The sequence below is a fragment of the Ambystoma mexicanum genome, chromosome 9 (assembly GCF_040938575.1).
Source record: "Ambystoma mexicanum isolate Mex_15411 chromosome 9, UKY_AmexF1_1, whole genome shotgun sequence".
NCBI classification, from domain to species: domain Eukaryota; kingdom Metazoa; phylum Chordata; class Amphibia; order Caudata; family Ambystomatidae; genus Ambystoma; species Ambystoma mexicanum.
The window spans coordinates 1,489,285,939-1,489,430,117 of NC_090931.1; the positions used below are offsets into that span (position 1 = coordinate 1,489,285,939).

The following is a 144,179-nucleotide window of genomic DNA, read 5'->3' on the forward strand; positions in this document are numbered from 1 at the left end:
TATCCAGTACAGGACTGTGAGACTTGTCCTTCGCCTCAAGCCCAGGGATTGTACCTCTCCAGCACTGAAAGCTCTTCACTGGCACCCAGTGGCGGCACGGATCACGTTCAAGACCCTTTGCATCGTGCACAAGGTTTTCTGGGCCTGGAACCACACTACCTTCAACGCTCTCTTCCTAAAGACCTCCCTTCTTAAGCTCTATGCTCATCCGCCTCCAACTCTCTGAGGGTCAGTCGCTTTTCCAAGAAGAGAGTTGGGGGCAGATCTTTTGCTTCAGCTGGGATCTCCCTCTGGAACAGCCTCCTGCCCCTCTCAAACTTGAGCAGAACACCTCCGGTTCCAGAAACAACTCAAGACCTTCCTTTTCGCCTCCGCTTTCACTCTTCCTCTCCCATGCTCATGACCAGTCTGGCAAACACACTGGTCACCTGGCAATCCTCTGAACTTGGGCCCAGGTTCTCTCATGTCCAGCTTCACCTACCTTGCACTGTTGCCTCACTCCCTCTGCACTTGTGGTCTGTATCTGTAACCTTACAGTCCCCTCTGTCTGCACGCAAGAGCCACCAGCTGGCTGCTCTTCTTGACTACCTGCCCTTCTCCACTCCACCGAACCCCTTTTTGGCACTTCTCCCCATCCTCTCCCTGCACTTGCGTGTACTGAATGCCACAGGGCCTAGTAAGATCATTGTTTTGTCCTTTCACTGCCCCCCCCCCCTGGTCTTGTTGAGCCTAGAAACACTTGTTTACCAGTGCGTTATAAATGCTGTATCATATCAATCAGATACAGAGAGATAGAAAAGCACCTATAAACCTGCTGCGGGCTGTATCTCAGACACTGGCAGGAGCCAGAGACCAGGAAGGAAAACAGAGCCTGTTGGGGGGTAACATTTTCAACCAGCAGGGCAACACACAGCTGGTAAGTCACAATATCACAGCCAGACAAACCCTAGACAAAAGGGAAGAAATGCTTCCTGTAAGGAATGTGTCACGGTAATACCCAAAATCATGGGGGCGTGTGGAATAAAATGCTGGCAGGCAAGCAAAGAAGAGTGGACGGCCCTATCTCCATGTGAATGGGGAGTCAAGAAGCATGCTGGCACATTAAACCAGGGACTGTGAGTTTTTAAACAAATGGGCGCTATATTCCAAAGACCGTATTTTATACCAGGGATTCCTGAAAGGACAAGCAGTCCCCAGATGGGTCCCGTCACTGTATTCTTTAGTTGACCACCTAGGACACCTTAGTAAGAGATACTGTTTGTTCGGTTAAGCCGCCTCAAAGGCAGACAAACCTAGGGGGAAGAGTGTAATTTAGTTAAGTGCTTAGAACACATTATTACGATTATCAGGGTGCTAGAAAAAAGTGGCAGTAACTTATCCAATGCCATTTTTAGCGCACTGTTATATTACAACATGTGTTTGCTTTCATGGTCCTCTGTCTCCGCTAAGAAAGGAATGAGTCGTCTTTATATTTGAAACATAAATAGTTCACATCCTTTTCTTACTGTATTTTTCTGTTTTACTAACACCTTCATTATGAGTGAGGCGGTAATGATACAAATAGGCTTTCTTTTAAATAATATTTGTTTTTACTGGCCGCCTAATTTTGGATCATGAGGATTTATCTAATGTTCTGTTCTGGTGAGTACCACCTGTGGTAAATACTGCATGCTCATTAGAGAGAAAAAGACCTAGGAATTCCTTCAATTTTGACCTCTACCTACCCCTCCATGACCTAGCCTTAATGAAACCGTTTATCTATTAAGTCAAGCAGCGAATAGCTCAGGGCCGCAAACAGTGTGGCATTGTGGGTATCTCAAATGGACACCTGGTAATCACCTTTTCTGTCTAATGCACAAATGGGTCATTACTAAACATTAGCACCCAGCAAGCGTCAATGAGTTTGTAAAAAGCAAGCTCATTTGCCCTTGCCTGGGCGTTACCTGCCCGACAAGGCTCCGAGCACTGCAGTGTGCCCGAATTCTTTCGCGAGGGGCCACCATGGAAAGAGAGAAGGGACTACGTGTAGTCCTTTCGCCCCTTCCATGGAAGCTATTTTTTTGTAAACTTTTCTTTTAAATTTGTTTTAATGGTCCCCATGGAAGGGGAGAAGTCCCTTCTCCCCGATCCCTGGCGGGCATTATTTTGTTTTACTTTTTTTTCTCAAGTAGAGAAACGGACGCAGTGGCGTTTCACAACTCAAGAAATACTGCTATTAATAGCCCGGTGCAACGTGCCAAGGTACTAATAGCAATACAACCATCAGAATTGGTATGGTAATGCCCATGGGGCTACGTTAATGTCCTCGCTTTGCTTAGGCTCTTAACTATGGCCCCAGGGGCATTACACTACCGGTAATGACCCCTCTCCGAGGGTTATATTGCCCAAGTCATTACTTTACATGGTACCAATGAAACATGGTGCAATTCTATACTGTACCATGTTCTTTTCCGTTCCCCACACATGTAGTTACCAAATACTGCATGCCCTACTTCTGAAACTCTGCATGTTTACCACCAGTTGGACTGTAATGTCTGAATGCAATGGGGACCCTGAAATGTACTCCCACTGTACAGGTAACGCATGCATAAATCAGAGGAAAATTCCACGGGATTCGTCATGACTCTACAAGTCGCTTTTTTAAGTTGTTTCATTTTGTAACAGTTGTTATTGTGGTATGGCAAGCATGAGCGAAACGTGTTCATTTTCTTTGGCTTTCGCTGGATTGTGCTCTAGAGTGTTTCCAATACTCATGGGTTATGACCCGGCTGTATTGATGTGCCTTGATGCATATCATTTTTTCCACCGTATCTTTCCCAACAGCTTTCTATGGGAAGATACTGAGTGCTGCAAGGGTGATTCTCGGTTTTATTGTCATCATGTTCCTCAGTGTTCACTATGCATTTGGCAACTCTGTAGCACGCAGCGCTTTATCCTCTACAGCCATGCTTAATCTTTTTTTTTTTTTTTAACAACTCCTAATTAACATAAGGATGCATTAATAATGCGTTCCACTGCACTATTTGCCTAATTTCTTCTATTTCTTAAGTGATCTCTTTTGTTGTTTTATTGTTGCTCTTTTCTATATTTGTATTTTTCTGTGGCACATGCGTCTTCCTGGATCCCAGTCAAGAATGTAAGCTTGTAGAATGATTGCCCAAGTCTGTTTGTTTTTTTCTCTCCTTCATGTGGAATCTCTGATGTGCCTTCAGGTGAGATGCCTGTCTAAACGTCTTATCACACACTGTACACTTGTACGGCTTCTCCCCCGTATGGATTCTCAGATGCTGGTACAGAGCCGAGCTGCGAGTGAAGCTTTTTGTGCACTCTTTGCACTGGTATGGCTTTTCCCCTGTGTGAGTTATGTGGTGGTAACTCAGAGCAGACTTTTGAGTGAAGGTCTTGTCACATGCTGTACATTGGTAGGGCTTTTCGCCAGCATGAATTCTCTGGTGCTGCCTCAGAGATGAATTCTGCGCAAACCGTTTGTCACACTTAATACACTGGTATGGTTTCTCCCCACTATGAACCCTTTTATGCTTACACAGATCAGCGCTGCGCCTGAAGCGTTTCTCACAATTTGTACACTGGTATGGTTTCTCCCCAGTATGTATCCTCCTATGCTTGCGCAGATCAGCAGTGCGTGTGAAGCATTTATCACACTCGGTACACCGGTATGGCTTCTCCCCAGTATGAATCCGCTGATGCTGGTTAAGGTCAGCTCTCAGAGTGAAGCTTTTCTTACACACATTGCAGTGGTGCGGTCTGTCCCCAGAATGCATCCTCTGATGCAGGCACAGGTGTGAACTCTGCGAGAAGCTTTTATCACATTCCATACATTGGTATGGTTTCTCGCCAGTATGGATCATCTGATGTTTGGCCAGAACTGACCGCTGAGTGAAACATTTCCCACACTCTCTACACTTGTATGGTCTTTCTCCGGTGTGTGTTCTCTGGTGAACAGTCAGGCTTGATGCCTGGCCAAATCGCATACCACACTTTGTGCACTTGTACGGCTTCTCCCCAAAATGGATCCTTTGATGCACGCATAGATTGGACCGTCGGATGAAGCCTTTTTCACAGTACACACACTTATATAGACTCTGACCCATGTGGAGCTTTTTCTTGTGTATGATTATGCTTTGCCTGTTGGTAAAGCACTTTCCACAGTCACTGCAGTTAAATGTCTTCTTTTCTGCATGGGATTTCATATGGATCAGGAGGTGTGAATGCTGGAAGAAAGTATTTGCACAGTATGAGCATTTATGGGGTCTAAAATTTAGGCGACATCTCTGGTGTCTTCGAGAACCAAGTGGGCTGGTGAAGCTTTGCGGGCTGTCTGCACGTGTGAGGGGCGTCTGGTTTTCAGGTGGTTGTAATAATTTTGAAAGTCCTTCACTGGAAGGGCTTGGTCCATCTTCTGTAGGATTTCTCCTCTTTGGCAGGATATTCCATCGTTTCAGGTTCATTGGCAGCTGTATACTTTGGGTAGTAGCTGAATGGCCTGTTGAATAAAGCAGAGATGCAGATATTAGGCTATTTCATGATATATAGAGATGGGATTTATCTCCCCCACTACCCACTTGGGCACGGGTTGATTCCCAACCTCTCTTGCTGGAATGTGTGCAATATACACATTAGAAATAAGTCCAAAAGAACACCATTGTCTCCCTGTACCTCAGATCAAAACTAGGAAAGAACCACGACCCTCACTTAAAGTATGATGGTAGCAGTAAAATGTAGGACAAGAATGAATGTTTCCCAGCAGTACTCTTCAAAACTCTGTAACAGGAGTCCTCAATAACCCTATACCCTCAAATTCCCCCCAACACGGACTTGCCTTTCCATCTCCTGCTACCTAGGAAAACCCCCACACACCACCTTGCATGTTGCAGCTTCATGACTACCCATGTTACCTTTCAAAGAGATGAACCAGAGCTTACATCTTTAGCTAGATAACACCCATCCTCTCCCAGGTCAGCGGCTAGCCCCCGGCCTCGCACTGCTGCCATTTATTAGATCTTGGGCTCTCCTCTCATGCTAAAACACATACCCAAGTGTCACCCTGACAAACCACACAGAACCCTAGCAGCACTCAGGCCTCAGGTGCTTCAGGTCTGCACTTATCAACACTTCAAACTTTGCAGCTGCCTTCCCCTTGCCATTACAGAGGGACCAACAGATGCATGAAAACAAATGTGACTCAAGGGCTTTATTATCAGGAACAGAAAATAAGGGAGTAGGGTTAACGGAGTTCACTTGATGGGGTTCCCAAACAAACAGTCAAACTTTCTTAAGGACTGCTGAAGTCCCCAGTCATGCCCTACTGCTTAGAATCTCTTTTCCTGGCATGTGAACAGTCAGTCACTGTCTGGTAACTACTTTCTTCGCCTTGTGAGATGCCTTGATTGGCTTTTGTAGACATTATCAGGCAGTCACACCTATTCTTGTCACATCCAGCACCAACTTGGGTCCCCTGAACATGTCTCAGGAGTCAGACCCTTTATGATTTTTAAGTTCGTGTTGCACCTTGGGGTTTGTATGCTTTACCCAGAATGTAAGCTAGCAGGCAGAGCTCTTTATGTGGCAATTATTAACTGGCACTCCACTTTAACATTTAAGGCCTTTCTTGAAGCTCTTCACCTTTCTCACCATTATTACACCGTTACATGCCCAAGCACAGGTAAAACGCCATGGGGCAGCCTCCATCGAATACAACGTGGCTCACATTGATCCAGTACTGGATGTAGAGTGCTTGCATGAACCCAACCACTCAGAATTCCTACTGCTGAACAACAACACAGAACATCATGACATCCAGACCTGACTCTCTGATATGAACCTCGAGAGTTTTATACCACAGATAACCACCTGAGCCAAGATCCTTGGGTTCAATCTCAACAGACATCTCTCCTTCAAGGAGCACATAGCAAGGAAGAAACAAACAGCTTGGTACCCACTTTCCCTCCTGCAAAAAATCATGTCCTTCATCCCGGAAAACAACTTCAGCTTTTCTGTCCAAGCCTTCACCCTCTCCCACCTGGATTGTGGCAATATGTGTGAAAAGGCATATCTATGCTGAAGCTTCAAAATACCCTTGGGATGTGGTAGGGCCAAAGCTGGTGTCCTCAGTGTAACAACGCTCGATAGGAACAGGTTGAAAGCCCCTTGACATCCAATAGCTGCTGGTCCACAACCGCAATTTCCATTATTGCTGGGGTATGTGTATTTTTTTCAAACTGGCCTGTTTGCACTTTATTTTATTTTGTTTTATTCTGCTGCTTTATTACTGAAAGGCATTATGCCTAGTCTGCAAACAGAAAAAGAAACATGCTTGGAGTGGAAATGATCCTTGCTTACTACAGTACAATGTGATCGTCACTTATTGTAGAGTGCCAAAGCCCGGCCTGTAGCAAGACCACTGTATATTCTACAGCATCTTGCTTCCTTTCCTTCAGTGGGAATCTCTCTCATCTCATCATTTGGGTGTTACTATGGAGAGAGGACACCGGATTGGTATGGATATGTTAACCTACTACAGAGGGCCGTTATACCTTTTGGCCTCTTGCAAGGTGCTCACACCAATTCACATGTGCCATTTCAGTCTGACTGAGAGGAAACATTGAAAAAGGTGCTGATTAAGGTGCTAATACTTGGTAGTTGTACTTACGACAATACTCAATTAAACCATTACACTTCAGGCTTCTGTGCATTGTGTGCCCCGCCCCTCCCCTCCCATCCTTCTACCCCCATTTAAAGGAACCCCTTAAGAAGGCAACCTTACACTTATTCAATGTACATTTCAGCTGATGTATCAGCTATCCAGTACTTTCCTGTTGTACCTGTCATGCCTAGCAAAAGCATAAGCCCACAGCGGCAAGCTGATGGAGATTTATGAGACCGGGTATTCCATTAAGGCAATCCACCAATGGCTACTGTCTTCAGTGTACAACTACTGGGAACGTGCACCCAGAGAAGAGGATAAAAACGCATCAGAATGGGTAATTGTTGTTTAGTATGGTATGCAGTGGAGAGGTGTTAGACTCAGATATTTTAGATGTTTTGGATCCCTTTTAAGAGAATACAAATGTCCACAAATGGCTTAAAAGCACTGGCTGTATGTTAATGTATATACTGTAAGTGGTGGAGCGACAAAAGAGAACATTCCAAGCATACATATTTAGGAGAGTAGACTCCTGAAATTTTAGAACAAAATGTTGCTGTTGCTACTGTAGGTTTAGTCATCAGTAGAGATGATAGATTAGCTGCTGTAACAAGACGAGAGGACTATATGGCTGACAAAGGCTATCAGTCGGAAAAGGTCTGCACAGATGTAATCCAATTAATTGCCATGTTCACTGGGGTTCAGGTATATAGGTTTAGGACTGTTCAGTTATATTTAGGTGGTAACCAAGACAATGTTAATTTATTTTATTATACTTAAACCTAGTTCCACACACACCCTCCACTGTAGATTCCATGCTGCCTAATTATCCATCTTCTCCCTCCTGTTTTTAGGTACCCACTCCCGTGTACCCAATTCCCTTACCATGTACTCCCCCCCCTAACACTTGTAAAGTGCTCTCTTGCTTCCCAAAGCTAGATATGTGCTTTAATACCCCAAAAGTAATGTATTTCTGTTACTACTTGACGTCCTGTGCATCATGTTGGTATTTTCAATTTATTATAACAATGCCTCATCATACGTTCTTTTGTCACCCCACCCTCTGCATTATGTTTTGTGGTAACCAGGACAGTGTTCATTTCTTTTATTAGGACCATTCCTTATTCGGACTCATTCGGCTTATCTCTCCCCCACCCTGTGCATTTTATTTGGGTGGGGACAAGCACAGTATTTCATTTTTTAAATATAACCATGTCGTATTCCTCCCCACACCTGTACATTATATTGAGTGGTAATCCAGACAGTGTTATTTTCTTTTACTAAAACCATGCCTTATTCTGCCTCCTTGGGCTCCACTTTCCCCTGGCCATTATGTTTGGGTGGTAATGAGGACTGTACATTTTATTTACTAATGTAATGCTTATCCTGACTCCACAGGTTATGGTCTGCGACAATAAAGAAAAGCAGGAGTCCCATGTCAGGGTCTGCATGGCGACAGGGCAAGACTTTGAGGATACCCTGTTCAAACACAAGACTGCCATCACCTGATTCAGGTGGTACAAAGTGCCCAAGACCACTGATTTATTTTGAGGTTATAATAGACCTAGTCTTCATTAAAGAGCGCATAATTATGGAGGCGCAGATGGCATATGTGATGTGCCATTGCTCTGAGGATGCCCACAAAGTATGCATCTCACAGGGCAATGACCTCAAGCAGTTCTCTGCTCTGCCTCAGCTTTTATTGGGGAGTACGGGGTCACTTGGGTCTGAACTCTCTCAAGCCCTAAATCCTACCAAGTTGATCAGGATACAAAGTAAGGAGTACATACAGCATGTTCTTAAAACCCACCAACAAGGCAGACCTCTTGTAGGGCATCTCCATGTTTTGGTGCCAGGTCCTGACTCCCACTTACCTGTAAAAGGATGATAAACCACATTCAGGAGGTGCTTCCAGAGGTCATGCAGCACAATGGTGGAGGTGACCAATGTGAATGGATTGTATGGCCCCTTCTGAAATACTCCTACATCATGTTATGTTACTAAGCTCTCACAGTATAATGTGTCAGTCACTCAAGATTAATAAGCACACACCACCGTGCTTATAAATGGATGGTCATTTGTGCATTGCACACAAGAGGCTGCCACAGAAGCAAGAACGTATTTGAAGCCACAAGGTAATACATCTTCTGGGTAGATCAGAATGTACAAAGCATGCCTCATACAAATTAATCTGGTAGACGTATGTCCGAGCCGAGCCCGACTTCCACTGAAGAACCCTGATCTTGGTGTTCTTGAACCTGTCAGTGCTCTAGATCCTCCTTGCACTGATGCTCCAGTTCCTGGCGTTGTCTCAGGGTGTGGTCCAGATTGTCGAGGCAGTTGCCAAGTTCCTTGAGCAGCCACTTCTGCTCACAGGGTTCTAGGCTACAGGGGGAAGTTGGCCAGGCTTCTGTTTTGCCCCATGCTCTCAGGGCTTTTTCAGTTGGAGTCATTCTCACCTGGTAGGAATTAACATATGCTCCCTACCCCCTCAGTGATGCTGCACCGACTTGTTTCCATACCCACCACTAAATGTCTGCCCTGGACAAGTCTGGCCTGCTTAAACCTGCCTGTTCACTAGGGTCATCTGATCTCCATCCTCCTCTTCAGGTTTGAAAGAGTATAGTAAGCAGAGAAAGAGGGATAAATGCACAGAGATGAGAAACACTGGACTAAAGAGAGTGTAGAGAGAAACATAGGAAGAGCCCACAGCGAGAAGGCCACAGCACCTGCAGGGTTTGCAAAATCGACCAGCCCACTATCATGGGCTAGTAATTTATATGAAGGGCAAGTACCATTTGTATGATACTCAACCTTGCTGGCGAGTATGGGGGATGTTGGAAACATATTTTTCATTTACTGCAAACACAGTTTGTTTGAAGTAAATGGCAAATACAAGTTTCACTGTGCATGCTTGACAGCATTTCACCAAATATCAAGTGTGCTTATGGCGAAATGCACAATTTTACAAAAAGCAATGGCAAATATTTTGTCACCAGTAACTGTCATGCCGCGAGGCGGGTGGAGCCTGTGGAGCCGCTGGCGGCGCAGATACTAGCCTGTCGCACGCTCCGCTCACCCGTCACGTTCTCCTTTAGCACCGTTCTAGTGTTTGCGCGCTGACGCGACTCAGAAGCTTAAATCCTCCCGCTTCCGGATCGCAGACGCGTTGCAACGCTTCCGGTTTCGTTTTCCAAGAGTGCTGTCCGCTCTGTGCTTTTCGCAGCCTTCACGCTCGTTTATTTCCTCTGTCGGTCCCCGATCCCTATCGGGTCCCGTTCCTCCTCTCTTGCTTGCCTGCTCCTCATTGCTCTGAGTTTTTTCCCCTCCGTTTTTTCCGTTCCTCTCATCCCCCTTGCTCTCCTTCCAGTCTTCTAGCCCACCCCCGTCCCATCTTTCCTTCACTCTGTGCTCCTTACCTTTTCTCCGTTCTGGCTTCCTGTACCCGTCTCCTCCTTTGTTTTCTCCTGATCTTCCTGCTGGATTCCCTGTGTACCGGACCCCGGCCTGTTAATTTCGGATTGTCTACTCTACCGCTTGGACACCTTCTTCTGTTGCTTCCCTGTGTACCGGATCCTGGCCTGCTATTGGACTGCCGACTTCTCCTGGTTCCCTTTCCTTGAACTGGGTTTCACCCAGTGATCACCCTTTATCGCATGGACTAGCTTCCTCCAGAGCTCCTCCAGAATATCACAGCTGACCATCTCTTCTGCAGGGCCCCGTCTCAAGACTACCCATTACTCAAATCCAGAGTATCTCAGGTGTCGCTCAGGGTTTTTTGTGCCTTAGGGCTTTTTCCCCTTTTTGGCGTTCCCGGAGGGGAGCCCCGGGCACCCTTTTCGGGTAGCACGGTGGCTTCCTTCCGTGGTCGTCCTTATCTACACAAAAAAAGGAGCAACCAAGAAGAAAAGGAGAGAAGGGTACGGAAAGGAAAGAAGAAGGTGAGGAGTTAGGGGAGGGTGGAGAATCGGAAACAACGTTCTCTGACGAGGATATCTCTGATCCCGGTGACAGTAACATTGGGGTAAGTGCATTTCTCTTAGGTAGAGTATGTAAACTAAGGAGCTCACCCTGCAGGTCTAGGGAGATTTTTAAGAATTTGCTAGGCCCGTCCACAAGACTATGCAAATGGCACTGTATGCAGTATAATGTACATCCAGGTAACATATCACATAATGAATGCATGTACACTGAACACATTTAGTGAGACAAACGCACAAAGATGGCAACGGCCATGGAGCCCGCAAGAGAGGCAGAGAGCGTGCACAAAGACCATGCAAACAGCAGTGGTTAGATGTAGAACGTAAATCCCAGTAACAGAACATCAGGCCTCAAAATGTGCACTTGCCACTAGGCATTAGCTAGTGACAATTGATCTTTTCGGAGTAAGAAATGGTGTGCATGTTGAAAAAAAGGGGGATGGGGGGGCGGGGGATGGGGGGTTGGACGGTTGAATGGCTTTTTAGGCCTTGCTAGTAACCTGGATTTTTTCCCCCTGATAATATAAAATAATGAATGCAGAATTAATGAATGCAGGATGTAAACCGAACACATTGGTTGGCCAGTTCTTTACTTTTAAAAAAAACTAAATGAAGAGCACAATCAGAATAAATTCATAGAACAAATGTTCTACTTAAAAAAAAAAATACTTCAGGAATGCTAGGATTAGAACTGCACGATTTTCAAGTCCCTAAATTGTGTAAAACATCAAAATATTCTTGCACTGCCACATGAGGATCCACAGTGCACTCCGTTCCGGTATTCCTTCCAAAAATTACAAATATCATGCACATTTCTACCAACAATAATTATATTTGATCAACAAAATTCCATTAGTGCAATAGCCATGTGTCTCATATAATATGCCTATGTATAAAAAATATATGTATATTGAAACGTCCATGGTTACAATCTTAAGCAATGCAATCAGAGCCCTGGTCATACATTAAATAGCTATTCAATAATATTTTTCTGTTGTAACAGATTAATCTTGATGGCAGTCAAAGATGTTCTTGCAGAAAGTGTTGGTACTTTCTACGCATTTTGGTTTTTAAATACCCTTCTTCAGAACATTGTCTAATCTGTCTTCCTGCCTAAAAAATATCTAGAACAAAGTTATTATTTGTACCTTATTGCAGGCGCGTTTTCATTTTCTGACCTTATTCTTTTCTCCATAACATTTCCTTCATGTCCTACAACACAATGAAGTGCTGTAAATGTACATATATATATTGCAGTTCCACGATAAAGAAAATCGCTGTTGCGCCGAGCAGCACTCCCATGTTTAGACTCGTCGTTGATCCAAGCAATCACAGCATCCGTTTTTGTTCAAAAATATTAAATTTTATTATTCCATAAACTTGTTAAGAATTGCTGCTCGACCATCCATGCATATTTCACCTCCCCATAGGAAAGGGAACGTATGTATGTATGTATATATATATATATATATATATATATATATGACATGGCCACAGTAGTGGCCATGTAGTTATGGTTAAATTGCAGTTTCCATAGGAAGAGCACTTTTTGGGCGGCTTATAACTTCGCTCTCCCTGGACGAATCCTCACCAAACTTTGCAAAAAAAGTATTTGGGTCACTCCGAATGCAAAGTTTGGTGAGGATTCGTCCTGGGGAGGCAAAGTTATAGGGGGGGGGGGTCCCAAAACTTTTTTTTCCCCCATAAACATAATCTTGGTGTTCTTGAACCTGTCAGTGCTCTAGATCCTCCTTGCACTGATGCTCCAGTTCCTGGCGTTGTCTCAGGGTGTGGTCCAGATTGTCGAGGCAGTTGCCAAGTTCCTTGAGCAGCCACTTCTGCTCACAGGGTTCTAGGCTACAGGGGGAAGTTGGCCAGGCTTCTGTTTTGCCCCATGCTCTCAGGGCTTTTTCAGTTGGAGTCATTCTCACCTGGTAGGAATTAACATATGCTCCCTACCCCCTCAGTGATGCTGCACCGACTTGTTTCCATACCCACCACTAAATGTCTGCCCTGGACAAGTCTGGCCTGCTTAAACCTGCCTGTTCACTAGGGTCATCTGATCTCCATCCTCCTCTTCAGGTTTGAAAGAGTATAGTAAGCAGAGAAAGAGGGATAAATGCACAGAGATGAGAAACACTGGACTAAAGAGAGTGTAGAGAGAAACATAGGAAGAGCCCACAGCGAGAAGGCCACAGCACCTGCAGGGTTTGCAAAATCGACCAGCCCACTATCATGGGCTAGTAATTTATATGAAGGGCAAGTACCATTTGTATGATACTCAACCTTGCTGGCGAGTATGGGGGATGTTGGAAACATATTTTTCATTTACTGCAAACACAGTTTGTTTGAAGTAAATGGCAAATACAAGTTTCACTGTGCATGCTTGACAGCATTTCACCAAATATCAAGTGTGCTTATGGCGAAATGCACAATTTTACAAAAAGCAATGGCAAATATTTTGTCACCAGTAACTGTCATGCCGCGAGGCGGGTGGAGCCTGTGGAGCCGCTGGCGGCGCAGATACTAGCCTGTCGCACGCTCCGCTCACCCGTCACGTTCTCCTTTAGCACCGTTCTAGTGTTTGCGCGCTGACGCGACTCAGAAGCTTAAATCCTCCCGCTTCCGGATCGCAGACGCGTTGCAACGCTTCCGGTTTCGTTTTCCAAGAGTGCTGTCCGCTCTGTGCTTTTCGCAGCCTTCACGCTCGTTTATTTCCTCTGTCGGTCCCCGATCCCTATCGGGTCCCGTTCCTCCTCTCTTGCTTGCCTGCTCCTCATTGCTCTGAGTTTTTTCCCCTCCGTTTTTTCCGTTCCTCTCATCCCCCTTGCTCTCCTTCCAGTCTTCTAGCCCACCCCCGTCCCATCTTTCCTTCACTCTGTGCTCCTTACCTTTTCTCCGTTCTGGCTTCCTGTACCCGTCTCCTCCTTTGTTTTCTCCTGATCTTCCTGCTGGATTCCCTGTGTACCGGACCCCGGCCTGTTAATTTCGGATTGTCTACTCTACCGCTTGGACACCTTCTTCTGTTGCTTCCCTGTGTACCGGATCCTGGCCTGCTATTGGACTGCCGACTTCTCCTGGTTCCCTTTCCTTGAACTGGGTTTCACCCAGTGATCACCCTTTATCGCATGGACTAGCTTCCTCCAGAGCTCCTCCAGAATATCACAGCTGACCATCTCTTCTGCAGGGCCCCGTCTCAAGACTACCCATTACTCAAATCCAGAGTATCTCAGGTGTCGCTCAGGGTTTTTTGTGCCTTAGGGCTTTTTCCCCTTTTTGGCGTTCCCGGAGGGGAGCCCCGGGCACCCTTTTCGGGTAGCACGGTGGCTTCCTTCCGTGGTCGTCCTTATCTACACAAAAAAAGGAGCAACCAAGAAGAAAAGGAGAGAAGGGTACGGAAAGGAAAGAAGAAGGTGAGGAGTTAGGGGAGGGTGGAGAATCGGAAACAACGTTCTCTGACGAGGATATCTCTGATCCCGGTGACAGTAACATTGGGGTAAGTGCATTTCTCTTAGGTAGAGTATGTAAACTAAGGAGCTCACCCTGCAGGTCTAGGGAGATTTTTAAGAATTTGCTAGGCCCGTCCACAAGACTATGCAAATGGCACTGTATGCAGTATAATGTACATCCAGGTAACATATCACATAATGAATGCATGTACACTGAACACATTTAGTGAGACAAACGCACAAAGATGGCAACGGCCATGGAGCCCGCAAGAGAGGCAGAGAGCGTGCACAAAGACCATGCAAACAGCAGTGGTTAGATGTAGAACGTAAATCCCAGTAACAGAACATCAGGCCTCAAAATGTGCACTTGCCACTAGGCATTAGCTAGTGACAATTGATCTTTTCGGAGTAAGAAATGGTGTGCATGTTGAAAAAAAGGGGGATGGGGGGGCGGGGGATGGGGGGTTGGACGGTTGAATGGCTTTTTAGGCCTTGCTAGTAACCTGGATTTTTTCCCCCTGATAATATAAAATAATGAATGCAGAATTAATGAATGCAGGATGTAAACCGAACACATTGGTTGGCCAGTTCTTTACTTTTAAAAAAAACTAAATGAAGAGCACAATCAGAATAAATTCATAGAACAAATGTTCTACTTAAAAAAAAAAATACTTCAGGAATGCTAGGATTAGAACTGCACGATTCTCAAGTCCCTAAATTGTGTAAAACATCAAAATATTCTTGCACTGCCACATGAGGATCCACAGTGCACTCCGTTCCGGTATTCCTTCCAAAAATTACAAATATCATGCACATTTCTACCAACAATAATTATATTTGATCAACAAAATTCCATTAGTGCAATAGCCATGTGTCTCATATAATATGCCTATGTATAAAAAATATATGTATATTGAAACGTCCATGGTTACAATCTTAAGCAATGCAATCAGAGCCCTGGTCATACATTAAATAGCTATTCAATAATATTTTTCTGTTGTAACAGATTAATCTTGATGGCAGTCAAAGATGTTCTTGCAGAAAGTGTTGGTACTTTCTACGCATTTTGGTTTTTAAATACCCTTCTTCAGAACATTGTCTAATCTGTCTTCCTGCCTAAAAAATATCTAGAACAAAGTTATTATTTGTACCTTATTGCAGGCGCGTTTTCATTTTCTGACCTTATTCTTTTCTCCATAACATTTCCTTCATGTCCTACAACACAATGAAGTGCTGTAAATGTACATATATATATTGCAGTTCCACGATAAAGAAAATCGCTGTTGCGCCGAGCAGCACTCCCATGTTTAGACTCGTCGTTGATCCAAGCAATCACAGCATCCGTTTTTGTTCAAAAATATTAAATTTTATTATTCCATAAACTTGTTAAGAATTGCTGCTCGACCATCCATGCATATTTCACCTCCCCATAGGAAAGGGAACGTATGTATGTATGTATGTATGTATATATATATATATATATATATATATATATGACATGGCCACAGTAGTGGCCATGTAGTTATGGTTAAATTGCAGTTTCCATAGGAAGAGCACTTTTTGGGCGGCTTATAACTTCGCTCTCCCTGGACGAATCCTCACCAAACTTTGCAAAAAAAGTATTTGGGTCACTCCGAATGCAAAGTTTGGTGAGGATTCGTCCTGGGGAGGCAAAGTTATAGGGGGGGGGGGTCCCAAAACTTTTTTTTCCCCCATAAACATAATGGGAAAAAACTTTGCTCACGCCTACAGCCCAAACCGCTGGACGGATTTACACCAAATTTGCGTCAGGAGTGGCGGCTTTGTCCCAAAAGCGTGCTTTGCTTTATTTGGTGTAAATCCATCCAGTAGTTTTTAATAAAATGACAAAAATGTAAGTGAAAAAAATTAGTGATATCTGTGTTTGCTTCGCAGACACACTTCCCTGTTCGCTCCGCGGACAGGACGGTGATTGGGCAAGCAGCTTGCGGGATGTCCGCGGACATCCAACGTGCTCTCATTGGATGCGGTGAAAGCGTGCAGTGCGTCTGCCATCTTTGTTCCTCGCATGAGAGGTTTTGTATCCCGCCTGCACAGTAAGTCCCCCACCCCCGCTCATGCCCGTGTCTGTCTCCTGTTCCTCTGACCCCCACCCCACTCATGCTCCGTGTCTTCCCTTTTACTCCAGCCCCCCGCTCACACCATCGGCACACGGTGGCCAGCGGAGGGCCGAGGAGCGGGATCTGCCGCCTGCACACGAATGCCGTGTGTCTTTCTCCCTCCCGCCCACCCACCCCCCGCTCATGTCCGTGCGTTTTTCAACCTCCCGCCCACCCCCCGCTCATATCCGTGTGTCTTTCTCCCTCCCGCCCACCCCCCCGCTCATGTCCGTGTGTCTTTCTGCCTCCCGCCCACCCCCCTCTCGTGCCCCGCTCGTCTCTGACCAGCCGCCCACCCCCTGCTCATGCCCCGTGTGTCTCTCCCACCCCCCGTGTGTCTCTCCCCTCCCGCCCAACCCCTGTCCCGTGTGTCTCTCAACATCCGCCGCCCGCCCCCTGTGTGTCTCTCCCCACCCGCCGCCCACCCCCGCTCATGCCCTGTGTGTCTCTCCCTCTCCCGCCCACCCCCCGCTCATGCCCCGTGTCTCTCTCCCCTTCCCCCCACTCCCCGCTCATGCCCAGTGTGTCTCTCTCCCCTTCCCCCCACACCCCGCTCATGCCCCGTGTGTCTCTCTAAATCCCCCCACCCCCGCTCATGCCCCGTGTGTCTCTCCCCCTCCTGCCCACCCCCCGCTCATGCCCCGTGTGTCTCTCCCCCTCCCGCCCACCCCCCGCCCATGCCCCGTGTCTCTCTCCCTCTCCCCCACACCCGCTCATGCCCCGTGTCTCTCTCCCTCCCCCCCACCCCCGCTCATGCCCCGTGTGTCTCTCTCCCTCCCCTCCATCCCCGCTCATGCCCCGTGTGTCTCTCTCCCTCCCCCCCACCCCCGCTCTTGCCCCGTGTCTCTTTCCACCTCCCGCCCACCCCCGCTCTTGCCCCGTGTGTCTCTCTCTCTCCCCTCCCCCTCCGCTCATGCCCAGTGTGTCTCTCTCTCTCCCCTCCACCCCCGCTCATGCCCCGTGTCTTTCCCCCTCCCCCCACCCCCGCTCATGCCCAATGTGTCTCTCCCCCTCCCGCCCACCCCCCGCTCATGTCCCGTGTGTCTCTTCCCCTCCCCCCTCACCCCCACCCCCCGCTCATGTCCCGTGTGTCTCTTCCCCTCCCCCCTCACCCCCACCCCCGCTCATGCCCCGTGTCTCTCTCCCCTTCCCCACACCCCGCTCATGACCCGTGTGTCTCTCCCCCTCCTGCCCACCCCTCCACCCCCGCTCATGCCCCGTGTGTCTCTCTCCCTCCCCTCCACCCCCGCTCTTGCCCTGTGTCTTTCCCCCTCCCGCCCACCCCCGCTCTTGCCCCGTGTCTTTCCCCCTCCCGCCCACCCCCACTCTTGCCCCGTGTGTCTCTCCCCCTCCCTCCCATGCCCCGTGTGTCTCTCTCCCTCCACCCCCGATCATGCCCTGTGTGTCTTTCCCCCTCCCGCCCACCACCGCTCATGCCCCGTGTGTCTTTCCCCCTCCCGCCCACCCCCGCTCATGCCCTGTGTGTCTCTCCCCCTCCCCCCCGCCCCCCGCTCATGCCCCGTGTGTCTCTCTCCCCTTCCCCCACCCCCTTTCATGCCCCGTGTGTCTCTCTCCCTCCCGCCCACCCCCCGCTCATCCCCCGTGTGTCTCTCCCTCTCCCTCCCACCCACCCCCGCTCATGCTCCATGTGTCTCTCTCCCTGTCCCCACCCCCGCTCATGCCCCGTGTCTCTCCCCCTCCCGCCCACCCCCGCTCATGCCCAATGTGTCTCTCCCCCTCCCGACCACCCCCCGCTCATGTCCCGTGTGTCTCTTCCCCTCCCCCCTCACCCCCACCCCCCGCTCATGTCCCGTGTGTCTCTTCCCCTCCCCCCTCACCCCCACCCCCCGTTCATGCCCCGTGTGTCTCTCCCCTTCCCCCCACACCCCGCTCATGCCCCGTGTGTCTCTCTCCCCTTCCCCACACCCCGCTCATGACCCGTGTGTCTCTCCCCCTCCCGCCCACCCCTCCACCCCCGCTCATGCCCCGTGTGTCGCTTTCCCCCTCCCGCCCACCCCCGCTCTTGCCCCGTGTCTCTTTCCCCCTCCTGCCCACCCCCACTCTTGCCCCGTATGTCTCTCCCCCTCCCTCCCGCTCATGCCCCGTGTGTCTCTCTCCCTCCCCTCCACCCCGATCATGCCGTGTGTCTTTCCCCCTCCCGCCCACCACCGCTCATGCCCCGTGTCTTTCCCCCTCCCGCCCACCCCCGCTCATGCCCTGTGTGTCTCTCCCCCTCCCCCTCACCCCCGCCCCCCGCTCATGCCCCGTGTGTCCCTCTCCCCTTCCCCCACCCCCTTTCATGCCCCGTGTGTCTCTCTCCCTCCCGCCCACCCCCCGCTCATCCCCCGTATGTCTCTCTCCCTGTCCCCACCCCCCGCTTATGCCCCGTGTGTCTCTCTCCCCTTCCCCCCACCCCCTGCTCATGCCCCCCCGTATCGGTCTTCTGTTCCCCTGCTCATGCCCCGTATCTGTCTCCTGTTCTCCCCACCCCCCGCTCATGCCCCGTGTCTCTCCTGTTCTCCCCACCCCCCGCTCATGCCCCGTGTCTGTTCTCCCCACCCCCGCACATGCCCCGTGTCTGTTGTTCCCCCATCCCCCGCTCATGCCCCGTGTCTCTCCTGTTCCCCCCCCACCCCCCGCTCATGGCCCGTGTCTCTCCTGTTCCCCCCCACCCCCCACTCATGCCCCGTGTCTCTCCTGTTGCCCCCCACCCCCCGCTCATGGCCCGTGTCAGTCTCCTGTTGCCCCCCACCCCCCGCTCATGGCCCGTGTCAGTCTCCTGTTGCCCCCCACCCCCGCTCATGCCCCGTGTCAGTCTCCTGTTGCCCCCCACCCCCCACTCATGCCCCATGTCAGTCGCCTGTTGCCCCCACCCCCCGCTCATGCCCTGTGTCTCTCTCCTGTTGCCCCCACCCCCTGCTCATGCCCCGTGTCTGTCTTCTGTACCCCCCCACTGCCCGCTCATGCCCCGTGTCTGTCTCCTGTTGCCCCCCGCTCATGCCCCGTGTCTGTCTCATGTTTCCCCACCCCCCGCTCATGCCCAGTGTCTGTCTCCTGTTGCCCCCACCCATGCCCCGTGTCTGTCTCCTGTACCCCCCACTCCGCGCTCATGCCCCGTGTCTCTCTCCTGTTGCCCCCCACCCCCCTGCTCATGCCCAGTGTCTCCCTCGTGTTCCTCCCCACCCCCAGCTCATGCCCCGTGTCTCCCTCGTGTTCCTCCCCACCCGCTGCTCATGCCCCGTGTGTCTCTCTCCCTCCCGCCCCCCCGCTCATGCCCCGTGTGTCTCTCGCCCTCCCCCTCCACCCCCGCTCATGCCCCGTGTGTCTCTCTACCTCCCCCCCACACCCGCTCATGCCCCATGTGTCTCTCTCCCTCCCCCCCACCCCTGCTCATGCCCGTGTGTTTCTCTCCCTCCCCCCCTGCTCATGCCCCGTGTGTCTCTCTCCCTCCCCCCACCCCCGCTCTTGCCCCGTGTCTCTTTCCACCTCCCGCCCACCCCCGCTCTTGCCCCGTGTCTTTCCCCCTCCCGCCCACCCCCGCTCTTGCCCCGTGTGTCTCTCTCCCTCCCCCTCCACCCCCGCTCATGCCCCGTGTGTCTCTCTCCCTCCCCTCCACCCCCGCTCATGCCCCGTGTGTCTTTCCCCCTCCCGCCCACCCCCGCTCATGCCCCGTGTGTCTCTCCCCCTCCCGCCCACCCCCCCGCTCATGTCCCGTGCGCGTCTCCCCCTCCCCCTCACCCCCGCTCATGCCCCGTGTGTGTCTCTCCCCTTCCCCCCCACACCCCGCTCATGCCCCGTGTGTCTCTCTCCCCTTCCCCGCACCCCGCTCATGACCCGTGTGTCTCTCTCCCCTTCCCCCACCCCCTTTCATGCCCGGTGTGTCTCTCTCCCTCCCGCCCACCCCCCACTCATGCCCTGTGTGTCTCTCTCCCTCCCGCCCACCCCCCACTCATGCCCTGTGTGTCTCTCTCCCTCCCGCTCACCCACCGCTCATGTCCGTGTGTCTCTCATCACCCACCCACCCCCCGCTCATGCCCCGTGTGTCTCTCCCCCTAAAGCCCACCCCCTCCACCCCCGCTCATGCCCCGTGCGTCTCTCTCCCTCCCCTCCACCCCCGCTCTTGCCCCGTGTCTCTTTCCCCCTCCCGCCCACCCCCGCTCTTGCCCCATGTGTCTCCCTCCCCCCGCTCATGCCCCGTGTGTCTCTCTCCCTCCCCTCCACCCCCGCTCATGCCCCGTGTGTCTTTCCCCCTCCCGCCCACCCCCGCTCATGCCCAGTGTGTCTCTCCCCCTCCCCCTCACCCCCCGCTCATGCCCCGTGTGTCTCTCTCCCCTTCCCCCCACACCCTGCTCATGCCCTGTGTGTCTCTCTCCCCTTCCCCACACCCGCTCATGCCCCGTGTGTCTCTCTCCCCTTCCCCCCACCCCCTTTCATGCCCCGTGTGTCTCTCTCCCCCCCGCCCACCCCCCGCTCATCCCCCATGTGGCTCTCTCCCTCCCGCCCACCCCCCGCTCATGCCCCGTGTGTCTCTCTCCCTGTCCCCACCCCCACTCATGCCCCGTGTGTGTCTCTCCCCTTCCCCCCACGCCCCGCTCATGCCCCGTATCTGTCTTCTGTTCCCCCTGCTCATGCCCCGTATCTGTCTCCTGTTCCCCTTATGTGCCGGTCTCCTGTTGCCCCCCACGCCCCCCGCTCATGCCCCGTGTCTGTTCTCCCCACCCCCGCACATGCCCCGTGTCTGTTGTTGCCCCACCCCCGCTCATGCCCCGTGTCTCTCCTGTTCTCCCCACCCCCGCTCATGCCCCGTGTCTGTCTCCTGTTGACCCCCACCCCCCCGTTCATGCCCCGTGTCTGTTCTCCCCACCCCCGCACATGCCCCGTGTCTGTTGTTCCCCCCACCCCCGCTCATGCCCCGTGTCTCTCCTGTTCTCCCCCCACCCCCCGCTCATGCCCCGTGTCTCTCCTGTTCCCCCCCACCCCCGCTCATGCCCCGTGTCTCTCCTGTAGCCCCCGACACCCTGCTCATGCCCCTTGTCTCTCCTGTTGCCCCCCACACCCCGCTCATGGCCCGTGTCAGTTTCCTGTTGCCCCCCACCCCCCGCTCATGCCCCGTGTCAGTCTCCTGTTGCCCCCCACTCATGCCCCATGTCAGTCACCTGTTGCCCCCACCCCCCGCTCATGCCCCGTGTCTCTCTCCTGTGGCCCCCCACCCCCTGCTCATGCCCCGTGTCTGTCTCCTGTACCCCCCCACCACCCGCTCATGCCCCATGTCTCTCTCCTGTTGCCCCCCGCTCATGCCCCGTGTCTGTCTCCTGTTCCCCCCACCCCCCGCTCATGCCCAGTTTCTGTCTCCTCTTGCCCCCACCCATGCCCCGTGTCTGTCTCCTGTACCCCCCACTCCGTGCTCATGCCCCGTGTCTCTCTCCTGTTGCCCCCCACCCCCCCCCGCTCATGCACCGTGTCTCCCTCGTGTTCCTCTCCAGCTCATGCCCCGTGTCTCCCTCGTGTTCCTCCCCACCCGCTGCTCATGCCCCGTGTCTCTCTCGTGTTCCCCCACCATCGCTCATGCCCCGTGTTTCCTTCCTTTTCCCCCCACCCCCTGCTCATGCCCCGTTTGTACCCTGTTCCCTCTCACCCCCCGCTCATGCCCATGTGTCTCCCCTGTTCCCCCCCACCCCCAGCTCATGCCCTGTTGTGTTCTTTATACACCCCGCCTTCCCTTTCCATGGTGGCCATCTTGGTAAAAGATTTTCCTTCCTACACCGGGACGGCACAGGCGTCCCGGTGTAGGAAGGAAAATCTTTTTGTTTTTTTTTACCACCCGGCGTTCCCACTTTGAGGACATAAGATGTTAGTGGTCTTCATCTATTGAAAAGGACGTTATGGTTAAGTTGCGCTACTAAAAACCTATGAAATTCAGTGAAAAAACTTTGTCAAAGGGACGTTATGGTTCCAAGTAAAACCGAATAACCCTTGAAATTCGCCAGTTTTGGTAAGCTAAGCAACCATAACTCGCGCCACCACCGTGCACTGCTAAGACTAACTCCCAGGACATCAAAGATGACATCACAAATGTCATTGATGACATCATTGATGACATCACATGTCTGGCTCACTCTTTTTTTCTTTTGCTGACATATCTAGGGCACATGGTTTTCTTCAGTAACAGTCCGAAACTAAAAATCTTATTTTATTTGTAGACTTATCCTTCAAGTAGGTTCTTACAGTAATTCCCTTAGAGACCAGTCACATCATATGAAACATATACATACGGGAAGACACAAGCTTGAAAGACAGCAATCCTATGTGTGCATAAAGATAATCAATAGACTTATGAGCACTTTCTGATAGTTCTGTTTTTTTTTATGGCTGTACTTTCCCTGTGGGTCCAATCACATCAAGTGATACATATACATAGGGTAAATAGCAGTTTTGAAACAGAGCAATCATTTATTTGCATGAAAATAATCAGTTAAGTTATGAATTGTTTCTGCTACTACTTGTGCTTTTTTGCTAACTTCACTTTCCCTGTATATACCCATATTGGTATGTGTTCTTGTGTCTTTGTGTTTTGTCTATAGTAATGCAATTATGTAATACGTGTTTTATTAGCTACGTATTACATATTTCACAGTACACAAAAATGTATTAAGAAAACAATTATCATTTAATTATTCAACATATTAACATTACGAATATTATACCTTCATCTTGTACGCTGCACACAATGTTATGTTTCTGTATGAGTAGCTTTTTATACTAGATAGAACCCCATAATAGAATGCCATTTATATCAATGCATCGTTCAATGCACTAATTAGGGTATGATATTTATTGCAATGATCCTTGACACTTGTTTCGCAACATTATAATAAGAATCCCTTGTACACATATTTCATGGAAAGTACATACACATGTGATGTCATCTTTGATGTCCTTGGTGTTAGTCTTAGCAGTGCACGGTGGTGGCGCGAGTTATGGTTGCTTAGCTTACCATAACTGGCGAATTTCAAGGGTTTTTTGGTTTTACTTGGAACCATAACGTCCCTTTGACAAAGTTTTTTCACTGAATTTCATAGGTTTTTAGTAGCGCAACTTAACCATAACGTCCCTTTAACAAAGTTTTTTCACTGAATATATATGGGATACATTACTCACCGTAATCGTATTTCTGATGCTTGTATCTGCTTAGATTCACATGCTGTGCATAGGCCGACATCTAGTGGAAGCTGCGGAGTATTACAGTTTGTTTTTCGAAACTCGAAAATGGGCGTCGACACAGGGCGTGCCAGTAATACTATCCCTAGTGTGACGTCCCCTGTACCCATGATGCCTCACGCGTCTAGGACCCTCAGATTGTGTTTTTTTTTCTGACATGGGGTAGCATGAGAAGTAGCGTCAGTACAGATAGTCCAAGCAGATAGAAGGTAGAAGGGTAAGACTACAAGCATCCATGCGCCTTCTCTCAGAGGGGAGGAAGGGAGGGTCGCATGTGAATCTAAGCAGATACAAGCATCAGAAATACGATTACGGTGAGTAATGTATCCCTTCTGAGGCTTGTGGAATCTGCTTAGATCACATGCTGTGCATAGATTAGCGAGTAGTACCTGAAGAAGGAGGTGGATGTGAGAAGGCTCATGAGCAAATAAATGCCTTAGAACCGCTTGTCCCACTTGTGTATCTGTCTTGGAATGAGTGTCAATGCAGTAGTGCTGAGTAAAAGTGTGAATAGAGCTCCAAGTAGCTGCTTTGCAAATGGAGTCAAGGGGTACATTTGCAATAAAAGCCAGGGTGGCCCCAATGCCTCTTGTGGAGTGGGCCCTGGGCGTGAAAGGCAGAGTCTTTTCAGAAAGTGAGTAACACAGTTGGATACAGTTAACAATCCACTTAGAGATGGCACCTTTAGAGATGTGATCCCCCTCTCTGCCTGTGGCTACGGAGACAAACAGCTGATCTGTTTTCCTTAGCGGGTCTGGTCTTGTTTACATAGTAGAGGACCGCCCTACGCACATCTAGTGTGTGTAGTTTCACCTCAGCCGAGCTTTTGGGGACTTGGAAGAAAGCCGGAAGCTTGATGGACTGGTTTACATGGAATTTAGAAATAAACTTAGGTGAGAACCTAGGGTGTGTACATAAAACCAGTTTATCTTTATGGACAGTAAAGAAGGGATCTTGCACTGACAGAGCCTGAATTTCACTGACCCTTCTTATAGAGGTAATAGCTACTAAGAAGGCAGTTTTATAAGTCGGGTGTTTGAGACTGCTCTTATGCATGGGCTCCAATGGGGGGCCCATGAGCTTAGATAGCACCACATTAAGGTCCCATTCTGGAGGTGGGTTAGAAATAGGAGGGTGAAGTCTCTTTACTCCTTCCATGAAGGCCTTAACTACTGGTACTTTCCACCACGACACCTTGTTATGGGAAGTGGTGTATGCTGACAGGGCTGCCAGGTGTACCTTCAGTGAGTTAAAAACCAGTCCCGCATCCAGCAGGTGGAGCATGTAAGTAACAATAGTGGAAGGAGTGCAATTAACTGGGTTGACTTGCTTACTCTGGCACCATATTACGAATCTCTTCCATTTGTCAAAGTAGCAGTGCCTCGTGTTGGGCTTCCTAGCCTCTTTTAGGATGTCCATACACCTCTGTGGTAATTTGAGATGTCCAAACTCTATGACCTCAGGAGCCATGCTGCCAGGTTCATTGAGTTGGGTGTAGGGTGCACTGTTTGACCTTGGTGCTGGGACAATAGGTTGTACCAGCTCGGAAGTCTGATGGGTTCGCACACCGCCAGTCTGCATAAGTGTGGGAACCACGGTTGTCTCGCCCACATGGGAGCAACCAGGACGCGCGTCATCGATTTTCTGTTCATCTTGTTGACCACCTTCCTGATTAGAGGAGTTGATGGAAAAGCGTACGCAAACATCCCTGACCAGTTCATCCACAGGGCGTTCCCCTGGGAGTCTGGTTGGGGGAACCTGGATGCAAATCCTGGGCATTGTCTGTTTTCACTTGTGGCGAATAGGTCTATAGTGGGGAAACCCCACTGAGAGAAGATATCTTCTACGAGTTCTCTGTGTAGACACCACTCGTGTTCCTCTGGGAGGGGGTCTCTGCTCAGAGCATCCACTAGGGAATTGAGATCCCCTGGAACATGTTGCGATGACAGGAAGATGTTCCGTCTGAGTCCCCATATCCAGATTTTCTGGGCAAGCTTGGACAGATTTGGCGAGCGAGTTCCTCCTTGTTTGTTCAGGTAGAACATGGCTGTAGTGCTGTCCGTCCGGATTTGCACTGACAGGTTTAAAAAGTAGGGTTCGAAAGCTTGAAGCGCTCTGAATACTGCCAGAAGCTCTAGCAGGTTGATGTGATTCTTGGCCACTGCGTGAGACCAGAGACCCTGAGCTGTGTGGTGGAGATGGTGAGCTCCCCACCCCGTCAGGCATGCATCGGTTGTGACTACCACCTGTATCTCGGGATCGTAAAAGGGTTTCCCCTTCGACAGATTCTCTCTTGTCCACCAGAGAAGGCTTTGTACCAGTGTTGGCGAAACGACCACTAGATCGTCCCACTGACCACTTGCCTGAGACCACTGTTTCGCCAACCATTCCTGCATGGGACGCATGCGCAGGCGCACGTGGGGGGCCAGGTAAATACATGACGCCATCATGCCCAATAAACGCATTGCTTTGCGTACCGTTATTTGGCGACCGGACTGATAATGCGGAATTTGCAGTAGTATATTCCAAATTCTTTCCTCTGAAGGAAAGGTCAACCCCTCTTGAGTGTCTAGGATAGCTCCTAAGAATTGTTTGGATGTGCTTGGCACTAGACTTGACTTTTTCTCGTTTATTGAGAAGCCCAATTCGAAGAGGAGGTCGATAGTCCTTTGAATGTTTGTTCTGCAAATTACTGGGGTTTCCCCCGTGATGAACCAGTCGTCCAGGTAAGGGTACACTGGGATTGCTTCCCTGCGTAGGTGTGCTGCCGCCACCGCCAGTACCTTGGTGAATACCCTTGGGGCCGAAGCTATCCCGAAGGGCAGTACCTTGAACTGGTAGTGCCGACTGTCCACATTGAAGCGCAAGTATTTTCTGTGCGCTGGGAACATGGAAATATGAAAATAGGCATCTTTCATGTCCAATGTTGCCATGTAATCCCCCTTTTTTAGGAGGGGGGATTACCTCTTGGAGAGTTGTAATGCGAAACTTTTGGGGCTTGACATACTTGTTGGCAGGCCGTAAGTCCAATACTGGGCGCATTGTCAAATCTTTTTTTGGCACAAGGAAGTAAGTTGAATAAATACCCTTGTTTACCTGGTGTCCCGGGATGAGTTCTATCACGTCCTTTGCTAGCAGATTGACAATCTCTTCTAGGAGGATCTTCTGGTGTTCCAAACAATGTATTTTTTGTCGTGGAGGATGGTCTTGGGGACGCTCTAGTAGTTCTATACAGTACCCCGCGGATACTGTTGACAGCACCCATCTGTCTGATGTGATCCCTTCCCAAGCTTGGGTGAAGTTGGAAATGCGTCCCCCTACTGGGGTTGCGTGAGAAGGGACCCTGAACGGAGCGTCACTGTTTCGGTGGAGGCGTGCCTCCTCCTTTATTGGGGCTGCCTCTACCTCTACCACATCCTCTCTTATTACCCCTGCCGTAACCCTGGGTAGACTGCTAGTTATTATTTTTCCACTGTGTACCCTGCCCCTGGGAATAGTTAGAACCTCTCTGGGAATTTTGGCCGCGTGGGCGACGAAAATTGCCATTCCCTCTCTGATTCGGGGGTTTAGTGGTTAGCTAGCCTAGGGATTTGAGTGTTTCATACTCGTCCTTAGCATTCTTTAGTGCGTCCTCGACCGCCTTACCAAACAACAGATCCGGCTCCACCGGTTTGTCCAATAATGATGCTTGTGTTTCAGCCTTGAAACCAGACTGGCGTAGCCAAGTGTGTCTCTTAATAACAGTTCCTTCTGCTATTAATCTGCCGGCGTTATCCGCGGCATCAAAGGTTGCCTTTAAAATGCAACCGGACAGGGCTCTTCCCTCCGCTGAAACTCGTGCCAATTGGCTCTTTAAGGGTTCTGGTGGGGAGTCTATGAGTGCCGCGACCTCTTCCCACTGATGGCAGTTGTAGCTGGCCAACAGGGTGGTGGAGTTGGCAATCCTTGCCTGGTAGGCGGAAGTGGAGGCCACTTTCCTGCCTAACCCGTACAGTTTTTTGCTCTCCTTGTCGGGAGGAGGCTCGGACGATAAGGGTGTTCCAGCCCTCTTACGGGTGTTAGTAACAACCAGGGAGTCCGGCTTCAGATGCTCCCTTATATATAATGGGTCTGATTGGGCCGCCTTGAAAAGTTTTTCAATCCTAGGGTTCACTGCTCTGGTGAGGTTAGGATTGAGGAGTGACGGGTCTATTCTTCTTTGAATAGATTTTAGGATAGGGATGGCCTGAGCAACAGCCCTCCTCTCCCCCATTAACTATTCTGCGAAGTCTCTTTCCTCGAGGGCATCCTGGGTGTCAATGTGGAAATGTTCGGCTGCTCGAGACAGCACTTCATTCAGGAGCGGCTGGTTGTCGACAGGGGAGTCGGTAACCGGGGCCTCTCTTTCTACTGGGGAGTCTACCCTGTAGGGGTCTTCCTCCTCCTCCTCTTGATCCTCATCATCCCCCATAGTAGCCTGTCCCAGTTTGTTCCTCCACCATGCCCAAATCTGGATCCTCAACAAAGGATGTCTCTCCCTGGTAATGAGAGTAGGGCTGGACGTAGAAGGGGTCTGAAGACCCTGTTGGTGTCTCAAAGTGGGACCTTGTACTTGGAGGTATAGGATCCTTAGAGCCAGAGGGTGCTGACCCGTCGGGAGTATAAGCAAGAAAGTGCTCTGGGTTTTGTGCATAAAAATCTGCCAAAGATGACATTCTTGACATTACCCTATCTATGTCAACACTGGTCCATTCTCTGGAACTGGGAATGACCCTTTCTGGGAGTTTTTCAAATTTATCCTGACTAGACTTGGTAGCCTGTGCAGGGGTTTTGGTGTTACAGAAAGACCTGGACTTGTCTTTCTGTTTTTGAGGAGTGGAGTGTTCTACGGGCTTGGAAGTGGGTAGAGACTGCTTCCTTTGTTGTTTCCCTCCCTCCCCGTGACTGGAGGAGTGTTTCCCGTGTGTTTTAGGGCCCTCTGAGCTTTTCGACGCCTGGCGTCGAGGTTCGGGGGTCTTGACCCTATCCTTCGAGTGTGGGGGGTAGGGTTTGGGATCTGTAGTAATTCGGTCTGCGGGTGCCGAGGAGTGCGGCCTGAGGGTGGAAGTCGGCTTCGTCTTCCGACGATCGAACTTCCGTGACCTTAGGGAGCGAGGCACTCTTGGCAATAGTGGATGTTTGCCTGGCGTCGTGTGGCGATCGAGAGCGCCCAGAGGATGCCGATTCAGACCGTTCTCTACGTGCCTCTTTCCGAGAACTCGACGTGCGCGTCGAGTCTCGGTTGGACTTTATGTGCTTTGTGGAAGTGTCATGGGAAGCGCTCGTGTCGCCGGGGGTGTTCCCCATAGCCGGCCTGCCGGTCGACCTTCCGAGGTTGGGGACTTGCACTCGGCTGTCTTTCGACACCATAAAGCCCTCGCCGTACGAAAGTACGGCGTCGCTGCCATCGCTGAAGGCGCCCTCCGCTGACATGGCCTCTTGACACCTGGCGTGGTGGGCCCAACGCTTGATTGAACAGTCCTTAAGTGTTTTAGGCTTAAACCTACTACAGGCTCTGCAATTTGCCTCGGGGTGGTCCCTCGGCAAGCAGAGGTTGCACGTGGCGTGCTTGTCGACCCAAGGGTATTTGCGATTGCACTTGGGGCAGAATTGGAAAGGGGTACCCTCCATACACACCTTGTGGCAGCGGGCTGGTAAATGTAGGAATATATAAGTGTATGTATATATTACAAGAGTGTAGAGTATGACCACCCCCCACTCTCCCTACTTGCAGGGCCGAGGACAGCGGCCCAGGCCCGGGCTGAGACGGAAGCCTTGAGGCCCAAATCTGTCGTGCAGTCGAGGGTCGAAATCCTCTCCGATCCGGCATCGAGTGTAGAAATTCGGTATCTCGACGTTGGGGTGGAGAAAGGGGTAAAATTATCAATATTTTGCAAAATTATGGCTTGGGCCAGGGAACTCCGCGAAATGCTTCCGACCAGTATGGCGGAAAAAAACAATCTGAGGGTCCTAGACGCGTGAGGGATCATGGGTACAGGGGACGTCACACTAGGGATAGTATTACTGGCACGCCCTGTGTCGACGCCCATTTCTGAGTTTCGAAAAACAAACTGTAATACTCCGCAGCTTCCAATAGATGTCGGCCTATGCACAGCATGTGATCTAAGCAGATTCCACAAGCCTCAGAAATATATATATATATATATATATATATATATATATCCATAACAAGACTATTAACAGTCTTCCAATAAAGGATTAATGATCAAATTCTTACCTATTCTATGTGTTTGTTCCAACACCTCATATGATAGCAAATTCCCCTCCGATAGTTAGTGCAAATCTCTGTTGCAACCAAGTAATATTCCAACATCTGAGATGGTATACTGGCATTCTAATATAAATAAGACATATGAAGTATCTTAAAAGAATCTATTTGTTTTGCGTCCGCTTCCACTAATGTCTCTTCAATAACGTCTTTTATTTGTTGTCTATGATCAAAAGATACACTCATCATTAAGTTGGAGCATACCCCATCCTTAGAGACCCAAGGCACCACCTTTATCAGCATCATGTTTTCCGTGCGTCTTTTGGCGGCTTAAGAACAACGTTCGGAGGCACTTAGGTGTTCAGTTTTGTTTTAACTTTGCTTCACGCCTGGCATTCCAAGCGATGGGCGTAAAGAAGTGGGTCTTGTAGAAATGTCCAGATTCCTTAGTCATGCAATAATGAAAATTCAGCAACAGGGGTACACTGGCATACTGGCCAGGCTTGGGGAGGGCTTGAACCAAATTAAAAAAATGCCTGTGTGTGAAGTAATTTGATTCTGCTAATCTGTATCCTGAATCTACAGGACAGTAGGAAATACAGCATGTGCACTTCCCTCATACAGAAGCTTCAACCCCCGTCATACATTTGTGCTGCAAGCGGATAGTGTATATAGTACCTTCATCTTGACTCCCAATATGTGTCTTGTATCCATGCTCTACACATTTAGTATGCCTTCCTTGTGGCCTCTAGACATATACCATAACTAAAACAATAATGAATGATAAAAGGTACATGAAAGTTCCCAGAGATGATTAATATAGGCTCTGGTCTGTATCTACCGTATGTTGTCTTTCTGAGCAGGCGGGTCGAGTGACAACAATGGCTGTATGTTTTGGTCTATTGTAATGGAGGCCCAGCACTGCACTGCGGCCTACTCGTTCAGTATGGCCAAGGATAAGTCTTGCGGTCCTGTTCTGGACGAGTTGTAGAGGGCGAAGGGTAGAATTGGGTAGATTTAGAAAGAGGCTGTTGCAGTAATCCAGTCTAGAGAGAACTAGGGCTCTGGAGGCAGTGAGCTTCTGGGGGTAGGTAAGACATTGAAGAATACCTCTAAGGATGTGCAGCTCGAAGTGGGACTTTCTGGCAAGGTCCGTGATGTGTAGTGGGAAAGAGAGAGTGGAGTGAGTCGAAGATGGCCCCAAGGTTTTGGCCACACAAGAGGGTGAAGGCAGAGGGCCCAGAGAGGCCGGCCAGAGTGAGAGGGGGGGGGGGGGAAGCGGGAGCAGGGGTCACAATGAGAAAGATCTTCGTCTTACTGGAATTTAGGCAGAGATCATTAGAGGCACAGCATGCCTGAATAGCAGATAGACAGTCAGGGATGAGCGAGGAGGAGGCCGAGGGTAGCCTGAAAGAGAGCTGCATGTCATCCGCATAACACTGAAAGTTACAAGAAAAGGTAGAGATCAGGAGGGCCAAAGGGCCCAGATAGACCATGAAAAACCAGTGGGAGGATAGAGCTCTGGGGTACATCACATGTGGAGTGTGGTAGGGGAGAGGAAAGACCTAAATTGAACCTGGTAAGGACGGTCCAAGAGGAAGGAGGACAGCCATGCCAGAGCCTGATCAGTGATGCGCAAGGTATCTTTTTATTATTTTTTATTTTTGTAACATATAGTTTATTACAACCTTTTATTACAATTTTCCTCTCATTTTATTATCCGATTTACTCTAAACACAACATATCACATTTCACAACTGTTATTTTCTAAGCCCTTTATCAGCCAGGTCTTTCCATTTTAGTTTAACTCATGATTTTATCCATAAAGTTTATGACTGAACATGTTAGGTGCACAGAGCTCCCACTTAGTATACGGAACCACCAATCGTCCATATTCATTTCAGGGGAGCGAATTTTCCAAGATGCAGAGATCTCAAATCATTGAGCATAGGACATTCTGTTATTAAGTGTTTTATAGATTCTGTTTTGATCGCACAGTATCTACATGCATCGTCTTTACTAGCCTGATCGTGTCTCAACAGCAGCATCTCTTTGGATTTAATGGCGTTCAATCGTAAGCGAAGAAATCCATCACGATGATGTTGCGACGGAAATTGTAGTAGATACATCAGCATTTTGTTCCGTTTATTCATTGTAAGCCCGAGCTCTGGAGCTGTTACTATTCCTTCAAACTTGGCCAAGTTTTGTATCCACGCCCATTGTTTCAATTTTCTTTTTGCAATTTGCGGTTGCGCCACCAACATATCAATGTGTATGACAGCAGCTTGCAAAATCGCCTTTAGTCGTTGGACCCATTGCAAAAGTATTCCAGCATACGGCCGTGTGTTGCTTGGAGCGAGTATTTCGTACGCGGTTCAGGATTTGCGATTATCTTTCTTAAGAGTGCCATCGATTTCCAAATCACACTTACATATAGTTCATCTGATGCCAACTTGTGTCTGATGATGGTCATTGATATGTATTTTGGCAGCTTTAATACTTGTTTCCAAAATAACCCTTCCAATTTTGCCCAAATTCTATGGTCTAAGTTCCACCCTGCTTCAGAGCCGAAAGTGATAGCAGATATTACCTTTTGCAAATAAAAGGTCCGTACTGGTGTTAGCCTATATGGAAAATTCACCCTATGTATTTGTGCGCCTTATAAAGCCAAAGTTTTGATGCGTTGAACAATGTCTTGCACCCAGCTCCATTCTCGTAATGATTTATTGATCAGGACCCCTAAGTATCTGATTTCAAAAATTTCTTCGATTACTGTATTGTCGATCCTCTAATGGAAATGTTTGTTTTTGGCTCCTTTTAATGAACCAATTTTCATGATTTTTGTTTTGGTGACATTTATTTTTAGGTCGTTGTAGTTCATGTAATACTGCAGCTTTGTAAGCAATCGTTGCAGCCCTATCTGGGTAGTGTCAACCAAACTAAATCGTCGGCATAGGTTATGCAGTTGATGTGGTGACTATTGATCTTTGGAGGGAAGACATGCAGCAATGGGACAGCCCTGTTTCACTCCCTTTTGCGTCTTTATAGCTTCTGATAGTTCTCCTTTGTCATTTATTCTTATTCGGATTGATGTCATTGTATGTAGGGCTTTTATTGGCTGTAAAAGACTTTCCGGGCAGTCCCAGTTTTTTAATTTCTGCCACAGCATTTCGCGGTTGATTGCGTCAAATGCTTGGTGCATATCAATGAAAGCTAGGAAAAGCTTAGACCTTTTTTCTAGAGCTTTCAATTTTAGCATATTGAAGTGTCAGATTGATTTCAGTCCCGACGCCTTTTGTGAATCCAGTTTGTCGACAGTCGGTGATTCCTTTCTTGATTGCCCAGGCTTTTAATTTCTGCTGCAAGAAGTTTGCAATATCTTGCCAATTGTGTCAAGTAGGGCAATCGGGCGATAGTTGGCTGGATCAGCCCGATTGCCCCTCTTGAAAATCGGGACTATTATCGCCGTTGTCCATGAAGCCGGTATTATTCCAAGCTCTGCAAATCTAGCGAACAATTTTGCAATAAAAATTGACCACTCATGTTTGTTTGTTTTAAGCATAACGTTGGTAATGCCGTCCGGCCCAGCCGCTCATGAATTTTTTAGCTTTGCAATTAATGGCACTTACATCTTCGGCGATCTCACTGCAGTCCCATCTTGCAGCCACTTCCTCCTGTGCTGGAGACATTATTACATTGCTCTTTGAGAACACTTTATTGTAGTGTTTCTTCCAGTCGCTTTCAGCCACCCCACTAGCCATCCTGTCTGCTTGATTTCTAGTGCAGTTGTTCAAGGTGCGCCAAATCTCTCTACAGTTGTTCGATTTTATTAGTCCCAGCATAACCTCGTCTCGTTCTTGATTACGCAAAAAGGCGAATGCTTTAACCCAGTTGCGATATTTTTGCTTACGTTGTTTAATCGATGCGAGGGCACAAACGCCCCCTTGCACTTTTAATTTGCGTATTTATTTGTACGCCTTCTTTTTTTCCTCTTTTACCTTCATGCTCCATTCTTGAGTATGTATTTTGGTTGTTTGCATTTTCAGTAGAGATCTCTCCTTTTGGCGAGGTAGAAGTGCAATGTAGTTTACCGAAGCTCCAGCAAACTTGTCCAGCTTTTGGAAAATATTGGTCAATAGAGTTATTTGTTTGTCGCTTATTCTGAGCCTATTTCGCCCATTATTTACCTCCAAATGTTGGACCAATACCGATGTTTACAATTTTCGAGGTAGGGTCATGGCCATTACCAGTGCGTCATCGTCGCTGTTTGTTGTCGGTGGTGTTCTCAAGCTCACGATTTTGTGCCAACATTTTTTTGAGAGCCAGATATAGTCCAGTCCAGATATAGTCCAGTCCAGATATAGTCCAGTGTCTGGATCAGTACATCGTAGTTTACTTGGACGACATACTGATTTATTCCCGCACAGTACCAGAACATATACAGCATGTCCTTATGATGTTGCAGCGTCTACGGGAGAACAAGCTCTTTGTAAAATCAGAAAAGTGTGCATTCCATGTGTCAGAGGTGGAATTCCATGGTTACGGTCTTACCAGTCAAGGTATCCGGATGATTTCCGCCAAAGTGAAAGCTGTGAAGGATTGGCCTGTTCCTAAGTCAGTGAAAGCCCTCCAGTCATTTCTGGGATTCGCACATTTTTTACAGACGTTTCATCCATGGCTTCTCCCCCATTGCAGCTCCCCTCACAACACTCACCAGTGCTAAAGTCAAGTATGAATGGTCACCGGAAGCACAATCTGCATTTGACCAACTAAAGTCGGCTTTCACTTCTGCTCCTGTGCTGAAGCATCTGGACTCAGATCTCCAATTCTTTGTGGAGGCTGATGCCTCAGGATTCGCGATAGGGGCTATATTATCGCAGGTATGTCCCCGTTCCGGGGAATCACATCCCATTGCCTATTAATCCCAAAAGCTTACAGTTTACGAAAAGAATTACACTATCACGGAACGTGAATTATTGGCCATCAGAGACACATTCACCGAATGGAGGTACCATCTACTGGGAGCCCGGCATCCAGTTACGGTCTACACTGACCATGGGAGTCTGGGCTTTTTAGTCTATGAAATGTCTCACCACCAGAGAAGCTTGTTGGCATCTATTTTTCTCTCAATACCATTTCACTATCACCTACCGTCCAGCCAAATCCCAAGGCTCGGCTGATGCTTTTTCTCGCCTACACACTGAGGACATTCCTGTCCAGCAAGAACCGCTCCTACTTCTCCCCGATAGAGTGATTTATGGGTGTCCTGTTCAACCTTCCATGCTTGGCGTCATTGAAGAACGTGTTTCTACGCATCCTGAACAAGTTACGGAAATTAATCTGGACGTTGTCCAGGGTTTGCCGTTTATTCAAGGATGGGTTTTCATACCACCCGGGCAGGCCCGTTCTATGGCCCTTCAGTGGGCCCATGACTCAATTGTTGCTGCCCATCCTGGTCAACAAAAAACCATGGAGTCCCTACGTCGTTGGTCCTGGTGGCCCACCATGTCACGGGATGTAATCGGATACATCAATACCTGTGTAGTATGTGCCCAGTGTAAAACATCCAGGACCAAACCCATGGGACTATTACACACTCTGCCTGTCCCTTACAAACCATGGCAAATGATATCCATGGATTTCATTGTTCAGCTACCGGAAATCCAGGGGTACAACACCGTTTGGGTAGTGGTCGACTACTTCACGAATTAGCGTTTTTTGTTCCCTGTTCTGGATTATTGACGGCCGCTAAATTGGCAAGAAAAAGGTTTGCCAATGTGTTTCGACACTTCAGACTCCCTTCCATTTTCGTGTCCAACCGGGGTACCCAATTTACCTTGAGATTCTGGAAGGCACTGACCGCCTCTTTACACATAGACGACAGGTATTCATCTTCTTACCACCCTCAAACGGACGGACAAACGGAACGGGCTAATGCTACCCTGGAACAATACCTCAGGTGCCTATGTCTTTAGTTTCAACAATCCTGATTCTCAGCTTTATCTCAGGCCAAATTTGCTTACAATAACTCATTAAACGCCTCTACAGGGGTGTGTCTGTTTTTTGCTCTTTATGGGTATCATCCACGGTCTCTCCCGTTGGATCCGACATTACCCATGGACAACCCAGCAGCCTTAGCTTGTGTGCGCGATGTGGATCAAGTGCATCGGGATATTCAATCCCATTTACTTAGTGCACAGGTGCGTGCTAAGAAAACTGCTGATGCGCATCGTGCCCCAGCTCCGGTCTGCCAACCCGGTATGAAGGTGTGGTTGTCCTCACGTCACCTGAAGATAGCGGGCAGGAGAACTTAACTGCCTACGTTTGTGGGTCCCTATGTCATCACTTCCATTGTGAATCCTGTTGCGGTCAAATTGGCACTACCGGTGTCTTGGCGAATACACCCAGTGTTCCATGTCTCCCTTGTCAAGCCCTGTCGCCCGGGCACTCGCTGCCTCCACGGCCTGTGCCGGTGGTGGTGGATGGTGAGGAGGAGGAGTAGTATGAAGTATCTCGTATTTTGGATTGCAGGGTTTCTAAGGGCACTATCTTTTATCTGGTCTACTGGAAGGGTTTCGGCCGTGAGGATAGACCCTGGGAACCTCTGGCCAATTTGCACTGCCTGGATGTCCTACGGGCTTTTCGTGCCTCCAGGGGGTTTCTGGCGCTTTTGGGGCCAGATGTTGTTACATCACAGCATGGTTCGTATTCCTCACCGAATCACAGGGTGTAATTTCGCCCAAAACGTTCTAACACGGAGCAATGCGCACAATTCTCCGTCTGACAGCGGTGGAAGTTGCCATGGAGATTATCAGCATGGACAAAGCCTTGTGTCACGTGACTCAGCAGCCCGTTCCAGTCTGTCACGTGTCCATGGAGCCATGCCTCCAAACTGGAGTTGGCGTTCTGCTTGGTGCTTCTAATTGTGGCATTACTTACCACTGTGTGTTCAATATACCTGACCTTTGATTCTTGTTTCCGGATTCCTCTCCGCTCAACCCCTGTCTGTTGTGATGCTCTGAACTTAGTGTGGTTTGCTTTCATTCTGCTCTACCCTTACCTGAACTCCCTGTTGCTGACCTTGGACTGTGTATAAGACTGCTTCACCTTCCAATTCCGCTCCCGTTGATATCCTTGCTGCTGACCTCAGAATTCTACCCAGACTTCTTTGCCTTCTGATTCTGCTTCTGTTTGTGTCCTCATTGTTTGCTTCCTGGACCTATTCAAATACTTCTGAGGGTAAGAGTCTGTCTCTCCTAACTCTATCACACTCTCAGATATTAGGTTAACTGTCTCTGGGTCTTTATTTATAATTGTTATTCTTTAATAGGTTCTGATTCAACACACCCCATCAATCCAATCACCACTCTTGGGTCTGGGGTTGTTTTGGTACTGCGATTCTTATACTGGCTATTAATATCTGTGCGATTTCTTTGCAGCATTAGTTTGGTGGTGCGCATGTTCCCCGCTCTTTTATGCGATCAACACCTCTGTCTGTCTTTGCTAGAACAGCAGAGGGGTGAATCGTAGAGAAGAGTTACCTCAAGTTGAGGAGGCCTGGATCTGTGGGTCTTGTCGGGATCCAGGCTGATGTGCTGGTCCAGAAAGCCTTAATTCATTACTACACCAACGCCTCAAGCAGATTTCGGTGTGGTGAGTAACAAGAAGAGAGCGATGGGGGGGTAAGAGGAGGAGGTGGGAGGGGAAACAGAGGGGGGGAGGAGAGAGAGAGAGAGGGCAAGGAAGAGGAGGGGGAATGAGAGAGGGGGAAAGTGATAGGTGGAGGACAGAGAGGGGGAAAGAGAGAGCTTCCTGTTCTGTTTCATAGATAGCAAGCAATACCATCATCTTAAATGGGTACAACAAATCATTACAAAACAGTTGAAACACTTTAGATTAATGTATTTTAGCCTTACCTACAACTTTGTGTTCACTCTTCTGTCCATTCACAGACTTCTGGAAACCCATATGAAATGGCTCATCCTCTTGAAATGTCACAAATTGTGATGGTTCTTGTACTTCTCTCCCAAAACTGTGATTCTCTTGTATACATTTTAGCTGGCTCTTTGAGTTTGGGCAATGCCCATCAAACAACTCCTCCCCTTCAACTTTTAAAATGTTAATAGAGTCCTGGAAGACGTGGGTACAGGGTTCCTCTACTGCTTCAATCTTCACTAGGTCAAGGGCACCCGGGCCATCTATAGAAGACTGCTCCTCTCCCACTTCTATCTTTACCCATTTGATGGAGGCCAAGCAAGTCCTAGGAAACAAGTTCTCCTCTTTGTCAATATTCAGCAGGTCAACTGAGTTCTGCTGCTCCTTGGCAGAGGGCTCCTCCCCCCATTCAGTCTTCACCCAGTCCAGGCAATCCTGGGAATAGGAATTCTCAAATTCCTCAGCATGCACTAGGGCAATAGAGTCTTCATTAAGCTTGGAAACAGGATCATCCCCTACTTCAACCTTTACCCAGTCGATGTGGCGCTGAAGATCCCTGGCAGAAGGCTCTTCCTCCTCTTCAACCTTCACCTGATTCACGGTGCCCTGAAACTCACTTGAAGGTGGTCTCTGCTCAGCTTCAATTCTTGCCCCGTCCATGGTGATTTCACAATCCCTGGCAGAAGGAGACTTCATAAAAGTTTCATGGAGACTGTGCAATAGCAAGCAGAAGGTACTGAGGATTAATGAAAAAGGATGCATCTACTTCTTTGATGTATGTCCTTGCCAAGCACCTGTTAAACCAGCTCTTCCTTGCTTGAATGCATGTAAAATCATTATTTTCAAGTGCTCAATCTCTGAGTAGAGAAAAAGGAGAGAGAATAGGAAATTATAGAATATATGTGAAAATAGATCTAACTCACATTGTTCTCTCACACCTACAATCAATAGGATGTGGAAATAAATTATGCAGAGAAATATCAGACGAGCCTGCCCTCATCCCAAGAGTGACAAATCCTCATACCTCACTGTAGCTGATTGATGAAGCTCCGAGCAGGCCTCCAGAAATTCCAGGCACTCCTGTTCCGGGCGCTACTCCCAGAGGATCCACAGTTCAAAGCCCAACCCCCTGTTTTTGAGTAGCTGTGCTTCCACTAGGCTTTCCTGCTTCTAGAAAAGGATGCACAAGATATTTTGGACAGCAACTTCCCACAGTTATAAAGAGCATAATCAATGGTGAGAAATCCAGAGTGGCAGATTGCAGGGTCCTGCACTAACAACTTGCTGTTATGGACTGGGGAGTGAGTAGCAGGGCATTTACTCTCCACTCCCCAGTACAATGTTTCAACACACTGACACCCAGGTGCCGTGGAACAGTCTCCAAGCGGGATCGTACCTCTGGCAAAGTCATGCTCATAACATACTCTCAGGCATTTAGAATGCAGCACAGGGTAACCCAACCCTAGCGAAACAACCTGTCAGCTCTGTGACAGTCCTCAGAGACAAGGAGCTATGGAAAGGATGAGCATGCATCTTTACAAATCCTACTAAACATAACACCATATAACACCATTGACATCATTCTATACTAGAACTAAAGTGTTTAAAGTGAAAACTCATGCAAAACATAGATTAGACCTATACATTAATAACTTTTCTCCTATGGAAAAAAAGCAGCAGCACATCTGTGCCAAGCAGTCCCTCGAAAGAATAAAATCTAGAGGGATGTTTTCAACATGCCAAATTCCTTCTATCTCATTGGCAACTACATGCTCTCTTCTTCCTCCCAGTCGTCTCACCCACCACTATTCTTTACTTAGTTATCCTCCTAGTCCTGTGTCATCGTTTTGCTGACCAAACTGTTACTAGTATCGTCTTCACATACTGACACTTTTCACAACTCCTCAACCTTCCTCCCTTTTCCAGCACCTACCCTCCCTGTTCATAACGCTGTTGCGCCCAATATCAAAACGGTGACAACCGGTACCCCAACCCACCAAATTACTGCCTGTCAATGTACTTCTGTTTGTCTCCAAAACATCTTAGACGATCATCTTCAATGGACTCACCAACAACAGTTTATGCAACACCCTGCAATCAGTGATCCATGAACTGTACTCCACTGAAACAGCCCTCATGCTCAACTGCAACTTCATCAACATAGTTGAAAACAACTACATGTTTGAAAAGGAGGCCGGACTGGAGGCAGGTAAGTGCTTTATTAATGGGACCGGCGGAGCACAGGTCCATGCTGTTATATCTCCAAGTGCATCCCTAAACTCTTCAGTAAACAATTCTAAAACTGTATAAACATCACATTCTAAATAACATGCCAAAGGAACAACGTAGGTATGTAATTAAAACTCAACAAATCTTCCACCCGAAAATAATCAAAAGGAACAGGCACACAGAGGGATCAGTAATGTGCAACATATGGGGAAGGGGTAATATGTACAACAGCCTCTAAATTGTTCGGGGCAATTCGAGGAGAGAAGTTGCATAGCAGGGGTGTGAGGAATATGTACATCAGTAGGAGGTGCTAAGGTCCATTGGGCCAGTGACCTTTACACAAAGTCCTTGAACCAAGCAGGCACTTTCTTTATTTTATCACTCACCCAAACACTGGTACCCTCCTGCTCTACCATGCCAGTTGCAACACTCCACCCCCAGCCCCCCACATCGAATTGGTCGTCACCAGCTACCATGGCACTCCCCTTATAGGGGGCTAACCTACCCATAGACCAGACTTCACCACCCTCAACAATGTCCACTCCATTTCTCACTGCCGTGATCCCCTTGCGACCTAGAAACTTGCTCTCTTTACATTTGAGGCACATCCAGGTTTTTTCACTAAGACCAGATCACCCACTGCCCAGACATGATTGTTTACACCATGGCAGTCACCGAACACCCTCTTATAATAATGCTGTCCTTGTTCCACCACTTCCACAATATTGTCTCAGTCTACCAATACAGCAACTGCTGCACCCATCCACCTAGGACACAACTTCCTGCCTGGTTCACGACCTTTCAGGGACACAACAGTGATATTTTAGTCACTGAATGGGGAGTTGTACACTATCCCCATACAATTTACCTGCGCACAACTCGCCAGGGCAGTCCAGATGCCAACTGAATACCCCTTTCAAGAATCTATTTACACTCTCCACTGTCCCATTGGCCCTGGGATGGTACAATGCGGTGCGAAATTGAATATTCCTCCAAAAACATCATCATTAACTCAGAGCAAAACTGAACACCATTATCAGTCACCAATATCATGGGAAACCCCTCCCTGGAAAACACATCTAAATAAAAAATGGTATTACCTTCACCGTGGTGGCCTCCCTCACTACTCTCCATTCGATCCAATTAGAGTGGTAATCTACCAGCACAAACAGATACTTATAGGGATACCCCAAGCCAGGGGCTAGCCAGAAAAGTAGCAGGTATGAGGGGAGTCTCACAAACTCTTACTTTTGTCACTATTGAGACATTCCACACAATCCCTTATTCTCTTCTCAACACATCTGTCCATCATAGGCCACCAGTAACTTTGATGCAACCTTTTTTTTCGTACCAGATGATAGTGGTGCGCAAAATCTACTAACTTCTCTCTGATACTTTCCGGAAGAATACATTACGTTCCTCTCCTAAGCTTCATACCCAACAAAGACAATTCATTCTTAACTTCAAGGTAAGGTTCAAACTTCTTCTCTAGAACCTCCCTGCTGGGCCATCCTACCACTGTCCACTCTGTTACTGATCTCAACACCTCATCTTGCAGATGTGCACTTTCCCATTCCACCTCATCCACTGCTCCTTGTTCAATATTAGCCAATGTGCAATCCACTCCACTTATCGATTCCTCTCCTAGGGGGGATCATACTAGCAACCTCAACAAGCAATCTGCCGCACAAACTTTCTTTCCAGGTAGGTAACACACCTGAAAATCATGTCCTTGATGCCCCGAAAGCCATTTAGAAATCGTGGGTGAGCCATTGCCCCACCCCACACCAGACAGCTTTTGTACTAACTGTTTATGATCAGTTCCAACTATGAATTGCTGGCCCCAAAGGAAACACCTGAAGTGTAGGCCTGCCCAGTACAATACCAGTACACCACCAGGGCCTCCCTTTCCACTACAGAGAAGTTACTTTCCGCAACCCTAAGGGGTCTAGACACGAACGCCACTACATGTTCTTCCCCACCATCACTCTGTGTAAGAGATGCTCCTAATCCCAAAATACTGGCATCTACTGTCTAGTACGTCCTGCTTTTGACACTGAATATACCATGCGAGTGGGCCCCCTCAATGCTCTCCTCTATACTTGCAAAAATCCACTTGCATTCCTCTGACCACACATACGTTGTTCCCTTCTTGAGAAGAGGCCTGAGAGGAGTCGAAATCACTGCACAAATGTGCGACAATACTCCGAGAGCTACAGAAAATACTGCAGTTGATCCTCGTCCTTGGGCTCTGGTGCAAGACAGATTGCTTCCACTAAACTATGTTTTGGAACAATACCAGATGATGAAATCCAATGGTTTAGGTATTCTACACGTTATACACAATCCTGCACTTACTTTGTTGTACTATGAGTCCAGCCTCCTTCGATCTGCACAGGACCTCATTGAAGACCTTGTCGTGCTCTTCTGTTGAACTAGCATAGATTAGCACGTTGTCTTGAAAAATTAAAATATTCGCCATCCCCTCAAGTACTTTCTCCATTACTCACTGAAATACTGCGGCCACTGATACTAATCCAAATGGCATTGTGCAGTATTTGAAGGCTCCCTCCGGAGTAACGAAAGCTGTACGTTCTTGACAACTCCTCACCAAAGGCACTTGGTTGTAGGCTGCTGAGAGGTCTATTGCAGTAAAGAGTTTGGTTTCACCCAACATAGCCAACATTTCTGTGATGATGGGCAAAGGGTGCCTATCCACCGAGATGTTTCTGTTGAAGTCCCCAAGGTCTACAAAGTCTTAATTTACCGTTGCTTTTTGCTACCAAAACCACAGGGGACAGCCACTCAGTACCTTCCAACCTTTCAATGATACCCTTCAGCAGGAGCACGCTGAGCCTGTTCCTTAGCTGCTCCTGCTAATGGTGGGGAACTGGTCACACACCTTGTGCCAATCTTCATATCTGATGAGGTGTTCATAATCGTAACGTTTTGGCAAATCCTAGGAAAACACCTCAGGGAATTCATTTTCCACCTGTCCCGAAGTTCCAAAATCACTGGATGCTCCAGATCAGCCTGAACGCAGATACCCAATTTCTCATGTTCTTCCCAGCCCAAAAGAGACCACCCCATCTTAGCCACAAAAATGCCAACGGGGCATTTTCTACCCTTCTATTCTACACAGGCCAGAAATGTGCCCAACATTTCAATTTCAATCTCCCCATAGCCATATGGTTTCCCCCCCCCAAGATGTTTGTGAATGTCTCCCCTGAAATTATTGTCCATGGGGAGGCACTGTCTACTTTCATGGGGAACAATTTGCCATTTATTATTAAGTCATCCAAAGTCATATATTGCCTCAGTCGACCGCAGAGATCTCAAACAAGTGCCGGGCACCCACCTCAGCAACGGTTGAGTGGGTTGACTAAGTCGCTTCTTGCTCCGGCCTAATCATAACTTGTTCGACATCTTTATTGCCCCATCTTTGCAGATGCAGGTGAAATGTCCTTTACGTTTGTATTTAATGCAATTTGCATTCCGGGCTGGACAGAATAGGCTGGATGATAGATTCCTGGGGTTGTCACAATTGAAACACTATTTCTCTATTCCCTTCATTCACTCTCCTGTTCATAATTGCAGACACCTGGCTGTACTGTTTCTCGACTCTCATATAGTGGACTGTCTGTCCACGCTCCCGACCAACTGCACTGCCTGTTCAAAGGAGAGATCCTTGGCCAATAGTTTCTCCTGTACCTTGACACTATGGTGCACCTCACAAGTTGATCTCTGATAAGTGAGTTTGTCAGGGGACCAAACTTGCAAGTATGGCTCAGCGTTCGCAGTACAGCGACATATCCTTCAACAGGCTTCAATGGTACCTGGTGCCTCTGAAAGAACTTGTGCCGTTCAAAAGTCACATTTATCCTGGGTTCGTAGTGCTCTTGCAGTTTGCTCAAAGCTACAGCAAAATAGTCCAACTCACCTGACCCAATACCTGCGAGCTCAGGCATGCCATCAAAAATGTTCTGCCCTTCAGTCCCCAAGATATGAAGCTACAAAGCTTGCTTCCTTGAGGGCGTGAACTTGTCCACCCCCCCCCATCCCTCATGGCAAGTATATAGGTTTCTAAGATTTTCTTCCATCTTTCCCCATCTGATTGGGGGAGTGCCAGGCTCGGCCAGGAAAGGGGGCGATTGATCCACAGGACACAGATAGGATGTTAAAACCATTACAGCAGATGACTTATGGGGCTCACAATAGTGCAGTCACTGCAAGGATGATATCAGCAAAAATTGAGGCAAACCAATATTTTGGATCCTCCTTACAGTGTCCACTGGCTTTGGAAAAAGTTGCTCTGCTCTGCTATGTTCACAGTCTTCGTACTGCAGGCTCACACAAAAACATCAAAAGTAAAACTCACCTTACTTTGTCCACTGGTTTGGGCAAAAATCTGCCTTACTTGCGTATACCAGTTTAACTCAGTCTTCATTTCTGGAGACTGCTGGAAGCGCGTCGCAAGACTTGATCAGTTGTCAAGGGACGCGTGCCTCTGGCAAATATGGCAACGCATTGTGTTAAGGCGAGTCGGGGAGGACGCACAGCCTGGCTGAGGGTCCCTTACTCTAGTCTGTAGCGCGACACCTTGCCCAATCACGCAGCTTCGCACAGAGAACACAGTCAAATTTGGCAACAGGTCACCCTGGGGTTTTGCAATCGCACCCACGACACTACAGGGCTCTGCATCACAATCGGGAGCCCTCTTCTCAGAACCAAAGGCTGCATCAGCTGCACTTTTGGGGCCCAACAGCTGCTGCCCACTCCGGGGTGGGGAGCCTCCCCAGGTCCCTCGGTCCACCCCCTCCATAGACCACCAACTCCTTACCATTGAAATAGAAGTCTGGATGAAGGCAGGTAAGTTCTTTAATAGGACCCGCAGAGCACAGCTCCCTACTGTTCAGTCTCCAAGTGCATCTCTAAACTCTTCAGTAAACAATCTTAAACTGTATAAACAGAACATTCTAAATGACATTCCAAAGAAAGAATGCAGGTCTGTAATTAGAACTTAACAATCTTCCCAAACTTTCTCCGACTCGGTCTTTCAGTCACCTTCACGCAGCTAAGCAAAGCGTTCTCTTACCCATTATGCCTCATGAATGCCTCATTGACTCTAAACTCTCTTTGATCTCCTTCTACCTCTTTAACTGTTCTTAATATCAACCAAGGTGTTCCACAACGCCATCACCATCCTGTGCTTTAAGAGTAACTCCCTGAGCCTTTCCTCTGCTAACGAAGCAGCTTATGTTGGCTATACCATTTTCAGCCTTTATTACGGTTTCTTTTAGCCACGCACCAAAATCTTCTTTGTCCATTCTATTGTCATTTACCTCCAAACTCGAATTAATGACATCCATCACTTGTAGGTCCTGTGCTCCCTGGTGTTCAATGCAGTGTGGGGGAGTTTGTGTAAAGTGACAAGAGCTCGAAGTACAACATGCAGCCTAGTTGTCCATGTCTTCAGTGCGCAGGACATTTAAAAGATGGCTACCGCACTATTGGCTCGAGCAGTGCAGGAGAAGACGAACCCCATGCTGAGGTTCATGAACGCAAGGCACATGGACAGCTTTGGCAGAACGGAGAAGGCCGCCGGGACAGGAGGAGAAATGCCACGTGTCAGCAAGAAGGGCCGCAGAGACGCTGGGCAGAAGCTCATGGATGTTGGGCCGCTCACAGAGACAGCGTTCTCCAGTCTGAGCCAAAAAGGAAAGCTGGTGTGTGACCGTAGAGCCGCGCAGGACATTGAAAGAATGTCTGCATACTCCAAAGAGGAAAGTGGGTGAAGGAACCACACTGCAGAGGTGCGAGCAGCATTACAGACACTGGAAGTGAGTCTGCCCATAGCAGCTGGGGACCTCAGGGAGTTCAGACAAGCGTGCCAACAAATGTTTGAATGGGACGTAATTTGGACTAAGAATTTGCGTGGAGTGCAGAAGAGCACCTCGCTGCACCTCAGTGAGCAGTCCAGCCTATTCAATCCAGTCAAACCCAGATAGGAAAGAAGGACTTCCAATGAGAACCAGTCCTCCCTGGAGAAGCCTCAAGGAAAGGCACAGCATCTACCGTACACATGGGGAAAGCCAGGATGCCAAAGAGGAAGCCGAGAGCTCCGTAAACGGTCTGGAGATGCAGAAAGGGATATCAGGCTATCAGACGCAGGCGGCAGGCGGTCCTGAGGCTTTGGAAGCGCAAAGGCTTCCTGCAGAAAGGTTGGTGCTGCAGAGCCACCGCAGACCAAACAGTCTTCCCAAGCACCACAAATCCAGCGGCCGACAGAGGAAGCTGGGAGAATGCGGACGCCCTCGCAAACCAAGATAACAGGTACGCAAAGGGTCAGGGAGATGCTGGGATCCTGAGAAAGTGGTGACAAGCAAAAATGGGGGAGGAATACCCCGATCCTAGGGTCAGTGACTCTGAAAGTGACTTTGAAGAAACATTTACATCTATGATCATGTATAGTAGTGCTTGGCAGAAGAGTAAACCAAGCCTACCAAGAAAGAGAATTGCCGAAGATTGGAGAGTCTGGGACTTGCACCCATAACAGAAACACATCAGTTTCTCATCTTCATACGCACAGTACCTGGGAGGAAGGTGAACCAGGTTGGCTGTGCAATAGGTAGCACTTAGCAGGAGAGTAGACCAAGTCTACCTAGGAGGAGAACTGGCGACTTTTGGACTTGCATCTACAAAAGGGCAGTTGTTACAATAGGTAGTACTTGGCAGGAGAGTACACTAAGTCTACCTAGAAAGAGAATTGTTGAAACCAAGCGAGTCTTGGACCAGCAGCCACATAAAAAGGACAGTTGTTACTTCTCTTCATAGTCACAGTACCAGGGAGAAGAGTGAACCCAGTTGGTCGTGCAAAGGAAGAGAAACCTGGGGAAGGGAGACAACCCCTGGGATTGTGAACATTGTGGCAAGCTAAGTGGAGGGGAGACATTCTCTTAGCTCTTCAAGGAAGTGGAAAAGGAACCAAGGCAAAGACGTCATTCCCCCTGGGACTTACAAACACAGTGAGAAGCCAAGAGAAGGGAGTTGCTCTCTTGAATCCTGTGGAACTATGTTTGTTTTTGCACCATTTGGAACTTTGTGTTTTAAACTATGACGGACCTGCTGAGAAGACAACCCATTTGCACGTTATATTGAGTTGTTAGTGTGAGGGCTAGTGTTAGGGTTTTTAACAGGACAGTGGGCTTCTCTTTATTTTGACATCCAGACGGACCCATTTGAGATGTGTGTTGAGGCAGGGAAACCCCTCTTAACATTAGGGCTAGTGAGGCCTTTCCCCAACCCCATTTCCATTCAAATAAAAGTCTGCAGCAACAGAAAATGCCACCTCTGTGCCGATCTCGCACAGCTGCACCCTCACACACCTCACCCGTTCCTGCTCCCGATTCACCCTGGAGCCACGCTGTCATTAGCAGTGCTGTACTTCACCCATGCGGCAAAGCCGGTGCAATAAACACCAGTGCTGCTAATGGCAGGACAGGAAAGACATTGAACGTTGAAGCATTGAAAGGTATGTACCCTGTACATGAGCTTTAAGTGCTCTGTCAAATTGCAGCATGTTCCGAGAGTGAGAATGTGCTATAATTTTATAATGAGTACTTAAATAAAGCACATACAACCAAGCAGATACATTTGAATGCTTAGAAATGTGTGCAAGTTAGGGGTTGCCCACTATTGCATTAAGCAGAGGCATGGTGAAAAAAAGTCAATTCACCCAGTGAACGGAAGGCTTTTCACTAGGTCTCATACCCTTAAATTGTTGGTACCCCCCTCATCTCTCCTCAAAGGCCTCATGCTCCAGCCCCTTAACCAATCTCTACATGCACGTCCAGAACATGCAGCAGCTTCTACTTCGTCCCCCCAGCTGGTGCACCGCCTCCTCACAAATGGGCTCCCTCTACCTATATGGTTCAATGGTAGCTGTAATTTTACCATTGAATACAATGGCCGGGAGGGTTTCCACATCAGCAGAACTACAGAACTGCAGCTCATAGTATACGGCTGAGCAGCTTTGCTGTTGGCATGTAAAACCAATCATCAGTACAAAAGGAGAATAAGATGGTGGGGGAAAAAACGAATGCATGGAATATAAAAGTGCATTATTAGAATGTAGGTCCATGGACACTATTTGGAAGCTTATTTCACAGCTTCCCCCGCATCCAGATCCATGGTCCCAAACCACTCGGAGCTAACTAGTAGAAGATGCTGCAACTGTGGGGTATTGGTCAGATGAAAGGTGGAATAACATCCAGTTTGCATCATCTCCCGGAGAGTCTTCCTAGATATGTATCTGTGGAAGGTGCATACCAAGTGCACTCAAAGATGAAGGGATTCATGTTCTCACTACTCACTAGATCACGGTCACATGTTGAGGTTTCCTTTTTGTATTTCCAATAATCATGTGTTTAACTGACCAGAAGGCTGTTAAATCTCCTATTGTAGGGCATGGCTGACCGCTGACATGCATAGATATGAAACCTGTGTCGGCTTCGAATTCCATGACATTTGCAAGCAGTTTTGGCAAACCCCTTAATGCATGCAGGACTCCGATGCAGGGATGAACTGCCCCCTTACTCCCTTCAATGCAAAGCGCCAAGCAAATGTCAAAGGCGCTGCTGTGGTTAGCTGTGCTTTGGAGGATACCCATGGTCAGGCCGCAACACTAGCACCACCCAGATGGTCAGCAGTAATCGCATCAGGGGGAAACAGGAGTGCAAACTGTGCTTGGGGAGCTGGGTACACCATATGCAGCAGACTGGGAACGCCCGATCTCCACCTCTCCCTAGGATGTTTGAATTGACCTAGGTGTTGAGGAGCATGTCAGCCATGGCTGGCTAGTCTGCAGGGGGAGCAGCATTGTTGGGCTGTCCAAGAGGAGCACCTCTGCCGCATCTTAAAGTCTGGACCACACGCCGCAGGATTTGTATGCGGTTTTAATTAATTTTTTTTTTAACTAGGTACGTTTTACCAAAACCAAAATTCCCAAAAAAGACCCAATTTATTTTATTGGGGGTTTGCCCCCAACCCTCCAGTTTTCCTAATTTTTTTAACCCATCCCAACACCCTCCCCACCCGTTTTTATATATTTAAACTTATTTTCTGTATTTTTTTGGTATCGGTAAAACTTACCTCATTAAATAAAAGAAATCGTTATAATCATAGGATAATGCTGCAAGTCCATACCTGGCTCCTGAAAGGATTTAATAGCAGAAAGATCCTGGGGATGAAGGATTATTTAATTCAACTAAAGCAGCAGAGGTAGTGTTGAAATAAAGGTGGAATGCTTACTTGGGGTTTTCTCCAAGCTAAGTTACCCCCACCTGGAAAACGTGTAGCCCACTGCCTCAAACAAACATCATTATGAGTAATGCGCTAGTGTCTTTCGGCCCTCAGAATGATATTCGGCATTCACTACTCAGCGAGTGGATGGTGTGGTAAATCGAGGTGTGTGGCCTGCCCATATCCTCCTGAGAGGCATTAAGACTTCATGGGGGCAGTGGTCCGCTCCTTACACCTAGTACACCTGCTGCAGGTTGCATGGACCCTCTCACCAAAGCTTCGAGAGGGTGTGGGTCTCACCGTTATGAGTCACTGATCTCTTAAGCCTGGATTGGGGTTGGCTTGCTCTGTAAGACAGGCTCTTCAGTGACCAATCCTGACAGTTCAGCTAGGACATGGGTGACAGAGACATTCATCATGGTTTTGGGGACCTGCTGTCACTTTTGATCACCCCATGGGCCACTTGATGAAGAGGTGCCAAACACCTATAAAATGGGATGATCTACATCACTTATAGGGCAAAAGCACAGATACCAAATCAAGCCAAGTGCCTTATTGGGCAATACTCTAAACCTAGAATCCAAGCCCCTGTGAGGTCCTTCCCTCGCCAAGCAAGATCTGATGCCATGTCTGGATGCCTTTCGAGTATTCTCCTGACCAGTCCTCTCAACTTCAGACTGATCCCTCAACTCGATCGCTGAAATGCAAGCAGAAAACCAGCAACTTGAGGAAAGAGTGGAGGCGAATGAAAATGATCTTAGCAGGATCCCTCGAAGAATTGCATCAACTGGCCCACAACTTGAATTCCATTGTGAAAAAGTCAAGGAGGGAGAAATTTCAAATCAAACTTTCAGAGATGGGGCCGAGGGCATCCCTATGTTCAGAAATGACTTAAGGAAGTTCTCAGAGCTCCATTTGCAACTCCCATTGAGAATGGCAGGAGAATATCTCAGTGACAATGCGTGTCTTGGAAGCAAGACAACGTATAGGAACACTGGTTCAAATCCTAGAAACCTCGGTATTAAGCATGTTATAAAAGAACAATTATAATGACAGAGTCAAATGAGTCAGCGAGAAGCATTGGGGAAGTATTCCAGACCAAGGAACATACTGGAAAAACAACAGCCCCACCTTCTGATGATGCATCAGCGCTCCGGCTGTGCCAGAATGTGGCATGCAGCACTTCAGGTTAAAGACCTCTCCAAGAGACAAGTAAAATATAAGGGTCTCATACCATTTGGGTAAAAGTTCACACTGGATGCTCACACCCACAGGATGATTTTGGGGGCATTTAATTGCCACCCTCGATCTTTAGAAAGTGATCTGCCATCTACCTCAAGAGAGGGATCAACACAGGTCAAGAGGTCAAAGCAATGGCAGCGAGTGGCGGGCAGAGAACAAGCTAACCATCCATCAAAATGATTCTGTTGCTTGATCAAGTAAGATCTTTTTGTGTTAGAATACATTCACTATTAAGCTACTATGGTGGTTCTTTTGAGGGGATGGGGCTTTAGGGCATTCCCCTGTAGGCTAAACATGTATGTTGCTGTATTGCTTGATACTGAAGGGTGTACATTAAAATGTTCTTTAAAGGCCTGAACCAAGGAGTTGATGTTTTTTTCCCCCCTCTCTCTCTGTGCTCCCTGATGTAAGATATCATGATCTATGACATCCTATCGTAATTTCAATTCACTGCATCTTACTCCTGCTTTTGATGGGGGTAGCACGGCACCTATACCCCCATAGTCATTACTCCACCCCTCTCCCCTGTTACCTAATCCCGCTATTCTGCCTGCTACTTGCCCCCCTTTTAGTGCATTTTACCATGGCCAAATATCTTGCGGAAAAACTCAATGAAAAGGCTGCAAGATAATGGGAGGATATCAGCTATTAATGTAATGAAAGCAATTCCACCCTTGTTAATTCATACACATTGTTCTTTCTTTGGTTGCTAATTTGTGATGTTGTTCTTCCTCTTACAGTTCATTGGGATTGGTTGACTATTATGTATATGCTCTGTACCACCCACACACTGAATGCCCCATCCAGGGCCTTTCAGAGCCTTCCTCTACTAGGTTATTCATTATGGTGTATGCTGTAGGACAGGCATAGTATTACAAGTATGACACTGACACAATGGGTACAATTTGTAAAGCTTTTATTGAAATGGTTGGGGTTGAAGAAACTCTTAGGCTGCCCTATAACTAAGATGGGAGTAGTCTCTAGCATCAAATAATAAATAACAGAGTCCTAGAGGAGTCTGTCAAATCAAAATGGCCTATGCTAACAAAACCCAATACAAAAAAGTGAATAAAGGTGAAATGTATGCAAAGGGAAAGATCAGTGTTCAAATTAATTAAATGTGGTTGAACCAGCTCTCTCCCCACGTTCGACCTCATGGAGTAAGACTGTCCCTGTAGACAGGATGGCACACTCTGGCTCGGCTTCCAACATAAATGCAGTTCTGGAATGTGGATCGAGACCCGTCTGGCCTTCCATGTTTTAAGTCTCTTTTCTCGACTTCCAAAAAGAAAGTTTCAACTAAAAAGTTCACAAAGGTCTCCCTCTGTCAGGCTCCGACCTTTCGCCACACAGTTCTCATATGTCCCGCTCTGCCGGGCTCAGACCTCTCACGATAAAGTTCAACACAATCTCTCAAGAGCGGGGGTCTCCCTTCCCCAAGCTTACTTCACTTCGGGCCTCCCTCTGCCATGCTCGCACCACTTTCGAATGTTTAAGGCTTTCGAATGTGCATGGTTAACTTTTCAAACCACTGCAGGACCACTTTGACTCAAAATGTATAGTTCAACTTTAACTTTCCCCTTTCTAGGAGTTAAACTTTTCCATATCACTCTTGCTGCATATTTGCTTTCTCGCTTCGAATATTTTAACTTTCACAGAGACTTTCGATTGGACCTTACTTTCGCCAGAACACTCCGTTACTTAGTATTGCTGAACTTGCAGCTGCACTTTACTTCAAAAGTTCATTCACAGGTCTGCCTTTCCTCACGTCTCATTCATTCACGTGCAGCCTTCATTTGTGATAAAATGTTGCTATTTCAAACTGTAACACACACATTGGTCTTTCAGGTCGCTTGCCAACTCACTGGCTGTGTGCGTTTCTTCTTTGCTTTACGATTTCCAATTCACAAGTCAATGTTAGTACCACAGGCTTGGTCATGCCTCCCCAACTCTACCGTTCACCCGGGAGGGTCGCTGCCATCCTTGAAACAAAATGTAGTTTTCACTTGCAGGATATGGCCCTTCTCCACACATCTCTTGCGGCCTGCCAGAGGCAACAACCTCCAATACGGAGGTTTTCTGACCCACTGCTCTCGCCCCTTGGTCCAACGCTCTGCTCCAATAGGTGTGCCCTAATCCCAGAAGCCCTGCTCGTTCTCGTGTTCCACCTTGCTCGGAGTATGTCTTTGGGTTCTGCCTTTTATACGTGTGAGGAGAGCGAATTGATATCGGGTGTATGCACTTAGAATTAAGTGCCCGACTTTGCCTGACCCGGTTAGTGAGGGATGGCCAGTAAGATGTGTGAAAGTTAATGTTGTTACTCTCAGTCACCCTCTTCCTCGGCCCAGTGTTTGTGTAAAATGGGGTCAGGGTTGGGACCTCGAGCATCCTAAAATAAAGGATGGGTTGGATAAACAAAATAAGGGGGGGGGGGATACCACGTCTCACCCGACTCCCCGAAGACCCCTCTCGCGGGTGATCCTCCAGCATTGGTCCACCCCCAGGAACTGGATCCAAAAGTGATGGCCGTGTACTGGCCACCTGGATGACAGGTCCCCGAGGACTAGCGGGTGAGACATTTGTTTCTCACAATGCATAGAAAAGAAACGAAAGGGGCGGGTGTAAATACCATGCTGAAATCATGATGTATCCTAATGGTGAAACTTCTATCACTTAATATACAGGGAAAGAAAAGAGGATGAAGACTTAGCACATTGATACGTTTTGCTCATAGATATAAGTTTTATTTGCAAGAGACATTTTTATTGAAATCAGTTAAAAGGCACAGTTTAAACACCAGAGAGAGACCCAGAATGTCAGGTTTTGGCCAAAATTAAAACATATATCCTCTTTGGCCTTTTACACAAATGCACGTTGCTGCAAAGGGCCGATACTGAATAAACAAGGCAGATCAATATTACCCAAATGTGCCCTGAACTGTCACCAGGAGGTTTTTTATACAGGATCTCTTAGAGAACATTGCAAAATTTGTGGTTGGTGGATATTGTTATAGGGAGGAGTTAAATTTAGTATTGGGCCCTCAGGTCTAGACATGGCCCATTTTAAAGCAATATAGCAACAATATATCTTGCAAATAAAATCGATGAAGAGGGCTTGCATGGTGTTTGTAGAGAATTACATGGCAACGCTTTTAATTTTACACTCACTACAATGTACATCATATTTATTCCAGAATAAAAATTATTTGGTTAAAGTTTTGGATTTCCAAATTAGCCCCATAACTATTTCTGATCTGGACGCAGTGTCTACCTATTGATCTCTTTGATACCAATGGGAAAGAGGGTGGTTATTTCCAGAGGTGGCGAGGGATCTGGTACTGGGGGTGGGGAAATCTAAAAGAATTTGGGATTTCTGATTTAACTCCCCGGATGATACAAGGCCAGAGAATACCTCGATACAGTCAAAGCAACCATTAGAAGGAAACTGTTTGTGATGCTGGCTGAAAAAAGGGTCTAGCCCACTTTACAGTTTCACCACGGTTTTTTCCCCGACTTTTTCCTCCACTTTATTTGCTGTGAAAAAACCACATGGGGCTAAGGTATATATGGGAGGTGATGGGTTGGGGTAGTAAGGGGGGTGCGGGTTGTTCTGCCATGCATTTTTGCAGCCAAAAGGGCAGTAAGATCAGCCAAAATAAATTCAGGCGAAACTGTAGGTCGGCGATAAAAAGTCAACGAGCGTGCACAGAACCAAAAGAAGAAAGGTGGTGCATCTTACAGAGCAGCAACTGTTACACAGAATCAGAAAATGGGACTAGGCTCACACAACTCACCTGACCCCTGCATGGCATAAACAGCAATTGGCTCTACGAGTCATCTCAAATTGTTACTCACTGAAAAGACAACAAGATTGCCTAAACCTCTGCCAAAAATATTATTAATAAATACAGCAGATACGATTCTGGCTACTGTGGTAAACCGGATATAGTATGGGTGCGATTATCGGTTTACCACAATTTTCTCAGAAAGGAGAGTCAAATACCAACTTAAGATTTCAAGAATTGTTGTTAACCTTTTTTGTACAATACTAAAGTAGCATGTGCCAGAATAATGATAAAACTCAATCAGGATGCGCTTGTCCCTCACGTTGCGTGTGATGGGGTCTCACAGAGGCAGATGTGATTGTGAAAGGTAAAGGCCAATATCTCAACAAAACAAAGTCTCCTACTCCAAAGGGTTCTGCCAAACGGGCAGTCTCGTCCAGTTCAACAAACAGTTTAAATAATCGAAGCCCAAGGAAGGGTGCAAAACAAAGTGTTCCAAAGTTCTGATCAGTCTCTACAAATGATAGAGTCAAAGCAAAAGGTTTATTCCTCACAAAGGGCTTTGTCGTTCCCATGTTTGAGCCAGCAGAGGCCTCCCAGTTATCTGCCACTTAGGATTTCACCTTCGTTTTGGGGCAGGATTGGGCACGTTTCTATTCTATGATCTCACCTAGTGCACCAGGATGACTCTCATAAATCCAGTTTACTCGGTCGCCGGAATCTTCGCTATGGTTACTGGGTTAGTGCTCTAGAAAACCAGCTGGCAATGTTTTTCCTCATGCAGGTAAACCTTGGTCCGATGCCCTTGAGGGGCTTTTCTGTTCCAACATTTCTCATGAGAATCTATTCTTGTGCTTCCCCCTCCCTTTTTTCCCTCCTGATGTTGTTACTCGTCGAGGACCTCCTTATGGAGTCCAATTGTTATCAGCTGAATCAACTGTATTGGCACCTGGAAAGGGGTTCTACCTGGTCTGTGAAACGTAAAGTATATTGTTACCTCCCACATATACAGAGCTGGAATGTCAAAAAAAGAAAACGGTTTGCCAGCTTGACCCAGTTAGCTAGGTTATTCATCGGCGCTTGGTGGTGGCGAGTTGAACAACCATCTTTCATGACTTGGTGAGTGAACAGATTACCAGTGCACTACCAAACACACAATCTATGTATCCCAGACAGGGCCCAGTTGTGGACTCACCTGCCCTTAGAGACTGGGCATTCTCAATATGTCCAGGCCAGAATTATTTTCCTCTTACAAATGCATTTGTGTGGCTGTCTCTTGTCCATTTTCTGTCTCACTACAGAGGGAAGTTTTTTTTTTATGGCAGTTTGGTTTATTTGAACCTGTAAAGGCACACTTGATTCCTTATTCAATATGGGTGGATCGTGGGAGATGCTGTTTTTATGTTTATTATTCATTTGAAAAATAGAAGATATTGATGATGTGTAAGTACTGCTTAATAACTATGTAATCATTCATTCTCCAATTAAAAGGTTGTGGTGTAAACATCATGCTTCATTCAAGGTCTTTAAGTTATTAGATCGGGATGAGGTTTAAAAAGTATCTCAAAGAGCACTAGCATTTTATTACAAACACAACAATCATGAATAAGGGCTTTCTTGAAGCAACACTTATGTGGATAATGGCCAAATATTGTCTGAAATGATGGACAAGCTTGTCCCCCTCACAAATCGAAGAGAAAACTTTAAAGTCTGCCTAAGGAGTCTGAAGGTAAGTGAATACTGAAAGAAAAACCTTACACGTGGCTGAGCCAAGATGGTGACCACATTCTTCACATTTTTCACAGAGACTTGTAAGCCCACATTGAATAGTCTGGAAGCCATACAAGTACATCACCAGCAAGGCTAAACCCTGCAACCACCTAAAAAGCATGCGGATTGGCCCCTCCCACACTACATGTTCTTTCACACAACTGAAACATTCAGTTTGCGACATTTTTTCATTGATAGAAAACTGACAATTAGCCAGAACACATCCACCAACCTCTCTTAAGTGTTGCTATAATTCATACCAAAAACACTTAGAGGATGATCGTTGAAATTCTTGACCATCGCCTTGGGTGGCTACATATGGCCATTGACCAGCAAAATCCATCCAACTACCTACTAGACGCCAACCAACCAACCTTGTGAAATCTACATTTAAAAGTCAAGCCCCATATTGGCTAAAATGCAAGAATCCATACTAATTCTTAGAGAATATCAGAATGACCTTTAAAATGGCCAGCTAGAACTCATTCTACAAAAAAACCCTTGCTAAACCCCACTGACTTAAATACCGTTTCAGCAAGTTACCGGACTACCCTTTCTAGCAAAGGCTTAAGAAAGCTTCATCCATGAGAATGATTGTGGCAAAAACCAATCTTCTTATACTGTAGGTCTAGCAGCAGCACCATGATGGAAACTCAAAGATGTCAACAATGCACTTTGCATATTGGATCAGTAAGACACAACCTCACTCTTATTCCATGCTCTCTCCACCACTGGGTTTGATCTTCAAATCTTCAGAACAAAAGAAAACTTCCAATCACTCCTTAACTTCTCCCCTAATACAACTCATACCCACTTGTACAATATAGCAATAGGTTGCAAGGGGGGGGGGGGCACTCAATGAACAGTAGAGTCCTTTTCAAGTTTCCAAGACTTTTATAAATCTACCCAAATATATTGATGACCTAGCTCTCCACTTTTTCTCAAACCATTGATCTCAACGACTGATGCTTGCACATTGGCTCCCAAATGCCCTATCCACAAAGCTAGTATTTGTCATGTCCTGGGTTTGACACTTCACAACTCATGAACTACTTCACGGGAAGGCTATACATCTCAACCTAACGGCCATGACCTCCAATAACATCTTCAAACGTCACCACCTAATACTGCAAGACCGCACTGTGGGAGGAATCTACTAACATAAGTAAGCAGTTAAAAATGTATTCCTAAAAACAGAAGTCTCTCTACAACACTATCGCTTCAGAATCGTGTCTTTATCATCATTACCAAGCACCTCCTTAGCGCTTGTTCTTATAGAGTTTGGGCTTTTGCTCACTACCCATACCTCAAGGCTTCTGGCTATTACAATAATGCTAGATCTTCATTATCTGTATGGTGCTCTGGAACCTACATTCAGTAATTTATTAAGAAATGCAAGTGCAATGGAGAAAGACCAATCAAAGGGCTATTGTCTTTACTCCCATCTTCTCATCCAAGATCTCAGAGGTTTGACCATCTACCTGTCTTCTCAATTTCAGCTCCTACCCCTTTCACGGAATGCCCTCCGAGACCTATCCTTTCTTGTTTTGGCTCATTCTCACTTACCTCACCTGCCAAACTAATGCAAATTTTTTCTGAAAACCAAATTGTCCTGTGCTCTGGTTGTCACCGTTGCTCCTCATTTAACAAAAAGGCACTGCCACATTTTATCTGCTCCTACCTCGCCTCTCTCTTCAACCTCTCTCAAAATAGGCATTTTCCCCGCTTGTTTCAAAATAGACAGTTTACCCCTACTTAGGTAGACTTCAGTTCACCCCAATAACTGCAAATTATTGATTTGTTTAGCTCCTCCCCGGCTACTCCAAAGCCCTTGGATGTGTAGACTTTAATCAGATCACCAACTACCTGGATACAAACAATCTCGACTACTTATCCACACTAGAATCCTTAGCTGCACTCCAAGAAAATAGCAGTGACTTGTCTCCAACTTGCTTACCACAGTCCAACACTCCAAACTCCCCTCTTCCTTTTTGGCCTTGTGGCACCAATTCACACTGTTGATCAACATGCTCTCTTTCAAAACGGCATGCCTCTTATCTCGAATAAATCATCCCCCATCTCCTGGAAATCCAATATGTCTGATTCCATCTCCACCCTCCCCCATGAAAGTTTCCAAGGGTTCCATTCTGAGACAAAAATGCTTGAACATCTACACCTCATCTATGGGTAAACACACCTTCTCCTCCAGTGTCCACTACCACCCATTTGCTCACAATACCTAGATCAACTTCTCCTTTCCTACCTTCTCTCTCATCTCCGCCCTACTACTTTGTTTGTCTTGATAACCGCTAGGTCTCATTCACTACTCCTTTGGCCCGCAACAAAATACTTAGCTTAACTACTGCTACTCTGGACAGTCTGCCCCATTCGTCTACCATTTCTGCTCACAGACTCCACCTTGGCAGGCTCTCTATGCAGCATCAATCCTGCTTACAATTTTTCTAATCCCATTTAGATCTATCCACTGTCTGACCTCCTTATCTAGCCAACCCAATCACCCGCTACTCTCCTCCAGGTATCTTTTTCTCCTGCATGTGACTTTCTGTTCCCAGACCTTAAACCCCATGCTACCTCCCACATATGCTTTTTTGCATTACTTGACTCCCTCAAATGGAATTCCCTTCAACCCAATATCAAAACTAGATGCACCATCCCTGCATTCACATCTCCCCTTTAACTCAAACTGCTCTCAATTAAAGTGGATACTACCGTTGGTACACGTCACACTCAATTGATGTCCTTCTTTCCCGATATACATACTATACGTTCCCACTGCATTATAACTATTTCACTAACCGTATATGCTGTAGATAACCTATGTTGTCTCTCTGTGCTGTCCACAGTCCATGTTCTTACTATTATCCTCCCCTCTACCAACTGGGTCAAAACCTGCTCACGTATCCTTGAAGTACTTGTAGCGTCAGGGAAAATTTAAATATAGGTAAAACTATGGGTCAATGCCTTCTTTTTTTTACACAATGTAGCTGAGTGCAGGCTACTCCACCCTTTGACACTATTTGGTACTGGTAGTGAACCACAGGTTGACTGACGTATTAATTAATCTTTCCTTATATGACAAGTAAAAGTCACAATCTGGTAAAACAAAAATGTATTCATAGTATAACAAAAACACTGAATTTTAAAACAGATAGATCAAAATCTAACAATAGTTCTGCTGTATTCAACTTGTTTAGACACAGCTAGTCTGGATCAAGTTTGGGACTTTTTGGACCTTGGCTTTTCATTTTGGGTGCGCTTTATGTTTTGGTGAACTGGTTTTTCTTTTCTGGATTATTGTGACTCGGGACTTGGTTTGTGTTTCCTGAAACCATCACTTGGAACTGTGTGGCTGTTCTCCCCCACCCCCCTTTGAATTACTGGATTCCTGGAACACTAAGTGTGACTTTTGCAGCTCCTGGTGGAATCAACAACAACACCTGAACTGCACAGCACCCCATTTGATGCGCCCTCTTGCCATTTGGGACAGGCTCTGCTTTTCCTTGTTCGCACTGGTCCTGGATCGCCTTCTTGGTACACAGGCCTTATCCTGAACTAGGTAGGTGGTGTTTCACAGTAGTTCAACAGTAGGCGTGTTCCGAAGGGGTCAAGATTGTAGATTTGGTCCTAAATTCTGTTTCCTTTTCAGCTACCAAGCCTGGTGCTGCAGCTTCCTGTTCATCTTTAGGGCGCAATGACTGGCTAGGGAGTCTATTGTTATTTCTCTCTGGCTGGTAATTGGGAACACAGGTATACGTTCACCTGGGATTCTGAATCACGACACAGAAGGCTTTAATGGCAACCCTCTGAGCCCTTCGAATAGAGGCTGTACAACCCCTACTGGAGAAGCTGCATAGCCACCAGGACCCCACAAGAGAGATAACATCTTATGTGTGATGGTCCAAGCCATGTAACTAGCCCAATGCCTGCTGTAGGATTTTAAAGTAGCCAGGTGACAGGATCTTTTCACCAATAGGACTACTTGCTCTGAGGCCTCTGTCCCAAATGCCATGCCTCTATTTCCAGACAACCCACCCCATAAACAAACTGCCCGACAGGAGGCAGTTTCTGTATACTAATATGGGGCGAGGTCTGTTGGGAATCCACCAAATTTGCTCCACCGTCAACTCCAGGAGGAGCAGAAACCAAAAGCATCTTAGCTCTGAATTCCATTATCTTCTGAAATACTTTAAGAATCTGAAGAAAGGCATAGAGGAGGCATGCTTACCAAACAACGGACATTGGGCCGAATTACAAGTTCAGCGATGCAGGAAAAAAAGTGATGTTCATGATGTAGCTGCCACTTTTATTGGCGGCAATGAAATTACTGCTGTTCCCTACACCAACGAATTATACATTTGGAAGTAAAGTGAAGGATTTACCGCCAGCAGAAAGCTTATCCATAAAAAAAATAAAACGCGGGTTTATAGTGGGTAATTCCGCCCTCGATACATCCTCCAAAAATCCACATTACGTCCTATGGACTCTGAAAATGGGGAACACCACTTCTAATCCTGTGGTAACTCCACGAGACCCAATGGTGGCAACGGTAATTGATTTTGGTGCTAAATCTGTAGATTTACCGCCGAATTACCACCAAACTCATAATAGGGCCCATTGTCTCTACCTCCCAAGCGCCCTCAGATGGTAACCAGGAGAAAAACGCAGGGTTAACTGAATTTAACTGGGACGTGAAGACAGATGGAGTTTCAAACCTTGAGCAGATTTCCTGTAAAAACCATGGTTCCAGATTCCATTTCAGAGAGGGGGAATTTCCTGCTGGTGGTACCATTTCTGCATTGTCCACCCCTCTGATATGGACCACTCGAAGAGACCAGCAATGCCTGGTGCACAATATGGACCTCTGCACACCTGTTGAGAAATGACATGGTGGTGATCATCTATGAACTGACTAGTACAACTCCCCCTTCAGCTGCTTCTTGAAACATGGGAGGGCACTGAACAGCCACCAATTATTTCCAGTTGGAGGAGCAGGTTATTACTTCCGGGCCGCCACTACGTCTGGTGACAAGTTAGATACAGTGTAGCTCAGCATACTATTACGTTGGCATTGGTTGTACGAGTGGCCGGACAACAACCACTCAAAGTGAAGCCTTTGGGCATGTTCCCAATATGTACCCACTACTGTATAGTGGATATCAGAGACTTGTTCACCAGAATGAGGACCTTAAACTCCTGAGGCCGGGATCCAGTTTTTGTGTGTGTGAGACACCAAGGGACAAAGGTGAATCCTTGCCCAAGGAACCATCTCAACGCATCACACCTTTTGGCCCATAATCCAAAGGAATAATCTTGCAGATGACTGAGCAGATCCCTACATTTTCTTGCCCTGTCGTGGGGAAGAAAAACACTGGTCAGGTATGTCCTGAAATATGATCCAATGGAAGATGGTGGGATTTTTGCTTGTTTTTAAAAATTATACTTATTTGTCTAATAAATACAAATGTATTACACATGTTATATTCCATTGTACATTTAAGAACACACTTTTTTCTCTCATCTCACCGACCAATGTAAAATTAATTATTTAGCACACTTAAAAATCAATAGGACGGTTTTGCCCTTCTTCAGTGGTAATGGTCTCATATTGTTTTTACTTAATGAAAACGAATGTAGGGTCTTCCATTAAAGACAAACAGCCTTCATTGGATAATTGTCCTTAGCTATACTGATAGGTATCTTTTCTCTCCATTTCTGATCAACCTTTTACACATGCACAGCAAGGTACCTCTTCTTCACCCTTGCATGAAGAAATACTGTACAATGTTTTCCACTCTAAACACCTACCAAAGTTGCAATTTCAATAATAATTACTCAAGCAAAACCTTAAAAAGTCGTTTTGGGCGTTTAAAATTGGATTGGATCAGTAAATATCTTGCAGTTTCTCCCAAAATTCTAATACTCGTATACGCTTTACGCCAAGTCTCAGTCCCAGACACTTTTAGCAAAGAACTTGTTTACTGTTTTACTGTATAGCTGAAGGAAATTATACATTGGATACATTATTCATTCTTTGTATTCCTGTCTTAGCTGCCTTTGAAGGCTGAATGAAATGTTTCCCCTCAATACTACTACCAGTTTGGTCAATGGGGAAAGAGCTGTACTGCCTTGACTAGAAATGCCTGCCCAGCTAAAGAAGTTCAGTGGAAACAGTCCAACTAAAATAAATCAGACAACTTGAGTATCTTATCAGGAAAGAGATCAATCGTAAACTTCAAGCTGTAACACTAACCAAGTATTATAGAGCTCAACGTATCCCTAGAGGATTACGGATGCCTGTACGTCCAACTTTATGTAAGGAAAACAAGGAGTTGGTTTGAAAATGGGAAAACATATTGAACAAGTGTTCACTTGACCATACAAGAACTTTCCAACGAACTGAAATCCATCACAACTGACACTGAGACTATTAAAACTGAATTAAGTGAATGCTTAAGTAATGATTAAATGAAAAACATGCTGGAAGACATTGACAAAAAACTAGAACAATACAAATCAGAACTAGAAAGTAAAAAGATTTGCAAATTCAAAAGAGACACCTATGATTACCATAACGATGAGGTTTACACCTGGATGGACAAATATAGACAGTCTGGACAACCTCAACACTCTAGGAACACCTCTGATCAATCCAGCTCAGACTCAGATATACAATCTCGCTTAAGTACCTCAATAAGGCCTACTCCCCCTAATGAAGAACAAACTACTGCCACAGAGGACACTGTAAGGAATGAAGACCGAGCACCCAGAGAAGAGAGACTGCCTAGACAGCCTTTTTTAGACAAAGGGAAAGCAAGAAAAGAACCAGGAGGGGCCACTGGAAAAGAAAGCTCACAAACCAGAGGTGAGATATCCGAACAGGAGAGTTTAATCATCAATATATCCAAACGCAATTTAAGTAACATCGAGAAACAAATCCTTCAAAAAGGACTGAGCTTTGAACCAACTCACAGCACTAGCCTTTTTAATACCAAGGTAGATCTCTTCAAATTTGTTCAGAAATTGAAACTGAGGGCATTTTTTTCTGAGATTGAAATACCTGACGAACAAAAAAGCAATAACTATCTTGAACTTAAATCCAAGAGCTCTTTCACACCACCTTTACCACATGGCACTATCGATATTTTTCATGAAGCTGTCCTAAGAGATCTGAAGAAAATTTCCTTTCGAACACCTAAATTTCGTAATCTCAACCGCAGGGATCTGTCGGTCATTAGGAATTTGTATGAAGCTGAAATGATTACCATTCGACCAGCAGACAAAGGCGGTGCTCTAGTGGTGATGGATTCTGTCGATTACAGAAACGAATGTCAGAGACAACTAAGTGACATCAACATTTACAAAGTAATACTTTGTAACCCAATTAGAGACATTTCGAATAAGCTTAAAATCATGCTTGTAAAGGCAGAAGAGAATGAATGGATAAGCGAAAAAACAAAAGATTTTTTGACTCAGAAATTCCCTCAAACTCCACACCTCTATTTACTTCCTAAAATCCATAAATCCCTTCTGAAACCTCCTGGTCGACCGACCCATCGTCGCTGCCACCAATAGCATTCTCCAACCTCTTGGCATTTATATTGACAAGATTCAGCAACCAATCATACAGAAACATCCCACCTATATCAAAGATACTATGCATTTCTTGAACAGATTGGCTAATATTCAATTGGAAGAACAAGACCTCCTAGTAACCATTGATGTAAATAGCCTATACACCTCGATTCCTCACAGTCTTGGCAAAATAGCAGTGGATTGGCTTCTATTACAAGAAGAGGAAATAGGGGCATGTAAAGAATGGATCATGATGTTGCTTGACTTCATTGCACATAATTCTTATTTTCAATATGATAAACAATATTATTCACAAATCAGTGGCACGGCCATAGGGGCCACCATGGCTCCAGCATATGCCAATTCGTTCATGTTGAAATTTGAAGAGGACCACATTATCAAACATCCAGTTTGGCATCAGTACATTAAGCATTGGGGTAGATACATTGACGATATCTTCCTAGTGTGGACTGGTCCACACGTAACTCTAGACTCATTCTTGGGATATATCAATTTGATAGATGAAAGAATTCAATTTACGCATGAAATAGGCCATCCTAGTGTACACTTTCTAGATGTTCTAGTGATTCCAAATGTACCATCATTCAACAAAGAGGTTTATCACTAACCAACTGACAAAAACAACCTTCTCCACAGGATGGGTTTTCACCCAACAGCCACAATACGCAGTTTAACATATAGCCAACTGCTACGTATTAAAAGAATCACTAACATAGATTCTAAATACACGCAAGAAAAAGAAGAACTGTTCCGCAAATTTAAAGCAAGAGGCTTCAAAGAAGATGAACTGAATCTGGCTGTAAAGAAAGCAGATACACAAGAAAGAACCCATTTACTGGAGACAAAAGTATCCAACAGCAAAGAGAATCCACTGGTTTATGTTAGCAAATACAGTGTTCAGTCATCTAAAATCAAGAAGTCAATCCTCAAACATTGGCCGATTCTAACCTGCGATGAGAAATTCCAGAATCTGTTTCAAGAAAGACCTGTCTTTGCTAATCAACGAAGCAGTAACCTGAGGGACCTGTTGGTCAAAATCAAACCCAAAACAACCAAGAAAGTGCTGTCAAAAAAACAAGGGACATTTCTGTGTATGTCGTGTAGCAATTGCAATAACATTACTAAGGGCAATACAGTCACACACCCCAGAACTAGAGAAAAAAATAGAAATTAAGGACTACTCTACTTGCATGTCAGAAGGAGTTATATACTGTATCAAATGCCCTTGTGGCCTACTGTATATTGGACAAACTAGTAGGAAGGCACGAGTAAGATGGAATGAACATAAATCAAATGTTAGAACCGACAACCAACACTCACCAATTGCTAGACATTTTAATCAAGCAAAGCATCAGATAGCACAAATGCCATTCCAAATTCTGTAGTAGCGCGAATGAAGAACATTAACACAAGCACTACCAAAAGACTCTAGCAACGTGAAGCATATTGGATCGAAAGACTCGATACAGTATCGCCCCGAGGGCTTAATGAAGAACTGAATCTACACTGTTTTATATGAAAGAGTCACCATCCAATTGATTTTGCCTTTTCTTAACTTTCTCTCACAGCAAATGTGTTTAGTAACCAATGACACTGGCTGTTGTCAAGCCAGACATAAGACCTTAAATAATGCCATAAGGGGTTTGCAGCTAGGAGAATGACATTGATGAGAGTGGCACAATATTGCAAGTAACTTCAAGGAATGATTGGTTTAGTTTCTAGTACCTGTGCACTCTGTCTCTTCTTGGATAGGTATATTTGTGTAACATATGCACATAACTCAACAGGAACCATATGTTGAACATCAGGATGAGTCAAAGACTTTTCTTCTGAACCTCTCTATTGCGCTCTGCATTCATAGATTTGGTACTTACGGTCTTTAGATGTTTGGAATATGCCATGAAATGTTTATTATTAGATCTATATTCTTTTGTAATCCTTTTTACTTACAGCCCATTATATCCGACATGACAATTTATTTTGGTTTAATGTCAGGTTTAGATGACTCCATTAGACTTATTCACTCTTTTCCATTACCTTGTTTGCTTTTATTTTTATTTTGTTAGATATACTGCAAAAAGATGTGACTGTCTATTGTAAATCGTTTGTGCACCTGCGTATATTTTGTCAGCATTGTAAATACTCAAATAATTATTAGCCGCAATCTACACCCTGTAGTTTTGCTGTCATTTTATACATTAACAAAAACGCATTGTTACGCTATTATGTAAATATTGTATACACAAGCATTTCTTAGATACGCTTGCGCTCTACCAGTACACTACCGTCATTTCTCTCTACTTATAACTCCTCGCCGTTGCTGTCCTTGTCAGTAGCCTATTGTTTTTGGCTTTCAGTAACCGCTGATTCATACATAACTTAACCAGTTGTCACGTCTCTTTAGCATCAGACGGTATTGGCTTGTTTCCATGACTCCAATCAACATTAGCGTAACATTACGCAACCATGTCACACGTCTAACAAAAGCATCTCCATGACAACGCTCGCATTTATTCACTAACAGCTCACGGCCAGATTAAGACCGCGTCTGACTGTGTCTCCACTTTCATTTCAACACTACGGGGTAGGTTACCTATTAAAGTGTATTTATGCCCATGCATTTGTGTATGGCCAGCTAGTGAATGCCATTTTGAAACTCAGATTTCCTTTGTTTGAGGGCGGGATTATTCGCGCTCTGGTAGTTTTTGAACAGAGTGTAAGCTTACACGCACCTAGCTTACAGCAATGCTGCTGACAGCCTTAATGGCTTCCATCACATTCCTGCAATAGAATGAAGAAAGACTTATCTTCTTCTGAGGTAAGCTTTCTCAAATATTTCACCACGGCATCTTTCCAACCTATTTTTGCAGATGGAATTGTTATAAGTTTACATTGGAATAAAGGCTTTTAACAAGCAGTACGGGCAACAAAACTAGTAACGCGTGTGCCATAATAGTTTCTAATACAGCAATATATACAAGCAGGTATGTGTTCCTTTACCGTCATAATGCAGGATGCAAAATTGCAATTCTAAACGGGATGACTATTGTTTGTATGTTTATGTAAGGATTTGGGTCGCATTTAAAAGGATTACACTTTAATGTTTCATAAATACACAGCTGGATATTGTTCAGACTACTAGAGATTGTATACAGAAACTAGTAGGAAATTTCCGGTACTTTTTGAATCCTGAAAAATAATGGCGTAACTTACAGCTTGATGTGAATGGAAACATGATGAGGTCATTAGTAGCATTATTATGATGTAATAGTGACAGGGTCAGGCATAAATACAGGTTTTTTCTCTACTTGGGATGGTTACTTGTGGTAAGCAGCTTAATGGATTTACACAAGTACTCGATATGACTGTTTTTCTTGTTTTCTCTGTTTGTGTTCTTTTCCTTGTACTACAGAAATTCGCCCTGATGAAGGACCAAGCATAGGTCCGAAATGCATTGGCATATTATTTCTGCTGCTTCTTCTTAATAAATGAAGTAAAGAAGTTATTTACTAAAAGTTCCATTTCGGACATATTTCTTTCAAGAACATTTGGTGCCTTATGAGGCGCAATTATTCACAATTTATTCATCCACTACATATCAATGTACCTAATGTCCTTCAGTAGTTTTTACTACAATTGGCGACCCAAGGTCTGATGATAATTTTTTCTCATCAGACATTTATGCAACTGCCCAGCTAAAGAAGTCTCACCCTCTTTTATTAAGGTGGAAAAGAAAGAACCGGATTATTGCTTCCATCCTGCTTTGTAGGCTCGGGATGCCCCAATTCAAGCCTTATTTCGGCCACTGGTCTGTGCAGATTGCATACTAAAGTTATGCATCAATATTAGATCAAGGGGGTCCCAAACTAATTCCAATTGCCAAACAGAGCTACAGATGTGATTTTAGCTTCATACGTCTGTTTTAGGTTTAATAGGTCCTCATATAATATAACTAATTTACTCCGATCAGGGGGCCAGACGCCTTGTTTATTTACCTTTCAATATGATTTCCTAATGTCTTGACTATAAACCCATTTGAAATTAATCCATGTTCTACCAAAGGCTGAGATTTTTTTCTTAGAGAGTGTCACCTTCAGTTCATTCAGAAGACAATGTTTCCCTCCCACATCCATCATACATCTTTGTTGTAGCCCATAAGGCTTTGGTGCACCTAAATTCACAGGGCATCACTCACTGTGCAGAAAATCACAGGGTGACACGCCTATTTTCTATATTGAGAGGGTTATGCAGCACACACCTTCCCTGAATGTGCAGGCCTCCAAACACACTTCTCTGTATCACTCACCCCCTCAGTTCACAAGGCAGCACTCACAGTACCTAAATTCCCAGGACACTCACTTTGTCTTATTCACTGGGCAACACTCGCCTTCTCTATACTCACAGGGCATGACAGCACTCACCTATGAATACACAGGGCATCACTCGCCTTACCTGAAATCCGCTGGGACAATTCAGTCCTGATTTTCAGCGTGATCATTCTCCAGGTGGACGTTTAGCATATGATATTCAACGGGCTAGGGATAAGGATCTCCGTCACTGGACACAACTGCTTCCTTCCCTGCGGAGGAAAGAGCTCAATCCCAGTGGCAGCAAACTTGGAAATAACGCTGCTCAGTTGCCTCCTAGTGCGCATGCTCAGTAGACAGACACTGCTCACCTTGCGTGCTCAGCGTAGAAACACCACGCGCCGACCTCAGTCCTTAGAGGGGACAGGATAGTACGGCGGCCGGAAACGCTCACCACCGCACATACGCAATAGATCCTCAATGCGATTGAGGAACTGGCTGCTGACGTCTTTTGCTTCAGGCAGAGCCGGTGTTGTGTAATATTGGGTCCACCCCATACCTTTCCGGTATCCCCTGGTAACGTGGCCGAAGATAGAAACAGACTGAAGCAGCTGAAAACCGAGCTGCGATCCTTCTGTCAGTGTGCGAAGAAAGGACATGAAATTAGCATTGTGTACAATACATTTGACAGCTGTGTGCAAGTTTGAATATTTTTCCCAATGAAATAAGGACGATCTTGAAAGTTGTGCAATAAGCAGCTTTCAAAAACCGTCCTTACTTTATTGTAAAAAAAATGCTCACATCTCCGCTCCTTCATTTACCAGCTGTCAGCGTGCAGGAAAAGGACGTGAAATTAGCATTGTGTACAAGAATAAATTTGACAGCTGTGTGCGAGTTTGAATTTTTTTCCCAATAAAATAAGGATGATTTGGAAAGTTGTGCATTAAAATGAGGACAGTTTTGAAAGCTGCGTGCAGGTGTGAGCATTGTTTCAAATGAAATAACGGCGATTATGCGGTACAAGCATTTTTTGCAATTTAAATGATTTTGAATGCTGTGTACAGGCAAACTATGCAAAATTGTCAGAGCATTTTTTTTAGGTAAAATAAGGGCGATTATGAAAGCTAAACAAACCTACCTCATATTCCCTATGCACCCGGTCACCCATAGCTCTCAACTCACACGCTTTTGGCGGGTGTCACCCGCCTTGTAAAGGGCTGACTCATCCGCCAAGCCTCCTGCACGCCCATTCATTCCAATGGCCGTCTCGCCCGCCAAAAACAAAATCGGGTGATTTCACCCGCTATTGCAAGACAAATGGTTGAGAGCTATGCGGTCACCCCCTCCCACTATGCCATAATGTTACTTGTTTGGAAAACAAGATCTTGAAAGAAATCTGTGTACAAGTATAGACATTTTTGGCAATGAATCTAGGACGAGTTTGAAAGCTGGTTAACAATACAACATTGTCCAAGAACATTTTTGGTGGTAAAATAAAGACGATTTTCAAAGCTAAACACACATACCTCACATTCCTTCTACAACCCATCTTTATGTGAGACACCAGTCTACTGAAGCTTCCTTAATACAAAGGAAGAAGGTGGAAGGTGAAACACCCCAGTGGAACGAAGGCAATGCTTGTGAAATCCTGGCGAGTGCTGGGGTAAGTTAAGCTGGAGAGTTTCTTTAAGGAGGGACCCAGCAGAGTATGTGGAGCCAGGACAGAGGACCCATGCAACCTCACCAAGAGGGAAATGTAGGGCAGCAATCCACATCCTCAAACTGCGGTAGTGTGGGTAGAGACTGGCCTATTGCAGGATGCCATCTAAAATATTGGCTGCCTGAAAAGGACTCTGCGAAGGTGGTGAGAAATACTTGTCTAAATCTGCTATTTGCATGAGAAGTCCAGGCTGGATCCAACGAGTTAGGAAAAGAAAAAGACATTGCATATGCAAGAGAAGGTCTTCAGAGAGACCTATAGCCAGTGGTCTAGTACAAGACACTGTAACAGACCAGAATTCTAAAGTCTGATCCACACATCCTGTAGTAAGGGAAAGCAGGTAAAGCAGGGTCCTGGCGAGGTCCTACCAGGAAGACTGGACACAGTCTGCGGGACAGGCCAGAGAAACAGCAGAGTGTCTTAACCTAAGGCAGGGTCTCAAACAGCTTCATGCAGAGACCTGTGGAGAAAGCCTAGAGGACCGGGTGGAGTCCAAACAAAACCACAACACGAATCCTGCAAAAGGGCTAAGGAGTCAAGCAGAAGCAAAAGGGTCTAGCAAAGACCCAGGTACTGCTTTGTTGATAATAGTTTAGGGAATTACTATTAACAATAGATTTGAACATTGGTGCTTGGCTGATCCATGGAACCATTGGTTGTTAGCTCAGGGGAGCCTTTGGCTCAGGTCTGGTTAAGAATAGGTTTTGTAATTCCTGTTGGCCATCATTTTACATGCTTTTGGTTCTAGATGGATCTATGTGATTACTTCAAAAGATAATTCTGAAGCCCAAAATGCAGAATTTCCTTTTCTTTAAGCCCATTGTGCTGCAAAAATATGCAGGGAGAGAACCCCTGCAGCCCCCTTATATATCACCCTAACCCACCCCCACATATATATGCAGCGAAATGCAGCATTTTAAATTCAGTATTTTGGGCTTTGCTATTTTTGGATGCACAGTAATGGGGCGATACCGTTTTAGAATAGGGGATACAAGGCCTTCTTAATGATAGGGGTGCTGACAAAAAGGTGTTGGTCTTTACCTTACCCCTCTTTTGGTTATCCTGACACTCACTTTAGTAAGAGTTTATATTCATAGAATTGGTAGGTGTTAACCTAACCCTACTTCTATCAGGTGTGTACTAATGAAGATATTCGAATCCTATATTTTGAGTCTGGTGTCTCACTGCTCAGTCTATTCCGATACCCATTAAAGGTTCCCAAACCGTACTTCTAATCCCAGGAAAGTCATGGTAGAAACATCTGCCTAACCTACACATCAGATCCAGACTCTCAGGCTACCATGCCTAGCAGGACTTTCCTAGCGACAAACACTCTTGAGTCCAGGGTGAACTCTGATCCTCACATTAGATATGCCTTCAAAGTAGTGCTGAACAAACCCATCATTACAGTGCTGAAAGACGTGAGCACAGAGCCAAAGCAGGACCAACTGTGATGATTGACCAGGTATTCTCACTTCTCCCCAGGGGGAAGTTCTTTCCCATGAGACTAGGTAGGTGCGATCACTGCACAACAGTCCCCTTGGGGGTGGTTTAATTCAGGAGGACCTCATGTGTAAGGATTGCCCCTCTTTGGACAAGGATGATCACCTGGGATACCGCCCGTTGAAGAACGTCACACCCCAAAATTCCCTAGCCCATCCCCTCCATTCCAAACCACTTCCTTGAAAGTAGACCGATGCATTACTGTAGTACATGGGATACAGCCAAAACAGAAAGTAATAGGATGAAGAAGAGCACAGAAGACATGAAGATTACTGACTGGGCTAGTGCTGGTACAAGGTGGCCCTGAGGAGGCATATTTATTTTTTATTTATTTTATTTTATTTATTTGTTACACGCCCAGACCCAAGGGTGTCACGGCGAGGTTAGAAGACAGCTTAAACAATTAGTGATGCATAGTTACATTGATTAAAATTACATTATAGACAGTCAAGTGCATAATAACAATGTGCAGATATTAACTAATAGGGCGCTTCGATACAGAGACCTACCTAGGGTGCTAATATTGGTTGAATAACCAGGTTTTTAACAGTTTCTTGTAGGTTATGAAGAAGATTTCTTTTTTGATATTAATAGGTAGGGTGTTCCAGTGTTTGGGGGCTAGGAAGGTGAAGCTGCTACCCCCTGCTCTAGTGGATTTGAAGCGGGGAGGAGCCAGGAGGAGTTTGTCATTAGATCTTAGTGATCTTCTATCATCTTTAGGGTGAAGGGTGTTATTGAGGTAGATGGGACCTTTTCTCGTCAGGCATTTATGTGTGATACATAATGTTTTAAAGATGATTCTGGCTTTGATAGGGAGCCAGTGAGCGTCCCTTCTAGTTTTGGAGATGTGGTCAGATATTTTTATGCCTAGCGCTGCTCTTAGGACTTTGTTTTGCAACAATTGCATTTTGGCTAGGTTGGTGTTGGAGGTGCCTAGTAATAGTATGTTGCAATGATCCAATTTCGATAGAACTAGGGCTCTGGCTAAAGTGAGGCAGTTAGCTGGGGTCAGGAATAGGCGGCTAAGAGCTATGAGCTTGGAGGTGTACGCCGTGGAGGAGGCGAGTGCATTAATCTGTTTATTCATAGTAAGGCTGGCATCAATGTACACTCCCAATGTTTTGACAAGCTTCAGCACAGGGATGGTGGTGCCATCGATGTTGATGGTAGAGTAATCTGGGTGGAGGGTTGCTAATTTGGCTGGCGAGCCTACAATGAGGACTTCTGTCTTCTCATCGTTCAGACAGAGGCTATTTAAAGCCATCCAATTTTGTATGATGACATATATTTTATTGATAGTTAAGGTGTCCTGGTCGCAATTCCCTGTGAGTGGTATGAGGATCTGGGTGTCATCTGCAAAGTTTGTGTATATGACACCCATATCGTCTAGAGCTGAGAATAGAAGTTTGGTGTATGCGGTGTACAATGTGGGGGAAAGACATGAGCCTTGGGTAACTCCTATAGGGACTGGGATGGGATTGGCTGCTTCTTTCCCTATGGACACTCTGGAAGTGCGGTCAGATAGGAACGATTTAACCCATGCTGTGGCTTTACTGGAGAAGTTAAACTCACGGGCGAGTGACATGCAGAGTTTGTCATAGTCCACCAGGTCAAAAGCTGCGGATAAGTCTAGGAGCAGGAGAATACAGAGTTTCCCAGAATCTCTGATGGCATCCATCTGGATTTTAAGGTCCAAAAGGGCGGTTTCCGTTCTATGGGTAGGCCTAAAGCCAGATTGTCTGGTGCCGAGAAGCTGATTGAATTCCAGATGGGATTGTATTTGTTTGTAGGCTAGTTTATGGATGATTTTTAGTAGGAACGGCACCGTGGTTATAGGGCGATAGTTAGTCGGGGTGGTGGGATCTAGGTTTGGTTTTTTTAGGAGTGGGGTAACCCATGCTTCTTTGATGCAGGTAGGAACTATGTTAGACTTAAAGGAAGCATTGACAAATTTAGTGATGGTGGGGGTCAGAGTAGAGGCACAAGCATTGACTAGTTTGGCTCAAAGTGTCAAAAGAAACAAAGGACTTTGACAATCTGCCAGGGAAGGACTGGCAACAATCTATAAGAAGAGACAATTGACTAAAAAAGTTGTCAAGCGCAGCTGCGGAAGGCAACAAGTGTGGAAATCATCCGGAGTGGGAGATTCAAATCCTGTCGGCAGAGGAATAGGAGAGTGGAGGACGCTGGTGTATCACTGAGGGAAATCTCTGTGGGTCCAGCTGGGGTGGACCCGAATTCGAAACAGGAAAAGGGATCCGAGCACACATACAAGTACACAAATGCGTTAGCCACTATAAAAAGAGATGAAAAGGACGAAAAGAGAGAGAAGGTGCTTAAAGGAAAGCAGAGGCATCCTCCAACCCGCTTCTGGCTACATGTAGACCAGGCTACCTAGGACTAAATAGTTCTTACCTTGGATAACTTGGATCAGCTTCTTCAGAAGCAGCTGATACAGAGCCGACTGCACAGAAGACCAGCTGGCAAGATAAAGGTGGAGCTAGCGAAGGGTCCAGTGCCATGAAGATCGAGGCCTGATGGAAGGTGTTTTAGGTTTGACCCATGTCTGGGGGGTGACAGCATATCGGCTAATTATAAGCATATTGAAGGGGCTGCAGTTCCGATTCAACCCGTGGTCTAGCAGAGACCGACTTAAGATAATGCTAAATAACCCAACGGCTGCACTATTTTTATATATTTGTATTATCTGATCAGACTAGTAGACTAGCCTAAATCTACATTTTCGGAAGCATTGATGGCAATAGTGCAAGCTTTGTCTCGATAGGTTTTAATTGCTAATCTGAGCATTCAACCACAGCCCATTCACCTGATCCTTTGATCATTCAACTTTACTTACATGTTTGTCCCGCTGCAAATACTAGATGAACTTTACTCCAAGACAATCATATGCACTTACCAGTTGCAGTCTACCATTAGACAGGCAAAAAACCTACAGTGATTTCTTATTCCCAAATACCTAGGCCCTAAGTACGAATGTGGTAGAGCTGTAAAAAAGTGGCGGTAAAGGAATGACTGCCACCTTAACCGCGCCGCCATATTCCCAGTTTGACCTTGGAGTGTAGAATTTACCTCCAGCATCATCACGCTGGAGGTAAATCCGCCAATTTTCCACTGAAAAGAACAGCAAAATCAGCAGAATTCCACTGAAATCCACAGAGTCCAAGGGACTCAAAATAAATTGGGACTAATTCTTCCTACCACCACTTCTTATCCGGCGGGAAATCTGCCAGACCAAGTGGCAGTAACAGTTTGGTACTGTTTGGAGGTATTCCGGTGGATTTACCGCTGGAATGCCTCCAAACTCGTAATGAGGCCCCTAGTCTTTGGGTTATTCATGTTCATTGCCAGTGTCTGGTCTTAACAAACCTTTATAGCTGGAAATGCAGAGCATGTGCAGATTTAGCAAATTGAACCCCACCATCTCTGTATAACACAACAGGAATTGCAGCTTTTGGGAACATCAGCGGCATCCTTCTAAAATATCCTAGGTGACCGCAGTCTTTGGGCAGTTTCCATTGCGTTTTGTGGCTGAGAGCTGAGTCTATCTGCTGTTTTCATTGTTGTGGGTGGGCCCACACAATTATTGCCTAAGGCCGTGGAGCTGACCGCTGAGGTGACCGCAGTCTTTGGGCAGTTTCCATTGCGTTTTCTGGCTTAAAACTGAGTCTATCTGCTGTTTTCATTGTTATGGGTGGACCCACACAAGTACTGCCTACGGCCGCTGAGGTGACCACAGTCTCTGGCAGCGATGGAAGCCGCCGTAGCCCCTGCTCCTGCACGGCATTGGACGACAAGGGACGCTGTCTCTGAAGTTTCCGCACCCGCCGTGAGGGAAAACTGCCTCCAGCTGGCGCTCACAACTCCAGCGTCCTGCTCGAAACATTTCAAACTGTCTCTAATCATCCAGCAGCGTTGCAGAGTAAGAGTTACTTAAGGCCATCACCCGGGAGTGTCCGCTTGTCCTCAGCGCCAAAACCACTCTTACTGACTTTTCAACCGCAGCTCCAGGAAGTTCTGTACAACGTAAACCCACACAAGGGGTGTGCCACAGGCCCGGACTCCCAAGAGCCGGTGTTGCACACGTCACAGAAACTTAATAATCAACTCCATACCAAATCTGTTATCAACTGCAGGACTACCTCTCTACCAGTACCTGACCCTCCTGGCTCCCCTGGCCCCGACCCCCACTATTCCCCGCTCCTTACATGTGTATGGTAAACCGGCGCCGCCTGTCGAAGGAGAGATGGCGAAGGTTTCCACAGATGTGCAGGGCTGCGGTGTGGGCAAATGGAGACCCCCAGCGTTGGGGAAGTAAGCAAAGTTCTGGCCCGTGGTGAGGGGGGCGCTGAGTCAGAACCAGACTGACGTGTGAATCGTCCCATGCCTTACGGTTCTGCTCCATGAAGGAAGACGGGGGACGGCGACCTTCACGCACCTCCCGGGTCTCCCCCACAGCCTCCTCAACCTGAAGCTGAAACCTCCGGCAAAGTCTTCCTTGACGTCCAGGCTGTGGTTCACTCGGAGAATGGTAGTGTCACAGTGCTTAGCCACCTCAGCTGAGCGGAGGACTGTGAGGCACCAGATTCGAAATAGAAAACAAAAGCGTTTTCGTAACCGAAGACAGAGGCAAACCTGACGCTGATACAAGTCTGTTGGACAACACAAAATCATTTTTAAACAAATCTAATGCCGTAAAGCATCTGTTATCCTCCCTTCCCCAAAAGAAGCGAGTAAAAAACAAACTAGTTACGGCGCATCCTCAGAGAAAAACAACAACAAAGAAAAATGCGGGAAACTCTATTTTAAACCACCTACACCTACAAGAAAAGCATACGGGAGGGGAACACAAAAAGAAAAAAATGGCAACCCTAACAACATTTTTTTCCCTAAACCCCTGTTGTCACATGCACTAAAAGAATTCTTCAAGATACAGTGCCAGCGGAAACTTGAAACAATAGCTGAACTGTCAGATGCAGAAATACTGGAAGCTGTGCAGGAGCAACAACCAGTTGCTAAATCCCAGAAAACGGAAGAAACTTTAAACGCCAAAACAAACAAGTCTCCATCACCACTCTTACTTGTGGAAAAAGACTTGATTATTGCACCAGCACCTCTTTTGTGTTACACCTTGGCACAACAAACACACCTTCAGGGAGTGATGCGTGATGTCGATTTACCTACTGAAAGGAGAAACAACGAGGGTGAGATCAAAAATTCTTGGCCACTCCATACTCCCCCAAGAGTGACCCCTCTTCAGAAGCCTGTACCCGCTATAGGTACAACACTTTCAAAAAGTTTGGACCCAGTTCTAGATCTGTCTGCTGAAAATGTGCCTACACAGGAACTGGAACCAATCACTGAGATTGGCTCCTCACCCAGTATTAGGATACCTGATGCCTCTCCTTCTCAAGGCGAAACAGCGCACTGCCCACGAAAAGACAATGAAAATTCAAACTTGAAACCAGTGCAGGGCCAAAGCACCAGACACGATAACCCAAACAGCTCCATGGCTCGGTGTGACTCTTCAACGCCTTCGCGCACTCCTCCCAGAAACAGAAGGTTGAGTGAACTTCCATTGAATTCCACAAAAGAAACACTGACCAAGAAACCAGACCTTCTGACCATAATGTCAGCAGTGGCAATTGTGTTGTCTCCTTTTAGCAAATTATATGACTCACTGAATGATACGCTAAAAGACCACACAACAATAACAGCTATGATGCACACAAAGCTTATATTCCTTGAAGGCTATGTCACTGCTATAGAACAAAGGTTCAACGACCAAACTGTTGCGCCCCAGACAAGAAACATTGCTTCTCCACATGAAGACAAAACTGGGTCCACATCCTCGACTCAAGCTACAAGAAAAACCGAGGCAGAGACACAAACCTCCCCAAGAAAGAGCCCAGAGGAAGTCCCAGATGTTCAGAATCATCAGACTACTAATAAAGATGGAAAAAAGAGCAGTACCCCAGTAGCCTCTTGTTCGGCATCTCCTCCCGTTCTAAAGATAGTAAAGGGCCCATCAAAGAAACCATTAGATCGTAGGACCCAAAACATCACGGGTCCCCAAGTCTGTAACCAAGCCCTTCAACTAAAGAACAATTGCATCATCACGGATGGATCAACTTCATTAATTGTGGAGTCGGAGGGCAGCGGCACCAAACTAAACCCTGTTCACAAGGAGTCTAATAATGATTTCTCCATCTTCGAATACTTGAAAACAAATTCTAAAGAAGCCACAGGTGCCAGGCGGCAAGTCACACTCTGCCTTTCAGCAGCGGAGGCCTCTAGACCTGTTATGAGTAGCTCTGCAAACAAGGGTCCTTCGACCCCTTTTTAAAAAAAGCTAAACCTGTTCCGAGCGAGACAAAGCTCTTCGATGCACTGCATACTCCAACAAATCACGGACTCGGAAAGGACAACCTTGGTAAATCACCAATAACAGTGGAATATTTCTTAGCGGGCAAGGTGGCAATGAATATAAGTCAGCACCTCTCTCTTGTGGATGAAACATCACAGGAGGGGAGCATAGCAGATCACCTAAGGGAGTCATGTAACTCACCAGCAAAGCCCAAGGAGGAAGAATCCTGCACCATGAACACCTCGGTCGGAAATTATGAGGACCTGTTTTGGACATTAGAAGACCGGCGTAAGAAAATCAGATCAACAACTGATTGGGTTTCCCCACACTACACCTATCTTAAGCATGGAAAAGAAGAAGCAACGTCTAGGCACAGAAAAAACTATGCCACGTCAAATCCGAAACCGAGAACAGAGGACCTGCCTTCTCGGCAAAGATCGACTGTTAACAAGAAAAATATCACAATCCCAAACAATCAAAGGAAAAGATCAAAAACCCAGAATACACATAACGACTATTCTGAGCAACAACACTCACGATCAAATAAAAGAAAAGAATATGAAGTTAACCAAAGAAGTAAAAGGCAGGAAGACAGCCCAACTAGAGAACAAGACCTACTCGAATCTTCAAACTGGAGCAAACTAAAGACAATCATGATGATCTAGTCTTGAACAGGAAAACCGTCCTCCACCACTTTGGCAAGATCCAAAAACGTATAGGTCAGAAGTCTTTACATTAGTGGAGCCATATCATAAAGGACGCAAAGTGAACTCCTATCTACACATAGTTGCCTCCTTGGTAAAAACAAGAGTAAAAGACATAGAGGATCACCTACTGAGCTTGGGTTACATCTTAACAGAGGTGAGTGGAAACCACACTGAAGAAAGACAACAGGAACGGGAGTCTGACAACCCAAAACCTAAGCCTCATTATACATCAAGAATGGAGTTATACCAGATAAACAGTTGACCTGGTAATAATGAAGATGACTTCTATTTTAGCTCAGAGCACAGAAGAAACGATAGTCCAACACAAAGTGAACACACTGAAAGAAACCACCAAAGTACTCAGGAAAACAGCTTTACCGGGGGCTAGGGAAACACCAGTCGTGGGAGGGTCACACAATTTGGGGAGACTCCCAAGAGGCCACTTGTCAAAAACGGAAAGAATGCCTGTACACGACCTACAAATGACATTTCCCGGAAGCAAGGAAAAAGTCACAGCCCCCACTCCTTTGAAACAACTGTGGGCCCGGATTCCCAAAGCTCTTTTATCCAATTTAAGAAAATAGCAATCCGCCTACTTAAGACAACCTTCACTAAACACAGACCTCCCAGGAGTTCATAAAGTCACGAAAACAATTTTGAGGATGAGATCCTGGAACATGAGAGGTCATCAGCACCTTACGACAACTGGTGGGCCAGACCTGGCAGAATTCGACATTCTCTGCCTCCAGGAAACCTGGCCAGTCGAAAAATCCACACTTGACAGCTACACCCTTGAAATCTCTCCTGCCCTGAAAGAGTGAAAGAGGCGCCCGTTATCGGGCCTTCTATCCGCCGTCTGCTCAGGGAGTGGCATCAACATCCAAGAGACCCTCACAGCGACTCCTTACCAGCTTGTAATTTTGGTGAACTGGGAACACCTTAACATGCAATCATAGTTATCATCAACACTTATTGGAACACGCAAGCCATCACAAACAGAAACTTTTGATTGCTGATGGAACAAACAATTGATGAGGCCTACGTTGACCAACAAGTGTCGCACATAATCATCTGTGGCGACCTAAATGCGACGTGCAAAAGGAAAGACTCGACCATCACGGGTGAAAAGACAGAGTCCGCCTCAGAGGAGCGTGGCGACCTCTGGCTAGAACTAATGGACTCCAGGCACTTTTCTAACATCGACCAATCATTCCAACATCCAAATCGTATCCCTACGTGGGAAAGAGACAAAACATCAGCAACAATCGACTACATTTTTGTATTGCGTGCCATGCCGCCGCTAATAACCTTGTTCGAGGTGAAGAAGACAAAATCTATCAACCACAATCTCTTGACAACAATGTGGGCATCTTCGTCATTTCGGAAAACACTGGCCATGGCCCAAATTGAAAGTAACAGCCAAGTTAATCGACTTCGACTGAGTGCAAGGAATATTGAGGATTTAACGAGAACTTACAGAAAGTTGCCCGAAGCCAAGGAACGACAAAATATTCTCTTACAATTAACTATCAACAATTTTTCTCACAGTATATAAGTGTGCAGCGAAGAAGCCAAACCACCCATCACACCCGAAAAAACTCAATTTTGACACACGCTACGACAAATCAAGAGATTGGCGTCTAAATTCAACTCAAAGATCTACAGAACAATGCCTCACGAAGAAACAAAGCAGTATAAGTCCTGGTTTTAAGGCTATCACATAAGACTCTACCAACAGGACTCTGAAGCTATGCTAAAGCAGGTTAGTGGCCACAACTCCTGCAAATTTTGGACACTGATTAGATCTACTGAAACTCAAACTGATGGAGTCCTTAGAAACAGTGTGGGCAAAGCCACCTGGGTGACCCACTTTAAAATGTTATTCCATTCACCACCTTGTACCTCATATTTATTGAAAGACGAAGCAACCACATCTTGGGAAGACCTTTCCAAAAGCGAGAACATCGAAGAGGTCCTATGCAATTTAAAAACATCAAGAGCCCCATGCCCAGACGGGCTAACGTATATGGACTTAAAGAACCACCTGGCCGAGTGGGCAAATTTCATCAGTCTGATATTCAAAAGGTGCAAGGCCTCGAAGTCCATTCCGACATCATGGACAACTTCGGTGGTAGTCCCCACCTTCAAGAAAGGAACAAAGATGACCCCAGAAACTACCGCCCGATTGCACTACTTGATGCAATCGGGAGGGTATTCAGCTCCTTACTAGTTTCAAGGTTCCAAACGTGAGCCAAGTCTTCGCCAAGTGCCGACCCTTTCCAAGCAGGTTTTAAGAAAAACGTTGGTACCTCAGTCAACATTTTTCTCCTCAGCATTATAAAAAGCAAAATCACAGAGGGTAGCCCTAGGGTTTTCCTTGTGTTCATCGACCTGGCGCAAGCTTTTGATTAGGTTGATTGAGAAAGACTATGGACCAAACCTTCGGCTTGGAACTGTCCCCAGGTGATTCTTGACCCTATAAGAGCTCTACACTCCGACACTAAAATGAGAGTCCGTCTAAATCAACAGGGCTGGCTATCGGGAGAAATTCGGACCACAAGGGTCATCAAACAAGGTTGTCCCTTGGCCCTGGCACTTTTCATCGCATACCGTGGGGACTTTAAAGAAACAGAAGCAAGTGTCAGGTCATTTCCACCAAAAATCGGACAACTGTCAGTTTCCCGATTGCTCTATGCAGATGATATGATTCTCCTAGACCACACAGCAATCAGTTTGCAAAGACAACTTGACAACCTCTCAGAGTATATAGGTCGGAACAACTTGGAAATAAACAAGGAGAAAACAAAGGTCATGCTACTAGAAAAATCAAGTAAGCGTAAGGAAAATCTAAGGTGGTACCTTGAGGGCTTTCAGATTGGGAAAGTCCATGAATTCAAGTATTTAGGAGTCACGCTAGACAGCTCTAGAGCTGAAAACAGAATGCAGCGAGCCCTGTGGGAAAAAACACGGAATCTTATATCTCAAACCCGAGCGGTGGATAAAAAATGTGGCCGCTTCTCCCTTCTACAGGCAATAAAGTTCTATAGAGCAAAGGTGGTCCCGTCACTAATATATGGGGCTGACGCGATGCCAAACATCCCCAAGGATATATGGCCGAAACTAGAAGGCTACTTCTGGAGAACGGTACTAAACTTACCAAAGTCTACTCCCATACCATCCATCAGACGTGAGCTAAGTCTACTTTCGTTGAAAGCTGCGACCGAGTGTAGTAGTATGCTGCTCTTCAGGAAAATCCTGATGCCGGAAAGCCCGGCAATGTACAACTTGATAAACAATGAGATGGAAGGAGGGCATTGTAAAATGCTGACCAAATGGTCAAATGAAAAGAAGATCCAGCTGGCATCCATCCAATGCATTGAAGAAGTCCTGATTCATAACCCGCAAAGGATTAAAAGGAAGATGGAAGAGCTTGACTGGATCTGTACCCAAGAACTGGCAGAGAAAAGCAAATTGACTAGGCATCTGCCTCCAACTACAAAAAAGCTAAACCAGACCCAGGAATTTATCAAGACATTTCCAAACTAAGCACTTAGACACATTTTCTTGAGAGCTCATCTCAATCTTCTGGCCATGAATGAAATCAGTGCCGTAAGAGATCTTTCCAACTCTAATACGTGCAGACTCTGCAAAGACTGTATGCAGATCGAGACTATTAGACATTTACTCTTGTCTTGTCCAGAAACTCAACCACTGAGAAATGTATATCTAAAACCATTAACCTCGCCATTTCTGCTACGCGAGGAAGATCTTTGGTGGAGTTGGCTGATCAGTGGTGAGAAGACAGCATGAACAATTGCAGCATCAAAAATTCTTCAAAACGCATTGGGAAAAATTGAGAAACACCATACTTCACCATAATATAAGCCCTCTCATTACTCTTACCGAGAACGATTGATGTCTACCAATCGTGTTCCTTTGTCATTTCGCGCTACTAGAAGACAGAAAGAGTAAAGAACGCACAATATCTTTCTTGTAAAAATCTAAAGTTGATTCAAACAAGTGATAAAAAATATATATCCTAAATAGATCATTTAAAGGACTAATAATAGTACTGTGTTACTTTAGCTAGTATCATGCGCCCTTATCATGTAGGAGAAAAAGAAAGACAACCACTGCCTCTTATTCTCCAAGTTGTAAGCTTTGAGCTTTTAATTGATTCGAAAGATTGCCCTTTAAGATTACACGTGTTTCGACGTCTGCGTCTTTTTCAAATCAGGGCTGATCAAATTCCATTAACAGAAATATCATATTCATTACAGATGTAAAAAGAAAAAGGAATAAACATTGTATACATGTTGTAAATCAAACACAAACAGTTTTATGAACATATGTTAAAAGATGGCCATTGAGGGAGGGGGTAGGGTGGGATTGTTAAGGGTGGTTGACAAAAGAAAGAATGCAACAAGTAATAAAAACGAAACGGAAAAAAGAGAAAAACATACATGAGAAATTTGGTTAGTTGACGATATCCTATTCCACTTTGCAAGACATATATAATATACATTTTGTATTTTAAAACCAGAAAAATTGGGGTTTCGATTTCTTCTTACCTAGTCAGTTCGGTTTACAATTCATAAGTTGAATACTTAGATTGGATAGTCATGGGTTAAATCCCTAAAACAAAAACAACATGTGTCCCATTAGTAAGCTTTCCCGCTTACGGTTAATGAAGTACCTTTGGTCAATGGGGCTATACATTGTTTAAAGTGCACATGAATTTGTGGGCGATTTTAAGTTTGCCGTTGTGAATTGTCACAAATGGCTAATCCGTTAATGGTTGAAGCTAAATAGAAAGGCAAGGGACCAGGTTCCCATTTTATCACCATGGTCTTCCAAACTGTATTTACACTCCAAGTGAGCGGGTGTATTGATTTTCCTAATGTTAACAATCGTGCTTCGCGGTCTAGAGTTTCGAACAGTAGCAATCGTGTCACCACGTGTATTCCACGTGTCATTCCATTTTGTGAGTGAGCCCCCCTGCGAAAGCCCCTTCAGCACGCTTACCTGTTTGTCAGCGTGTGCCGTTTCAAAGAGTCCCCGTTTATTCTGAAGGTGGGTTACTATTAATATTGTAACCATAGTAACTAGGCGGCAGTCCTACTACTATTTTTGCCAGATTAGTCCAATTCCTTTTTCTGATTTGTAGCGGATTTCAGATAATAGGGCATTCCAAATGTAATTAAAGACTTGCTCGCGTATTTAATGTATTTTAGGTGTTGAATTCCCAAATGTGATGAGTTTTTGAAACGAGTCTCAATTTGCTGGCATATTGCAGGTAAATACCATTACCATGTGCTACATTGTCATAATGCAAGTGTATAATTTGTGTTGTTTGTAAATACAAATTTAATAAGGAGTATGAGAAAATACAAAATTTGAAAACGGATGCCTCAGCATCTCTAGTGATCCTTTGTTAGTTTCTGATATCGCGGCCATATTTTGGGAGAACAATGGTTGTTTAGTGTGAGAATCACGCTCTCTTAATGCATAGGGGCATGGTGCCGATTTGAGAAATGTTACAATGGGCATACGTTTGTGAGGGTTTTTTTTGCTGGGCGGGTTTCAATACTGACCTTTATATAAATTAAAATGAGGTCTGAAAAACTTGTTATGAGAACTTTTTTGCATGTTACACGTGTGTTTATAAAAGGTTTTGAGTGAATTGCAGCATTGACCGGTGTTTAATATTGAATTGGTTCACAAAACCCTTATGTTAAAGGTTTTGACCTAGTGTGTGTTATTAAGCATGTTGCAAAGTTGTAAAATGTGCATGACTTATGGATGTCAATGTTAAAGTTCAAGACCTGGTATATGAAACATATTTATGCGATTTAAACCCTTTTTAAGGAAAACATTTTTAGAAAATGGCAATGATGAATACAAGCATTGCTGACCATTTAATGCTGATATGATTGTGAAGATTGTTCTTTCAATTGTCTTTAAAGAAATGAGGCCATCTCATGATCTGAGTTCAAGCCTCTTCCCACTGCACGGAATTTACAAATTAATTTCGCTTCTTCTTGCCACACTTTAGCTTCAAGGTCTCCTCATCTTGGTCCCAGGGTCACTTTTTTAAGTCCAATAAATTTCAATTGCTTTTTGACAACTAATTGGTGTTTGCGTTGCCAATGTTGGGCTAGAGGTAAGTTGGTATCTTGACTTCCGATGTTTGATATGTGTTCCCTTATTCTTGTCCTGAGTTCTCGAATGGTATTACCTATGTACATTTCTTCACAATGGCAGATAATTGCATAAACCACAAACTTGCTTCTACAGTTGATTTGATTTTTGATAGTTTTGGCTCGTCTGTAAGTTAATGTAGGGTTTTCTCCTATGTACTTTCTCAAGTTGTAACAAATGCCAATTTTTCCTTAATATCTTTCTCAATACTTTATTGTCTGCACAGTAACTGGTAATGAAACTGATTTCTTGTCTTTAATCTTGTTTGGATCTTGTTGGCTTTAGGGTGCTCTCCCTGTCAACAGCCTTATCTCTGGCTTGTACTATTGTTTTGTTCCCATAGCGTCTGCTTGTTAGTAGTTTGCATTCCTCTTCAAAACTTCTTTGTTCAGAGCAGTTCCTTCGAGCTCTGATGAATTCTCCCTTTGGTATGTTCTTAAGGGGAAAGGGGAGGAGGGACTCCTGGAAGACTTCCGAAGCAGAGCGAATAAGAACACGATGGGGTTAGAATTCACAGGAACTGCCAGCACTAACGAAATAAACTTCTTAGATCTGAACATTTATGTAGAAGACAACCATCTTAAAACTAAAAACTTCAGAAAAAGCACTGAGGCAAATTCCACCTTATTCTCCACAAGTTGCCATGTTAATTCCGTGATTAAGAACATACCAAAGGAAAGGGAGAATTCATCAGACAGGGAGAGCACCCTAAAGCCAACAAGATCCAAACAAGATGAAAAACAAGAAATCAGTTTCATTACCAGTTACTGTGCAGACAATAAAGTATTGAGAAAGATATTAAGGAAAAATTGGCATTTGTTAGAACTTGATGAAAATGTGAGAAAGTACATAGGAGAAAACCCTACATTAACTTACAGACAAGCCAAAACTATCAAAATTATTTTGAGCCCTTCACTTCTTCCAGAAGAGAAAAAAGAAGTTCCAGCTACATGGCTCCCGCCACCACCAATAGGGTTTCGTAAATGTGGAACATGCACAATGTGCAAACATGCCCTTAACAACATAGTGACCTTCAAAGACAAACATGACATATCCCACAAGATAGTGGATCAAATCAACTGTAGAAGCAAGTTTGTGGTTTATGCAATTATCTGCCATTGTGAAGAAATGTACATATTTATTGGACTTAAAAAAGTGACCCTGGGACCAAGAGGAGGAGACCTTGAAGCTAAAGTGTGGCAAGAAGAAGCGAAATTAATTTGTAAATTCCGTGCAGTGGGAAGAGGCTTGAACTCAGATCATGAGATGGCCTCATTTCTTTAAAGACAATTGAAAGAACAATCTACATAATCATATCAGCATTAAATGGTCAGCAATGCTTGTATTCATCATTGCCATTTTCTAAAAATGTTTTCCTTAAAAAGGGTTTAAATAGCATAAGTATGTTTCATATACCAGGTCTTGAACTTTAACATTGACATCCATAAGTCATGCACATTTTACAACTTTGCAACATGCTTAGTAACACACACTAGGTCAAAACCTTTAACATAAGGGTTTTGTGAACCAATTCAATATTAAACACCGGTCAATGCTGCAATTCGCTCAAAACCTTTTATAAACACATGTGTAACATGCAAAAAAGTTCTCATAACAAGTTTTTCAGACCTCATTTTAATTTATATAAAGGTCAGTAATGAAACCCGCCCTGCAAAAAAACCCCTCACAAACGTATGCCCATTGTAACATTTCTCAAATCGGCACCATGCCCCTATGCATTAAGAGAGCGTGATTCTCACACTAAATAACCATTGGTCTCCCAAAATATGGCCGCGATATCAGAAACTAACAAAGGACCACTAGAGATGCTGACGCATCCGTTTTCAAATTTTGTATTTTCTCATACTCCTTATTAAATTTGTATTTACAAACAACACAAATTATACACTTGCATTATGACAATGTAGCACATGGTAATGGTATTTACCTGCAATATGCCAGCAAATTGAGACTCGTTTCAAAAATTCATCATATTTGGGAATTCAACACCTAAAATACATCTAATACGCGAGCAAGTCTTTAATTACATTTGGAATGCCCTATTATCTGAAATCCGCTACAAATCAGAAAAAGGAATTGGACGAATCTGGTAAAAATAGTAGTAGGACTATTCCGCCTAGTTACTATGGTTATATTATCAATAGTAACCCGCCTTCAGAACAAACGGGGACTCTTTGAAACGGCACACGCTGACAAACAGGTAAGCGTGCTGAAGGGGCTTTCGCAGGGAGGCTCACTCACATAATGGAATGACACGTGGAATACACGTGGTGACACGATCGCTACTGTTCGAAACTTTAGACCGCGAAGCACGATTGTTAACATTAGGAAAATCAATACACCCGCTCACTTGGAGTGTAAATACAGTTTGGAAGACGATGGTGATAAAATGGGAACCTGGTCCCTTGCCTTTCTATTTAGCTTCAGCCATTAACGGATTAGCCATTTGTGACAATTCACAATGGCAAACTTAAAATCTCCCACAAATTCATGTGCACTTTAAACAATGTATAGCCCCATTGACCAAAGGTACTTCATTAACCGTAAGCGAGAAAGCTTACTAATGGGACACATGTTGTTTTTGTTTTAGGGATTTAACCCATGACTATCAAATCTAAGTATTCAACTTATGAATTGTAAACCGAACTGACTAGGTAAGAAGAAATCGAAACCCCAATTTTTCTGGTTTTAAAATACAAAATGTATATTATATATGTCTTTCAAAGTGGAATAGGATATCGTCAACTAACCAGATTTCTCATGTATGTTTTTCTCTTTTTTCCGTTTCGTTGTTATTACTTGTTGCATTCTTTCTTTTGTCAACCACCCTTAACAATACCACCCTACCCCCTTCCCTCAATGGCCATCTTTTAACATATGTGCATAAAACTGTTTGTGTTTGATTTACAACATGTATACAATGTTTATTCCTTTTTTTTATACATCTGTAATGAATATGATATTTCTGTTAATGGAATTTGATCAGCCCTGATTTGAAAAAGACGCAGACGTCGAAACACGTGTAATCTTAAAGGGCAATCTTTCGAATCAATGCACAATTAAAAGCTCAAAGCTTACAACTTGGAGAATAAGAAGCAGTGGTTGTCTTTCTTTTTCTCCTACATGATAAGGGCGCATGATACTAGCTAAAGTAACACAGTTTTTTGCATCTTGAATTCAAACGGAGTAAGGGAGCCAGGAATCTCAGTTGTTACTCAGTCATGCGACCGTGATTTTTAAGTCAACAATCATTAAGGAGGGCGCTGAGGTCCACTGGGGTAGGCACCCAACAAAATATGCTCCTTACTTACAAGAGAACACTAATAATAGTAGGTTCAATGCATGCACAACCCTTTCTAATGGGAAGCAATCTGTCACTCTGACATTAAGACCATATTGTGGCCTTAACGTGTTATGGTATAAAGCACAATGCACTTCCACAGGCCTCAGTCGATCCCCAAAATAATAGAGGCTGACCATGGATTCCACCTATCAACAAAGTCAAATGCAGCTTTAAGGCCTATCCAGAAAGCTAGCAAAGCGAGTTAAGCAATGCCTTCAGACACAGAAAAATATTGCAGTGTGCAGGTTTAAATATTTTCACAGTGTGGACTTGACTGTCATCCTTCTGAAGGTCCATTAAATTGGGTAATGTAATGGAGGCAAGGTATAACAAGTATGACACTGACACAAAACGTACAATTTTTAAAACCTTTATTCAGTTTACGGGGTTTGGAAATACTCATATTTTGTACTATAGCTAGGATGGGAGCAATCTCTACCATCAAATAATAAATAAAACAGTCCTAGATTAGTATGTCAAATCAAAATGGCATATACTAACAAAACCTAATGCCTGCCCTATCTCTTGTACAAAATGTGTGTAAAGGAGAATATGTATGCAATGCAAAATCAGTGTTAGAATATAAAGAATGAATGTGGCTGATCAGCTAGCCTCCCCACGTTAGACAGCACAGAGTAAAGCGGTCCCCGTAGACAGGATGACACACTCTGGCTCCGATTCTTAAAACAAATGCAGTTCAAAGCGTAGATCGAGGCCCACCTGGCCTTCCATGTTAAAGTCTATGTTTCCAGCTTTCAAAACACAGTTCAACAAAAGAAGTTCATGCAGGTCTCCCTCGATCTGGCTCGGACCTCTCAAAGCAAAGGTTCACATAGGTGTCCCTTAGTAAGGCTTGGACCTTTCAAACACAAAAAGTTCACATAGGTCTCCCTCAGTCGCGCTCGGACCTATCAAACACAACACTTGCAGGGATGCCCTTCCCCCAAGCTTAATTCACATCCATTAGGGGGTTCCCTTCCCCCAATTTATCACACTTGTGGTCTCCCTCAGTCGGGCTCGGACCTTTTCCTGATGTCGAAGACTTTCAAATGTGCGTGGCTTATACTATAGACCTCTGCAGGACCACTTCGACTTTCCCATCAGCTCACACTCTTGTGTTATTTGCCTCAGTGTCTCTTGGTCTGTGTAGTTCGAGGTCATAAGCACAAAAGTTCAACATTCACCTTTTTCTCTCCCCCTTTTCCCGAGGTTTATTTTGATCACTTTGCTTTGTATAGTTCAATCACTTTATCTCTTCACAACAAAACATTTCACCTTTCACAGCGACATTCGAGTGGGCTACTTTCGCCGGAGTACTCCACTACTCACTATCGCTAGTGTCACAGCTATCGGTAATTCACAGAGTTCATCACCAGTCTGTCTCCCTTCGCGTCTCATGCACATGCGTGCAGCCTTCAATTGTGCAATATATTGTTGCAACTTAAATCTTTCCTTAACACACACAGGTCTTTCATGTTGCTTGCCAACTCGCCGGTTGTGTGCAATTATTTTGTGGTTTTGCAGTTTTTAATTCACGAGTCAAGGTTAATACCACACGCTTGGCCTCCCCTCCCCAACTCTGCCATTCACCCGGGAGGGTTGCTGGCGTCCTTAAAACACAATGCAGTCTTCTTGTCTGGAATTTGGCCTTCCCCACGTGTGTTTCTCTGCCTTTTGGAGGCCGCAATCACCTTCAGGGAACTCCTGGCGTTCTCTACCCTTTGCTCTCATCCTTCGCTGTGTCCCTCTGCTCCAGTAGGTTTGCCTTCGCCTCAGAGATTCTACTCTTGCTCGTGTTCCATCTTGCTTAGAGTGCATCTCCATGTTCCGCCTTTTATCCGTGTGAGGAGAGCTAATTGGTATCAGATGTATGCACTTAAAGTCAAGTGCCTGACTTTGCCTGACCCGAATAGCGGGTCATGTCCAATGAGGTTTGTAAGGGTTAGCCGTTCACTCTCAGTCACCCTCTTCCTCTGCCAAGTGTTTGTGTAACAGGGAGGTGCGTGGTTTGGGACATTGGAGAATCCTATAAAATAGGATGGGTCATGTGTACGGGAAACGGGGGAATACTGCATCTCACCATTGGTCGCCTCACCCCCACTCACCAAAGACCCCTCACCCAGGTGATCCTCCCTTACTGGTCCACCCCCAGGCACTGGAGCCAAAAGCAAAGGCTGTATCCTGGCCACCTGGATGACAAGTCCCTGAGGACTAGCGGGTGAGAACCCTTTGGTTACTAACAGTTAGAACACTAGGCAGCAGAAATCCACCATGAAGCACTATATAAAAACATGACATAGGTTTTATTAGAAATTCTAAATATGTAGGCACGGAAGAAACTCAGTTTTGCTTTGCCAATGTCAGCTATACATTTTAGTACTGACCAACCATGTCTCCGCTGCAATGCAAAGCAGACTTACAGAAAGATATGATATTAATGGCATCAGACCAGTCAATCAGATAATCAACATGAGCTAAATATTTTCCAATTGGCATCTAACACTGTGGGTTTTACAGTGATGTTTTTTTAATTGTGATAACAGTGACCTGGTTGCATAGTTCAGGGACTCCATCACAACTTGACACAGCATTTAAAACTAGGGCCACCCAGACTCCACAAACACACATAGGGGGCACTTCTGCTATTTTAAAACCAAGCATGGTATCTAACGAGTGACTAAATTAAGTATCACCATAGTCAATCCATTTACCAGACACTCAGGTAAAACTGCAACTAAACCACTTAGGTGGAGACTGGGTTAAGTAAGTCAATTAAAGTGCCCTAGCATACCATTCAGATGAAAAATCCTATGTGCCGCCGAGCCCCTTTTCATTTTCCATGGCTGTCGATTTCAAATGGAAGGCAGAGACATTTGGGGAGGGGATAAGAGGGATTAGCATTGGGCTATGGGTGGCTGGCAGGCATGCAGGAGAGCTGGGCTAAAATGTAGACAGTGCTGCAGGTGTGCTCAGCCAAGTCGTGGTGTGAAAATGCGGGCTTGTTCTGTTGAATACAGCCCACGTTATCTCACACCGGATTGGCTGAGAACACATTCAAGGGCACTTATATGCTATACATAGTCATTCCATATTTATTTTCTTCTTTTCTTCTTCTTTGTGCATCCTTTCATGTAATGTTAGGTTTTTTTTATTAAAGCTTCTATAATAAGCAGGGCATGGAAACGATTTTTCTCTTTTCCGAGTGCTTTCAAAAAAGTTAACTTTTCTGACATTCAGTGCATTCATAGGGTTGTTATCCTGTGTGTATTCGCTCATGATGAGTAAGAGTGGTTTTACAACTAGATCTTTTTTTGACATCCAGTGCACTGAACGTTTTTCTCCTATGTGGGTTCTCAACTGGTCCCTTAGGTTTTACGAAATGAAACGTTTTAGACATTTAAGGCACTTTTTGTTCAGGGGTTATTGACTTCATTTCTAGAATTTCAATGTGTGAGTTTTTATGTACAGCAAGCTTGATATTTGTACTGAAAGACTTCTGACATTCAGTGCAATTATAAGGTTTTTTGCCCATATGTGTTCTCTCATGGACAATCAGATATTTTTTCCTACAAAATCTTTTGGGACATAGACTGCACTGATATGGTTTTTCTCCTGTGTGTAATCTCTCATGGATGGTAAGATCACATTTTACACTGAATGTTTTCTGGCATTCAGTGCAACGATAAGGTTTCTCTCCTGTGTGTGTTCGTGCATGCACCGTAAGACTACCTTTACGACTAAATCTTTTCTGACACTCCGTGCACTGATATGTTTTTTCTCCTGTGTGTGTTCTCTCATGTTGAATAAGATGATTTTTCTGACTGAAGCATTTCTGACATTCGGGGCAATGAAACGGTTTTTCTCCAGTGTGCGTTCTCTCATGATGCACAAGAGTGCTTTGTAAACTGAATCTTTTCTGACATTCAGTGCACTGATATGGTTTTTCTCCAGTGTGGGTCCTCTCATGAAGAATAAGAGTGTTTTTAAAACGGAACCTTTTCTGACATTCAGGGCACTCATATGGTTTGTCTCCAGTATGCGTTCTCTCATGATAAATAAGAGAGGTTTTAAAACTGAATCTTTTCTGACATTCAGGGCACTGATAAGGTTTTTCTCCTGTGTGTGTTCTCTCATGCTGAATAAGACTGAATTTATGAGAAAAGCATTTTGGACATTCAGTGCACTGATATATTTGTTCTCCTGTGTGGGTCCTCTCATGCTGGACAAGAGTGGATTTAAAACTGAATCTTTTCTGACATTCGCTGCATTGATATGGTTTTTCTCCCGTGTGTGTTCTCTCATGTTGTGTAAGATTGGATTTATGACTGAAATGTTTTGGACATTCAGAGCAACCATACATTTTTTCTCCTGTGTGGGGTCTCTCATGCTGCATAAGATTCACTTCATGATTAAATCCTGGTTGATATTTACTGCACCGATATTCTTTCTCTAGGATGAGTATTTCCATGTCTGCTTTTTGCTAGGGATACACACAAAGGAAATGTTACAGAAGGCAAGGGAGGGGTTTGATGTTGCAGACCTAGTGCTTAACAGTGCAGGAGTTTAGAATGCCAGAAATTCACAGATATGCAGCACAGAACCTCCCTCACCCGACAAGGTCACCCTTCCTCTCCATGACCTACATTCCCTGCTTGTAACTTTTTGTGTCCCTGTTTTCCATATGACTTCAACTGTACTATTATTAGTCTATCCTTCTAAATGTATAGATATCATTTCATAATCTTGCTGCACAGATTGTGTTGTTTTTGAGCTAGAAACGAATACACAATACAAACCAAAAGAAAAGACACTCCAGAGTGATGGCATACATGGATAATGCTAAGACTTAATCTTTCCAATTAGTTGCACGTCTATAAGTTGCTCTATATACTTTACATGACAAATCTTGCTCATCCAATGATGACTTGGTCAATTTATCCTCCCTTTGTGCTCTCTCAAAGGGAGGCTGTTTTTTGGACAAGAGTTTTTCTCACAACATGCGGCAATAGGGTTTCCCTCCCAATGCATCTCTTGTCATAGAAAATGAGTTTTAATTTATAACTGAGGTTTCTTCATACTGCTCATAGATGTAATGTATAACATGTTTCAGTTTATGCAGATACTGAGTTGGCGTCTTAGATTGCATTTCTTCTCAACATTGGGTGCTTCATGACGTAGAATCAAAAGGTGCGGGATTGCAGACAGTGCTATTTCACCCAGTCGTGTTCTTCTTCTGGTTTCCTCTTCAACACTCTGAAGCATCTCCCCTTTCTTCTACATAGGCCTTTCCAGGTTGTTAGGTTTAGCAAATGTTATTAAATCATGATCTTGCCTTTAGAGGCTGTGGAACAGTCACCTGCAGAATTAAAGTAAAATATTATCCTTCTGTGTGTGAAAGCGCAGATAAAACTACATTCATGAACTGAAAAGCAATATTCTGTGAATTAATACAATTAATACCAAACATTCTTTTGTACCATGTGGCAGGGCGAGAGGAGGGGAAGTGCAGAGCACAGCAAAGGATTCTAAAGCAGAAGAAAAATTCTATAAGAAGCAAATTAGGAAGAAAACAGCAACCAAGTTCCAACATTTGAATCTTCTCCTGGTAAAGGTTGTGGCCACAGTCACATTTCTGCATTAAACAAAACGTACTAAGGAATGCACTTAGGATGCACTAGCCTTACTGCCTCCTCACTTTCCAACTTGCTGATTCAAATAAACTAATTTCATTTACCTGTGCCCAACCATTCCTGTTTCACAGGGTGATAAAGAGATAATTTAACTGAACTGAGAGTGGTGAAAGAGTTGATGATATTCTGTGACTGGATTTAAAATAAAGTCAACATTACAACAACGCAGGGCAAGTGTTGCATCTTCGTCTCCTTTAGTCCTCTGCTACATAATGACTCTCATTGAATGGACTGTGAAATCTGTCAATAACCTACCAGTTACTTCAGAGATGTGGATTCAAAGAACAGTTCCAGCGCATTTCTATAACTTGCTATTCCCGCTAGAACAACAACATCAAATGATTTCATATGATAGGTTATTTATAACGCACTTAATACCCAGAGGTTTCTAAGCGTGGACCCGGGAATCAAACCTGTGTTGCTCCGTGTCATCTTGCTTCCAAGGTGAGAACGTTGCCCCTGAGCTATCCTCCCGAGACCAAATAGTCGAAAAATAGTCGACTGCCTACCTGTGACCCCGGCACATCAATAAGACAAAAGACTACATGGTACTGTGAGGAAGTCACATGTGAGCAGCTAGGGAAGGGGGAGAAAGAATCTTGGGTGGGGGATGCCAAGCCTCCAGGATGTAGACTACACATGAGGTTTACGGGGGAAGACCCCAAAGCCCCTTTCCCGTCCTTAGTCTGTTTACTTGGCTGATCCCCAAACAGCCCAAGGTCTTTGAATAAACAAGGACTCTGAAAGCCAGGATGGACAGTGGCTGTGTAAAGGGATCATGAAGCAAAATGAAGATCACTATGGGCAGAAGACACTGCAGGTGTGGTCTTTAGCAGGTCTGTGATAGCGCCAACAGATGTACCTAGTTTCATACAATTAATGTTTTAAAGAAGGTAATTAACACTCATGATTGGGGAATCCTGAGCGAGGGGCCTAAGGGGCACCAGAAAGCCGTTGGGAGACAATGAGGAGGCCTTGACATTGGCGGCCTGCTGCCTAATTTCAAGATGGAAGCTCTGCTTTTTATCCTCTTGGTCACAGTGAACATTAAGGACATCAATCCTGGTCAGCAGCATAGTCCAAATCCAGCATTTAAATCACATCTGCATCCGGGGAAGGGTGCTCAGCCAATCAGGTGGCTGTAAACACATGGAGAACTGCCAGTGTTCCGCCTGCATTCCACAGGTCTTCTGAGCTCTTTCCTGGGCGCAGCCATGTTTTTTTATTTGCCCATCGCCATCTCTTTCCTGTCCCCCCCCTGCTTCCACTTTCCTCAAAGGCCTCCAGGACAATCTGTACGCCTTTCTCCATCCCCTTCACTCCCCCTTACCTGCTGGCAAATAGCTTTCTGCTCCGTTTGCTGCGTTCTGCCCCAGTTTGTGCCGCCCACCATAGAAAGTCCCTTTTCTGTTTACTATGGCAGTGACCATCTTGTTTTTTTCCCCATCGGAGATCAGACTTGCGGAATGTGCGTGGAGCCTGTCTCGCATGAAATAAAGAATGACAACTATGTGCACCCAGACAGAGACTCAGCTACCATCCCTGCTTTGGGAGTACGTATTGGACCGTTAACAGATCTGAGTCCTCATGTATTGGCCCAGTACACCTCCCAAAGTGAGGGTGATAGTTATACACACACACAGCAGACTGGTTTCAATTTGAAAATCTCTCTCCAGGGTTAAAAACTACGGGAAGCCATTTAGCCTCTGGTTATATCATAGGCGGGTCTGGCTGCCTTGACATCAGCAGATACTATGAACTACTTTTGATTCTCCAAGTCAACTGGTGTCATACAAACATACATAAATGACATTAAATCTGGGTCCTTTAAAACAGACAAAGACCTAAAGAATACATGTTTGGGACCACTACCAAATGGGTTTTTTCAAATGTGGCCAATGTAATGCGTACATATGCCCAGGACAAAAGGATACAAGTAGAACATGAAGAAAGAAAAGTATATAGAATTAAGCTAATCAATACATGTAAAGGTGATTCTGTGGTCTATATGATAATATGTGTATGTAAGACGTTATTTATAGGAAGCATTATCAGACAATTAAGCTACAGGATCTATAAACATATAAGAGCAATTAATATTAAAGATAATAAGAACCAGTTATCAGTATTCTGGCATCAATGTCATCAAGGAGACAATGTCATGAGGTTAAGATTTGTTGGGATAGGAACATTGGGGCAACATGAAGCCAGCAAGATATTTTTCTTCCAGAAAGTTGATTCAGGATTAAATAAAGACCATGAATTACATAATGTTCAATGAGCTATAGGTTTAGGTGCAGGCATATACCACTTCAAGAGTTTCAATATTTTTGGTTAAGTCTGTCATGTTGTGGATTCATTATGGTAAATTGGTTAGCAATTTTGCAATGTTGTTTCAAATCTTTTATTGTTTATATACAATAAATGTAAATACTAAGTTGGTATATAATATTCTAACAGGGGTGGTGTGATACATCAAGAAGGTGAGTCATTAATTACTTGAAGTGTAATACCATTACAAATTAATAATATCCAAGAGCTGGACTAATATCTTGATCAGCAGGTATTGTAATTTGATATCCTGATTCCCTGCGTACAGACTTTTTTCTATTTTCAATGCATTAAAAAAATGATAAGATAAAAGGGGATCCTCAAATATATTTTCGGATGGTATTAAAGCTGCATAAATAGAAATGCACATATTAATAATATTTATTTCTATTTAACAAATACATACACACTTACCAACACAATGAATCAATAAAATCATTTTCAAAAGAAAAATACAAATACAGGTATAATCTTAATACAATTCAAATAAATATGGATAATAAGACCCAAAGTCGAAAACAGGTCCGTTAATAAAGCGACACACAAAAGACACATAAAATACCCGGGGTGAAAACCAATGTATCATCTTATCATGTAATTTCAGCTTTTCATATACCCTTCTATTGGCCCAACACCCGCAGACTACCCGCCAGCCTTTTTACTATTTTCAGCCAAAGTGGATACAATATGACATGGGCTGATGTTGAGTTTACATTTATAAAGTAATTCCAAAAATCAATGGTTCTCATTGTGTCATAGTTGCTAATCAGTCCATCATATGCACACATACATATAGATCGTAATACTTAACATTCGGTGAACAAATGTTTTACAGTTTCCGGTATATGTGCCAAATCACACATTCAACAGTATCTCTTACCCGCTGTCAATTTTAATTGTGGACCAATAACTGTTCACTATCAACTTCCTTATTGCCGGATCGGGGCAAATCAAAACATATGGCTGTGCCCTTAAATAAGTGTGGATGACATTTGACACCTGATTGCAGTTCTTTAGGCTGGACAGATGGTCATCATTTTTGTTCCAGTCCCAGTTAAACAACATCTACTTAAAACGTTCCTTCACCTTATCGTAGCTACTGAACTCATTAAATTTAGGGGTCCAGCCAATCTGTATAAACATGGCCCTAACCATCAGCGTATAATTGGTACAATAGTTCGCAATTTTTTCACTCTCCCCCTGCACACCCAGTAATTTTAGTAGCGGGCATCTGGGTCCAGTCATTGATTTTATATAAAGGTCACCTCACCTCTTCAATAGCATGCTACCCAAAGAGACTAATCCCAATTCTATTCATATATACTCCATAGACACAATTTTAGTACTGCACGCCAGGAATTGCCCTCGAGCCGACCCAGCCAAGATACATAATTAATAACCAGGGCCTCTAGATCATATAATACTGCCGGGCAAAAACACTGCTTGTACAATTTTATAATGCCCTCAATAGAGTACCCTGCTGTATGAACTGCAAACTTTACAAACAGATGTGTCAACAGTCCCGCCCTCCTGATCTTTTCCTCTTTGATGGCAGTATACTCCATTGTACCATCCACCTCTAATCCCAAGTATTGACAGTGCCCTAAATATTCTAAATGTTCCCAGCGGGGTAGCCATAACTACTCTATTGATTTTTTAGAGCTAAATAACATGATCTTCGATTTCTTGATGTTTATATTCAAATTGAAATCAGCAGCATATGTGTACAATTCAGTCAACACGACCTTAGTCCCTTTGTATGTGTGGTCAAATGCAAATCAGATCATCTGCGTATAACACGCATCCTTGCTTGACTCCCCTGTTGATCACCACCGATTCGGACATAGTGCCATCATCATCCAATCTTACCCTCGCGCTTGTGTTAGTATGTAGCTGCATGACAATGTTCAACAACCAGTCCGGGCACCTCAGAGCTGCCGTTTTCTTCCATAGCAGGGCATGGTTTACCACATCAAAAGCTGCTTTAAAATCGATATACGAGACACAGAGGCCAGAACTGTCTTTACATTTTGCCTCTCGAATAAGGCGATATAACAACCTAATGTTGTGAATGGTGGAGGAGCCTGGGCAGAAGCCCGTTTGACAGGGTGAAAGTCTTCCCTTCAGATAAATCCAAGCCTGGAGTACTCTTAATACTAAGTTTGCAAACAGTTCCCGTAAATATCCAGCAAGGATAGTACTCTGTAATTTCCTGGCAGATTCCTGTCACCCTTTTAAAACACAGGCATAAGAATCGCCTGATGCCATGTAGCCGGGAATACATGTTAGTTGCAAACCTTTTCAAAGAAGACTACCACGATTTTAGCCCATTGTTCATGATTGCTCCTAAGAGTAGCATTTGCAAGGCCATTTGGCCCTGGTGATTATTTCCTTGATCAGTTCACATGTAATAGTCAAAGGCCAGTGGGTATGCTTCTCTTTCCTTCTTTCCAATTTTCCATCTGTTTTAAACATTTTTTTCCCCCAGTATGTTTTTCCCACTGCATCCCATGGATAATCTTAGTGAACAGGGCCTTTAGCTGTTGACAATACTTGCCAAATTGAGCGTGAATCGCTTCCTGGCAGGACCCCATCATACGCTGCCATTGGGCGTTTCTTACAGAGAAAGACCCACCCTTAAGCCAAACTCTAAAATTTCTCCCCACCTTTTTTAATTGCAATTTGTTTTAAGTCCTAGGGAAAGGCAAGTTCTTATTTTTCCTAATCTCCCTGCATTCTGACCACTTGGCATCGTAAATCACAATATACATTTCTTATCATGCACCTTTTCACCATCAATTATCTTCCTGCCCTAATTTTTAGCTGCGATCTTGGACAAGTTGTTTAACCAGTCACGAAATTCATGCCCAGATTAATGCCCCACGTTAACCCACAATGTGGTATCAAGCCCTTTCAAAGCAGATAAGGCCTTTTTGATATGATTTTGGGACCAAATTATATGATTGCCAATAGTGTTCGTGAGTAGGCCTCTATTATTGGTAACTGAATTCCTCTGGGTGAAACTGCTCACCTTATCTACACCTTCAAATCCTGCACACTGCGAGTTGTCTCTACTGCAGGCATTTAGATCTCCACCCACTAATGGCATGTTATGACAGTCAACTCCAGCCCAATACAAGCAGATTTAACCAATTAAGACATGTGTCTCTTCTGTACCAACACCCCCAGGGGGATCATACACATTAACAACCAATAAGTATTGCTTTTCTTCCCCCCAATACACACTAGTACCTCCACTGCCAATACATTCCCATTGATTTCATCATAGGCCACCCTTTTGAAGACAAAACCTCACTTGACTCCTAATTAGGCCACCAAACGGATGCCCACCTAGGCCCCTTTTAGGCCATGACGTGATACAAACAATATCCGTCGCAGGCAACAGGTGACACCAGCCAAGTTTCCTATAGCATGAAAATATCATGCTTCACTACCAAGGGCAGAGAGCCATCCATCGATACAAAATCGGCATAGCCGTGGGTATTTCAGCAGGCTAATTTGAATTTTCACTTGTTATTCAATGCATATTTAGATAAAAAGTTCAAAAGCCATTCCCATCCCTGCAGGTTACTAACCTGTAATACATTCTTATAAGTAGCTAAGGGGAGGATCGTGGGGGGGGGGGGTAGCTTCCTTTCAAACTGTTAACTATTACACTGAGTAAAGGTGTCGGGATTGGACTTTGTGACAGGATTAGGATCCAGCTCATAACCAAAGGATTCAAGAGCCTTACGACATGTGCAAATCATAGCTGCCATATCCGCAAGGCAACAATGAATGCGAGGCTGATAGCCTCAGACATATTTCTGAGTGAAAGTGAGCAATTATTTTAGTATGCAAAACGGTTGGTGTAATGAGCTGGAATACTCAGGGACATAGAAGCTTCATGTCCCAGACTGCTCGGGAGGCCATCCTGGGCGATTATGATCTCATCTTACTGCAAGAAACTTGGCTGTTGTCTGAAATTGCAATGGACGGTTTTTGTTCATTTTGTCAAATTGCAACCACTAAGGGGACCGGACGACCGTCTGGAGGCCTGTTAATGGCCTTTAGAACCGCAGAATTTGAGAAGGCATAAACTCAGTTGATGGTATTCCTACATGAATTACTATTCTTGATTCTGGTGACAGGAAGAAGCCTCTATTTGTGTTGAACATTTACCACAATACTGTCTGTTCTATAGTAGAAAGTATTCTGAAACAAACTGCAGAAATTGTATCGAGCTGTATCAATAGGTTTGGGAATATCCACAGTATGATAGCAGGGGATTTGAATGCATGTTGCCTTTGTTCACAGAATGTACATTGCAAATTTGGGTCGACAAACAAAGGGGCAGGAAGTGGGCCTGCTTCTGTATAGACTGGGATCTTCTAATTTGCAATGGCAGTGTGATGGGTGATCTGCCTCCCCATCCCACCTAGAAAGCCAACAATACAAACGCAGTGATAGATTACATAATTGTATCTAGAAATCTTTTTCAGCACTGTAACAAATTTACAATCAAAGAAACTAGGGATAATTATCATAATAAGCTCTACCTAGAGCTCAAAATCGATTCTACCGTGGAAGGGGAGGTCTACCCCTGGGTGTGGTGGCCAATCAGGGTAGGAACCGCCTGGTGAGATTCAACAAGAACGTTAAAGGTGTGAAAACATAAAAAATTGCTATGAGGCTGGGAAGCCCAAAGGAAACATACCAACACAGGTTACAAAGAACATACAAGTGCTTTATTTAAAAGCTACAACAGTTACCAAAGTCAATTGACAAACGGATAGCTATTCGGCTCTCAGAGTAACGTAACGAACTTCAACGAAGGTTCGATGCATTAGTAGAGAGACCGTACATTGGAATATTTGGGTCTTTTATACGTTTTGTCCAGCCTTTGGCCAACCCTCTCGTGGGTTAACCATTCTTGGGATCAGGCCTAGGGTTCCTTGTCAGGTCAATCCTATAATGTATGCATTTTGATCAGTTCCGCTGATACAGTTGTTCATTTACACATAGGTCAGTAATAGGACAAGGTCTCAGTTCGCGACCCCGACAAGTGGCCTGCAGGCATATTAATTATTCGTGTGTGCGGAGGTCACAACGGCCAGAATCTCACTCAGAATGTCATTCAGCCTCCATTTTGATGTTCAGGGTGACTTCCACATTACAAGAGAACCTAAAATGGCGGCTAAATCCAAGATGGCGACTTACATTACTTTTCGTTAAGGTCAAGACCTTGCCGCGGAGTCTATTTACATAATATTTTAGACAACTTGGCGTAGGCCAATACACATTCAATTACTGCGATAGGAGGCATAATATTATTTCAATTCCAACAAAGGGCTAAACAAAAAATTGGAAAGAGTGGCTTATCATAGGCCGCTTATCAAAGATGGAATAGATCTAACAAATACTGTAGATACCAACGAGAGGGGGAAGAGATGCTTGGAGCCCTCATCACTAAGAACAGCCATAACTACTGGTACTTAATGAACGGTGGCAAGGCCTCTGAGTGTATAATACAGAGTATGTGTGTGACTGAAGACTCATGGTGTGCCCATTACGGAAGACTCTTTAGCCTCTCAACGGGACAGAAAATACATCCACAGCTAATGCTCCTTGGCCGAGATGCGTAACATGAAAAATGGTCAGGGATCTAATCAATAAAGCATCTCGCTCAAGAGCAGCAGGCCCTAATGGTCTCTCTAACCACATACTGAAGGAGAATATTGACACATGGACGACAGTGTTCTATGAGCTCTTTCTGAACTGCATCAAGGCAGAGTGCTGTCCTCCTAGTTGGAAGTCATCTGTGGTGGTACCAATTTTCAAGAGGGGCGAACGGGCAAATCCTGATTACTATCCCCCGAACGCCCTTCTAGATGCTGATAGTAAGATTCTTGCAGGGGTGGTTTTAAGGGAACTGGAGAAGTGGGCCCATGAAAACAAAATACTTGACAAAGCACAGATTGGCTTTAGGAGGGATATGTACACGACACTGAATGGTTTGGTAATTAATGTCCTTAGAGATAAAGCTTGGTGTGTGGGCAGTGCTCTGCTCTATGTAGCTCTAATAGACTTCACTAAGGCCTTCAATACGGTCAATAGGACATCATTATGGAAAAAACTGAAGGATTATGGCATCCCTCCTGGGTTATTGGCAAGTCTAGTGTATCTGCACAAAGATACTAATATTGTAGTGAGAATGGATGGTGCGGGACACCTGACCAAACAGATACCCCCAGGGGGCTTGGTGTGAGGCAAGAGTGTATTTCTGCACCATTTATTTTCAATCTTTATCTAGCCGATATTAAAAAAACATCTAAATAGAGCAGCATTGGCAAGCTCTAAGGTTGGAATGCAAAGGGTGAGTTGGCTAGCTAATGCCGATGACATCCTGCTCATGGACCACACCCTTAGAGGCACGAGCGAGTATGCGTCGGCGAATGAGCTGGTAATTAACCCCGATAAAACTAACATCGTCAGGATGGGTAATCGGGGAAACCAAGGGACAGACAAGCTGCTGAAAGCTGTAATCAATGTGTATTAAACCTATGTTGGTAAAAAAATACTTGGGCTTTAGACTTACAGCCCACCCTAGTGTAGCTTTAATTAAAAAAACCACTGGGAGAAAAAATTGATCAATTTACTGCAGAATTAAAAAATATCTAAATAAAATTCGGTACATTTTCATTGATAACATTCTACAGGTGCAAAACCATCCCTGCTCTCCTGTATGGGATGGATATTGAATCTCAAGTTGGGATCTGGACTGGGACTACTTTGAGGGAAGATTATGGAAGATGGCTTTGAGGCTCCTTCAGTCCTTGCCTATAGTGGGCCTGCGTTATGAACTGGGGTTGAAATCCCCGAGGGTGATTTTACAATGGAAATTACTGCAGCATTATAAAATGATCAAATGGCCTTAAGACGATACTCTGTATATGGACCTGGCCCAAGAAGAAGTGAGGGGAACCAGTAACCTGAGAAAACAACTGTCAGTGAAGGTTGTTTCAATATTGAAACGGTTACAAAAATCTAGCGTAAACCTTAATTCAAACTTGAAGGGCTGCAAACAAGCTCTCTATGAAAAGAACAGGATTATCAAAACAAACACCATGAGAAGCCTAACCCTGCATTGTAATCCATCTGTTTTGGACAAGCGGTTGGGTACACTTCCACGTTACTTGCTGCAATGTCCTGATAGCCAAGGCAAAGATGCAATTTTAAGATTCCGATTTCATTTGCTCCTGACAGGTGAAATCCTGGCTTGTAGGAATCCAATCAGACCTTTGAGAAATTACTGTCAACTGTGTAACTTGTGTGTATGTCAATCTTTGTATCATTTAATGATAGACTTACGGGAACTAGAGGATTGAGAATTCAATTATTTTGCCTATTTGTGTACCATCCTAGATGGCTAGACACTGGTGATATCTGGCATTGATTATCCTCGGGGCACGGAACCTTTCTGTTCTTTGAACTATTTAGACTTCTAAATCTGTTATTTTGTTCGTATGACCTGTATTTTCTTCCTCCAATTTGCCTCTTAGGAAAATGTATGACGAAATGTATTTTAACTTATCTTTTATCTTAATTCTATGAATTTGTGAAAAGTCATATAATCGACAATACCACAAAAAAAAAATTCACTTCCCCATTCCCATTCGATGGTACACCCAATGTCTCCACATTGCAAGATTCATCACTGTACTCCCCATCGTTATTGTCTCAAGCAGCCAACTGGTCAAAGTTCCAACATTCCTTTGTAGTCTCTTCCTCCTTCTACTTTCTCTGTTTTTGTGTCTTTTAGTCTTAGGTACTGTTCCAGATGCAACTGCAGTTTGATAATTCGGGGCTTTGTGTTAAAGTTACAAGGGCAAGTGCACATATGCCCAGGACAAAAGGATACATTTTTAACAATGATAGCATTAAAGGGGATCCTCAAATATATATAAATCACTAACAAACCAAGAGCTGAAAAATACAAACATAAAAGAAAAAAGAAAATGCAATACAAGAACTGGATGAAATGGCATAAAGCTGCAATGAAACAAAATGACGCAGAAGTCATAATGTCATGTTTAGCTCAAAGAAATTCTAGGGACTTCTGGGCTGCAATCAACGAGTTAGAGAGACCACAAACTGCTTGCCTCTGCAATGCGGTCACAGAGGACCGATGGATTGCCCATTACACTTCACTTTTCCAGAAGAACAAAGATGAGAAATTACCTGAAGTGTTGAGCAAAGGGTCTTGCAAACTCTGCATAGAAAGAGATTATATCTTTATTAACATCAAGCATTTAAGCACGTTGCGAGCCCCAGGACCCGACGGATTACCGAATTACACTCTAAAGCAGAATCCGGAGGAATGGACTGATTTTTGTCATAAACTGTTCAAGATGGTATTAAAGCTGGGAAGAGTACCAGAGACATGGAAAAGAGCCATAATTGTGCCTATTTTTAAAAAAAGACTCAAGGTTGGAACCAAACAACTACCGACCTATTGCACTGCTCGATGTAGTAGGGAAACTCTTCGCTAGCCAGCTGTTGAACCAACTAACAACATGGATCAACAAGGCTGGAGTAGCTGATTTGAGGCAAACCGGCTTTGTCAGAGGGGTAGGATGCAGCCTAAATCTATTCATCCTGAACATCCTGAAAATGGAGGCGTAAAGGCAAAAAACACTTATATATATATCACATTCATCGATCTGGCTCACGCCTTTGATGGGGTGGACAGAGAGTTGTTGTGGGAAAAAATGAGAAGAAAAGGATGCCCACCAAGCTTGGTTGCTGCAATAACGTCTCTCTATCCGGAGACTTCTGTACAAGTTCGTCTTGATCAGGGAGGGCACACTACCCCCCCAATCCCAACTACTTGTGGTGTTAAACAGGGTTGTCCCTTAGGAGCTATGCTCTTCAACTTCTTTATATCGGATGGGGGTGAAGCTCTGGCTAATGTAAACTCTTTCCCTCCCAAGATTAATGAAGAACATATTAATATGATCTTATATGCAGATGACATTGCAATCCTGGACTTAATGCCAAATGGTCTCCAGAGGAGGATCACTGCCTTAAAGGTCTATATTGAAGAAAATAAGCTGGAGATCAATGTACAGAAAACTGAGATCCTTGTATTAAAGAATTTACAAGGAGCCCATAACCAAAAGGCCCGTCAAAAATGTCAATGGAAGCTGGGCAATGATGTACTTAAAATTGTTTCTGAGGCAAAATATCTGGGTATCACAATAAGTGCAAGCATTTGCGATGAACCCATGGTCAAAATGTTGCTGTCAAAATGCAATCAACTTGCTGCCCAAGCCTCCAAACTTAATATAAAATACGGAAGATTCTCCATGCTCCCAGTTGTTCGCTTTTACAGAAATAAAATAATAACAGCACTTACCCAAACAGGGTCTCGGCATACGGAGCCGAGACCCTGTTTGGAATCGATCAGGAGTTCTGGTCCAGATGCGAACACGTGATATGGCGACGAGTTCTTAATTTGCCCAAAGGCTTTCCAACTGCCTGTATTAGGTATGAGTTAAGTCTATCGTCCATGAACGTGACTGTTATATGCAACTCACTAACCCTCTACAGAAAAATTGTGGGAGATGATAATATTCCACATTAAAAAAGATGAAAGAGCATGTGACGGATGGCCTTTTGAATGCCTGGAAAGCCTCCTGTGAAATCATCTTAAATCAGTTAAACACTAACAAGCAATCGTTGGTGCAGAATCCGAATGCTGTCAAAAAATGACTTCTAATACAAGATTGGATTGACACGCAGGACAAGCGAAGACATCAAAAAAGAATGAAAAATGCTCCGATGGAAGAAAAGAAATTAAATGAACTCCCCAAGTACTTGATTAAATTCCTGTGCAAAAGGAGGAGAAGAACTTTTATGAACTTCAAACTAAATGAATGGGAAATAAAAGAAATAATGTACCAGAGAGGAGAGAAATGCGTGGAAGAACCCGCATGTCGCCTCTGTAATAGTTCTGAGAATTCATTGAAACACCTGGTGCTATTCTGTCCTACGTTGAGAGATGAGAGAACGGGATGTATGGGCAAAGGGTTGGACAAATACTCTACGTATACTGCAGAAGAATGGTGGAGTGTCATGCACATCAGTGAAAATAACAAATTAGCATTTGCACCGACAGCATTTTTGGATGTGGTAGCTAGATGCTTGAGAACTCATAATGATGTGGGAATCCATGAGAAATGCGCAGATTCTTAGAGGGCTTAATAGCCTCTAAGTGCGCTTATAATGGCCTTTTCACCCCTTGTAAAAAAAATCCTTTTGCGTCACTCAAAACTCTTGATATGAGACCGAAAGTAGCACTTTGCACACTTTCTTTATTTTTTTGAACGAGGAAACATATGTATAGATGAATACAAAAATGTTTTGCTGTGTAATTTTTAAAAGTTTGTAATAAACTAAATAAAATATATATATATTTTTTAAGATGGTATCATAGCTGCATAAATAGAAATGTTATGCAACCTTTCATTTACTTTCCATTAACAAGATCATAGAAAACTATTATTATTCTAAAATGGTGCCACACAAAATGTGAATGCCAGTTGTAGCATTATATATGAAGTCCTTTTTCCATGTTTATGATTAACAGCATGTAAGGTATGCTTAAGGGTGTTCTAATGATATTGAGTTAGAGCGAAGTTAGGCATTCTTGCTTTTGTCTTTAATGGAATACTGTGTTGAAGGGCCTGGCCCTTCATCTAAGTGGAGACTCCTCAATATTAATTCAGGCTAGCAGGAAGATTCCATCAGAGGTGGTGTTATACCAATCAGCTGCTGTCTGCTCAAGCTCTGACACTTACTTCCTACTTGGTAGTTCTGCTCCCAAATATTTTAATATGTGCCTTTTTTCCTGTTATTTATTCCTTCACCAAAAATCAATTTCTCCATTGACCTTTATCTTTGCTTGAACAGTTCCTCCATTTCCTCATGTTTCCAGAACCTCAATCGTAAGCAGCCCTGGCGGCTCCTGAATTATTCCTCTTCCTACTCTATAAATTCTGTGTTTCATTAGGTCTTTATTCCATGATCTTCATCCATTACTTGTTTCAGGCTTTTTCTGCTGTCTAATCATTTTCTCTGACCTCCACGTTAGATTCACCCACCTCTTCTACCATCTGAAAATGCATTAAAATTGGCTCTAATTGAATAATTATAATAATAACAACCTTTTTACATAGCACCTATGCAGAATTCCTTCCCTTTTAACAGCTATAATGATAGGTGTTTCTAACGAGTTTATTGGTTCACAATTTATCAACTTCAGAAGGATGAAGGGGTGAGTCGGGGTGTCAGGATTTAAACATGCGACTGCCGCTCATGCACAGATATGTAGCAATAGCCCTAATTTACTAAGCTAGCTTACATGCTCAGTTATAATGTATCGGAGGGGCACCCATACACTTTTCTGATGATGGATAGAAGAAAGAGATCTCATTTGTTTCTGTTAATGGAATATCCCAGAGCTGACCAGATAATTGTCTTGCATGCGCATGTACCAGGTGGTCTAAAGTGCCCTGATGCAACATGTAGGACCCACCAATAAAACTAAAGTTAATAAAGAAAATGACTGTTTATTTATTTTGCGAATGCACACTACAAACCACACTGTTTCTATATGCTAGCAAAGCAGAGCAGTGGAAGGGAAAAGCACACTTCCACCATGATAGGCATTAAGCTGCATTGGTCTTGGTTGTGGACAGCGAAAAGTTTACACTCAGCAGTTTATCTATGAACAGCGTAAAGACGGTGAAGATCATTGAATCTTTCTGCTCTTATATGATAATATGGTGGCATCTTCACCAGATACAGTTCCAAGTACTGCTGGGGCTGTGCTAGGATGTTTAGATGAGGTATTGAAGTCTCTCCCATTTGTAGGAGACATTCTGAATGTATGTGCTCCAGATAAGATTTTTTTGAGGTGGGAGTATGTTACTCCCTATTTTTAAACTTTGAGAGTAAATGTGATTTGCAAGAGAGTAAAATGTATGCGGCATCCAGCCAACGTGTGCAAAAACTGTATGGAAATCATTACCATGCGGCAGCTTTCTGCATTGTGACAGAATACACCTTGAATTATTTCGCTACGGTCTGGCCATTTGATCTATCCTGTATATATTTAAATATTGAAAACACACAAAGCTAGCATATTACAGAGTAAAGCAAAGCATGAATTGTATTGTGTGTTTTGAGGTTCAATAGAGGAATTGTCTTCTGATATTTAATGAAAGCCCTAATTTCCTGGAACTATAACTACCTAATGGTATGGCAATGTTATGATATAACAGTGCAGAGAGGCAAGGACTCCATGCTAAATTATATACCTAATCTCATGGTCGTATGGTTATTTATATAGGACTTTTGGCAAAGCGCTGTACATACAACATATTTATCACAATGATCACCAAACCGAAGTCGGCACTCCTTTATCAACCTTGAAAGGATGAAAGGCTAAATTGGCCGTGCTGGGATTCGAACAAGCAAACTACAGATCACGCACAGATTGCGGCAACGAGCACTCAACTGGCTGAGCTATCGTATTGGCTAACATCCTTCAGATGTCGGTAAACTAAGTATCGACTGAGGTATAATAATCACAGTGCCTAGATGTTGGACGAACCATGCATGAAGTGCTACATAAAGTTAAATACCTATCTGGATGATCATAGGTACAGGTTTTGCTTAATTCTATTTCAATTACAAATGTAACTTTAATTTGTCTGTTTTTGAACAGCGCTTGCACTTCCTGGAGAGTCAGGTTTTGAATATTTTAATTGTAGTCTTGAAGATTGGAGAGGCTATAACACCTGTGATTGGTGTAATGACAATCACTCACCCTTGGGCAAAGACTCTGATGCCACTGACAATTTAAAGTAAAGTACCCCATTGATTGCAAGGATGGATGGTTGTAAATTAGACCATGCATACTCATCATTTTACAAACCTTTTTTATAATTAGACTGTAAATTAAATTATAAGTGTAAAAATGAACTGCCTCTGCATGATTATGCACACAGCACAGGAACTCTGAAAAATACAATTGTGCAATACTGGTTTGCTTTCACTGGAAAAAAGGCATAATTTGTTACAAAAGATGAATTCTCAATTGCAACTTAGTTTTCCATCTTAGTAATTATACAATCCTAAAATGCTAGGAAAATAAATATGTACATGGCTTCTGTTTGCTCGACGACACACAACACAGCAGAAGCTGAATGGAAATAAACCATTACTTTTATCACAGTGTGCAGTTCTTTTTTTGAAAGTCTGCAGAGAAATAAATTCTGTTTCAGAGGCTTTTCTCCATGGCTTGCAATTACATCCATGTAGATAAAAATCAAAAGAAGCGTACTGGTTTCTGTCAAGAAAGCAGACCTTTGGACTGCTTTCTGCTCTAAACTTATGTGTAAATGTACACAGGAAAATAATAAAGCTGTCGTATTTACAAGATTTTCAAGCATAAAAAGGCTGAATACGAACCTTATCTGGAGGCCTGGCAGGGGGAATTTGACTGAAAAGCATTAGTCTCCCCTTCTCTGACTCTTCATTCTTTGGGGCCATGAACTGACATTAGTAGGTCAATCTATCTTGAATGTGAACCTGGTGCACACAGGAAGCCAGTGTCTGGGATCTCTTTAGGCCATTTTGCCGCATTTGGACATTTTGTAGTTCGATTATAGAGTGTTTAAACGGCCACCTTCAGAGTTGATCAGAGCAGTCACAACCATAGGGTGTTTTCTGGTGGGTACGAATGGGGAAAGAGTTTTAGTTGAAAGGAGATGAGTTGAATGGCTGCAACGACTTGAGCCGAAGCTCAAACTGACATCCTACATGACTCTATGTTTTAAGGTTACTTTTCTTAAGAGCACTTGCAACCCAATGGCGGTATGTCCTGGGAAAACATTTCCCAGTTCGGACATGTGTCAGATGTTAATGATGAGGTTGTTTTAACTACAGCTGATTTCTATGCCCTGAAGGTTCCTGGTCCCTGCGAGGAACTGAGCTTCGATTCCTGTCACACACATGCAAAGCTGAACGACATCTGTGTAGGAAAAAAGTTCAGTATATGGTCTCTCAGCAGCTACTTTCAAGGTTTCACATAAATGCTAAGACGAGGGAAGCAGTTGGGAGCCCACAGGCATACTACACTAGACCGGAAAGGGAACGTCAGTACTCAACGTATCTTCCAGAATACCTAGCTATTGTTGGTGCACATTGGAAGATGATGTTGTGGCTCAGTGGCAAATTCTATGGACAGATCTACAAGCCTTTATGTGGACAGGAAGCTATTGTTAGATATGTTCCACATGTCATCCCAGACTGAGGAGTGCTGGAACAGCGTTATTGTGTGGAGGGAACACAGGCAGCCATGTATCCATTTGCCATGGAATTCTCTGAGTTACAAAAGCTGAAAAGTAACGATTTACCTGATGTAGTTTGGGGGGGGTTATGGTTGGCTTTCAAGGAATCTGGAATTCTTAAGTTTGCTGGGCTTCCTCATTGGCACAGGGGTTTCGGCCTTCAACTGACATTTTAACGACTTTCAATTTCTGAAATTTGTACTTCAACTACTGAAACTCTTCAAAGCCATTCAAGACTAGCTATGTGACCTCAGAATCTCTAATTCTGCCAGCCTGTATTTGTAAGTCATCCTGTGGGCTTTTACACTCCCTATAAGTTATTTGAGTCTAGAGTTGTAGGGAGTGCTGATATGTGTTGAAGTAGTTGTTCCAGGGCAGATTGTGGGATTGGTTGGCCATCTGGTGTGTCGTTCAGGGCTCATTTGAAGTGTATTATTGTCTTTGTATGGTGGTTATTTCCTAACTTCTGGGAGTAGTTTGCCAAAAATTATGACGAGGTGGCTGGAATTCTTTGTATTTTCCAGAAGCCCAACTTTAAAGTGACTTATTGCCAAATGAATCCTCTGACGCATGAGAGCGAGACACACTGGGCGGCATCGTTATAGCTTGGCACTGGCTTTGGTAGGCATGCTCTCCATATATCAGAGATGAACTGGCATAGGCCTCTATGCCATCTGTGAGTTGCCCCATAGTTGGGCTCATGAAGATGCTTCAGTAGCTGATATGGAGATGATGGTCAGACTGGATTTGCACACATTAAGGTGCCGATTCAGATCAGTGCGGTTGCACTCATTTGTTTTATGTGGTGGCTTTATAGAGGAACCAGACTTGAGTTAGATAAGGTCTGTTTGAATAGAAACTGTACGATAGCACAGTTGCAATTGTTTAGGTCAGATTCCATTTTTGTGGAGATGGTCCTCAACGTTTTGCTGGGTGACATTGTTTGTGTGCCTTCTGCTCTAACTATCAGGGCTTCTTCTGAAATCACTGAAAACCTTTTTTCCGATGTGCTGCTTTTTGTAGCCTGTGTGGCTACCCGGGCATTTTGGTCCCAGTGTAATTCTATCACCCTGAAAGTGTGCTGTTAACTGAGCTGGTAAAAGCTGTACTTATATTTTGGCTACATCAAGTTGGTAGTAATATTTTCCACATTAGTAACCCAATGCACCTACATGGTAGCCATTAAGGTACTAATGTATTCTTAAGTCGGATGAATGCCTATTTATTTGTGGGCTTTTTCTTTTTGATCCAAATGGCCATTTTGCTGAAATAGGCTTAACCTAAGGGCGCAAAGGCCCACTCAGTTTAGATTTAGCCCTGTGCAAACAGGTCTAATTCCTCAAGATATGCCAACCTACATCCTGTGTAGGATTAGCTGTGTCTAAGGACATTTTGTGGCCCACCACTAATTACCTTGCCATCCAAATGCGTGTGTGCTGCATGGATGCGATTGGAGGCTGACTTAGACCAGTCCTTTGGTGAATACGTACATCTATGGGGGACCATAAACATCCTCATATCCTTTCAGAATCTCATCTGTAGACTGCTGATGAGATGGGCTGTTACTGAGAATACTGTCTGTGTTCTTGGTTCTTTGGCCTTCTATTCCTGCTCTCCTGAGCTGGGGTATTCCTTAACCTCTTCGATTCTTCCTCGCTGGTTTGACTGATTATCCTTTCTGGTCTCCTCTTCACCCGCAGTTGCTGCCCTTCTGATAACTACCTTCTTGCCCAAGTGTCTAAATATAGGCCTTGTATCCGTGTTGTTCATGAAATTTGAGTAGCTGATAGTGGCTCCACTTCGGCTCCATCATGGGACGTCATAGATCATCTTCAGCTGTTGTTTTCCACATGGACAGCTCCCTCGATGGCTGGCTGGACCCTGCTGCTCCTCTTGGCTGACCTGCGGCCCTGCAGGGTACTCCTTCTGCTGCTACTTTGGTTTTCTTTGTATAATTGATAGTATGTCTGGGTGTCATCTTCATCAAGAATGTTTTATGTGGGTGGTAGATTAGGGTCACTCCAGTTGAAACTCTTGCCAGTCTACTCCCTATGCAGAAAATATTGTATATTGGTGCAAAGGTAAAAAGCAACAGGAGAAGGTGTAATCGGAAGACAAAAGTATTACTAACATTGCAACCAGAATTCCTGAGCTCACAACCAGGTTTACCCACTTATCCAAACTATATGATCCTGGACAAAACACTATACTTTAATGGGTTCGATTTTCTTTGCATGTACAAATCTCATGCAAGTGATGCATGTGTTTAATAGACTACAATGTGTGCTCCATATGTAATCATATATGGTTCATTAGGCTAAAGAGTTTGCTCCATATAGAATACTAATACTACACCAGAGACTTAATTGTGCCTTAGCTTGATCATTGCCCAGGACACTGTCATCTGTGGACATGCTTCTCTCCTAACAGAAAAGGGGAATAAAGATGCATTGCAATGTTTGCTGGGTGAGGTGGCTTGCCTGGGCCTTCTGCATGGACTGTGTAAGGACTGTGGCTGGCAGACGAATATGCTCCCTTCTGCTAAGGGGCGTATGGGCCCTGGGGTCTCCACCTGGTAGATGCTTGCAACCTGTGAAACCTTGCTGCAGAATGCCCCCTTCTCACCACCATTCCGGTCATGTAGTCCCACCTACTGCTCCCACATGTACTAGATGGGGCCGGGGGGAGGGGTTTGCTCTCCTGGTTCCCATTAGCACCTCTATTTTCTGCACCTCTCCTCTAGGTAGGAAGGCATAAGTCAACTCAGTGTTACTCATTTTATCATCCTTAAAAGAATGAAATGCGTTGCTTGCTGATCTAGGATGCAAGCGTGTCCCCAGCATCTTGCGCAAAGATCTCTGCAGCTGGCGCATCGACCAACAGAGGTACCTTAAGCATAATATTAAAAATCATCTATTAAGGGGTATTACATGAGAAATGTGATCGAAATTTAAACTTGATAAGCAGGAGCAAAAAGCAGCTCCTGCGTATCCAGCCTTAACCAGTGTCCAGGAGCTACCACTGGGGATCGAGGAGCCAGTACATAGCGTTCCGCAAATCTATCTTCCACATAAGATGCAAACATATCAGAGCGTCCATTATGTATGAACAGTTATGCTTTAAATGTTTTATAGATGTATTTTTATTTAGAGATTGTCCCAAAAGTCCACATTTAAATTCACAGGATACCTCAGCGGCAACGTGCTCGCCTTGGAAGCAAGACGACAAGAAGCAACAGAGGTTCGATCCCCGGATCCGCGCTTAGAAATTTCTGGGTATTAAGCACGTTATAAATAACCTATCATATCATATCCTGGGTGTGTTTGTTTGGCATCAATTGGCTCAAGGAGACAAATGTAGCTCCTGGTAGCCATTGGAATCAAGCTTACCATGCACATCTAAGCCTAAAGCAGGAGCTAAATAGCTCCGAGCTCCCCTCAATTTCGAACCCTGCACTGTACCACAAAACACCCATGTTTCGCCTTTTTGATGTAGCGGTTCAGGCCGGGCAGGATGAAGTACGGTGTACAAACAATTGTATGGAAAGCTGCCCAGAGAAATGCTGATTGTTATAAATGATTCAAATCCTTTCATCCGTCACTTTTTTCTATCTAAGCGGGAGTGTGCATGCTCAGACATAGATGGCTTGCTTGCTTCTTCTAAGCGGGAGTGTGTATGCTCAGACATAGATGGCTTGCTTGCTTCATCTAAGCGTGAGTATGTATGCTCAGTCATAGATGGTTTGTTTGCTTCTTCTAAGCAGGAGTGTGCATGCTCAGACATAGATGGTTTGTTTGCTTCACCTTGTGAATCAAGCTGCACTTAATTTCACATTTATATAGCACTACGAACCCTGGGGTATCTGAGCGCTGCTTATTATTACCCACGGTGTGTGGTGCTCATTTATCAACCTCGGAAGGATGATAGGCTGAGTTTGGCCCTGCCGGGATTCGAACCTGCGTCAGCAGGCTCTGCACAGATGTCAACGCAACGCTCTACTCGCTGTGCCATTTGACTGGCTGGATGAAATGTGTTTCTGGTTGCTTGTGTTGCCATGAGAAGGGGACATGGTCTAGCAGTTAGTGCTGCACTGATCCCAGTGTTAGCGGGATCAAGACTGGTTTACACATTTCTAGGTCCCTTCGTAGTGCTGCAGAAGGGCTAAAATAATTATGTCATGGAAGGTTGACCAGAGTAATGCCAGAAACTATGATTAAGGATCCCAGTTTTATGGTATTGATGTTTTAACATTTCCATCTGCATTTATCCATATTTGTTTTTAGTCACTTTATCTGTATTTATCAACATAGACCCATCAGGTTTTCTGGATAACCCCTGAATATCTGAAGGATTTCCCATTTGGATTCATTGGATGTACATTTATCGCTTGATGGATATCTGGAAAACCTCTTGGTTGAGGCCCTACGGACCGGATTTGTGCAACACCGCTATAACGGGATGCTCACAGAGCTGGGTTCTTGCACATCAAGCAAAAATCCTTTTCCCCCTTAAAAACAAATATTCTGCTATTGCTGCTGAGCTGCGCAACACCTCTGCAGCCATTTAAACATCTTGAAGGGAAATAAATACTCTTGGTTGTGTTACTTTTCACAGCTGTTGGCCTGCAAGGAAGGCACCATTGACAACTTGAATGCCTAAGTAAGTGACCTGCATTAATTCCCCCCCCCATTTTTACAAATAAATCTGCCATACATATGTGCAAAGACAAGTCATAAAGAATTGCAAAGAAGCATTGATTATGATTAACTCAAAACCTTGCAGTCCTGATTCTTTGCATAAATCAGAAGGTCATTTTGGAACTGAAGCCAACATAGTGCGTGGCATGTGCAGGTCATGTCACTACCTTGGATGTCACATCTGGATCAAAAGTTGTGCCGTTATGCTCGGCCCCCCGGGTAAATGTAAAAGTTAGCCCACCTGCTAGCAGCATGAACAGTAGAAGTCCCTTGCTCACATAGGAAGTTCAGAATATTGGAAGAAAGACAATGGAGAGGGGAGCAAGCCATTGAATATTTTCAACAGCCTCTCTTCGAGAGCGCCCAAAAAAACAAACAGTTCCTAAAGCCATGAAAATGCTATTAAGACCTCGTTCGATTTTTGTGTGGAGGCAGAGAAGTCACTGTGTCATTACTTTTCTAGAAACAAACCATTGTACATTGGGAAGCAGTATAACTGTTGTACGGGTATGCCCAGACGTGGGTCCTGTGCCTGCTGGGCAGAGAGACCAAAGATACTCCTCACTGAAGAGGGCCAACTAGGCCGAAACATGTCTGGGGATGCTTGGGGTCTCGTACAGAAGGGATGTGACCTAGCAGTTCGGGCTGGACTGACCCTTTTGGGGTTGGACCAAGCTTGATTGGCCTATGGTCTTTCCCCCTTTTGTAATGGTTTGGCAGGCGAGGCACGGTGGTCTGGAAGGTTGCCCAGAGCAATGGCAGAGGTTAGGACTAATTCCAAATCTTCCAGCCATCACCTCTTTTGCTTTGTGTAAATTATTTAAAATGTCATATCAAGGTCGACAACTATAAAAGCAGTAGGCCTCCAGCTTCAAGTAGAGAAAAAAAAAACAGAATTGAAGCCATGACAATATAAAGTAGACACGCCCCCCCCGCAGCACCTTTTCAGTCACATCATAGATCACTTCTGTACCTCTCCTTGCTCCCTTTTCCACTATAAATCTTTCGCTCGTTTGCACCCTTAGAGCACTCTAAGATGACTCTGTTCGCTACTCAATATATGATTTACTCTTCTGCCTCTCTGTTCTCCCTATTTTGCCATCTGTCTCTATCAGTCTTGTCTGGCCCACCAATGCCTCTTTTACTTTGTTTCTTCCTCTCTCCTTTGCCCCATCGGCTCCCCTGTATTCCCCTTTCTCCTTTATCTCTACTGCCTGCCGCCCCTTCGCCACCCATCTCTCCACTCCTTCTCAATCTCTTCCTATTGCTCCTTTTTTTGCTTACTTGCACACTTGGGTTACTAACTTTTCCTCCATTTGTTTTACACTGATTTGTTCTGTCCCGTCTTTCCCTCTTCTCCGTCCATCTCCCCCTTCCCCAACTTTCTCTTCCCATCTCTCTTCAGTCTCAACCAATATTTATCTTCCCCTCTCCTGCACTTCACCCCCTCGCACTTCTCTTCCCCCTAATTCTACATTCTCTTGTTTCTCTCCCTTACGCTTCATGTCACCCTTTGTTGGCACTCTCTACCTCCCTCTACCTCACACTCTCAGGACATTCCATAAGTCTGTCTCCTATCGCTTCTTTTTTCACCTCTCTCCTTTCCCCATCGCAGTGTCTCTCACTCCATGTTCCTCCGGAAACTCTGCCTCACTGCTGTATTCTCATGTTCCCACGCAAGTAACTTCCACTTTCTCCTAGGTACACCCATGTGTGATTTACAGTTCAGAGCAGGGCAGTCCATTTTCCCAGGGAAGCTGCCTAACCCTCCTCCCTGTGATGGTGTGGGGCGATGGCAGGCCCCACCGGTAGGCGCACACACACACACACGCAGCGCGCGCTAAGAGACACGCCGGAGACGTGTTGCTGCTCTGGTCTCCGGCGCGAACTGCCTGCGGGACCGTCTTTATTTCAAACACGCATGCGCGAGCCTCGTTATGGGCCGCGCATGCGTAGAACCGCGTATTACTACGCAACATCCCTCCTTTTTCCCCAAACAACGAACAGTGATCAACAGTATAATTTAACAACATGTTCTTCAACCATAAATGTTCCAATACGACCTAGATGCCTGATAAAGTCTTGGAACCTCTGCGGCGGCTTGCGCCCCGCCCGGCTCGGGTACCTGCGTGCCTCGGCCAGAGGCATCTCTTGTGTCCCTTGAGTCTCGGCCAGTCCATCCGGTCTCAGGGGCGGTTCATCGCTCGGCTCAGGTGCCGGAGGGTCGACTTCATCAGTTTCGGCAGACCCCACTCGCTTGAAAAATGAGACATTCCGGGTGACAGTTCCACGTGCGTTGGCCGCTGTGACCATCGAGCCCTTCACATGTGTCACCCCCAAGGGCTGGGTTTCGTAGGGTAACGATAACTTTCCTTCTGCTCTTCGGTTTCGCACCAATACGGTATCCCCCTCCGGATCATTTCCTTTTCATTCCTCACTGCCCTCTCCGTTCGCACTTGATCCTTTTCAATCTCCCCCGGCTGGCGGCCTTCCATTTCGGGCAGGAGCCCTCTCTGTACACGCTTGAAGAGCGCTTTGGCAGGGGCGACCCCGGTTGACTGATGGGGGGGTCGAGCGGTACTCGCGAAGGAAGTCCACTAAGTTGCGTCGGAGGTCTGCGCCTCCATCTGCTGATATGCGGAACACTTTGTTTAGCGTTCGCATGAAGCGCTCTACCTCCCCATTCGCCCTCGGCCAGAGCGGTGTGACTTTCCTATGGGGTATTCCCCTCTCCTCACAGTACTGAGCAAAACGTTGCCCCCGAAACGGCGCCCCATTGTCTGAGCAGAACTCCACCGGAAAACCATGCGTGGCGAACATTTTCTCCAGCGCCATGATGGTGTGGTCACTCGCCGTCGACTCCACCAGTTCAACCTCCGGATAGCGGGACCATTGGTCTGTCACCACTAGAAAGTAGAGCCCTTGGCCGGTGGATCCAAAATCGGCATGGACCGTCCCCCATGGCTGGTCACTTCTCTCCATGGTTTGAATCGGCGGGGCCGTCTCCACCGGGTGGGCTGCTTGGCAGGGGATGCACCTTCTCACAAACTCCTCCACTCTGCTTTCCAGGTCGGGGAACCAGACCTTGAGTCTCAGTCTTGCTTTCATCTTGGCCATAACAAAGCTAGGGGTAGAGGTGCACTCCTTAAAGTTTGACTAAAAATTGAAGACAACTTAAACAAATAGCTTAATAGCTTTATCAAATTCCAGGTGCTCCCTAGTGAGTCTGTGCTACCAGACCGTAGAAAATGTGCAAAAGAAGATGCCCTGAAATAACAGGGTATAACTAGGGGCACACACAAAGAACTACCTAGTATCTTAACATCTAGTAAATACAAATCACGTGACCTCACCCACGTATCACGTGACTTGCAGAATCTACACCATTCTGGGTGAGTGCCTTGATACTCAACCAAAATGGAGGTCAAGGTGCTGAAGTGTAATGCACTAGATGTGGCAGCGTAGATTAGAGGGAGTAACCAGCAAGGTACAGTGTTTACTCACAGTACCCGGCACTCGGTCAAAGTAGTCGGGAGAATTAGCAGCTCAGACAGATTGTCCGCCCACGGAGGAAGCAGCCGAACACTAACGCGGCTCGCGCGCACCAGCCGGGCGCATCTCACGCTCCGTGTTGCATGTGGCGCGTCCGCGCGAGATAGGCTTTATACCTGAATTGTTTTCTAAGTTCGCTACTTAGCATATCTAAATACTGGAGTTCAGCGGGACCAAAACTTAGACCCATATTATTTCTAATAGGAACCGTCTCATCCACAAGGAGCCCATTATCACAGCTCTGGCGACACGAATTACAGTGCAACATTGAGAACTGATTCATCCGTGCCTACGGAGGTCGTTTTCTCGTTTCTAAGGGGATCGTAGTCCCACAGGTATGCCTATCTATTCTTATGTTTACAAGTCACCAGAGACACGCTTATGGCTAATCTAAAACACACTAATGGAGACTCGGGTATCTCATTACAGACAGGGCAGTCCAAGGGAATCTGCAGATATCATTTCAGAGCAGATTAAAAGAATACTATGAGTGAGTATTTTTGGAATGGTTGAACATGACACTTGAATCTATGTAACTAGGAGTTTGGAGTGGGACCCAGCGCATACTTTTGCGCCTATTCCCACACAAACTCCGATGATGACTGTACTAGGTGATACTATCGAAGGTAGTAATACAATGATGTCTTCCCACAGGGTCCTTTTGTGAAGAAGGAAACTGCAATCAAGAAGACCTAAGTGGCAGATCTCGCCCTAAAACTCGCTCCCAGTAAAGGCTGATGAACAGAACAGCATCTCTTTGATTTATTTATGATGATGAATGTATATTGATAGACACAAATTGTTTTTGGTTCAAACTAAAGTTTCTTACAAAGTTTGTAGTTGGGAAACCCTAATGAATGTATTGCTCTGGATATTCCATTACCTGAAGAAGGGCCGGGTTGGCCCGAAACGCGTAGTAGCTAGATAGATAGGTATAGAACAACATTACCTGTCTGTTGATTTGGAGATCCACATACACACATATATGTTTAGAAGTGTTGAAAAATGAAATTATTTGTTTATTTATGAATACAAACTTTTATGTTTGGTACTTTTCATGAGAAATTGAATGAAATGTTTATGCAAGCATTCCCACAGTTGAGGAATTCTGTATACATATGTTATTTGGTGAAATTAAAAGAGTCTTACATAAAGACCGACACTTACCTGTAAGTGACACATATGCTTGAGTATTTGTTTCGAATGTATGTTCATGACCTACTTTGTTTAATTAAAATACTGAACTAGGTAGTTCTTTCATCTCGGCCATCCCTTGGTGCCCATTGTGTGCGAGCTGCAGAACCTTGTCAACCAGTGTTCTCGGGATGACAATCTGGTGACCCCTTAACAGGAGGCCATCCTCGGCTACCGAGAGCTCATGGCGCACTTTCCAGAGGGCCTGCAGGTCTTTCTGAGCCCCTGCGTTCCTTCGTGAGTTGTCCTGGAGTACTTCACGCCATTCTCCATCTGCCATGGCCACCTTGATCCTTGCGAATGTCTCGTCCCTGTTGGAGTCTTCGGCGATCTCCTGGCGGGATAGGGCAACGGGCAGCGCCGATTCGACCGTGAGATGTATCGCTTCAATGCCCTCTGTCACATCCACCGTGCCTTTTGGCCTCCCCGTACCTGGATGGCGGGACAGGTAGTCTGCCGGGTTGTCAGGGCCTGGTCGATACAGCAGTTTGACCCCGTACTCCATCAATGACAACATCCATCTCTCTATTCTAGGCGGTGGTTTGGATGACATTCCGGACAGGATGGGGATGAGAGTCTTGTGGTCAGTTACCACCACGACCGGTTTTCCCAAGATATATATCCGGAAGTGCTTGCACCCCCATAAGATGGCTAGAGCTTCCCTCTCGATCTGAGAGTACCGTCTCTCCGTCTCTGTAAGTGCTTTGCTGGCATATGCGATGGGCCTCATGGTTCCTTGATTGTCGGCCTGCATGAGGACAGCCCCCAGTCCTACGGGGCTGGCATTGACAACAATTTCGGACTCTCGATCCGGATTAAAGTATGCCATCGTTTCTTGTTCCGATAGGGCACTTTTGATGTTGTCGAAAGCCCTCTGCTCTTTCTCCCCCCAGTTCCAAGAAATGTTGTTTCTTGTTAGCGCTCTCAGGGGCTCCAACAGGGAGGCTAGATCGCGGATGAAGTGACCACAATATGTCACCATACCCAGGAAGCTTCTGACTTCGGAAGGTGTTGTTGGCGGGGTCGCTTCCCGGATATCTTTCACTTTCTCGGGATCAGGTGATATGCCCCCGGCGTGGAAGACGAACCCGAAAAATTCCAGCCTGTCCCTCAAGAACTCACACTTCTCTTTGTGCAGTGTCAGCCCTAGGTCGCGCAACCTCACCAGTGTGTTTTCCAGGCGCTTTAGGTGTTCAGCTTTGGAACGGGCCAAGACCAGAATGTCGTCCGACATGTTTATCACTCCTTTGAGTCCGGACAGGGCTCCCCTGATGGTGTTCTGGAAGACCTCTGCCGCGGAAGAGATACCAAAACTGAGTCTTTTATATTGGTATAACCCCTCATGCGTCGTAAACGTCGTGATGTATCTTGACTCGGGGTGGAGCTCTAACTGATGGTACCCAGACCTTTTGAGAAAACTTTCGCCCCTTGAAGCTCCCCAATGATGTCGTCCAGGGTGGGTGCTATGTGGCGCTCTCTTTTGATCGCTAAGTTAGGGAGCCTCATGTCCACACCGATGCGTACCGCCCCCGGTTGTTTGGGCTTTGGGGCTACCACGATCGGGGAGACTCACGGGGTGGGGCCCTCTACCTTCTCGATCATGTCCTTGTCTATCAGGGATTGCAGCTCGCATTCCACCTGTGTCCTTAGATGGAAAGGGACGCGGCGGTGCTTTAGAGCCGTTGGTCTCACAGATCCATCGATGTGGAGGCGTATCGGGTCAGCCTTCATTTTCCCTATTCCTCGGAATATCGTTTCGAAACGACTCAACAAATTATCCAAGTCGGTGTGATAGACTGCAAATGAGAAGTGTACTAGGTCCAATGCATCAGCCGCAGCACAACTCAGAAGGGAATGCGGGCTCACATCTGTGACAAAGAATCTTGCCCTTATTCTATTTTGTCCATGAGCGACTGGGGCAACGAATACTCCTTGGATGGGAAGCGGTGTGTGTCCTCCGAAAGCGTATATCCGTGCTGTGGACTCTGCTAGGCCTGGTGGACCAGGGAGTGCGTTGTAGTGTTCCGTCACCAGCACACAGACGGACGCCCCAGTGTCTATCAAGACCGGTGTCGGTGTCTCCCCAATGTTCACTGTGCACTTGGGTTGTCTTCTCCTGCCTGGGCCTTCGGCTATGCTCGAGATGAAGAAGATTTCGTCTTCCTCCTCCTCCTCCTCGGCGATGTTCAGGTCCTGTACGCCTTGTTCAATGGATGATACACCCCTCACTCTCCGAGCGCCGCCTCTGGCAACACTTTCGGACCCCCGCGACGCGGCGACAGGTGCTGAAGCCCTGCACACCCTAGCATAAGTCCTCGATTTGGCTGGACAGTCGCCCGCATGTGGCAGGTCATACCCGCAATATTGGCACGAGGGGGCGTTGCTCGGCCCCCCCGGGTTATTACCTCCTCTAGACGTCCACCTTGACTTTCCTGGGTTATTGCGGCCAATTGCAAAAGCCTCACTTTCGTTCCTCCCATGCGTGGCTGCATCCATTTTAGCACCCCTCGCGTCAGCCAGCTCATAGGCCCTTCCTGTGTCCAGAATCTGTAGTAGGGTCAAGCCAGGTTCCCTCAATACCTGCCTTCTCAGTTTACCAGAGCTGCAGCCCTGCAACAACTGGTTCCGAACCATCTCCTCTTCATTTCCCCATCTACAGGAGCTCGCTAGAACTCTGAGTCGTGCACAGAATTGATCCAGTGACTCTTCCTCTCGCTGTCTTTCCGCACTCATGACGAATCTATCAAAGTCCACATTCGCCATTGGCAGAAAATGATCTCGGAGCGCCAGCTTCACTGCCGCATACGTCGCCACTGGAATGTTCAGAGAGTCATATATCTTGTGCACCTCGGCCCCTGCCGAGTACACCATGATTACAATTCGTTCTTCATCCTCCGTGATCCCCGAGGCTGTGAAGAACATCTCCAACCTCTTCACCCACAGGAGCCATTTAGGCCCCCACTTGGAAGGTGGGCCCGTGGTATCAAATTCGGGCATGGGGGCCAGTGTACTGCTCACCCTGTGAGGGATGGGGGCAGGAGCACCATCCTGTTCATCTTCTTCTCCCATTTCTTCACGTGGTACTTACAGGAGTACGTTGAACTGCTTCCAAGACCGTGCTACAGAACACCCTTGGCGCAATATCTTCACTGTTGCTACTCTTTTCTTCTTCTTTTATGTTTCTTCTGTTGTCTTGGCAGAATGCCACAACCTTGCGGCTGCACAGGCTGTGGAGGGTCCAAAAATTCCTTGAACTCGGTGTGGATTGCAGATGGCGCACGAGCACCCTCACGGGCCGCAACCACTGCGTACTGTGCTCGATCCAAAATGGCCGCCGGCCACACGTGTGAGCCCGTGCCGACACGGAGCAGCGTTCTCCTCTCTGGATGCCACCGGAGCGGAGGACTGCTCCTGCGCCGTCCTCATCGCCAGTGTGATGGTGTGGGGCGATGGCAGGCCCCACCGGTAGGCGCACACACACACACACACGCAGCGCGCGCTAAGAGACACGCCGGAGACGTGTTGCTGCTCTGGTCTCCGGCGCAAACTGCCGGCCGGCACCGTCTTTATTTCAAACACGCATGCGCGAGCCTCGTTATGGGCCGCGCATGCGTAGAACCGCGTATTACTACGCAACACTACCCCACACTGAATGTTTTTGTACATTTCCTTTCACAGCACACATTGCCTGGGTCTGCCTCCTGCTGCACTGGCTAATGTGCACGCTGGTGGGAGCGGACTGGGATCTTTAGTTTAGAGAGAGCTGGCACGGGATAGAGGGAGGGGGCTCAGGCAGGTAAAGACACGCGAGGGGGGCTTTAGATGTGATCACACTCTGTCTCGAGTAATTGGAGTCAGCCATCTGCATATAGAAAGAGCGACTCGTCCACTGCCTGAAGTCCACATAGGTGAAGTCATCAATAAATCCACTTCACTATGTTCACAACAACATTGGGTCATGCTTCTTGAGAGAGCCATTGCAGGGGTGTGTGGCAATAGAAAGGGACACAAGAAATAGAGCGCACCGTATTTTCATTTACAACAAAATATACATTCAACATGGGACCTTATTTATGCAGCAACAATGTTCTATGTTTGCTCAAACGTGACATGGACAGTGGCAGAGATTGAGTGACAGTGGGACAAAGGGAGCTGTTAGAGGTGTCATCTTGCAGGGGGTGGAGGAGAGAGGTGGTAGCTGGCAGGGGGTTAGAGGTGGTAGTCGGCAGATGGTGGGAGGGGAGAGGTGGTAGTGGGCAGTGGGTTAGAGGTGGTAGTGGGCAGGTGGTGGGAGGAGAGAATGGTTGTTGTCGGCAGAGGGTTAGAGGTGGTAGTGGGAAGGTGGTGGGAGGAGAGAGGTGGTATTGGGCAGAGGGTTAGAGGTGGTAGTGGCAGGTGGTGGGAGGAGAGTGAAGGTAGTGGGCAGATGGTGGGAGGAGAGAGGTGTTAGTGGGCAGGTGGTGGGAGGAGAGAGGTGGTAGTGGGCAGGGGGTGGGAGGAGAGAGGTGATAGTGGGCAGGGGGTGGGAGGAGAGTGATGGTAGTGGGCAGATGGTGGGAGGAGAGAGGTGGTAGTGGGCAGGGGGTGGGAGGAGAGAGGTGGTAGTGGGCAGATGGTGGGAGGAGAGAGGTGGTAGTGGGCAGAGGGTTAGAGGTGGTAGTGGGAAGATGGTGGGAGGAGAGAGGTGGTAGTGGGCAGAGGGTTAGAGGTGTTAGTGGGCAGATGGTGTGAGGAAAGAGGTGGTAGCTGGCAGTGGGTTAGAGGTGGTAGTGGGAAGATGGTGGGAGGAGAGAGGTGGTAGTGGGCAGAGGGTTAGTGGTGGTAGTGGGCAGGTGGTGGGAGGAGAGAGGTGGTAGTGGGCAGAGGGTTAGAGGTGGTAGTGGGCAGGTGGTGGGAGGAGAGAGGTGGTAGTGGGCAGGGGGTTAGAGGTGGTAGTGGGCAGGTGTTGGGAGGAGAGAGGTGGTAGTGGGCAGATGGTGGGAGGAGAGAGGTGGTAGTGGGCAGGGGGTGGGAGGAGAGAGGTGGTAGTGAGCAGGTGGTGGGAGGAGAGAGGTGGTAGTGGGCAGGGGGTGGAGGAGAGAAGTGGCATCTTGCAGGGGGTGGAGGAGAGAGGTGGTAGCTGGCAGAGGGTTTAAAGGTGGTAGTGGGCAGGGTGTTAGAGGTGGTAGTGGGCAGGTGGTGGGAGGAGAGAGGTGGTAGTGAGCAGGTGGTGGGAGGAGAGAGGTGGTAGTGGGTGGGGGTGGAGGAGAGAAGTGGCATCTTGCAGGGGGTGGAGGAGAGAGGTGGTAGCTAGCAGGGGGTTTAGAGGTGGTAGTGGGCAGGGTGTTAGAGGTGGTAGTGGGCAGGTGGTGGGAGGAGAGAGGTGGTAGTGGGCAGATGGTGGGAGGAGAGAGGTGGTAGTGGGCAGGTGTTGGGAGTAGAGAGGTGGTAGTGGGCAGGGGGTGGAGGAGAGAGGTGGCATCTTGCAGGGGGTGAAGGAGAGAGGTGGTAGCTGGCAGGGGGTTTAGAGGTGGTAGTGGGCAGATGGTGGGAGGAGAGGTGGTATGGTGGCAGGAGAGAGGTGGTAGTGAGCAGGGGTTGGAGGAGAAAGGTGGTAGTTGGGAGGGGTGGGAGGAGAGGTGGAGCAGAGAATTGGTAGCTGGCGAGAGCTTTGACCGCTTTGGCGCGGCGGCCAGTTCGGTGCGCCCATTTTTTCTTATTTATTTTTTTCGTGTGTGCCCATTTTCTATTATTTTTTTTTCATCAGACTGTTCCATCATGACAGTTAAATATGTAATTTTGCTGCCCCAGGAACAAGGGCAGTTTGGTCTTGTGGTTAAGTTCCAAGCCTCGCAATCTTGCAGGCCATGGTTCGTGGCTGAGCTAAACCTTTCTTTATTTTCTCTGCAAAATAAAAATAATGGGATATTTTAAAACTACAATAAAATAAAAAGCTTTAGCTCAGCCACGAACCATGGCCTGCAAGATTGTGAGGCTTGGAACTTAACCAAAAGACCTAAGTGCCCTTGTGCATGGGGCAGCAAAATTACATATTTAACCATCATGATGCAACAGTCTGATAAAAAAAATAATATAAGAGAGAAATATAAGCAGAAATGGTACACCCTCTTTTGGCGTTGCTGTTTACATCAACCCAAAGCCACAATTCTTTTCAAATGCAGCACGATAACATTTCCTGCCAACGTGCTGCATTTGAAAAGAATTATTCTTTGGAATTTGGTGTGAGGGAATTTAGATGTGGCTGCAATGTCAGCCACGTCCAAGCGTCCCTGTGCCAAATCAGCAGCCCCAGAAAGGCTCCCGCGCCAAAATGGGAGCGCTGAACTGGCCGCGCCAAACCCGCCCGCAGCGAAACGGGCGCACCAAAAGGGGGTGTACCGCTGACAGACTGCTAGCTTTCCGAAAGGACCCTCGCCCCTGTACAGCCCGAAGGGACATGTGGCATTCAAAGGACGCTGAACAAGTGATGTTGCCCCATTAAACTTTAATGCCTGTCTCTAGGTGGTAACTGGCTGCCGAGCAGCTGACTGTATGATATGATATTAGTAAAGTGAATTTTTGCTGCTTTAAAATAAATGTCACTCTATTTATTATTACAAATGCTCCACCTTCCAATGAGAACGTCCAAACCAGGTCAGCAAACAGTCAAGGGGAGGTTTCAGGTAACTCATTTCTGTAATCTGCACAGGGTATGCATGACTCCAGCAGAACTACACACAGTTAATAATTCCCTATCTTATGAACGTCTGCGTTGTGGTGAAGGCCAGGCAGAGTTTTGGTATATGTTGTGTTAATGTTCGACTATAATCATATACTGGGGTGGGGAAATGGCCCGAATTAATGAGTTACTATGGAGTAATTATACTCGCACACCGTCTATCTGCTTGTGGGTAATGCTCGCGGCAGGGAAGAGAAACAAAACTCAGAAAAGTACAGTGCAATTTATGCTGATATTGGCTGAAAGACAGGTAGCCATATCCTGGAAATGCTCAAAAAGCCCGCAGGTAGAGCAATGGATAAAGGACAAACAACAATGGGGGTTGGTGGAAAGGAAATCTTGCGGAAGAATATTAATCTGGAAGAGGAGGAAGGGGTGGAACTAGATAGGGGTCATATATTAAACAAATTAACCTCATCCCTGGATTTGAAAGCCCCCGTAATGCAGTCAGGAATTGGCCAAGTAGGGACGAAAGGTTGGGAGCCATGAATCGAAGAGGAGCATAACAATGGCTCGGCATGGAAGGAGGAAAGAGGGAAGGAGACGGGTATTTGGTGAGAGTTCGATACAGTGGAAGGCTGGATGTGGCCAAGTGATCGTGGAGGTTTTAAGCATCTGTGGGCGATGGGCTGAGAAATGGTTAATATGGAATTACAGCTGATGAACTTGTGAACACAAACCGTTGTGACGTATGGAATGTTAGGATTTGGAAAAAAAATGAAAAATTAATAAAACAAAAAAAACAAAGGCTCATGGATTATCACTTGACACACAACCACACTCAGTGGGAGACTAGGTGCCCCAAAGGGTGAGCGGCCGCTTGGCGCTCACATAAGTTGCAGAAAAGGCCCACTGCACTCACCACACTGAGATGGGTCACATCTCGGACCTTCAATTCTGGTTTTAGGTAACCGGTCCGGGGTCTGGCGTTCACAAAAGCCCCCACACTCAGATTGATGAAGTAAACGTTCATGACTGAGTTTGGAGGCAGTTGGATGGGGTGGGGTCTTATCATTGTGAAACAGGTGTCAGCATGGAGTGGCTGTCATTATAACAGTCTTTATGAATGATGGAATAGTTGAATGACAGCATGTTGAGGAAGTGACAGTAATGTAATGTATCTAATAGCATCTATAAAGCCCAGCACTACAGCCAGAAGGCATCTAGGTGCTAAGAAAGTGTAGGAGAGTCCACTCCAGAAATCCTAATAGCAAGAAACTACAAAAGTTAAGTCTCAAGAGATTTCCAAAATGCTAAATGATCATGAATGCTTATTAAATGATTTGTGGAGAAAGCACGACCACTGACCCGGATATTTAGAAGCAAGGGACCAACAGAGGTTTTTGAGACTCCGAACGGAGCTGCCTTGAGGGAGTGTATGGAATGAGTCTCATATGCAGATACTCAGCGCCCAACTGATAGAAGGCCTGATGAGAAATGCAGAGAGTCTTAAACTCAATGCCACTATGCACAGGAAGCCAATGCAATGAAGATCTTGGGAGAGGGACATTCCACCAACTCCAAGAGCCAGCGGCTCCATGTAGTAATGTCCCTGCAAAAATGTTTCCTGACAAAAAAGTTGCTGTTTTTTGCGGAGACATTATTACATTGCACATGCGGGGACACTCCTGCAACCCGCAATTTCTTTTTTTTTTTTTAAACAAGGGGAGCAGCGGACATCCCAGCAACCTGTCCCCATAAATAATGTCACAATATATAATGTCGCCAATGGTTTATCCCGGCGACATTATGTATGGGGACATTATTACCTGATACCGAGCCAGCTGGGCTGCAGCATCCTGAAGGAGCTCTTTGAACCAAGAAAGCTGGCTGGCCAACATTCGGTAATTAATAGACCCAGGAATTGAAGCTGTAGCAACCTTTGCTTGAGACTTGGAGGGTGAAAATGGCAGCGTCTTCCTCAAATGTTAAGCTTTAAAAACCCAGAGTTGCATACTGTTGCAATCTGCAGCTCCCTGGAGCCTGAGGTCTGAACTTTAACACCAAGACTTTTGATAGAATTGACAGGGGATGGACATGGGCCAAAGGAATCTGGCTAAAAGTCAGTGGTACAGGCTGCCTGCGATTCAGCGGCACCTGTTACCATAGTCGCGGTCTTTGCAATGTTCAACTTCAACCATTTATTGGCCATCCACTCCCCCACTACTGTAAGACAATTCCTCAATCGGGATGGGGCATCATTTTCTAGAAAATCAAGCCTTAAGAGTACTTGTGTATCATCGGCCTAGTTATTGAACCATACCTTATTATGTAGGTATCTTAAGTCAGGAATATCTCGGCTATTAATACACCATCATACTTCAGGCCATTGACCAGGCTCGGGATGAAGGCCTGTCTAATAAGGAAAACAAAGACTTGAAAGGGAGGCACCACATGCTGAGATATATACCCTTGATAATCAGAGGAATGGGAACAGTGAAGGAGGAAAGGAGGTGACAAGAAGCACATTTTGTGTGTGTAAAAAATGAAGGAATACAGCATCAAAGATAAAGAGTGCTGTAGAAAGCCACCTCAGGATAAATAACATCAGAAACTGCTCATCCCTTAACAGGTTTCCTCATTATATTTGAGTGTTGTTTAATTCAATGTTCCCTGCAGACCGTGGTTAAGTATGCATATGTCACTTTATTTGTAACTCTCCGCCCTCGACCCCATCTACCGCCTGTAGATCCTTACTGTGTAGTCAGGCTGAGCTCCTTCTATACTATATGAACAAACAGTGTGTTGTGCACTTGTAAGCTTAGGTACCACACAGCCACTGAGTACATGGGAGACATTGACCCCATAATCCCAGATCCACTAGGGCAGGAGTGTCATTTTCCCAGTGGGTATACTGCATGTATTTTATGAGGGTGACCAAAAACGGACAAAAAAGGATTGAGCCGTGTGTGCTTTTAAGCCGCAGGCCTTTAAATCACTTGGCGTGAGATGGCTTCTGGGTCCTGTCCTGCTGGGCTGAGACTCGGTGAAGTGTTAGCATCATCTTGTAACATTAGCATGTGCTGATCACTTCAAAGTAGAAAGGGCTCCACATGATTGGACCACTTGAGCCCTAATTGCAGGGTGGAGGGGGAAGGAGAGGGGTGGACAGGCAAAGCTGTCTGGCAGGTGCAGAAGAAGTAGGGGCAAGGTGGTGATCCAAAACTAGAATGCCGAGGAAAGACAGCTCCGGAGGAAAGGCGACTGTTGCAGAAATGTTATAGGTTTAGAATTGTCAGTTAATCCTGTGGCTTTTTTTCCATTTCTTGCTGCAAAACGTGCTTTAAAATGGTTTGTTTCAACCTGGACATGGCCAGGGCTCCCTCTCTTTGCTCAGTGTCAGAATTTCTGCCTCCGTAGTGAAAATCATAAGTTGGCACCCAAGCTTGTACGGTCAAGCTTTTCCAATTACCCGTACAGTAAGGCTAGTTTTTTATGTCTGGTTTAGTAAGGTTTGATACTTTGGTTTGGCAGTTATGAGGAGTGCTCTGCATTTCAGACGAGAACAGGTTTTACGTGTCATTACCATAAAGACTCTCTCCTAGCCGATTTGTGGATGGGTAGCGCTGCGTGGGCTTGCTAGGTGAACAGTCTCTCTGTGCAAATGTGTTTGAAGCCTGCTGTGTTTCCCCGTCTCTCCAAAGGGGACCTCCTTGAGCTGATGAGAGCCACTCCAGACACCTATATAACTGGATTGGCCCCTGCTGCCGGAACACCTACACGCATCCAGGATAATGTGGCGAGTCGGAAGAAGGAGTCAGACATACTCTGGACAGGTTGACTTTCTCTTGATGAAATTATAAAGAAAAGGCCTATCTCCCCCTAATGCTAGAGGGGGTTCCCTGCCTTACTAAAGTAACTGAAGGTGCTTGTCTGTCGTCACAAAGTGTCAAGTAAATGTCCTCAGTCCTAAATGCAACTCTATCTGACCCTTCCACTAACACAAACAACTGAAGTCGGCCAAAAGAATGTCTCTCATCTCCTGGTTGTTTCCCTTTTTGCCTTCTTGGCAGTGGCTTTCTCTCAGGGTTTTTATTTTAGCTCCTTATACCATCAATAAACAAAATCTCTCTGTTTCTGAAATATGTTGCTTATGCTGATTTTCTTTGACACTCTCTTGGAGTTTCCTTCATGAGTTCTTGTAGCTAATCCTAGCTGTTCATGGGTCATTTACTCTCTTTAGTGTTATGAATTATAATGATTCTCCTGAACATACTGTCTCACATTCTTTACTTTACTTTCAGGTTTCTCACACCCTGAGATCCAACCTTTCTTAAGGTTTTATTTGTGTTAGGAATCCCCCCTCCTGGGTTTATCTATTGGTTTCTTTCTCTTGTTATTTAATTCACTTGGCAGTTTCAAATCACAATTCCTTTGACCCTTGGATATGGAGGGTCTTCGCCCCCCTTCAACACTGAGCTGCTATTCCCCTCTTTCCAGGGTATTCATTTCCACCTTTCCTTCATTTCCCACTCACCCTTGTTTGTCAAGCTCTTCATTTGTTCCTCATATATTGATTTATTCAGGTTTACTATTCGAATGTAGCCCTCAGGCCTTTCACTCGTTCCACTCCTTACAATAGGTTGCCCCGGCGGCCTCCCGCTTCTCCTATTTTCCCCTGTACCATTGTTTGTCCCGGGTGACATTGCGTGGCTCTGCACTTGCTGGGGTAACCTGCCTCGTGTTTTCGGTCTCGGGTTTCTCCAACATTCTGTTCCTTGCGTCTCTGTCGGCTACTGTAGTCGAGGGATGCTGGCCAGTGGGAGGTGTCCACACTCCCTGCTGTAGGGTTTTCGGCATTGTTAGACGGGTGTCTGGCACACCGCAGGATGGTCCTGGTCACACCACCACGTCGGACAGGTTTTCTCTCCCCATCTTCACAACGGCTTCCCCGCTGTCTACTTCGCCGGGCCTCCGGTGTCTTGAGCTGGTGATCTTCAGTTTGTCGAACAGTCGCAGGTTCCACGGTTTCCTCCTAGTCTGTCTCTCCAAGGCGTGATTATGCTAGAGGGGTTCCCCTGTGCACCATAATCTCTCTCCTCTTGTGATCCACTCATCCCGATTATATACAGATCTCTTCTTAAAGAGATTTTCTTTATGGAAGGCAGTCACATATATGCATATAAGGTGGGTGGTCTAGAGAGTTCCTCGTGGAAATGAGAGTAATTGTCCCCTAAGAGGAAGTCACTCCCAGTTTGGTTCAACTTGCCCAGACCCCTAGGGAGAGTCTTGCGGAGTGGACTCACCTCCCTAGCCTCAAAGGGGGTGGGTCCAACCTGGAGAGAAGGGACGAATACCTTTGATTTGTCACAATAACTAAGGGGTTGCAACCCTAGATCGGTAGGCACTGCCTCAATGGCCGCCTGTCTCCCAGTGGGTGGTACAAACAGCCGTCAATCAGAATCCATATGGGACTACCAGCCCCTCTTCAACATCCCTAAGTCTGCGATTCCGTGATATGGTGCACTTTTTGGGCGGGGTGCCCGGCCTATTTCTTGTCCCATTCCGACCCTACTTGTGGTGTGCTTTGTCTCACCTGTATGTTTGTATGAGTGAGTTCCCATCCGAGATGTGCCCTGGTGGGTGTGTTGAAAAAGGAGAGGTATGTTATGTAGAGTCTGGAAGAATGTATATGGTCCGAGTGTGTTCTCTGGTGTGCGTGTGTGCAAAAGAGGGGAGGTGTGTTATATAGTGCTTGCAAGAAGGTATGGAACGTCTGTGGTCAATAGGAATGCTGTGAGAGGGATTAGAATGTTTGGGTATGAGTGAGGCTCCAGCCCAGGCAGTTGGAGAGAGGTAGGCCTGGGTTGTCGGAGCCAGTGGGTTTCTGCCACGTTCCTATGCAACTACTTGATACAACTTGATGGAACATAAGAGCAATTTACCAGAAGTGTCACAGAGCATCCTATATGGGAACACAAGCAATCATAGGCATGCTGTGTGGTCTAGCAGTTTGGATAAGACTGCTCGCATTGGTGGCAGGACCACAACTGAAAGGACAGCAGCCCCCGAAGAAGCAGCTCCAGACCATGTATTGGCCCGTGTTAGACTGTGGTGCCTTCAGCCATCCACCAGCAGCGACCGAAAAGGTAGGAGACCAGCACCTGCTGCTCCCCAGTAAAATGTCCAAACCCATCGAAATTCAATTTAACCACACCTGTTGTGTCCTATCACACTTAGATTCAGCCCACAGCCAAACAGCTCCTAGTGTTTCAGATTGCTGCCTGCCTCTTGAGTTACTGTTACTACCACTAATGCATTTACTGTTGTTCACCTGTGTTAGGCCCTTTCTCCCTCTATCCAGATGTCCCAGACCTAAGTGCTGCTATTGCACTATAGCTCAGTACACTTCCTGCCATCTTATTAATAGGTGCCTCGACCCAGACTCGACTCCTTCGGTCCTAGCCCTCTGGACGTGCAGCTACTCTCTGACCCACACATCACTCAGCTGCTGATGTGCTCCATCCCACAATCATGACCAACCTCCCCTCCCTGATGGAGAAACCTAGGTGTCTACACAACAAAGACCGCCGCTGCACCACCTCAACCCTGCCCCTTCGGCACTACACCCACCCGCCATAATGCACCACCCCCAGCACCTGCGCCCCGTACTAGCACCATAGTACTCGATCGCTGATACTCTGCCCCCCCCCTCTAACCTCCTAATCATCATCCCACAACCAACTCTGAAATCAGAGGAGCACTCTGGTGCGCCAAACACTGCGCACCTCATCCCACACATTTCAGCCCTACCAGCCCACTTGCCGGCCTTCTTCACCCAGGCATCTACAAAGAACAATCCCCTTCTCCCCTCCCTTACACCCCATGCAATTTCTACCTCACAAGCCAGAGGAGCTCTCTGGCTCTCCAAACACCACGTGTTCTATGCAAATAACACAGCATCTGTGCGCTCACTCCGAACTCACCCCCAGAGCAACCCCACGAACCCCAGCACACCCGGCCCCTGCCAAAGCCCTCTTGACACCTGCACTAGCAAGCAACCCTCATATCTAGTGCTCCACATCACACCATCAGGGTCAACCCTCCACCAACACGCACTCCATCCATGCCCCCCACATCAGCCCCACCCCTCCTCACCACCTATTCCACTTCCTCAAATGCAGCGTCGCCTTGACAGAGGTCTCACAAAGACAACCTGTTCAGGAAGAGAGGAATTCGCTGACAGGCCCATTGGTCAGCACCCAACCTCAAGAACTTGTAAGACAAGATAGCTGCACCATGTGAGGACAGGGGGTGCAGGATTCACTTACTCCAACACAACTCAATAACGAGGACTCAGTAGTTTGGAAAGGGAAGTCTGTTTAATGATACATACATCAAACAGGGAAACAAATGGGAATCAGATGTAGTGCGATCACCGGTCTCGCTCCGACTTCCACGAACTTCAGTTGAACAACAATTTTTATAGGCACAAATCGTCATCATTGACGTCTAATTTCTATAAAATATCATCATGCAATATAATTGGTTAGGAAAGGTAACTTAAATATAGGTATTATATCTGTATATGATAATGGAGCATGTGGATTGGATAACTCTTATCGGGTGGGCATCTATGCCCATCCCTCTATATCACACATGATTGGCGTCACTACAAGTACGACGTCTCATTGGCTACAGTGTCTATAGGAGCCTAGATTACATGGTCCATTGTGATTGGGCAAGTTACACCCCTAAGCATAAATCTCCACTTTAATTAGCAGCATGCAGAATAGACACCACTGAGCCTGGTGTCCCAAGTTTCACCTTGCCTCCCTTCCATCAATCAGTGTTTTAGGGTGACGTGTCAATTAGTTGGCTAGGGATGGCCTCGAAACTGTAGTCTCTTATCGGGAACAGTTATGGCATCCTCAGGTCCTGGATGGTCACGTGTTAGTTCACCATGAATCTGCTTCAGTTTCCAGCTTTTAGTGCATTTAATTCTGTGTCGGCCTAGCCACCTGCATGGCCCCCCTTATCTTGACCTTCATGAGGCAGGCTGGAATGCTCTGAAGTTGTAACGCTCACCTGGTATCCACGGGGACGTCACTCAGCCTGTTCTGACCTCTTACAACCTCAAACCCTTCCCTGGAGTCTACTCGACTGGAGTCTGGGCCTGAAACACAGGATTGATAGAGTTTAACTCCCTATTGTCTCTGTGTGCTTGAACCCCTTCTTCCCAGGGTCCAACCCTTCCCTTTGATCCACAGCTCACCTTGTTTTCTTGGAAAATGTGCTCTCCATCCTGCTTTCAGCGCAGGGGCGCGTTGATTGATGTGGGCTCGTTGCTGCCTAGTTACTTCACTGGCAAGAGTCCGACAGGTAAGTATAATGAGTTTTTTTAACAGTTCTCTAACTTCGTTCCTTTCCTTCCTTAGATGATGGCCGACATCCGGGGATGGCGACCCTTTCGTATTTGGATTGAACTGAGTTCTTTTTCTGTGTCTTTTAGGTGCCGCGACGTTTTCAGCGTGGATGCCGGTTATGAAGAAGAAATCGGTGAGTAAGCGCGGTATGCAGCGCCTCTAGATGTTTCCACGCTAACCTGGAGTGTCTTTTCCCTCTTGCAGATGGATGAGAAGTTCCGGAGACAGGGTTCCTCAGGAGCGGCTGGGATTCAGGTAAGCGTTTGAAGCTCGTACAGTCTTTAAAAATAAGCAAGGATTTTCTGAATGCTTACTAATGCCTTTTTCTGTTCTTTTCCATTTTCCTTAGGAAGCGGTGTCCCGGGATGGGAATGACACTGCCAAAGATGCCCGCAGAACAGAAGGAGCAATGAATGATGGGCAGAAGCGCCTCAAGGTAAGGCTGTTCCTAACAGTGTTCTTGTTCTTGCAGGAGCTGAGCGCAGAAGAAAGATGCAGGTCTACTGGAGACCGATCCAAACACAGTGTCACGCTGCAGGTGCAGAAAACACAAAGCATGTTTCTCAGCCTGGGCGTGGCTTAAATAGTCTCTGGGTATCCCAGGTGTCTCTGGGCTGAACCACACCCAAAAGACTAGACTGCACATGTAGTTCTGGGAACCGAAATATGTGGGGGCATCCATCTTGTCCCCATCAATGCACTACAAGTCCAATCCCCAATGTTATCCTATGGAAGTGAGTGAGTCTGGTGGCACAAGCGCCCAGTCTGAATCCAAGTGAGCCGTTGGAGGGATGGAGAGGCCCTTGAGGGCCATGTAGGTGATTGTGGCCTGGCTCCAGCCTGACATCTTGGAGGGCTGGGGACATGGGGGGCAGGAATCATGACAGAAGTTGGAGTCTTGTGAGCTGACGCTCTCCTCCCCTTCTCACGTTGACCTCGATTTCCTAGGCATGAGACACTCTTTGTTGAGTTTCGATTCCGCTCCTTCTCTTGCCTTTGGCTGGGTTTCGAAACTTGGCCTGGCAGGCCTCTGGCCGCCTGGGCACCTTTTCTGCTTTTACAAAATGGAGTCGCACTTGTATAATGTGCCTTATTGAGGTAGATATACGGTTGGCGCTAGCCGCTCTATCTTCTACTAAGCATTGCAAGCAATATCAATTTTTTAGCATCTTGCATTTCAGGCCTATTTACACACAGTTAACAGGACAGCTGCTTCCATCTGGTCTCGTAACACTGTTTCCTGGCGTTGTAACATTGTCTCCTCTCTGTGCCTATTCCATTCAATTTCGTAGTTACTCGCACTGGCGTGTTATCTTCGATAGCTGCTCTTGTTCATTCTCGAATCTGTTCAGGCCCTTGTGTCATTTCCACTGGCCTTCCGTTAAGGCTTTTGGGGTCTGTTTGTGGACCGTGTGCAGGTATTCCACATTTCGTATCAGCGGCTGGTACGGCTGTCAGATAGGGTACCGTGCTGCCCAGGGTTGTCTGGTTATGGGTGCTTCAGCCGGTATGGATCTTCTGATGTATACTGGGCAGAGTCCCACAGCAGCTCTTTGTAGGTTCATTTGCTCTTCATACGTCACATATCTTGGCAAGCGCGTTCCTGGTACCTCAAATTAGGGGAAGGGGTCCAGGCCATGTCTGGGACCTCCTTTACAAACCGCACCCCACAAACTCCGCACAACTCTGAACCCCCACCTCTTCACCTGCGAAACCCTCTTGCCCAATCTCCCACACCACCGTCTACCCCACCCTCAGCTCCCTCTCGACCCCCACCCACCAACCTCCCCCTTCAAACCCTTTCCCGTCTCTCAAAGTAGCATGTCATGCCCTTTTTATAACCATCACCTCGTCCTCCTTCCCCTCTGACCCACCTACCCTCTCTCACACCTCCCTGGCAGTCAGACCCAAAAAACGCAGAAAAGGTGACTAGCCCTCTCCCTCAACTCGCCATACCTCACCACTTCTTCATCGGTCCAACCTCCCATCCTTCCTCTCCCCTGCCATCAGGCCCTTCTCTCTTCCCATCTTCACCCTCTTGAACTCGACCTCTCACCCAGTACTCCTAAACCCCTAGCACCCGCCAGACTCAAACCCCAAACAACTTGCGTGACCCCACACACCTCACATGCACCACTCTCCATCCCCCTCCCCCAACCCTTCTAACATACCTACCACTGCCCGCTTATGCTTCCCGCACCTCATCGACCTGACCCACTCACCCCTCCCCCAAAGATTACCTACATCCCAACCCCCCACTACCACCCCTCTGTCCGTCTTAACTTGCCAGACTAATCCGACTACTCCCAACATTGCAAAGGGCACCTATGCACACAGAACACTCCCTGCCACGAGCATCAAGAAAATCACTTCACCTCATGAAATCACATGCCTCCTTTTCAATGCCCGCTCCGTGGCGAAAAACAGACACAGCATCTTTGACCTCCTATTCTCTGATAGCCCTGACCTCACCTTTATCACTGAAACATGGCTCTCCGACAATTTTGTACCAGTCGCGCACAACGCCTTCCCCCATGGCTACTCGCTTATCTCCCACAACAGTCCTTCCAGAGGTGGCAGAGTGGCAATTCTCTACAAACCGCATTTCTCCATCTCTCTCACTGAAACCCAGACATGCAATGCTAACTGTGAATCCCTTCTAGTAAAACTCTTGCTAGCATCAACACTCACTCACAGCTTCGTATACAGACCCCCTGGATATGACAGATATTTTGCCAACAATCTCTGTGACTCAATAGCTACCATTCAGGTAAATCACCCAACATTCACACTACTGGGAGACTTCAATATATGGTTTGACGTGCCGAACAACCCTATCACCCAACCCCTGGTCAACAGTCTTGAGGCACTCAACCTCTCCCGTCATAGCACAGGTCCAACTCACTCAGGTGGTCACACCCTTGATGCGATCTTCAGCAGTTAGGACCTCGTCTCTACATCCAGTCCCAAACCACTTATCTGGACAGACCACTCTGCCATCCCTTTCTCTATCCACACACCAGCCCATCCTACCACGGCTCCCCCTACCCTCACCTTTGATCACAAATTCTGGAACAAAGTCAGGGTACTCCCTGACCTAGTCAAAACCCTACTACTGTGGTAGACTTTTAACCATTGAATCCTTTGACTCCTGGATTAAAGAATCACTAATTCCTCTCACCCCCTGACGCCCTGCAACCTCACGCAAAGGACCGTACCCGAAATGGTTCACGCCCCACCAGAAGACTTTCAAAAGTCATAACTCTTGAGAGCAAATGGTGAGCTTCTAAAACCGCTCTCAACAGATCCATGTTTGTCCGCATAACACTGAAAGTTGGACCAGAAGGTGGCGATGCAGTCGGCAAGCGGTGCCAGGGAGTGAACAGCCAGGAAGAAAGGTTAGACAGCTCGGGAACACCACAAGTAGAGAGACACAGATAGAAGAGAGATAGGATCCTAGTTGGACCTGAGAGGGTTGGTCAGTGAGAAAGGAGGTAAGCCTTCCCAGGGCCTGATCGGTGATACCCAGGTTATCACGGAGGCGATGCAGGATGGCATGGTTGAAAATTTCAAAGGCAGAAGAAAGATTGAGGAGAATGAGGCCAGAAGGAAGGTTAGAGAGGAGGTCTTCAAGGGTGTTGAGGAGAGCAGTTTCCATGATTCTGGCAGCTCTGAAGTCAGACTGGTGGTCGTGGAGACAGTCAACAGATTCAGTATGTTGATTAAGTTGAGAGATGGCCAGCTTTTTCAAGAGTTTGCCCAGAAAAGGAGTGATGGAGATCAGCCAATAGTTAGCCGGGGAGGAAGGATTGGCAGAGGGCTTCTTTAGAAGGGGGTGCACAAGGGAGTGCTTAAAGGGGAGGCAAAAGTTCCAGTGCCAAAGGAGTGTTTGCAGAAATGGCCAAAGGCTACAGCAAGGGTGCCAATGTGGTCTTTGATGGTTCTGGATGAGCAGGGTAGAGCCTGCTTTGGGGAGACTTTCATAGATTGGACTTCCACATACGGGCCAGGAGTGGAGGAGGAGGTAGAATAAGAGAGAGAGGACAGGATGTCCTGAGTTTTAGTGATGAAGTGAGAAGCCGAGGCCATGCATAGGGCCTGGGAGGGAACAGGGGAGGTAGAGACTGCAGCAGGATTGGCCAGCTCCTTGCAGATTTTGAAGAATTCGGCCAAGATGTTAGATGCCGCTGAGACGCATGCTTGGATGTGAGCTCTCTTCTTGACGAGGACAGAGTCTGTATTGCCTTTGGAGCAGGCAACAGGCCAGTTTGTCAGAGGATGCGCCTGATGCCATCCACTTCCTCTCTGCCTCCCTGCACTTGCTTTTATGGGTGACGGGGTCAGAGTCGTACCAAGAGTTGCACTTCGATTTGGGCTTCAAGCGGATCCTCATGACGGGGGCAAGGATATAAATAGTGTTAGTGATAGAGAGAGGAAGGTTAGAAAGGGCTGTGTCAGGATGTGAGTGAGCCAAAGTTGCAGAAGGAAGAGAGAAAGCAGTGGCGAAAGCCCCCGCTAACACACGCTTCATGGCAGATGACCGAGAAGGTAAGTGGCAGTGCAGGGGTCGGCTTGGCCTGAGGGGTAGAGAGAGAGGTGGGACGAAAGGAGAAAGTGATCACTCCAGGAGAGAGGAGTGGTGAGAGGGAGAGATGGACAGGTTGTATCCAGGTGGATGCTAGGGTCTCTGAGGAGGAGACATTGAGAGGTAGAGGAAAGGAGGAAGGAGGGAGGAGGAGAGGTCAGGCCACTCGGAGACAAAGAGGGCGACCTGGCCAGTTGACCTGTAGATAGTGGCCACAGTGAGGGAGAGGCCAGGAGAGATTGAGGTACAGACCAGGCATTCAAAGGAGGAGTAGTGCTGCAAAGGGATGAAAGAAGCAGGGATACACGGGAAGATCAAGGCTACACCACGACCGGGTTGGTTGGTTCTGGTTTCCGAAAGGATCTTGTAGCCATCAGGAAGTAGAGTGTCAAAGCTTGTGGCAGAGCTGGCCGTGAACCACGTCTCGGTGAGACCGAGAACATCCAGATCAAGTTCTTCCAGGAGACGGCAGAGGAGTGTTTGACAGCAGAGCAAGAGTTAATAGTAGCAATTTGGAGAGGTTGCCCCCTTTGAATGACTTCCATGGTGGTGTACAGGTCAGAGGTACGTCCTGCTGAAGTATTAGAGGTGCCCGAAGGAGGGCAGAATAGGAAGGTGGAGACGGCAAGGTAGCCGGAGGAACAGGGTGCCAGAGGAGGTGGCAACAGGGTGGTGAGAGAAGAAGCAGAGGGAGCCGTAGAGGTGGCAGAGGAAAGAGGCAGCAGAGGAGCCAGAGAAGGGATAGCAGGAGAGGAAAGGAAGTTTATAAGGTGCAGGAAGCATCTATCAAAAAGGAGGAGGTGGGCCTGAGGGCCTTGGACCTAGATGGTGCCATTAATGTAGACATTTATGATGGTCTTGGAGGAGTGGAAGGGGGCCAGGAGGGCCTTCCGCCGGGTCCCACCATTAATGGGAGAAGAGGAAAAAAGAGACTGAACCAAGACCATATGGGGGGGGGGGTCCATAGGCCTGCAGAGGGACCAACAAAGAGGATGCCTCTAAGCGTCTGTCTAGAGGAAGCACTTGTGTAGGTATCAGCGATAGGGAGGCCTGGGTTGGAGACCTGGATGTCCCTTTGAACTTCTTTTTGCCAGACCTACTGAGAGAGATGGGATAGTTGATAGAAAAACAGTTTGAGAAGATAGGTGAGACAGAGAAGTAGGGGCTGAGTACAAAAAGAAGGGAGGGACATAGAAGGAGGGGTAAACAGTGGACAGCAAACAACGGCCAGAAATTCAGGTGCAAAACATGGACCACAGCAACAGAAGCACAAAAAAACAATCAGAGGGGGGTGAACCAAGTCGTCAACCAAAGGAACCTAGAAGTAAAGTAATGAACACAGCAGGAATGCAGGCAATGCAATGTGGGCCAAAAACCTTGGGAGACAAAACCTGAAACACAATACACAAAGTCAATCACAAAAGGTACCTAGAAGTAAAGGAATAAACACAGCAAGAATGCAGGCAATGCAATATGAGCCAACAATCGGGGAGAAAAACAAAAAGTCAAGGACACTACACACATAATCAGGGCGGGAGATAAGAAGGGGAGGCGGTGCGTGGGGAAAGTTGAGACATAAGATACGAGGGAGAGCACGCAGCCTAAGATGTGATTCTCAATTCTCAATGGCCTAATAGCCATTCTCAATTCCTTTCATTCATCTCAACGAGTAATATGGATACTTTTCAATTTGAGAATGGTTTTTCTTCAGCGCAACGTCTTTTATACTAGGTATTACTATCTTATTGTCTGCATCTCATTGCTTCGCTTTCCTTTCACTCAGAACTTTCTATTAACATGCTGCCTGCACGCATTGGCATTGACACAATGAAATTCAGCAATTTTCACTTGCATACCGGGTTGCTTCTTCGGATTGAATCTCACTGGTCATGCTGTTGCTTCGGTTAGCTTCTGCTTCTTACGGCTGACGTCAGTGTCTCACCTCCTGCCTCTCAGATACTGCTGAGCTGTTACCTCTCTGCCCGGGGGAACAAGCAACTTTGTATGCTCACAAAAGGGTCCACAGCGTCTTTAGGCTCCCTTCTCTGGACTCTGGCTCCTTGGAGACACAGTTCCCTCGCCACGTTTCCTCTTGCAGCCTCACTCTGCAGTCGGTAAGCGTCTCAGCGTCCCATTCTTCACCTTCTTGGCTGCTCCGGCTGGACTGTGACTCCCACTCGCCCTTCTACTCGTACAACTTGCTTTCGCTGATCACTCCTTTTATACTCTTGTGGAGTAGTAACCAGCTGCAGGTACGCATGATCAACTTCAAGTGCCTGACTTTGCCGGACCTTGTTAAGGGGACATCTCCGTTCAGTATGGCACTAAGGGACATTACTACCCAGGCGTAAAACAAAATGTAAAGAAATGCGCCGATTGTAGGTTGTAGGTGACAGGATCTAAAACAAAAGGATCGAATACAATAGTTTTGAGTCAAAAGGACCGAAAAATAAAAGGTGAAATCTTTATTTTTTTATTTTTTGGGGGGGTTTTGGGGGGGTACCCCCAAATCCCCATTTTTGGTGTAAAAAACACTTTCCGTTGCTATACGGAAACCACAACAAAAATAAATAAATTTAAAAAAAGGCATTCAACCCTTTTTTTCGGTCCTTTTGACTCTAAACTATTGTATTCGATCCTTTTGTTTTCGATCCTTTGACTGGACACCGGTATACAGTAAATATATTTTGAATGCTTGGTATTACACTCAACAATGTTGACTGGGGTGCATTTGTAGGCAAACAGCCTAACACTCTTGGGCCCCTATTCCACTTGTAGCCCAAACGGAACGGCTCTCATAATTGGCTACAAGTCACAAGAGCTATAAACCTAATCAGGGTTTAGCTAGCCAACTATGATTCTATAAAGACCACTTGCCTGAGGAACAGTTGTGTCCTGCTGGGAGCTGTTCATTATTGTCAGGTAAGGGAGGAGTGCTTCAGCCGGAAAGGGTCTTGAGTACGGAGTGTTGGGGTAGTTTTCCCTGGTATGCCAGAGGTTGTCTGGGGGTCCGCCTGACTCTCAAGGGCCCACCTCCCTTCCCCAGGATAAATGGAGGACTCAGCCAACGGCAGGTTCAACCTGCAGTTTATTACAAAAAGCAACAGGGATCATAAAAAACAATCAAGTGTCTCCAGTACTTTTCAGTATTCCATGGTGTGCGTTACAGTTTGTAGCGATCTTACGTCATCCCTGGGCCCTCCCCTGAAAAACCTATCACCACAAATGATTGGGTATTGAGAGTGGTAATACCTATCGGTGCACCTTATTGAGGTAATTCTATTGATCCTTACATGTCAGGTGGTTGGCCTGTCCCGTCCCCAAGAAACTATCTTTTAAATTGCTGCAGAGAAATGGGCTTACCATTGGTTCTTGCCCCTTGCCATCCAACCCTGATTTTCTATTCTGTGATTGGTTAGAGCTGATCTCCCCAGGCCTGGGACTCGATCAGTTCTCTGTGCACCTCTTCAAGGTAATGTGAACGATTATGTGTCTGTATTGTAACTTATGGTGTACCACCTTTGCCTGTGAGAATGCGCTCCTACGTTGCTTTCCTTGTCTGAGTTTGCTGGGATCGGGTCTGCTTTCCCACCACGGGTGAATGTCCAATGTCTGGCTCGGCTGCGCCACGTGCTTGACAACAAAGCCAAGCTCTTGCGCTTGCATTTGTGAGGATTTATTCCGATTCTCTGTAGCTGGCCCCTTGTTGTCTAAAGTTTGGAATGCAGTCGTGTATCTCTGACTCTGGCTGTGAGCCTGCTTTGCACTCCGTGCAGTCTGAATCAGCTCTTCTCGTCTCTTGCTCTGTAACTTGAGGCCTTCTGTAATTTTACTTAGACTTATAATATGATTTCTACATGCCCGTGTTATGCTAGGTAACCTATAGGTTAGTCACACCTGGTTCTACCAGGCTCCATATATACTCCTGTAGTCCCATAGGGGTAATTGCTTTAAGCATCTGCAAGCTTGCTCAGGATCTCTTCTTGCTTTGCGTTTCTGCTTTCCTGCATTTGTCTAATGAGAAAAATAATGAAAGCTTTGACAGTATGTATATGTATCCGTCCTCTAGCTATAGAGCTGTGTGTGCTTGTTCTTCGTGTATGCAAATGTGTGTTTGTGTGATGCAGTGCAGGAGTGTGAGTGTGCTTCATGACTAATGCTGCTATGTCGTGGTGTCACTAATGACATCAGCATCATGGTTTCTTGGTGCTTAATCGAGACTGTCTATTAGGGTATTTCCATCTTCGCTCTCTGTTGTCTCCCTATACCTGTAAGAATTTGCACTGGATTGGGTCTGTATGCTTGATTAAGGGGATATTTTTCCATGTACGTGTCAGCAAATGGTGCACTTGGATTTCGTCCATAATAAGATGGGTGGCTGCGAGCGTTCCTGGCTCGTCGTCCTGTCATGTTTCTGGGGGTGAAGAGGGGCATTCTTGGGACCCTCTCTTGAGGAGGGAGGCAGATGCATACAATGTGACCTTGAGGGATGCAGGGATGGCAGAGAGGTCTTCCAAAGCGGATGTCTTCAAAATTGTCCAGATAACTTTGATTTTGCGAGATGGGATGTGTAGCATGTTGTCAGTTGTAACGTTGGTTTCAGCATTAATGCAATTCTTTCAGAGGGGTAGGCAGGGCAGGAATTTACATCAAGGGTATGCCGCAAGCATGGGAGGAAAGCAGCACTTCTACCCAGCTGTTTCATAGTTAGCAGCATTTGGCGCTGGGGTCTCATCCAGTCCCCAGGCAGTGTTTCAGCAGAGGTGCAGAGAACCCACAACTGGCCCTCCAGAAGAAGCTTTAGGAAATATGTAACCCGTACCCTGCTTCAGGTACCCCTCTCCCCCACCGTCGCCTGAACCTGAAAAA

General features: G+C 45.7%; 2 protein-coding genes across 2 annotated transcripts in view; both read right to left on the bottom strand.

Moving 5' to 3' along the window:
- Positions 1 to 730: 730 nt before the first annotated feature.
- On the bottom strand, positions 731 to 68,242 carry LOC138489263 (zinc finger protein ZFP2-like). Its single transcript, XM_069616958.1, has 3 exons — positions 68,023 to 68,242; positions 37,613 to 38,488; positions 731 to 4,504 (listed from the first exon to the last, which is right to left on the bottom strand). The coding sequence occupies exons 2-3, from the start codon at positions 38,391 to 38,393 to the stop codon at positions 3,129 to 3,131; spliced, it is 2,157 nt and encodes a 718-aa protein (XP_069473059.1). The 5' UTR covers positions 38,394 to 38,488; positions 68,023 to 68,242; the 3' UTR covers positions 731 to 3,128.
- Positions 68,243 to 90,041: 21,799 nt separating this feature from the next.
- The window catches only part of LOC138489267 (zinc finger protein 84-like), a 58,633-nt gene continuing 4,495 nt past the window's right edge, over positions 90,042 to 144,179 (bottom strand). Inside the window, exon 2 of the mRNA XM_069616961.1 lies at positions 90,042 to 93,113. Coding sequence (XP_069473062.1) covers positions 91,155 to 92,225 — 1,071 coding nt within the window. The 5' untranslated portion in view covers positions 92,226 to 93,113 and the 3' untranslated portion in view covers positions 90,042 to 91,154. The remainder of the gene's footprint in view (positions 93,114 to 144,179) is intronic.

What these genes read in the sequence shown, in the direction of transcription:
- LOC138489263 (XM_069616958.1), bottom strand. Translation starts at nt 38,393, where the DNA reads ATGCATCCTTTTTCATTAATCCTCAGTACCTTCTGCTTGCTATTGCAC. An exon ending in GAGTGAACACAAAGTTGTAG is followed by an intron (nt 4,505 to 37,612) that starts GTAAGGCTAAAA and finishes TTTATTCAACAG; the next exon opens with GCCATTCAGCTACTACCCAA.